Source organism: Spea bombifrons, chromosome 3 (genome assembly GCF_027358695.1).
Source record: "Spea bombifrons isolate aSpeBom1 chromosome 3, aSpeBom1.2.pri, whole genome shotgun sequence".
NCBI lineage: Eukaryota > Metazoa > Chordata > Amphibia > Anura > Pelobatidae > Spea > Spea bombifrons.
The window spans coordinates 95,621,330-95,743,225 of record NC_071089.1 but is presented as its reverse complement, the minus strand read 5'-3'; the positions used below and the strand labels follow the sequence as shown (position 1 = coordinate 95,743,225).

The following is a 121,896-nucleotide window of genomic DNA, read 5'->3' as shown; positions in this document are numbered from 1 at the left end:
AATTGATCCCTGAGACACACCAACAGAGAGAGAGAGAGAAGAGGAACACTTGGCAGAGAAGATAAGCGATCAGTTGAATACAGGAAACAGATGCTTCCCACCTAGGCTCTGACATTTACAATCAAGCTACACATGAGGGCATCAAAGGTTAACTTTTTAAAATCAGCACGCTGGAGACATGGAGAGGAGACATACCGGGCAAAAAAACAAAAACAGGCCTGACATGACGGGGTTCAGGAAAGCATTATAGAATTTTTAGTACAGCATGTGATGAAGGATTTTCAGTCTGTAGACAGGAAACATATGAATTGTATATATTGCATCTTTAGGTCACGTACAGATTTTTGTGCTGATTGCATAATGTTAGATCTCAAATTGAAATTCCTTTGGATACAAGAACTTTATAAAATGCACACATTATCTAACGACTAAATTACAGTAATAATGAGAGAACTTAACATTAAATAATATCATGCCAAGACCCACAGTGTTCTAACAACATGGGACAGTTCATTACATAACAGAACATCAATGACATCACAACTATATTAAAGGTGCTCTTTCACCTTTCAGTATGTTAACATAGGTTGTTGCCATACAGCCCAATAAAGCTTCTTATTTCTATGAATTATATTATTTCTGTCACATGACAAGTGTTCCCGGCAAATCATTGCAAAAAAAACATTTGTTCTATATAAAAGTTTTAAGAATTATGTTTGTAAGGATTTAGGTGAAGTAGCACCATTAAAATCTAAACTAAAATATAGTCAAATATATTTTACAATAAATGCATATATACAGTATATATGTATATATATATAAAAACATAATCCTTCATTCATTTATGATCATTAACTGTACCTGAACCTTGCATTTAAATACATTTAATTAGTATATATTGTTACCTTACAGCATTCGCTACAAAGTTGATATCAAATTATAATAACAGGATGACTACAATGAGGAAAGTAAAAAATGCTAAATTACTGTAAAGTTATTTGTAAGACTACAACACAATACTTCTTGCACAGACACTGGGTTTCAAATAACAAAAGGCCAGTGACCCAATCCAATTATTCTGTCCATATGAGACGAGCCGCACGCCAAATACTGTGCACAAAATGTAACCGAAGACCCAGCTATCATTTTAAGGATGCCTCATCACACTGTAAGATGGTCGTAAAAAATTCACCAGGTCATGGATCCTTTTCAATGATAGTGCTCAAGTGATTTGCATTGTGATTTTTAGGGCTCTGGATAGTGATTTGATTTTCAGCGTAGGATCTCATATCCGTGGGCAATAGAAATGTAACAGCTTTTACTCTGCTCCTGTAATGAAATTACGACATTAGAACAGAACAGAACCTTCGTAACATACACAACATATACACTAGCACACACATTTACACATTCACTCTCACGCTAATATACACATAGGCTTATACACTCAAATCAACACACACCCTCATGCTAAAACACATACCTACACATTCATACACACACACGTATACAACCTAACACACACATATGCACGCACACCAACACATTTGTTAACACACACACACTCATGCTAATACATACACACACGCACTCAGGCAAACACACACACGCACTCAGGCAAACACACACACTGAGCAAGCGGGCCCACTTATCAAAGCATCTCTCTGAGTGGATCACTCCAAGTCAGATTGCCCTATATAAAGAATTTCGGCCTTGCTGCTCCCCGAGCCAGTCCACCTTTGTTATTTGTTATTCAATTACCTGTCAATGTCACCTGCTATCTTAAATTGATACTTTTTGGTCATACTTTCAAGATAGAAACAAGTAGGTATAGAACTTGGTAGACATGTCTCAACTAGTTTATCACACTGCAATTTATTCAAACATTAGAAGATGAGGCAAATGCTCTGCACATGCACAGACAGATAAAAACAAAGATAATTTTTTAACAAATTCATTGCTCATGCAATGCAAAGATTACTTTTAAAAACACCTTTTCCCGTACTTATTTTTATGTACCGTACTTATTTTTTTAAAATACCCCCCTCCCCAACATCTCAAGTGCATTTGTGGACTTTTGCCAGCATACGTAACACATATCAAAGATTTTATTATATAGCTCGCTACCCTAAAATAGAGTTCAAAGGCAAGATGGATGGGTTTCTCAAATGAACCATTTTTGTAATAGGGAAAATCCTTTTGATGTTGCAAAATGTGTAATTAAAATGCTGACTTCATAATAAATTAAATCCAGGCTAACCCATCCTTACATAACCTACTAAATATTAAACCAAACTATTCCTCAATATTTGGAACTTATTTAGTTCTTTTTTGCAGCTTTTATATTACTATTACTAAGTTTATTAATAAACTGTTAATTATATTCTTGATTTACACATATTGAATTACTTCTCACATTTGCATCCAAAACAGTTGTAACCAAAATGTATATGCAAATGTGTTTTTTCCTGTATCAGTTTATCTTAACATCAAGGGGATCTGGACACATTTTAATAAGAGTTTACCTTAATTGAACCTACTTATTAAATTACTCTGATCCCATTAGCGGACCACATGATTGTTTTTTTCTGCTGAGACCAGAGGTGATTTTAAATGAAAAGTTAATTGAAAAGAGGATTCAGTATGAGGAGATTAAGAATTATTTGACTGTGAGCCCCCTGGGAGTTGTATCACATACTGACGAGTATAGTTTTAGCGTGCACTTTTTTCCCTATAGTCTTGTATTTCATAGGTGGCTTCAGCAACATTTTGTACTGCCTACACTTAGTGGGACTAAGGATAGCCCCTAGGCCTGTCAGGTTTAAGGAAGGTGGATTGTGTTGGGCAGCCTCCGTGGGTGGCAAAGGGCTTAATAATAGAACGGTGAGTGTTTTTTTTACATTGGGAGCTTAAGGTTGGGGTATTGGAAGTGGGCTGTGGGGCCGAAAGGGGCCAGCTCTCCCCTGGCAATGACTGAGATTAAAGATCAAAAGGAAACAATTGGCTCAATGTGCTAGAGAGCCTCTGTAATTTATTTCCCCTTCACATTGCTCTTTCATATGTTGCATTTATTTGTAAAAAAAAATAAATTGAAAAGGCAATTAACAAAGGGTAATTGTGTTGTAGTATACATTACCTGCACTGGTGCACATATTCCTGAAATGATCTGGTTTTAGGATTGTTATTACTAAGCACATTTTCTGATATTACGTGTTTAGCTTGGACGTCATGCCTTCCAGTACTTTGCTCTATGTCCTGTATGGATCCATTCGGTCCCAGCGTCCCACTACTTGAATATCTTTTTAGGCTTACATTTTGTTTATGGAATCCAGAGCTGGAAAGTGGGGGTGAGGACATGGAATACCTGCGGACAGTCATTGCCACACCTGTGATGTAAAAATAAATATTAACAGAAAATATCCTGTACTCTGTTTTAAGACTCCTTATTAGTAATGATTTTAGGTAAATGCTGCCACCAAATATTGCCATAGCTACTTAGAACCAAACCTGTGTAATATCTCCTTCTTTCTGGATTAGTGTCTACTCTGGATTTCATATCATTATCAACAGAAGAGGAGTCAAGGGAAGAACATCACAGAAAGGGTATATTAGCCCCATTTTAAAGATTAAAAAGTTGTGTTACTAAAAACAAAATGATTCCCTAAATACAAACTTTTTTTCATTGGGCACAATCCAGTAAATTTATTAAAATGATCTCACAAGCTTCAATACACATTATTCACTGGTGGTGACAACAGGGGGTACAAGCAATAAGTTCACTTTAAAGCAGACATGCCAAGTGGACGTGCGTTACTTTCTGGAATAATCATCTCACCGCTAGCGTCCTGAAATGTGATATCCATAGACTGACATAGACTGACATAACTATAATTACACCAGTGACCTAAATATGTCTCGCTTCTCCTATAACCGCGAGCATACATACTGCGATTCACATATTTTTTGTGTGTATTGTTGGCAACCTATTTTCAGGCCAAAATTGTAAACTAGATGTACAAATAAATGCATCACATGATTCTTCTAAGGGGAACCATTTAAGTAAACACATTGATCAGAAAACAAGTGTTACTCCTTAAATCAGATTACACTACAGCCCACCGAAGCTTTCAGCAGAATGGATATGAAACTGCATGGTCACCGATGGGCCAAAGCTTAGTGGCCAGTTCCTAGTGGAAGATGGTGGGTAATTAGGCACCAGCGAGCCTCATAATGTTACATTGCTAATGCTAATTTAATGTGCTCTATGGTGCATATGTAAATGAACAAGATATTGAAGTGCTTAATAAATATTTAACATTAGCTGTCTGCATCCTTATAACCAGGCTGGTTAGCAGGTATCCCTAATGAAGCTTAGCTGTTATTCTAAAGGTATTCAATTGTGTGTTACGTGATAATGGTGATAAAAGGTGGATGTAGCCATTATATACATCATATATATATATATATATAACATAAACATTAATCCTTGGAATATTTATCTCAAAAGAAACTTAACCAATGTCACCAGTCTGTAACCCAGTAATAAACACAGCCATTAAATGTCTTGAATTTATTGTTGTAATTATCTATTCTAGATAGACTGTGCTACATACATACACGTGCTACATACAATAAAGTGATTTAATGATAATTAATTTAATAATAATAGCTTATTATAAATTAGATATAAGTTTCATAGATAAATCACATAAAACACCTTGGTTGGGTTAGTAAATATCCCTAAAAGGTTGATAAGCACATTTGTTGACCCTCTAAATCCAAATATACTATACAAGGGACCATGCCCATGCAATTCTGTTGCTAACAGGTTATGTATGGAAAGAGGTCTTATTATTATTATTTTTATTATTGTTATTTGAACTAAGGGAAGGTTCCTACAGATTAAACCGTTTCATTGTAATGGTGATGGAATCACTTGGCACCAGAATTCCTTTACATACCTAACCCCTAAACTGTGGAGCAATCGCTATGTAAACCAAAGGAAAGTTCATGATACACATACAGATGTTAGGTTATTAATGTCTACCTTTCTGCTCCTGTAACGCCTGGGCTGACCCAGCAGATACATTCCTGCGCAGGACTCCTTTGGATAAGGCCTGTTCGTTCGGAGGCATCTTGCACTTCTTGTCATCGCTTATTTCTTGGTCCTTGTGGGTTAACGTCCTGATCCCAAGTTGGCTCAGTTCCTCGCGCAGTGCCTTGTTTTCTCGCTCCAGCTTGTCTATCTCGGAACGCATTTCCTGCACCGTTCTCAGTAATTGTGTGTCCCCCTCCATTAAGCAACGCGTCTATACAGCCATTACACTACCGATGCAAAAGTCAACAAATACCCCGGCTGGAGCATTATTTACTACTGATCTTTGGTACAATTGCAGTCTGTTCGCACACTAAACACTGGGTCATCTTTCACCAGGAAGTGAGCTTGGATTAAAGCGTTTAGACAAGAGGTCTTCAATTATTCAGGCAGGCATAGGTTTTTGTTTTCTGTGGGAGTTTTCTATGTCTATAGCTGATAGATTTTGCTCTGTTTTAGGCTGCCATGATAGATTCATTCTTTAATAGCTGCTCGGTGATTTTTAATATTTGCTTACATTGTAAATCTATTGATCCAGAAGGTAAAAAACAAACATATTTTACTTCTATATTTGCAGATCTAGTTCTGCCTCCAAAGGTAAGCAGGGTTTTCCTTGGATAAACATTACCGATGCAAAAGCTAACGCCTGAGAATTAGTCAACCTTGTTTGAAAATATTAACTGAATCCACCAAAATCAATTCACTTGGCCCTTAATTAAAAACAAAAAAGTGAATATACTGAATTGAAGGAATATTGGGGCCTTTCGCTGTATTTCAGCAGAATAATATGTATGTTCTTGACAAAATGGGATATTTTGAAGGTCCTAGTTAATGTTAGTAGCATTAAAAACACTAGCATTGATATAGCATACATAATACATAATACATGCCATTGTTTTTTTTTTTTTAAAATAGGAATCCTAAATATTTATTCTTCTTCTTTTCTTCCCCGAAGATAAAGACAGACAGGAAAAACACATAGAATGCGTAGATTGTAAGCTCTCTAGAGCAGGTCCCTCTTCTCGTTCTGTACCAGCACATCTTAATCTTTATTATTAAACTGTATATTGTCAGTCTTAACGTTATTGTTCATTTTCACTATTCCTATTGTAACAACGCTACAGAATCTGTTTTATGAAGCAGCTATTGAAAGATTTGGTGGCTGACACATGCTAAAATCTGTAATATTTCTATAATAAACTGAAATGAAGTATTTGTATACTTGTCATGCAGCTGGTGACAAAGTAGAATTAAAAAAACAGGTCACACGGAAAAAAAAAATCACATTCAGCAATTTATAGAGTGAATACAAAGTTTCCATTTAAAAGAGTATTTAAACCCATTTGCTCTGGAGGCACTATGTTTCAGCCAGCGGTGGTCCATGCATCACTAGCAATGCACTTCTCTTCCCCTCCATTAAACACAGAATGTGTTAAGCTGATTTACATGCATAGTGTTTGTGTGCCTTGGCATTTTACAGCATATTTCTAACAGCTGTCACTGGGCAAAGAGGTCTATATTCTAAGCGATAGTCTCCATTATCCATTATTAGAGGTACGTTTCAGAAAGAGCTGAGCTGGGTACTTAAATACAGTCAAATCAGGAGGGTCATCTCAAATAATTATCAATGCATTACAGAGGGCTACCTCAACCTTTCTCCCAGGAAACCTTCACCAGGGTTTGTCCTTCAAGATCCATTGTGATGTTTACTGACTAGATCCCTACAGTATTGGTGATACGCCTTTGGCATTGCTCAAAATGTCCTTGGTGTGCTGAAGGGACATACTAAGACATTTTAGACAACTTTGTGGGAAACAGTTTGGGGAAGGGCCATTTTCTATTCCAGCATGCCTGTGCCCCAGTACACAAAGCAAGGTCCATGAAGACAAGAAAGAAAAAGAATGAGTTTGGTGTGGAAGACCTTGACTGGTCCACAGAGCCCTCATCTCAACCCTACTGAACACCTTTGGGATGAACTGGAACGGAGATTGTGAGCCAGGCCTTCGCGTCCAACATCAGTGCCTGACATCACAAATGCTCTACTGGGTGAATGGGCAAAAATTCACACAGAAACTCTCCAAAATCTTGTGGAAAGCCTTCCCAGAAGAGTGGAAGCCGTTATAGCTGCATAGCGGGGACCAACTACATATTAATGTCTATGTATTTAGAATGCAATGTCATCAAAGTCCCGGTTGGTGTAATGACCATGTGTCCCAATGCCGAATATATAACAAAACAAAAATCTTAAAATAAAAAATATATGTATATAGGCACAATATGACACATAAAATTATTCTCAGAAAAACAAAACCACACACAGCAAGAAAGAAACCTCAACCAAGCACACTGACAAATACTTTAATAGATTTTTGTATAATGATTTCTATATACTCTTAGTTATTACGGGTATGAAGTAAACATTCTCAGTTCTATAAAAATGACCAATTTTACACATCTTCTATGTACAAGTTCCATTGTAAATATGCTTATTATAAAACATAGGATTATGACTCTTAAAATATGAGTAGGAGATAAAATATTAGAATTAGCATGAAAAAAAGACATTTCAAATGAAGTGCCCATTTGGACCAAAACAATGCCCCATTTTTAATAAAGGTATAATTACTACCTTTGCATTTGTGAATTCACAATGATCACTTTAGCACTTCCAGAATTATCAGCAGTGACAATTTAAAATAAATTAAAAATACTAGCTAAACTTCAAAGAGGCATATTCCTTATACTGTACTGGAATTGCAAAGACCGGTCAGCCTGTGACACGAGGTCCATTCTAGAGATAATAATAATTAAAAAAAAAACAACAAAAAGCTTTCATCATGTGTTCTGAAGGACGGTGTTTGTCCTACTAATTGATCGAAGAACACATTGTTTCTCGGCTCCTTGATGCTTTGTTGGATCCTCCTTGTACGTCATCTTTTATTGGAAGGAAAAAAGAAAAGACAGGGTCTTAATTTAAAAAAGTGACAGTGGTGAATTTTACAAAGTGAAGGCTAAAGGAGATGTAGGTTCTAGTTGGTCTTGTTCTTTAAACATTTTAAAAGAAACGGCAGATTTCACTTTTAAATGGAACTTTTATCCAAACATGAAATTACTCGGTGCAGATATCTTGCTTTTTCTATATAGCCTAATTGTGCTAATATTCATGTCCCTTGACTTATATTCACATCAGTCTCTGTTACACCAGTGTTAATACCGTGTTTAAACAAATAATGTAAGAAAGTGGTGATTAAGTGGAAGCTATGTTGGTTGACATTCTCATATAATATATCCTGGTGGTTGATACTTTGGTTAACTCACAGAAACACGGTTGATGGTATAAATGGCTGTTTAACTAAGGAAACTGACACACAGGAATTGATGGCAAATTAGAAGAATTCGGTTCCTCTAGTCTGCCCATGTCTTTTTTGTACATGGTGCATTACGTCTGTATTATGTAAGGAACCAAACCTAGAAAAGGAGGTTTTTGTATTCTCACACAGCAGGTTTCTTAAAATGATACCGATGGCTCATCAAATATAGGTTCTTAGAACCACGTCTGAAAGGGCCCAAAGAGAAGAATCTCCAGTTGCTTTCTATTTATTTCCGCCTTACAGAAGTCTCCTTTAGAGGAATTCCTGTCCTTACCCTACACGTTCTTATGTTCACTCACACTGCAGTCTCCCTTTAACAAAGACTAGAAGACAATGACAAAAGACATGCATTCAAATGAGCAATGATAAGAAAGGAAATCACGTACCCATTTTCCCTATAGTACCAAGTGAAATGTTAGACAAGGATGGGGAGAAACTGAACAAGCAAGGGCCACATGAAAGCTGACAGAGACAAGAGAGAGAACGATGGATTGATTATAGCTGTAAATGTTACATGAAAAGGCCGCTCTGTGAGCGTAATGGAATGGGGTTTGTGTATAAAGAGCCATTCTGGTGCAAATTCTGCAATAGTCTTATTATTATAGCAAACCAAAGGGGTGTTGGTTCTGATTAGACCATTTCAACTATGGGTTGCTATACTTCTAAGGCCACTTGAAAAAATTTGCACCACTATCATGTTTTATACCCACAATCCACATTACAGAACTACACATAGCCAGCCACATGTTAAGTAGGTAATAAGCAAGATTGTGGCCCCTTCACCCTATGGGTCCTGGGGAGACTTCAGTTGACAAAGCCGTGTGATAACTAATGAGTGTAGGAATAATAAGGCAACAATGCAATGCAACAGTCACGACAAAGAAGATGATGAAGGAAGAGATACCTAGTGGAATAAATGTACTTTACATTTGTAACATAGTATTCAAGGTCATGCTATGCATTATGTTATTTTATACGCAACACAGGAAGAAAAACATTTTCTAATTGTGACAATTACTGTTTTTGGATTTCTCCCATTTCCATGTTGGGATCTCATTTTGAAAAATGGTCTGTCTGCAGCTTCTGAAGGCCATATCTCATTTGGTTCCTGTTATGCATGCAGCTTGATAACAGCTGCTAGTTAGAGCTGCTATATGTAAATATAGTCTGCCTCCACTGGGTTTTTGGAGGTATGTTTTACCATGCCCTTAATCTATCACAGGTCACCACCGTTACCTCAAACACTGTCAATTCAAACTCTTAAAAACTCTTCCAACCAGTAGGGACAAAAAGGGTTCCTGTAACTGGTGGCTGAGACACACTAAAATACAGGCATAAAGGGGGCTCTACTGTGGAAAAGCTCCACTACAAGGTTGGTGTGTGATGCAAGCAGAGGTGAGATTCCTGGAAAATTTATTTAAAAAAATACAAAATGGGAGCTAGCAATAGTTACCCATTCTCATTTCCATCCATCATGTGTGCAATGATGTGTGATAATGGGGCAAGTAGGGAGTATGTTGCGTATCCCCTGTTGCGTCACCATCTTCCATGCAATTTTAGAGACAATCAGAAGAGTAGAGCACCTACCTTCTACCTTCTGGCTTATTGGATAGACCCTGACTATTTCTGCTGTTGTATTTTCTTTTTATTAACTATAGCACTAGAGTTACTGTTCATGTTGAACTTGGAATTCCATCTCTGGTCCAACTCAACCAGCTATGACAAAGGTGATTCACTTAAGCTTTTCCTCTTAAATCTAGATAAGAACCAATATTTAATGAATGTACCCTATAGTTGTGAAATAATTTGCAAACTGTGGTTCCCATCTTGGACTGCCTCACAATAAAATTAGCTCATGGCCAACAATCCTTTAATGAAAACAATAACATTGTATCGCCCATTTTATAAAAAGTGGCTACATAATCCTCACCGGCTCGTTCATGACTTCAGAGAGCTCTGCAAGGATGTCTCTATAATGAGATTTCATTTCTTCTTGATACTCAAGCTGGTCCTCTTTTATAAGCCGCTCATTGACTTCCAGAGCGAGCCCACAGGTGTCTGCAAATTGTCTGCAATACAGTTGTAGTATTACAGTTATTATAATTTACAGTCAAGAACAATATGAAAGGACAAGCATCTTTCTCCCTGACTTCCAGTTAAACTGGACTCTCAGAAAAAGCTGGACTCTCCGAAGCACAGATACATGCCATAGTGCATACAGCCTTGTGTTAATAAAATATCCCAAGCACAGTGCTGAGTGATCATTTACAACAGCCCCAAACATGTTAGTGGACCAGATCGATAGCTTAATGAGGGTTCCTTCCTAGCATGATTTTTATATCAATGCTTTATAACCAAATAAAGTGGCAGAGAAGCATATGTTAAGGCTTTTCTGTCACTGTGTTTTGCTATAATCCATATAACTACAATTTGAAGAAATTAATGAATGAATGGTACATGTACAGAATTAACGAAGTATATCACCTGAAGATGTCTTTGAGATGCTTTACTTGACTCTCTGGATAGTTATTGGCATTTGTCTCTGTTAAAAAGGCTCTCGCATATGCCATTGGTCCAGCATTTACCTGTAATGAAAATGTACACATATATACATTTAAACAGGGTTCTTACAAAAGCCTTCATGGACAGAGCTAATTTATTGTTCATTTTCCTTGGTGAACTGCATGAAGAATGTATCGGTCCTTGCTTTAGTTTTATCTTCTACAGCTTAAGATTGTCTTCACATATTGGTTATGTGAATTTAGAACACTCCTGAAGCTCAGTTCTCTCCAGGTAAGAACCAAAATATAACTCTTGCTCCATACCCTTTCTTCTTTTTCTGCATGTCTCCATAAAATTCAACAACTCACATGAGCCTACAACTACTTTAAAGAAGATGTCCACTGCTCACAAGCTTCAGTTTTATATTATAGAGAAAAGGCCATTGCGGCTCTTACCTTCACACTGACGCTCCCTTGGAGTTTAAGCTGTAACCTTATCATGTCTACACCTTCCATCAAGCAGAGTTGTTGAAGTTCCAAAACTTTTTTAGACATTTCATCAATTGCAACTTCAATAGGGTTCAATTCTGTGCTTGTTTGTTTTACAACCTGTATCCTTTTCTTGACGTAAGGGAATGAATGGCTAGCTGTATGGGACAAAACCAGTGATTATTGGCAGGGTGTTCTGTCATTTCTCACACCAATCTATTAACAAGTACTTGCCCTTCCAATGGCAACCTTTCTAATATGTGGACATTATATTTCACACAGTCAGATGCAAAGTGTTGTTTTTTGGAAGGTTAATCTTGATCATGTACACTTGATTCCAAACCCAGTTAACATTTTTACTCCATGTCATCCTTACTTAGCTACTATCAATTTGACATGTGTTTCGATCTAAAATATGTTGGAGGCAGGCCTGCTCGTCAAAAGTGAAAGCATAGCAGCCAGGCCTATTTTTCTCCTTTCGCTTAATGCTTTGGTTCTCAGGAACATGCGTATGGATGCTTGTAAGAAGGTTCTGTGAGTTTCCTAAATTGTGGGTGAGTCTGGATTGAGAATGGCTGATAAGTCTGGGGTCCGGATAACCAATGGCTGGCACAACCGCATCAAGTTACAAATGTAACTTCAATGACTGAAAACACTTGTCAAAGCCAACCAGAAGGCCAACTTGTCTATTCACAAAAATGTTTAGTGCTGTCAGTTCGCTGTTGAGTTTAACAGATACTAATATCCGGATCAACGCGATAGATTTGAAGTTGGTAGTGTTGAGGCTACTGCCAGACTGCCTGCATTTTGGTAAACATTGTCAGGTATTTGTTGTCACCATAAAAGTATGCATTAGGGCTGAAACAACTAATCGATAAAATCGATAATAATCGATAATGAAAATCGTTGTCAATGATTTTCATTATCGATTAATCGGATCGATTTTTATCGATTATAAAAAGAGGTTTTTTTCAGAGCAAATGCTATGAAAAACTCCTCTCCTTATATAATCCGAACAGAGATTGGATTATAACACCGGAATCCAGATCCCCTGCTACGCTGCAGGGGACCTGGATTCCCCTCACTGTCGGCCGGTCTCTCACTTCCGTCTCTCTCCCCCTCCCATCTGCCTCCTCCCCCCTCCCATCTGCCTCCTCCCCCCTCCCATACATCACTCTGCCTCTCTACCCGGCACCGTTACTGACAGGCACTTTCCCTGCAGCTTCATAGAAGCCTCAGTGTAAGTGAAGGTGAGTAACGGAGTCTGTCTGTGCGATGCAGACCCCCACCGGTTGACAGAGAATCATCCTCTCTGATAGCCGGTGAGGGTCTGCATCGCACAGACAGACTCCGTTACTGCCCTTCACTTACACTGTGGCTTCTATGAAGCTGCAGTGAAAGTGCCTTCAGTAACGGAGCCGGGTAGAGAGGCAGAGCGGTGTATGGGAGGGGGGAGGAGTCAGAGGGGTGTATGGGAGCCACCCTCCAATACACCACTCTGGCTCCTCCCCCTCTCATACGCCACTCTGCCTCTCTACCCGGCTCCCTGGTGTCTTGTCAGAAACGGAGGTTCACAGGAGGCAGAGTGGAGTATGGGAGGGGGGAGGAGGCAGAGTGGAGTATGGGAGGGGGAGGAGGCAACGTGATGTATGGGAGGGGGAGGAGGCAGAGTGGAGTATGGGAGGGGGAGGAGCCAAAGTGATGTATGGGAGGGGAGGAGGCAGAGTGGTATATGGGAGGGGGAGGAGGCAAAGTGATGTATGGGAGGGGAGGAGCCAAAGTGATGTATGGGCGGGGGAGGAGGCAGAGTGATGTATGGGAGGGGGGAGGAGGCAGAATGGAGTATGAGAGGGGGAGGAGCCAGAGTGGTGTATGGGAGGGGGAGGAGCCAGAGTGGTGTATGGTAGGGGGAGGAGCCAGAGTGGTGTATGGGAGGAGGCAGAGTGGAGTATGGGAGGGGGAGGAGCCAAAGTGATGTATGGGAGGGGAGGAGGCAGAGTGGTATATGGGAGGGGGAGGAGGCAAAGTGATGTATGGGAGGGGAGGAGCCAAAGTGATGTATGGGCGGGGGAGGAGGCAGAGTGGTGTATGGGAGGGGGGAGGAGGCAGAATGGAGTATGAGAGGGGGAGAAGCCAGAGTGGTGTATGGGAGGGGGAGGAGCCAGCGTGGTGTATGGGTGAGTTATAGTGGTGTATGGGGGGTATTATGAATTTTTAGGGCATATAGGGGGTATAAGGCATATGGATATTAGGCATATCAGGAGGGCATAAACATATCTGGGGGTAAAAGGTATATCAGGGGGCTCAGTTGCATATAGGGGGTATAAGACATATCGATATTAGGCATATCAGGGGGGCATAAAACAAATCTGGGGGTAAAAGGTATATCAGGGGGCTCAGTTGCATATCACTGGCATATAAGGAGTATAAGGCATATCAGGGGGCACAGTGGCATATCAGGGGGCACAGTGGAATCTGGCATATAAGAGGTATAAGGCATATATGGGGGCAGAGTGGCAAGCTGGGGGTCAGATGTGCATAACTGGGGCAGTTTGGTAAACAAAAAAATTTAAACAAGGCTTTTTTTCTCAGTTTTTATTAAATATGAAAAATAGTTAACATATGAATTAATATTTACTAATAACTTTGTATAAAAACCTAGTTTGAGAAACACCGTGTTTGGGTTCTTGTAGCTTTTATTATTATGTCAGTAAAATAAGAAGGTGAATAGAGAGAGGCCATTGCAATAAAGAGATGAAAGTGTAAATTGTACGTTTTTTATTGCAATTTTTCTTCAATTTAAAATAATGTATTTTTTTATCCGATTAATCGATTAATCGACAAAATAATCGGGCAACTAATCGATTATTAAAATAATCGTTAGTTGCAGCCCTAGTATGCATACAGTACATGCCTATCATGCAAAGATGGAACTAAATGCATGTCGTGGTACTTATCCTTGTAATATTAGGAATGTACATGCTTTCTCTCCACCAAATACATGTTTGGTTGTGTCCTGTTTCTTGGGACAATCCAATGTTCCATTGAGTCTGCTTTCCTACATATTTCCATAGAATTTCAGGAGATTCTAAATACTTTATCATCAGATATTTTAGCCATTTTCATCCACAGGTTCGTATGTATTGATGAACCATGTGCTTTATAAAGGTTGAAACCCCAACCTTTCACCCAAACCTTCATCAGTAAATGTGTATAAAAAATCAACAAGTGTAAAGCTTAAAACTGTAGAAAGAACCTCAAATGCACTTAAATCAGGAACTGTGGCTTCATTTATTTTAATAATTGATGAGAGTATTGTCCACAGTTTCAATAGCTTGTCTAGTCTACTGCTTGACTGTTTGCTCTCATTTTGCACCATATGGTCTCAGCTTTGAAATCATGTTCTTACTCTATTTGTAACATGTCTAATTTCGCTAATGAATAACCTAATTATATCTCACATTGATGAATACATTGTTCTTTTATCTGGTCTGCCGATTATACGTCTCTCTTATTTACAATACACAGAAAGATCAAATACCTGTCCTTTTCTACATAGCAACTACCTTGACTTGCTGTCTCTACTCCCCATAGAAGAGCAATCTTCAATCATACAGCTAACATTGCTATTGTGTTTTTATTTTATATATATATATATATATACATATATATATATATATATATATATATATATATATATATATATATACACATACATATACACATACATATACACATGATATGCCTATTTCATGTCAAAGTCCAACCATTTTTTACCAATGCCCAGCAACCTTTGCAACTATACATGTACATGTTGGAGTTTAAAAAAGATATGAATTAAAAATTATATATTTTTTGTTAGTAAGAGTACTTTACTGCAAACAGGGGTTTTCCCCAATGATGAGTTATGATGTTATGGGTTGGGTCATCCCTTATAAAAGTCCTCATATATCTAATAATATTGCTGGGTGTACATTGAAGTGTTAAAAGCAAAACCTGATTTATGACAACCTACTTGTAAGGATGGTTCTTCTCTTGCATTGCTCCTCCACCCCGCCGTGCTTCTTTCCTGACAGCGTGAATGGCGTTTCAAACACAAATCTGTTGATATTGTGATGTCTTTCAAAATCAGTTTTTCTGTCCTCCGTTTCCTTTTCGTCAAAGTACGGCGTTACGTATGTAACCTGGATGTAGGCAAACTTTGAGTCCAGATCCTTAGGGTTCACCTGAGTTAGAATGGAATAATTATTGGCATCACAGCTGTTAGCAAACATTCATCTATTTATTAGCACTACCAAAAGCTAGCACTTTTTTTTTGTCAGTGAGAGCGGGAAATTTAGAATCAAATGTTCATCATATAGAAACTGAAATAGGTGAGTAGAGGACCCTGCTTGTGTGCTTGCATCCCAGCAATTCTAGCAGGAATGGTTGTCTCACATGATGAAGTTGTGACTGCATGGTGACTGCTCCCAAGGAGGATCATCATTTATCACACTTGGGAACTTTCTTGAAGTATTAACTCTTTAATAGCCCATTGTGAAGTTTCTATGTAGTCACTCACCGGAAGTCTGAACCAAATTAATCTAATACTGGTCCTCATGGAAACCTTGACTTGTCATTATTTAAAGATACAAGAGTCACCTGCATTCAAATTAGCGAGATCAACCATAACATACTGCAAAACTCCAAACTGGGAGCCTTAGATATGCAGTGAGGAATGGAGAAGAGTCAGTTCCAGACTGTGTGACCCTGAGAATCTGCCCCTTCACCCTGAGACCTTGACACTCAGGGTCATACCTTGAGAGTTCCCAGGTATAGTTATCAGCACAGCGAGCATTGTTGTAATGTAGTATACACTATATACACTAAGCTTGGAGAATCAGATTTCAGTACAACCCATTCTATTGTCTATCTAGATGGCTACCTATGTGCTGGATTTTATATAACTGTTGGTGTGGCTGAAACACCTAATCTCAATAATTAGGAGGGGTGTCCACATACTTTTGGTCAGATGGTATATTTTGAATGGTCTCTGAGTAAGCTCATCTAGTTGGCTAAAAGGACCCACCTTGTTGGAATCCTGAATGATCTTGACATTGTCCGCTCCAAATTTGTCGGCATACAACTTGAGCAGCCGCTGCGATATTTCTGAGAGCCCTGTCAGTTTGGGTTCTTTGTAGACATATTCTTTGCCTTCTTCTTCTTCAAAGAAGCCCTGAAAAGAGGATCAGCATGTTCACAGGGAAACACTTTGGGATTCCTCAAGGCATCCTGTGTCTGTGACTCTACAGCAAGTACACGTGTAAACAAAACTTCTGATGGGTTAGAAATATAACATGGAGGAATGAACATGTTCCATATTTAAGGGCGTTAGAGACAAGGAAATGCTGGGAAATTGTAGCAACACTGAGAGACAATCCAGCTGTTGAACCAATGCTCCTAAAATAAGCCTGGTTAAGAAACATGTTAGCTTTAGTTCAGCCGCAGCTGGGCATTGCGGGGAAGCTTCTGCTACTCAGTAAGAATAAAACGTTCAGTTTGCTCCAAACTATGAGAGGCGGCTTAAGGAGAGCTAATTGTGATTATGGCAGTAAAGGTGCTGGATTCAATGTAGCAGTTTCCAAATCATATCAGATTAAGAGCATTTACAACTATCAGGCTGTTAACCTATTGTGGCAAATAAGTCTCTCTCAGTTTATCTCACACTCATTAACAAATTCCTTCATAAGTGCTTGTCTGACGTGAGACAAGTAATATTAAATTTGATATCTAATACTCAGCAAGAGTGAAAACAAGCACTTAACCGGTGTGTTCTTCCATGGAGAGCCTTCATATTATTATTTGTCTCTTGAAACGCATTTACTCAATTGAGCTCTAAGCCCAGAATCTCTGCTGAGCTGAAATCAGCATTTCCGATAATGAAATAGGCAGTAATGCTGCTGTTTCCCTAAGGAATCATTGAGCCAAGCATTGTTTTGCCTGTTTCCCTGCCAGCATCAAGCAGTGCCAACGGCAACTTAAACCGTTTAATAGGGCAACTTGTCATCACAGCTAAAGCGGCAAGCAACTCTGGGGAGATGTTGAGGGGCCTTGATGTATTTCTATTAAAGGACTAGTAATATAAAAAATTACACACCAAGTTCCTATCAGTTTAAATGCCTAAACAGTCAACTCAAATAGGTTGTTTTGTGTCTCATGCCACAAGCCCACTTCCTATTGCAGATCTTGACCTGTCTTACAATGTCTTATGGAAATATATATTTCTTAGAAAACATGTATCTTTAAACTTGCACTTGCAAGTGTTGTTATTAAGGGAGTTGGTAAAATGTATCTTCACATATATGACTTGTGGTCGTATAAAGGAAATCCTGAAAACATCAAGGCGCCTTAAAATCAGATTTTAAGAGGCTGTGGCTTGAATTAATTTGTTTATAGTGTACAGTAGAACAGAACTTCCTGGATTCGGAAAAATAAAGCGTGCTGTTTACCAATAATACACTTATTGTTATTTCAGATATAGTTACATTTTAAAAGGTCTAAACACTTAACAGCACCACGCACTCTGCTGGCGCTATATAAGAAAATGTAATGTAAAAGAAAACCATGAATGAGGATACATGTAACAGCACCATCTAGTGGTGAGTCTGACTCATAACATTTATTTAATGGTATGTCAAAAACCAAAAATCTACACTCTATTTTACTAGAAATATTTTGTTTCGCACATTTAGTATTGTAGCCACCCTTAAAGCTATTATGCTAAAGAATCTAGACCTGGATCAACTTTTATATGTTTTTTTATTGCCCTCTTTGTTGATACACTAGGAGTAGTTTTATTTATAATAGAGCAGTATAATATGAATAATAATGGATATAATAAAATGAACACCTTTATAATGTGTGAATGTGAATAGTTTGTTAAAAGAGACTATATGAATTTCTATACTGGATGTGCTGTCTCCAATCAAAAATATATAATATCAAAATCCATGTTTCTCTGTTCTCTGAATGAAAAATCCAGACTGACAATTTGTCATTTTACTATAGAAGGTTGAAGATATAGTTAGGTCCTCGTTTCTAGGTCCACAATACATGCATATAAATGATAGATGTTCTGTACTCTGTATGAATTCATTTAATCATTGATCAGGAGTCCTTTTTTGGGTCCTAAACTGGTTGGATTGAGGCTCTCCTTCTCCTCCTATTCCATAGGGAAGCCAGGACGAGCTGTGGTGTGGATAAAACACATTACATGAGCAAGGGATGAGAGAGACATAGATGAGGAGTCAGTGGGGCCAAATGCCATAGCCCCGATCCAGAGAAAACATATGTAGGCCCGGTAATCAGCTGTGATACCGGCAGGCTCCAGGGCAAGCCGGTGAGCTCCCAGGTATCCCCATTTAGTAAAGGAACGCCATGAAATAAACACCACATAAACAGGCTAGGTGATACGCCATATGGCTTGCACACACACAATGGAGCACAACTCACCATTAGGTAATGACAAATGAATTTTATCACAGGTAGATCATATTAATGGATTAAATGAAGAACATCACGGTTAATCTGTCGTTGAACAAAGTGAGTAGGGAAATGAATTTGGGAACAGAGATATGGCACACTTACCACAGCCTTCAATAGGATCATGAGAAAAAAGAGCAAATGTGTGCATTAAGATACAATCCACATTTTGATACATTTTAGTAATTCACAACTCAAGAAAAAGTTGCCTTTAACAATCCAGGTTTTAAAGAGAAGATACAAGGTTCTTTGTACAGGAAAAAAATATGTTTGCGTGATTTGCATGGCTTTATCATCATGTACAGGAAACATTGACCTCTCTTAGCACAGCAAGGGGCCAGATATAATCTACAGAGTACAAAGACTGGCTCAAATTGTAAAGAGTACAGAATGTATAACTGTGTGCTTATACAATGCAAAATAATTAATTTATAGCATATTGCATAGGGGAACATTTTGATAAGAGAAAGGCAACCATGGAGGGGGCCAAATAAGTATATTAACCCGGTTTAAGACTCAATGAGATGGACTTGTTACTTTAATACTAGAACTGATCATGAGCTGGAAGGATCTCAGGTTTTCCAGGGTATGATTTGCCTTTATGCATTCTATAGCCACACAATCTGCACCTTTTGCATCACTTAAAGGTTTAGAAGACCACCTCAGATTGAACAATGGCTCTGTGTTTAAAGTGACATTTAATTAAAGATAAATTGGTTTGGTGGATAATCAATTAAATGTCCTATTAATTACTTATTAATTAAATGATGTAATCACTTATTGATATTCCCCAGAATTTGATTTACCTGACCGTAGAAGGCAACCCGATAGTATCGGCCAAATAACCGCTTTTCTGCGTTCACAACTTCTGCGATTTTCAGATAAGAACGATGAATACGATAGTACAACTCTGACAGCCTCTGACATATAAACAAAACAAAACAAAAATAAAACATATTGACTTAGTCATACAACAGGTTAAATCTCACTGTAAAAGTCATTCTACAGAAACTGCCCTTTTACTATTGATCGTTTTATTGTAATGGAACATAGAATCCCCACTCAGTTCTGAATCAAATGTTAATATTTGTGGCACTGTAAGGGCCAAATATAGCACAGATGCTGGTAGCGGACACAGACACAGTAGGCAGCTTACAAAAATCTTACTTTGAAGTCTCGTTGCTTCTCAAACACCGCAATAACTGGCTTGCTGACATCAGCAATCAGCTCGTAGCGTTCGGACTTCCACAGATAGTCCACACACAGATCCAACTGTTCCACAAGAGTGCTCTGTAGAGTAAATAATTAAATCCCGAATGTACACTGATACAGAGAAGAAAACTGGTGTTTTAATGACAGAGACAAACTCAATTAAGATGAAAGGTCTCAATGAAGAGAAAGAATGTTGAGATGATTAAGTGACGAGGTAAACATCCTATACTACTTAACAGGTATCCTCAGATATCCGTTTCATGTCCAAAATGCAAATATTATATAAACTCCGTAAAAGTATTTATATTGTCCTTTTGGGAAAGTGGTAGCTTGGTTTTGAGATTTATGAAATGCTCTTGCCTCACTGTATGGAGTGTCCTGCATCCCTGAATCCTCTTTCATTGCCCCTTCTTCCTTGATGTTTGGGGTAATGGTCTGAAAGGCTGGCCATCCCATGGAAAATGTGCCTGGAGACAAAATGATTAGGTTATCAGTATTAGAGCATCAGTATTGTCATCCTCGTGATTGTGACCCAATAACTCCAGTCCCACAGGGTTATGAGCAGGACGCCTGGTACGTTAAAACGCTTCAACAGTCACGCTCCATTAAATAGGTACCAGGCAGTGGTGATTTTCAGCAAAGTCACTTTTGGTAGAGGACACTGTTCCTTTTACCCACAGCATGGCGCAGGCATCACATCTTAATGTGTATGGAGCGTCAGTAACTGGGGAACCTAAGCCTACACAGAGATGTGATGAGACTATCAGTTCGACTGTTGTATCAGTTTGTTCATGAAAAAAACAGAGCATGTGAACTATTTGGGAAGTTTAAAGAGTCATTATTCTTATTCGAGTTTATGGTAAAGTTTAATGTATAGGTATTTAGAGCCGTACTGGCCATCTCATACATCGGATAAATGCCTCGTGGGCCCTGGCCGAGAGTGCCACACAGTTACCCCACCTGTCGCTCCACTAGCTGGAAATGCCTGGCCGCATATCACATTCATGTCATCAAGGAGCCATTGGCCTTAAAGTGCCAGGGCTGCCTTGTCATCGCCCAGTCCAGGGCCCTGTATTCATCATGCACATTAGGGTAAGAAACATGAGCATGTGATTACATACGTGTGAAATGATGGAATGCCAACAAATTAATTAGCTCAGTGGTGATTAGTAGATACTATAATTACCTGTTCAGAGACCCAAGTACATGGACATATGAATGACGTTGTATCACTTACATTTTCCATTGGCAGATGTTAGTAATAGGTTATAACCAGGGCTTTGGGCATCTTCCTGCGCCAAGCTTGAAGTCTGACTGCTATCACATTTCCAGTAACCTAGTTTAACATTATCGTAACACCGAGTCAGTATGATGTTAGTGCATGCATGAACCATTCAGTATGCAGTGTTATCATATATGGATTAGTAGAACATATGGAGTGATGTCACATACGTGCATTAAACAGGCATTTGTGAATATACAGTTTCTGGTGCTAAGCATGCTGAAGATAATCCTGTTTGGAAGCATGCCCAATTTCGACTGAATTTGCCTCATAAATGTGTTAAAACCCATGAAAGTGATAATATGGTGTGACATGGGAATGCCAGAAACATGGCTTTTTAAGGGGCTGCTTCTCACCCTTTATGAAATGAGAATAGCAACATACAATATATGATTAAATATACCCATTATTAGGGTGAGAAGCGCAGACAGTTTTTTGTTTTCTGTATACACTGTACAGCCAACACACTGTATTTGCAGCATGCTCACACTGTTTGGTAGGCCTCATATTATACATTTGTATTATTTGAGCCTGAGACTAGCTTAGCGCACCATTTTTTCTTTTCCCTGTATACCCAGTTAAAGCACAGTCTGACATATAACATGTTACTGTTTTGGCATGTGTCATTTCATTAATGTGTAGACATTTTGGGGGCATTTGTACTTAGTTTGCTTTTTTTGTGTGTTTTTCTAAATCAGCAACACATTTAGACATTTCAACCTCCGACATGATTCAAGGACCTGCCTAAATCTTACTTGATGTTTATTGTGGAAAATGCAAGTTTTTGTTTTTTATTCAACTCATTTCTGAACTCAAATATGATTCTAGATTGTGACTGCAAGAACGCAATAATATACCGCTTCTAGTAAGCAATTTCATTTGGCATACAAAGTATTAACGTGTCTCCGATTCATCAATGCAATTTTACCTGTATATTCCAGACCATAAAGAGAGACACTTTCAAAGAAATGTGAAGCATCTCCAATGCCGAAGCAATCAAAAAGGTGAAAAAGCAATACACCAGTGACAGTATAACTCGGTTATATATATATATATATATATATATATATATAAAACATTTCAGACTATTAGACCTGCCCTTACTAAATAGCATCAGTCATAATTTTACTCCCAAGTTACACGACCCTCTACGCATCTACAGCATATTAACACATATTATAACTGACTTTATGTAGATGCACAGGAACACAGATAGCTTTTTACGGGGTATGATTTTAGCGAGTGATCTACGTGTTCTTGAAGAGTCTAGTTTGTAGACAGGTCTTTCCACTTCGTAGATCGGCAGTGCCCTGATACCCCGGGAACCAAAAAATTGGTGGGACATTTAGCAGAAGTTTGCATTAGTACGTTGTTTCTTAAGAACACATACTTGAAATTGTGTGAAAGTATACTTTTAGACTGATTTATTTGTTGAAAATAAATTATTTAAATAATTTGTTTGCAGATTTTGTGAAAAAAAAATGGGCGCTCAAGCCTTTCTTGCCTCTCTGTGACAGTGGCCATGGCAAAATGATTCACACACAGAATAAACAAAAATTAATATTTGATCTCTCTGTTGTTTCAACACTAGCTTTGGTGCATTTGTGTGTTTTTTTTAAATCCGAGGCTTATATTTTCCATTCAAGAGATCACCTTACCTTTCCTTTTCAAATACTCCGCTATCAGTGCGGCAATATGGACGTAGCACATAGCAGCCTGAAAACAAACAGAGGATTTATAGGTAATTACTACAACCTGACCAATATAGAAAAAGGATATGAAACACATCAGATGACATGGAAAACTCCTCTATCTTCTGCCCTCCACCATCGTTTCATGAAGAAGAGCCTACAGCACTCGAGTTCTATCATCTGTCATCGATTGGTTTAGACTGCTCATGGAGACATTTAGATTTGTTAACCAAACAAATATCTAACAGTGTTCTAAAAAAAGTACTACTTACTCGGTTCCTTTAATGCATATGAGGGCAGGAGTATCCCTTAAGTATGCAATGAAACATGTTTATGTCAATGTATGGACACATAACAGCACTTAACAATAAAATAGAGCTGTAATGATTCAGCAAAGAAAGGGATATGTTTATTTTGGAACTAACACACCATACGAATCCGAACTAAAGCCATTTGCTTCGCTGGGGAATACCCTCCTCTCAGTTTCGTGTCTAGACAGTGGCTTATATGCACATTCACATGTCAGGAAACTGGTTTCATTCCTTGTTTTTCACGAGTTGTGTATGTGCCACGTGGTGAGCAGTCGGAATCACACCATATGCTTTGGATGGCCCTTTGGATGATCTAAAGCAAACAGGATCAAATTCACATCTTTTCCCAGTTACTCCATCAACTGTGAAATGCTATGATATGTATTTGTCATGTCTGTTTTATCTGTAGCTAACATTTAAAATATCCAGAATAGCGAGATTACAAATGGGGAGTCGCAACACTGCAAGAGCTGAAGGGATTTTACAGAAATATGTGTTAGTGATCTGACACTCTTATCTAATTACTAATATTGTACTACTAATGTCTTTGTATGGCTTACTGTTGAAAATGTATACAGGGGTGACAGACAGAGGAAAACAGGTGCCTATGCCAGCAACCATATTGCTTCCCAAAGAAAATTGCTTTTCATCTATGGCATGATATAATATTGCCAAAACCTCAGTCATGCTCTCCTACTGTGATTTCAAGAAGCTTCCTCTGCATGCTCATATTAGAAAATACATGACAAATTAAATGCAATTTTAATAAAACATTCCAACAAAATATGCCATGTTACAAGGTCTAAATCAATGCCGAAATTATTGCTCTATTTTCCTAAGTGTAATCTATACATCCAAGCCAAATATCGTGTTGCTTTTCTCCCCTGGCAAGTTTTAAATAAGAACAAAACATTCCTCTACCTCTGATAAGTCTCCATTTCTGGCATGGATCTTTGCCATACTCTCCAGCCATGTTCTCCGTAACTCAGGTGTACTCGCGTAGGAGTTTGCCAAGCTGTACTGAAGATCCACCAGCATCTCAGGGTCTTTCTCATGCTCCTTCATCTGAGCTGTTGCCATTAAAACTGTCCTGATGCGCTTGGTCAGATCTTTTACCTCTGCTGGAAACTGAGTATTCTTTGAAAGCGAGAGAGAGAGAAGAAAGGTAGTTTTGTTAAAGGGACAGTCCTATGTCCGACCATCAAAGAATATCATATTAAAGTAGTTTGTAATATGCATTATTTAGACCCCTTGGAAGTCTGGCACGTGTCAGTGCTGGATGGCATTGGGTATAGCGCACATGCACAGCGTGGCAAGCATTAGGTGCATTCAGCTGAATACATCTCCTGCAAGCCAAAGAACTTGGGGGGTGAGGAAAGAGGGAAAACGAGGATGGGGATTCTGATTAATCCCTTTACGCATTTGCAAGAGGACAAAAATGCTAAAGGGGACACTCAGCTTCGATATGCATTCAATTGCACATGATGGCTGGAGCATTTCCTTAACTATAAAGTACATAAGGCAGGGTAGTGATAGGTTTGCTTTTGAATCTGTACCAAGTGACAAATAATTACCTTCATTTGTTTGTCTCCATTGGCAAAGTTGTTGATAATTGCCAACGAATGCTGAAAGCGAGAGCCTCCAATTCCTGCATCCGCAATCAGTTGACTCACTGCCTTGATCAGCTAGGGTGTTAAATCAGAGGATTGACAATATTACTAAAAGATGCGATAAAGTGTGGCTACACATTCTCTACATGTGAAACTATATGCAGAGGTGAACTGCCAGTCTGAAAATAAAAATGCCTTTTTTATTAGAAACACACAGGGATTTTATTTGGGGAAGACAATCATTTACCTGCAGATGAGATCTCACTATTGACTTTTGCTTGTTGTAGTCAAAGTTCTTTCTCATGAAAAAGTAAAGAAGCGCAGAGGCTTCAGTTTGAGTTGAGCGAGAGTGATGGTTGCAGCATTTAAGAACTTCATAACAAAATGGTCCACAAAGGTCAGCCTGGCCTTCAAAGAATGCAGAGGGAAACTGCAAAGGGAATGATATATGAAATCAGTATTTATATATATGAAATCAGTATTTATATATATGAAATCATGTATTGCAGCTAACGGCATGTTAAGGTTCGCAATTCCAATGGCTTTCCAGTTGCAGTGCACTACAAGTCACATCATACCTGGAATTGTAGTGCATGTCTGCTGGACTATCATCGGTTACCAATATATGCATCTGGTAAGGTATTTTGGAAAATACATTTTATTCTCATAATGAATATGGAATATAGCATTACATCAAACTATTTGAAAGGTGTCTGAATGTATACGCCCAGCATGGATCGCCTCTCGCATCAGGGTCCAGACAGGCAGCACAAATATGTCCTGGACAGCCTGTGCAACCGTGTGATGATATTTAACTAATTTTAACGCATTTTATTCTTATTTTTCCACAGTGAATTAACATTGGATGCTATTTACAGACTTTATTCGGGATGAATAACAGGCTACCAAAAACCACCACCTTCTTTTATTTTCATAGTTGGCAATTATACATTTTTTATATATAAAAAATAAAGTTGACGAGTAAATTTCCTTTATCACTATTGGTACCTTGCACACGAACATCCGCAGGGCAGCAAAGACGTGACGAAGGGCTGCAGCTGATTGGTTGATTTGCAAAAAAAGTAAGTGGGTGTCAAAAATCTTCTTCATCACAACATTCTGGTTGTCAGAGGGCAGTAATTTCTAAACAAAACAGATACACAAAGTAAAATAATACAAATGGAAATCATAGAAATGAAATTATCAACTTTCAAGAACTATCACGCCAAGCGTGGTTGGGTCCTGAAGAAGGAATATTTCTAACGTCCACCAACGTCCAACATTTCTAAATGCTCACCTAAAGATCTTTTTCGTTTACCACATCTGTCTCACCAGCCTTTGTATATCCCTGTCCTCCATTTTTTATAATGAACATTCTTGGAGAGCTCTCAGTGTGGTCAAAATGTCAATGTTAACCTATCAAGTTCCAGTGTATTGAAGGTATAATTCTACTATCCTGATATATGACACAAGTTTGCTGACAGACCTAACCAAATTGGGCCAGAGAAGAATGATATTTAATAACATTTGTGTAAAGAATTCCGCAGAGATAGGGAGGGAAAAAAGCCAAATATGTAATATAAGAGTTACCTGATGGCTGTCATTGAAGAGACACAACAGATCAAGAACGGTAATGCAGACCTCTGTGGCAATGTTGCCCTCTATATCAACATGATGCACGATGTCTGTCTCATTGGATCCACCTGCTAATGATAGGAATTGAGGACATATTTAAGATCTCACAATTTATAAGTGTGACGTTCTCAGACATCACAATCACAAGCAGAAGAAAATAGATGAGAACAAGCCTTTTTGCTGAGGGCAAGTGATCTACAATATCTACAAGGACAGTGCAGTTTATAACGCAGAATATGTGTCTTACATTTGGTAAAGAGAGACCTGCTAGTGTCCGTGGTGGTGGGAGCTGAGACTTCTACTTGTAAGAACATGTTAAATGTGAGGAATGTTAAGGTGAAGTTGCAGCATCTGGATTATTTTTATTCCATTGAATAATCTTCCTTTGACTCACTGAAGAAACAGCTACATGTATTACCAAATAGTACATATTAGCTAATATGTGACAATGTGTACTAAATAAAGGATCTCTATTAGTTTGGCAATGGCATTTCTTGATCCATACTTACTTGCTATTGAACTTGTCAATTCTATCATTTGCAGCAATTTAGGATTGGAAAGGGCATTTTTGCCGCGTATAATGGGCAGCGTCTGTGATCTTGGATGCTTATGGCCGTCGTGTGTAGAATGTATCCTGCAAAAGGAACAGAAAATGTATCTGTCAGCTGTTTAAAATTGTGTGACTTTGTCATTATACACAAGCTTGACTGGTGAGGTGTAAAATCTGAACATTCTGTCGTACTTTGTCTAAGGATTATAAAGAAGGCCCACCAATGCCTTCAATCATCCAAACCACCTCCAATCATTGTGTCTGCTAAATTGGAAAGGCAACGAATATTTAAACTTTGGAAAGGACACAGTGAAAGTATTAGACTTCCATTTAAACGCTTGGGGACATTTGGTAATGTGCTGTTTTTTGGTACCTTTAAGGGGCTGAAGATTAAGGACCTGAGGGCATAATCTGAGAAGGATGGATGGCCTCTAAAGGTAAATACCATTTTTTGTTATAGGTTTTCACAGGAGGGTTAGAAACAGGGGTGCCTTCCATGCCCCTCTAAAAGGTTAATTATAATAATCCCCCCAACCCACATGGGTTGTTGAATATGGGGGCATAAAATGGGATCCAGGTTTCCCACTGGGAATTTTTATGATTTCAAACTGGTTATTCTGTTACTGTTCTCTACCCACCAGTACATGGAATAAGGGAATGGGGTCTATTGTGCCCCCCACATCTATAAAAGGATTCAGGGGACTTTTTAAACAACAATATGTTTAAGCTCACATGTACTTGTAAGCAATACTTATTTTAGTTGTGTCTGGTAGGTTGAGTTAACCCTTTCCATGATTTTTAGTGAATCTATCCCTAGTGAAGTACTATGTAGATCTGGTCAGCATCATGTAAAATGAGCATGTGTCCCATGAAAACGTGGCAAGGACAATAAAGACATGATTGGGTTTAATTTAGAGGGACGCTAAACTCAGGCTTAGAGTTATTGGGGGTGATCTGAGTTGTGCTAGAACACTACACTAAATGTTTATCAAAATATCAACAGAGATGGAAGCTAAAGAGACATTATGTTTATTCAGAACTTTTAGAGCATTTGCTGTAATGGTTTAACAGAACTTCCCGAAATTCTTCTGATTATGCTCTTATGGATCCTTGCTAAAAACACTTGCTTTTTACTAAGTATATTTAGTAGTGCAATAAAAATAATAATAGCTTGTGCTGGTAGCAGCTACTTTAATTAAACATGCAACTATATATAGATATTAGAGCTGCTAAACTGAGTAAGTTTTTTTTAATAATGGTAAAAAAGTGTCCCAGTATGTCATTTTATTATTTGTCCAGATGCCAGATATGTGTTTTACAATGTGGGAACTGGACTCTGGAAACAGGTGTTCAGAGATCGCTTTGTGGGAAAATCTGGGGATAATTCCATGGAATGTTCAAGCAGAGAATCTTCACATGAAACCACTACATTCACAGATAAGCATTGAAGATCATCAGTCAGTGCTTATAAAATAAAAAATACCCCTTCACTGCGAGGTATTCAGCACTATCGGTGTTATCTGAGAAGGCATAAAATTGGGATTTGTTATTTAAAACCTTCCCAGGGTATTTCATATGACCTAAAATAACCCTGAAAGCACCCGGACATGTAAATATACATATATAGAAAAACACTTCCTAAAGTATTTGACTTATTGAGTGATATTTTTTTCTGTCAATTTTTCAGTCAATTTCCAAGTTATTCCACCCCACTTTTTTCTTTTGTATTTATAAAACTGTTGGGTTGATGGGCAGTTGGTTTTATCTTATATTTCTACTGCAAGAGGTTCTTTTCATGACATAATAGTACATCCATAGGGGTGTTAACGCTACATATTTTCGAGCTGACATCCAATAAGCCTGGCCAGTGCATTTGCTACAGACTAGATATTATATACAGACTATATACCGGACAATACAAACCCATGCAGTATTCTGTAAAAGCTTTTATCACAAATTTCTTAGGGCATTAATAAACCACAAAAATTGCAACGAGGTTACACCATAAACATTTTTTTTTCAAGAGTGGTGAACTGCTGTATAATGTTAATAATGCATAATACTTTCTGCTGTAATGTTGATTTGTATCTGTGTAGTCTGTGTAAGTCTGTGTTATACTTGGCGGTTTCTGCCAGTGTGTTTGCGGAGATCAGTGAGTGTAAGCAGAATATATTGTGTAACACATCAGTGAAAGAAATCTTTGTTGGAATACCACTGTGTTAGGAGTCCAGCTTGTGAAGAGGAATTGGAGCCTTTCAGGGTCCCGTTGTTCTGGGATGTTTGGGCGAGTTTGAACGCTGCAGTTATTTTTCTGGTGGAAGAAAATTCACATAATTCATTGTTTGCTATACTATAATCCTCCTGCTTCTCGGCCGGTAGCTTACTAGTCACTGGAAAGACTATCTGCAGGTTCTGACCAAACCCTATGGTTGAGCAGCCCCTCCTGTCTCAGATAACGGTTTATAGAGAAGGCTTTATATTGAAGATTAAGCTCTTTGCTAAGCAATATTGCCTTGAAAGATGAGATAGAACTTGTCACACTTGGGGTACTTTGACGTAGTGGTGGGCTAAGCAATATATGGCCATATAGTGTGATGGAATCCCCAATATTTATGCCTTAGATAGGTGTTTTATTTAAATAATATTCACTAGATATGCTTTGAATTCTTGTTTTGTTTTGAATACACTTGAAATTTAAGCAAATAAATGAATAACGCGCACCTTATTATATTTCTTTTCCCAAGGTACCTGAAGTTTTGGAGGCACACTCTGAAAAACAGATTTTTGTTAATGTATACTGAATTTTCACAATCAAGCATTTGGGAGTTTTAATAAATCAAATGCTATTCGTACTGAATAATGCACTGCAAAATATTGCGCAGAAAAATTATTTTTCACATATATATATATATATATATATATATATATATATATATATATATATATGCAAAGAATGCCCCCTGAATACAATGGCTACTTTGTGTGGCAACATTTGATTAATTATTAGTTATGTTAATTCATTTCTCGCAGCACTACAGAAAAGGCTACACTTGGGTAAAGTCCAATGACGTGGAAATAAATGCTGTCAGTGCGGCGACAGACTAAATGATAAAGGGGTACATTTGTTAACCGGAGTGTTGATTATTTGAAGGGTCAACCTTCCAAATGTCTGCAAGAAGGGCTGAGCTGTCTCCAAATAAGCTATAATGCCGACTTCGCATTATACAGATTTAAGTAATGAAATACTAAGCAGGAATAACAGTGATACAATGATCTTACTCTAGAATACTGAAGAAGTCATAGATCTCAGTGTCAGGTGCTCTCTGCCAATAGGAGATTAACATATCTGTAAACACAAATGGATAATGTCCATTATATATCATTTATATATAGGTGCTGGTTACACGAAGTCAAACACGCCAAATAGCTTACCCTCTGATATCATTTTCATAATGTGAAGGAAGCACATCAACAGACATTTTGTCTCGGCTTGGTCGAGTTTGTCAAACCGAAGGGTGGACCCAATCAGTGACAGAGGTCTTGCGATCTGTAGGATGAAGTATGATCGTTTCATAACAGTCTACATTCAGCTATAAAAAGACCAGGGTGTGAAAATGTCGCCTGTCTTCCTAACACAGTTCCGATGATAACCAGCAAGAGTCTTGGAAAGCAAATGATTGGTAGCTACTATGTTATAAGCTGCCTTTGACAAACATGTGATTGGTTTAATGAAATATATACATATAAAATGTTATTTTTAAGCACTGGATAATTTAGTGTGACATGAGAATGTAAATGGCCCACAAAAATGCATTAGAGGTTAATAGAAGGCACAGATGAACTCATAATCATTCATCTTTGAAAAGTCGCAGGAAATTCATCTTTAGGAAAGAACGTACGCATCGATGTTTAAATTGCATTATTTAATTAAGTCATATCCTACCGGTACCTCGCTTCTGGCTCTTACCTTTATATCCAGCTTTGCATTCAGGGCTCCCTCTACTAAACTCTGACAATACTAATGAATATTGTGTGTTGGAATATTTTCCCTGTTATATTCTTCTCCCCTAATCCCAGTTTGAGCTGAATATGTGGAAAAGGACAGCACGAAATCAAAATTCTCATATATTGTGTGTGTTCCTCACTCAGGGGCAGCAGCAGGTGCAGTGGGTGCGATGAACTCATATGATCACGGGGAGGATTCTGGGAGTTGTACTTTCACAATTTATTATATAAATAAAACAATGCAGACTGGAAAAAGAAATCTTTGAGAGACACTAATCTAGCCAACTATGTAAATTAAGTTGAGTGAAAACAAAAGTATCTTTTTACCAAGTTCCTTTTTTAATTATTTTCATTTACAAGACAACTACTTGTACCTTTACCCATACTTGCTCATAAACCTAAGATCAATAATCTATATGATTAGTGAATATAAAAGATTTTATATTAGGAACTGTGGGCTTTTTAGATAGGGAAAGTTTATAGATGGAGAATGAATTCTCTTCTGCACTACAAGGACACAATTCTTAAATGTAATGAAGCAAAAAAGTAATGTGATGTTTCCCGGTGCATCATTTGCATATATATTTACATAAAATGTATACCTTTTCACAGTTTTCCGCCTTCTCGTTGTTCTTCTCGTTTGTGCTAGGAATTGATTCAAGGCTGGCTAAGGATGCCCTTGAGTCAGCGTTGTTTCCTGCTGAGATAGCGATGGATGAAAAAGCTGTAAGAAAAGAGTCAAATGATAGAAAATGATAATATGATAAAAGAGAAACACTCGTGTACAAGCATTTACACACGCAGCTCACACATCTTGTGCGTCCAGTTCTTCTCTTACCAGCTATGGAGTTCAGAACATCTTTGGAGAATGAGGTGTCTGCAGAAGTGGCGTGTTTCAAAGCGGACTGAGATGCGGCAGCAGTGCTTAGGTCATCTCTTGAACCCTACGTATTAAAGAGGAAAACATATATGTATATGAAACATTCCTTTCTTACACCAGCAGACAAACCGCGATCAGCAGGTACATTCCTGGCAGATAGATGTATTTCAATCGAAATGGAAGGTTAAAGTGACATTCGTAATAAATTTAAGAAGATGTCCTGGATTTTGTTACTACAAGTATATTATAAATTGTTCACCTTTTTGTTTGTGAATTAGGGCATGCTCTGCAGATTTGTATTTAAATAATTTGGCAGTTAGGTTCAGATGGGAGGTCTGCATTATCTTAACTTTATGGACATTTAAGGCAAGAATTAACTTATTCTGCAGCCAACAGCCAAACCTTCCCCCAAAAGAAAATATGTATTTTTTTTACAACTAAAATAATATTCCTAATGTTGTAATGATGTATATTACATGTTCTTTTCATTTATGTGATAGAAGATTCTCTATTGGCTGCACAAGGATAATGTGCTCCTTTTCCAAGGAGAAAGAATGGGGTGTTTCATATATACGGTACCTCCCCAAGTAAAAGAACACCAAAATGAATGAAATACACTACATGTGGCCCTAAAACATTTAGAAGAGGCTTCAAATATGCAGCAAATATGCCACAATGCATGCAGGATGCAGGGACAGAAGCCAACAAATATATGTTGTGCCATGTAAGAAATATATAATATAGGCGCTTTTATTCTCACGCCATATCAGCCAGTTTCCCAGAAATATCTATTTTTTACATGTTGTTGATCACATCCATAAACTTGATGAATTGATCTCCTTCTGTGGGGTTATATATTTTATGTGCTTCAGGGTCCTCAACATATGATAATTAGATGAGTTCTAAGAAAAATGACTAATAAGCCAACCCTACAACCTGATCATACAAGACAATATTGCAATCCTCGTTGTTTCTGTTAGAAAAATGCTTATGTTATCATAAATATTATTGCTGACAAAGACAGTAGAAAATGTCTAGTCTATGATATTTCACGAGTTGCGCCAACATATCTACTAAGAGGCGTAACCTGCTTAAAAAGTAAACAATCAGAATGATGCATGCTATTAGAAGCAGATAAGAAGTATAAGAAGTTATATAAACCATGTAATCCAAATATGTAATTAGACAACGCTTCGACTTTTGTGTGTTGTGTGCCTTGTCTCGATTATGCGCATAATCTAAATAAAGAAAAAACTTTTTCTGAGGAGAATTCGACCATTAATTCAACCAACAGTTTCCCTATGAAAAGATTGCACGTGGCACAATGGATATAGCTTCCTTACCATTATTAATATTGCAATCAGATGTATTATACTATTCAATGGTTACTGAACCTATTTAAAAATGCATGTGCATTTAGTAGACATTACAGGAATGTTCCAGCATAGCATATTGTCAAGACATTAAAGGAGTTTTCAGAGCTGCAACGGGCATGAAGTTTGTTGGAAAAACCAGATGGAATTGGAAATGTCTAATGTTTTGGCTGGGAAAAGGTGTTATTACGCACCTAGTCAGAGTTTAAAAGGAGGAATTAAGTGGGAATGCTTTTAGGAACACTTACAATGTACGTAAACATTTCCATACATTGGCAGTCTGTTAAATTACAATGCTTTTATGCCAGGTGGCTGGCGGAATCAATTTTAGGAAGGGTACTTCTTGGAAGGGTAAACATCTTTTGAGGCCCACTTAACAACGACATGGCCATTTTAGATATATTAAAACAACAGTGGCTTTAATGTTTCAGAGTCTGACAGCCCCCATCTTCTGATGTTACTTACACCACTTTAAAGAAGTCTAAGTAAACTCTCCCAAAGTCTCATTCACATACCATGTCAACAGGCAGCTGTAAATAACCAAATCGGATTGATGACCAAGACCACAGAAAAAGGCAGACATTGCTGTCCTGAACACCATATCTGGAATAATACTGACAGCTACCGACTAGTTGAGAAAAATCATTGTTATGTACTCTAGTAGGACTACCAAATGTTACCTATCCCTGGAGTGGCCTGCAGCTGCACAAAAACAGGTAGTGCGGCCCTCTGCTACATTAAGCCATTATTGCTTCTTTTAACACGAACCTGGTTTGATGTATTCACGCCAAATGGAAAGAAGTACTTCATGAAAATCCGAGGCATATTATCCAAGAGTAGACCATAGAGAGGTAAATATAAAATGGCTATTTGAGCCTGTTTTTCCTACAAATAATGAAAAAAATATATATCACAAGGAATCACTGGTGTATCTACACAACAAATTGCTGAAAATGCAGTTATGTGTATCTTGCAAAGGTTAATTTTAACTGGGTGCAATAATAAAACATTTGCAAGTTACCCCGTTTCTCCCCTCTTAACTATTAACACTCTCTATGAGGGTTTTCTAATGATCATTACTTCTTCCCCTGCTCTCTGATGACATTCTGCAGCATAGAGAGTTATGGTGACAAGATAGTTATCACTACAGCTTAGGTAGTGTGGTACCAAGCCAAAAGAGACCTTATTGCTCCAATAAAGTTTGATCAGCTCACTAGGAAGAGGACGTTGCACAAAATGCAGAGCTGTCCGAGAGGCCTGCCGTAACTTGGAAGAGGACAGTTTAAAGTCTCTGAGGCGGCCCTGCAGCAGCACAAGAGGCGGCCCTGCAGCAGCAGAAGAGGCGGCCCTGCAGCAGCAGCTGCACTCTTCCTCCATGGTCAGACAAAACTTGCCACTGATTGTCTGCTTGAAGTAGATAACCAGTGGCAGGAGAGCGCTCCAATAGAAGTGCTCCAAATAGAGGTCTGAAGCTGGAAGTCAGTATATCATGTGCAAGGAAATGTGTCTGAAACGGAACAGCTAAATCAGCAGCTAAGCCTAATATTTATTGTTTTTTTTTTGTCTAAAAGAATTTACCTTGTCAGCATAACGGTCATCAAAGGAATGTTTAGTCATCAAATTTCGTAATGCAGCCAGAGCAAGATGTCGAATATCCTGGTCTTCTTGTAGTGCAAATCCAATTTCCCTAAGTAGTATCCCAATCAGGAAATGTTTGCGACAGAAATCATCCGTTAAGGTGTACTCTGGCATATCTTGAGTAAAGGTTGAAAAGAGAATTTACTGCAAAAGTGTTCATGGGACATGGGATATAGAATACTGGTGAATTTAGAAACATAGAGTTTGACAGCAGATAAGAACCATTGGGGTTGCCTAGTCTGCCTGTTTCTGGGTCACAGATGAGTATAAAATATAGTAACTGTTCAAAAGGAACTATTGGCCAGTAGTTTATACATGATTTTGTGCATTGCAGGAAGACCAATGTCAAGAAGGCAGCAAAAGCATCTCTTTGATCCATACATGAAGTCAATCTCCGTGTTAGTTAGAAAACAATGTCATTATAGTTAAATCTAACATATAAAATGACTGTACTATGTGCGTTCCACAATAAAGACTGCAGTGTATATATTTCTTAATACAGCTGCGAGGCTTCACTGAAATATTTGCAGCACTTTGTCGGGAGCCAGGAAAGTGGCATTCACTTGCCAACAACTGTATTTAGGCCGTGTGTAGAAAGAAAGGAAAGAAAACTGGAATGCATGTATCACTCTCCATTTAAACCAGAAAATATTGTATATAACATATAGCATTTAATATACGTTTAAAAGACGCATAACACAGTAATACAATCACCTAAATAAACAGATAGGCAACATCTTGCATGGTAGATCATATTAGTTTAAAAAGGGGAACCTTTCCGGAGTTTCAGATGTGAAATCCACTGGGGTTTGACTCCCTTACCATCTACGAGCTGCAAAGTGAACTTTAATTTTCACCAATCCAACAGTTTTAAAATTATTCTTAATTTAATCTGATCACACACTGGAAAACAAGATTCTACTATTTTGTGCCCATTAGCCTTTAATGAATTACAGCAGCTTGGGTCATTTTTGAGTTACTATTATTTTATTAAGCATTTCTCAAAAACATGTAGCCACCAAACACCTTGGTCTATGTGATGGGTGTTTTGTTGTATGCATTAAGACAGCATGTAGGACACAATAACCTACCTGACGCATGCAAAGCTTTTGTGGAATCTGAAGGGGAAACTGCGTCTGCGTTTGGTACAAAACAGAAGAAAAGAACATAACATTTAGTCAATGGAATATTTAGTTTATTGGTAATCAGAGATTTCAAGATACCAACTTACAACCTTAACATTTGGAATTTTAAATATATAGAGCTGCACACTAGTTGCATGGTCTGATAATTTAGTGGTTTACCAAGACTAAAGAAACATTTCCAATCAAAATAGAAAAGTAAAAAAAAATCCGGTTTGATGCAGTAATCAGCATCCCGTGAAGAAATTGGTTCTCTCTGCCCATATGCTTTAACCCTGTTTGTGCCACGCGGGTCACAGTTAGCAGCAGTTAGATGGTACTGCAGATATAAAATGTCACAGAGGAACTAGAATACAATTCAAATAAAATATAAAGAACAGGAACATTGATACTGAGTGAGCATGCATTTCAAAAAGGCTTTCTTCATCTGGTAGTGCAGGTATGTCTATCCGCGTTGGAAACTACCTGGGATGTTTGCAGATCGTATGGGTAGACAGAGAGGAACAAAGTGCTCATGGTTGCAGACCTCCTGGAGAAACTCAAACTTGTACTGACAGAAATCCTGAAACAGAACAATATTGATTTTTAGATAGAATCTGGACTCTTCTTCCTAACTGTTTTACTTCTAATGCACACAGATTAGACAAGAGGAGACTTTTGGTGATTTGTATTCAAAAATGCCTCTTAGATCTTCCCTAGGAGCAAAATTATTTTTGAGGTGCAGCCACCAATGAAATTTAAACATAAAAACACGTGACTTCTCCTCTCTTATTCTATGAACATTTTATACGATGTTAGATGATGTGCTTGGATACTTGGGTATGACAGCATGGAACCAACTACATTCAGAACCCTTTGAACTGAGGAGATATAGCAAATGTGCATAAGGATATATACAGCCGCGCGGACATTGGTGCCTCATTTGGGGAAAAAAATTGTCACTTAACTGCTGGGTCAAAAATCTGTAAGTTAAAACTCCAGGTGTCGTGCTGGCAGCAGTCAGATTCTAAAAATTAGAAGCCCACATTTTCAGGGCTGATTTATGCATTTGTCATACATTATTACTATTAGTGTCCTCTCTCATATTTTCCCAGATAAGGAACATGCACACAGGGTCACTATATGATACATGTGCGGAATGGGCATAGTTTATCATATGTAAAAAAAAAGAGCAAAAAGTACCAATCCACACATACATACAGCAAAAGAGTAAGTGTAGCAGCTTCGTCAAAATATATCATTGCACTATATATATGGTCAATTATCACATGTATCAGCTGTTGTGAAAGGGTAATAATAAAAATGGAAAACAAATAGAACAGAAAATAAAAGCCCTCACTATGTCTGTGTCCCAACACAGAGAACGCCAGCCAAGGCAGCCAGCAAAGACATTTTAATGGTCCACTCACAAGCCACGTGTACCTGGCCTTCGAATCTCAAGGTGGACGCAAATAAATCCCCTGCTTGCTAGGCATCCCTCGCTCCCTCCATCTAACTGAGGACACGTACATTTGGGAGCTGGAAGGACCCCATAACACCGGGTCAAAATCCCACATCAGAGCCCCTAGTTTTTTTTCATTTTTAATGAGCTTTTAATAGGTTACTATAAAATATTTCTGCAATTTTTCAGGTGACTGGGAAGGGCTGAAGGTCCCTATTTCAAATGTGAATATAAGACAGGTTCACCAAAGGGTGAACTCTCAATAGGTACTTGGTTTTAAGACCCAAGACAAAAATGGACATCTAATGACATTTACAGAAATTAAGTGACTTTAGGATCTTTAATTTGTCTCTGTCTTAAAGCTGGTTACAAGAGTGAGGCAATGAGACAATGGCGTGACATGGCCAGTTTGTTTCAGATCTCTAGTGTGGGGGAAATAATGGAAGAGGCAACATCGGGGTCTACAAATCTTCCAGTCTCACCCAGTTTGTGAAGCTATGTGGAACGATGCAGGATTTGGGAGTATTACGATATGTATGTACAGTGAAAACATGCAGTACAAGAATGTGAAATTTGTTAGTTTATTTCTTACCTTGTGATCTTCAGGACTAAACATGCTGATATGGCAACTTATCATCTTAAATATGGCACCACGGTCCATAAATGTAAAGCAGCGCTGGAATAATTAAAAAAAAAAAAGTTTATATGTTTAACGCTTCATTTCTAACATTAGGAGTTAGAAGGACTACAAACAGTTTGTAGGGTAAATCCTTTGACACAAGGGGATATTTGCTGCATACATATAGGTGCAGTCATACATGTTGATTTTCTTGACTTTAAGTAGACGTTAAGGCACATAGACTAAAGCAATGTGGCAGATTTACCCCCCACAAGGAGCAATTCTGGAGCAAAGTGCATCATTTGTAGAAATCACCATGGATGAGAATGGTATGTCACTAAATATTGCTCCAACTTTCAGAATTCTCCAGAAGTGCCCTAGTTATACCCAAGCAAACATGACCCAAAGATTCACGGGTGACATTATCTGTATCTGTATATGTTCACCTTTAAAAAACAAGCCACACTCAGATTAGCTTTCCTAGTTTCTTCCACGGCATCTCTGTATTTCCAGATGATGTGATCTGAGAAGCCCATCACAAGCGAATCCACTTCAGTGAGGAAGGATTCAGGAAACCTTTTAGTCCGATGAACCTTAAAAAATACAGCAGTTTTACAGTTTATATAAGAAATTGAAAACTTCAGCAAATATACATCAGATAAAATATGTCTAAAAGTGAATACATGTCAAATATAGAACACAAACTATAATTCCAGTGCTTTTAGGCACAAAGATAACATCCTTTTCACTATATAATTAGAGAGAGATATTACTGCTTTTCATTAGGAAAAAAACAGACTGCTATAACTCTACCATTGTTAATAAATTCCTCCCACCTCCGTTAAAAAACGGCAGTCAGCTGCATTCTTTCTTAAGTTGCTAAAAATTACTTTTTGACAATACCAGTATATTCCAGCATCAAACTTTTGAGACCTTCTGTAATTGTATTCGTTAAATGAATCCATTTAAAAGTAAATACAATTTCAAATTCTATTTGAAAAACAAGAAAAGCATTCATGCGTTATTTTCCTGTCTCTGTACCTTCTTTAACCTAGCTGCTCCATACCTCAGCATGACATAATCATACCTGGGAACCAATGTTCCATCTAATTTTTCTTAGTCAGTGTGCGCAGAAAATTTCCCTTGTGCAAAAATTTTCACAGAGCAAAAATTTTGTGCGCAAATATACGCGCCGCATAAAGTTTCAAAAAAAATATTATTTTTTCTTTTTTTGGGAAAAACTATTGTGCGCACAATTTTTGGACGTGTGCGCTCTCTAAAAAAGCTAAAAAAAACTATGTGCGCGCGCAGCTTAGAGGGAACACTGCTGGGAACTCTCCCTGGGGAGGAGAATGTTGTTTGGTCCTGCCCATTTCTCCTCCTACTCCTCACCCCTTGTCCTGTCCTCCCACAAAACCATTCCCCCAGAAGAGGGGCAGCTTCAGGAAGGGAAGTTCCCAGGTACAGACATGATGTACCCTTGACTTTGTTCATTACATTTTCACATCTAATTTATTACAAAGCTCTATATTGTAACTACTTCCAAAAATTGTAATCATAGTAATAAGCCAAAGACATTTTTATCTTTAAAATACTTTAGCTCTGAAATAATAATAATAAAAAATATGACTTACCTGCATTAAATTATTGTCATGAAGATGTTGAGCCATTGATTTGGTAATTATTTCAAGGAAAAACCAGGAATGCTGAAGGAAGAAGCAGACAGTTGTATTTGCCAGTAGCAATGCGAACAATATTAGCGATTCATAAAAAAAGCTGTTTCCTCAAAAATAAGAGTTTTTTGGGTATTTCCCCCCATCGATTACAGAGTGACAAAATTATGCAAAAGTATTCACAACAACTTGCGGGAAAATGCTTTGCCTTCTATAATAACATTTTAATGGGAGCATTGAATACATTTAACATTCTTAGAAGATTCCACGTTTTGTATCATAAAACACTGTTAACAAACTTACCCTAAGCACAAGCTTTATTGGATTTGCTTCATTTGACTTTAGGAGACTTGTCACTCCTTTAGCAAGTTCCTCGTGGAGTGTCCGATTTCCATGTGATTGTGTTTTAAATACATACTGGATAAAACAAGGATTAAGGATAAATAAAATGTATATAATGCCTGCACCTTTTTTACTTAATATATTTATCATGAACATTCCACAGCTTATAATCATACCTTCACCAATATTGCTATAAAGGAGCTTTTAGTTGAATTCCAAACTCAATTTAAATTTACGGCCAAGAAGGCTTGTGTCATCCAAAGCCTGATCTCCTCTCACACATTCCTTTTCCCTGATTCTAGCTGGGAAGCTTGGGATAGAGACCTCACTACAGCTTTCTTACATGACTGGTACAGATATTCCAAACAGCTCAGTACTGTCATATGTTTGCATGCATTAATGTACATTACTCTCTATATTAGAGCTTCAATGTAAAAATCTATAGTTAAAGGTTCCACTAATCAGATCTACACAAGTACCACCAACCACATTTTATACATATATGTTGTCTCCCAATCACCTTAAGAATTACATTTATCGCACCGTTAAAGGAAGCCCAGAATTACCTTTATGTAGGAATGGACATAACTCTCCAATTGTTCTTCATGACATTTGGCCACAATGTCTGTAAGGACCCTGAAATGAAAATGCATCAACAAATTCAAGAAATGAATGAGATAATGAATTCTAATAAAGGCAACTACATCAACTACGCTACACGCAGTGCTGACATTTTTTAGGGATATTTTTGAAGGACATAGATTTTATCTATTTTTATCATTATTCAGATAGGATCTATATTGATTTGCTTTTTTGGGTTTAATACCCCCATTTTCCTATCTCTATTATTACTAATTTGTTAATACTTGCTTGGATCTGTTTATCTGGGGTACTCAAACTCACCAATGTTGCTAATATCATTAACTCCTTAAGGACAATGGGCGGTCCCTAAACCCATTGAAAACAATGCATTTTGAGCCCGTACATGTACGGACTTTGTCATTAAGGGGTTAAAACAGAACTGAACTATTTCTTCATTAACGAGCAACCTGGTAACATTCACATTTTAACATGTATTTTTCAAAGCAAACATATCACAGAACCATACGTATGGGATGATTACTTACCAGGCAAATTTGCCTTAGGAAGACTCTAGAACTATGGATCTAATTCTATACGGTGCGATGGTACAAACTGCTCTCATATGTCGACTATCTATTAAAAGTTTTCTTCTTATCGATACCAACATCAAAAATATTAAAATGAGGAAGTAATGGTAATTGTAAATAAATAAACTGTTTGTAATTTGAACTTTTACATTTTATCCATTGTAATAATACAAAATATCTAGTAATGCTAGTGGAATTTGCTGTCAATACTTATACCTGGTTATAATGGTGATGACCTCATCATCATTATTTTGTGTAAGAATATGGAATAGTTGATTCAGTAGAACAGGAAGAAAGTTTATAACCACATGGATCTTCTCAATATTTAGTAAGTTCTAGGAAAGGAATAATCAGGGTAAATAAATTTGAAATACAACATCATTATTAAAGGAAAAGTATATTTCACACACCTAAAAAGGAGCCCGTTTTACCCTTAAGGGGACTTTAAAGGCTGTCTAGTACAATTGCTCCAATAGGTCCACGTATAAAGTAGATATAGAGGCTAAAAGGTGATCCATTGTTGGCCTTATTTACATATACCTACCCAGAATCCCTTGCAGCGGTGGTAGCACTACAAGAATTCTGTAAAAAAAGCAGGTCTTCCCGCATAGATCTACAATTTCTGGGTGTTTTGCATAACAAGTTGTGTCATCAAGAAAATGTTCATTTTACAATAACGCAATGCATTTATAGAGAGGTGCTTCAAAGGCAGATGGCCGACTCAAACGACCACAGCTATTATATTTATATGTGTGTGCACTATGGATTTTTCTGTACCTTACAGGAAGCCATGAAGTCAGACGATGTAGGCTTTGATAGCTCATTTTGTTGTTTTTGGCATTGCTGGAAAAAGCTATTCAGATATGGATCCTAAAAGGATAAAATAGTATATGTCATTTCTTTTATTCAATATATATGCACATTACAACTAAATTTCAGGTTATCTAGACTTATCTACATAGTTGGGTTTTTCCTAATTAACTAAAGTAAAGAGAAGTTACCCATGCTAAAACCTTCCCAGACATTTTTTAAACAGTCCAAATTTTTGTAACATCATTATAAAGTCCTCAGTGAATGATAAATGTTGAACAGAACAGAAACAGCTCTGAAAGGATCAGCCTATTTTTTTACATATCGGCGTCAAATATATATTTTTTTATGGAAATGAAACGTATGTCTCCCCCTTTGGCTGCCTATACTGAAACCAGGAATAGTAAAGAAGAATCGTGCTTATGGACACTTCTTGCACATGCTCTGCTGCACTCACATTTAAGGCAGACACCTCTGACACAGAAATCTAATTTTCTAATTCCAACAAGAGAGAATAAGTAGAATAAGCAGAGAATGGACACCAATATGCATTTAATATAAAAAAGGCTAGAGTGGTTCTTAAATATTATCCTACATTCACTATAGTCTTATATTCATAAAATCTGAGACAGACCGGGTCAATGTTAGTGTCAATTTTAACGACAGGTTTTAGAATGTAACATCTGTAGAGAAAAAAATGGGAAAAAGGTAATGTGGACAAAATGCAATCTACCCTTTTAGCTACACTGTCTTTTCTCCACTATCTGACAGCAAAATGATGTTGTCAGCGTGCAAAATCCACTACTCCAGTGTTAAAAGAAAAGCTTCTACTGAAAGCTACCTTCTAAGTACCTGGGGTTTCCAAAGCATCTTTTTTGTAAAACAAAAAAAAGCTTTATGCATTATTAAATTCTATAGTGAAACTAACTGCGACTTATCTTTTTTTAAATTTTTTACAAAAAGTGCTATTTTCTAGAAATATTTTACCTTAGTGAACTGTAGAATTAAGCTCAGGTGTAAAACCTAGTCAGCTGACTAACATCTACTCCTGAAATGCTCTCACTACCTTCTACTAACCCCCAAATCTCAAACTAGCAGAATCAGATCCAACAAAGGGAAACAGATAATAGGGAGATGTAACCGTGCAACTGCAGACAACAAGAAGATGACAATATTGCTTAAAACATCAATCCATGAATTGTTATTAAGTATATTGAACTGTATAACTTTGGAATTGAGAAAATGTCATAGGCTCTTTAAGATCATCTCCAATCAATTTCTGTCAATATCTGTGAGAAAGTTTATACGTTATCTGTAGCATTTTGGGAGCAAGACCATACCTGAGTGTATATGGTGGATACAATAAGAGTTGACACTTTAAAAAGTGGTTTTCCTCCATCCACCCATTTGAGGTCACTTCCACTTAGCTGAAATACAATTATATTAAGATATTATTATTTAACTGTTTTATTTATTTATATAATTAAACCGTGCATGTTGGATAACATACTTATGAGAAGGAAATATTAATGAACTACAACGTATCAATTTGAAGGCGATCAATTGCCCATATTAAGACTCCTGTCATACCTTTCCAGACATAGAATCTTCATAGCCTAAGTATTTTGGAGGCAAAGTCGTAGCAACAGGGATAAGGTGATCTTGTGAGGTAAGCTGTCCATTTTTGAATAAGGGCAGCCATGCAAATCCAACTATAAGAACCGAAGACAAGAAAACTATCACAGAAGTGCAATAGACAGACTTTTATACAAGAAATGGATACATACACTTATGGAGATGAATGGAGTAGAAATGAAAAAAAGACAACAAGTGATGAGTTTAATATCTAAATGAGGACATTCACTTAGAGATGGTTACAACATGTGGGTGAATGTAATCCTTCTAGATACCTGGGGTTTCCAGAGCCTCTTTCTTTTTGGCATTAGCTTTTGCATTTATATCACAGGTGACGTGATGGAATGAAAACAGAATGTGATGTTTCTCATGAAGTTGAGTGGGAAGCTCAATTTTCACCTGAAATGTAAAATATCACACTTCTCCTTAGATACATGCATCTTGGACACAGATCTTACATTGTACATCCTAATAATAATAATATCAATGATAACATATCCAATGAAAATATTTAAATTGTACAGACCTATGTTTGCACAAGATATAATACTTTACACCTAGGCTTGCTTTCACACATGTTTTTTCATGCACCAGACCCATCGGCAGGTGTTCTAGAATACTTTGCAGCTGGAGCAGAAAACTGAATTAAACCCATCAGACAAAGAAGATTAAAGCAATACAGCTTTTGTGTCTGGTCTCAGAGAAACAAGGCTTTCATCCCAGACACAGAAACCATGCCCTTCCTTTCCTTTCTGTCATGTTTGCACATAGTATTTATAAATGACTATAGGGATGTGAGATTACTCTCACTTCAGTGAAATTCTTCATAAAATGCAAGAAAAGATGTACAAGTGGATAAATCAGAACAAAAGTAGCAAAAAACTCTGTTCCCCAATGTTGTGGAACTACAACTCCCATGATGCCGAAGGTTGAATGAATATCACAGAAGCATTGTGGGTTTTGTAGCTCCACACGGAGAGAGCTACTTGTTTGCCATCCATGGGCTAGAAACATCTTCTTTAATCATGGAGAACACATCTTAGCAATTTCAGTCCCCTTAGGACGTCCTTAAAATCTGTGCCAAGAAGTCCATTAGGATGTATTGGTACATCCTGAATTTGTTGCAGTGGCAGGGACATCTCCATGCGGCTAAATGGGAGATCACGCTGTCTATTGACAGCCTGTAGTCTCTTTTGTTGGTGGAAGCAAGCATTGCTGGGTTCCTACCGACCGATCGCATGTAACAACGTTTGCAATGAGCACTGGTACACAATCATACAAGGAATGCCCCATCACGTGATCGGGCATTGCCTTCCAGTATGTGTCAAGGTTTCATTGTTGACACCCCCAGAAAATAATAAAATAAATTAATACAATTTAAATAAAAAATGCCCCTTAGCCCTAGCACTACCCATAAAGTAAATTATAAAAAAAACACTTTATTTTACACCTTAAGCAAATATGTAATACAGTGTAATATGTAAAGCATGAACCTGGCCCTATTGAACATAAAAATAATATCAGGAGATGTTCCTAAACTTTCATTGTTCAGCTGTGGCACCTACACTGCAGGAGATTGTTTTTCTATTCTAGTATTGGTTTGTATCTATTATAACTAATAATTATTATGTTTTATGTATTACTATGAATGTAAAGGAACACAATTAGGTATTTTGTGTGGGTTCATCAAATATGAAAAGGGGAATTATCATGGTTTTAAAAAAATGACAAAAAAGATTCTGGTCATAAAGACCTGTGGGCATAAAGGGGTTACAAAATACATTTTACTAGCTTACTCCAGTATTGGCACGAGGTACAGTTTTACCCACAACATACAATATGGTTATCTTGCAATGGCAAGCAATATTGTTATGGATGCTTCTTTAATAATATAATTAATAATAATCAGATATCAGATTATAGTTTAAAATGGATTACTTTCAACTTCACTGCCCCTCCAATTGTGGATGGAGCCCAGTATTACAAACGGCCAGGACCTTAATGAATTGTGCAGTATTCATTTATAATAACATCATAAAAGCCAAATTTTGGTGTCAGCTAACATTTGGAAAATTCATTATTTTATATTGGTCTAACCTATACTTTATGTACAAAAATGCCAGCAAGCCTTGGCTATAAATATGAAAGATCTGAGGTGGAATATGCTGAGCTGCAAACAGAAAAAAAACATTTCTTGGTTATTAAACCATATTGGTACAGGAAGAGAAAACCACTTATTACAGGGTCTTTTGAAAATATAAAACATAAGCTTAATCTAATCACTGCCAGATGATAGACACTGCAAGGCTGCTGCCATTAGTCAATTCCTTTCAATTTTAATGGGAGATGATTGAATGCAGTTTATTTTTTTTTTTTTTTTTTTTCACACATTCACAGTACAACGACCAAAACATCAACATAAAATAAAAAAAAATAAAAAATTGAATGCAGTTTAAACAAACCCGTTATGGGCTGTTTCGTAATTAACTGATCCATTCACAATTAGTGCATGAGTATGATGACTGTTATTGGTGTGGAGTTCATACAAAAGGTGGATGGGGACAGTATAAGTGAACACGACAGATAACATTCACAGACTGACCTCGTCATAGAAATCTGGATTCTGAGAGTGATGAAGGATTGTGGTATATGCTGTTCTTGTAAACAAATGACCTCCGGGTTTTCCATAGATACACTGATCAGAAAAGAAAGAAAATTATGAAAAATCGCAGATTTGTCATAGTAGACATATGGAAGTAAATACCATAGAATTAAATAAAAGCTTTAATACTGCAGACAGAAAGGATATGGTATTATAGTAATAGGTACTTTTATTTCAGGACAGCTCTAAAGGAACTTCTAAATGGGTGTGTAAAACATTGCTAAGTAAAAATCTGGAGTAGAAAATATTATTATAAATTGCTTTTTACCAACCCGCCAAGTGTTGTGGCTAGAAACCTTAGCTAAGTGATAAAAATCGTTTTGATAGATCCTCATTCCCATGCACTAGAGGAGTCCCTACAGCAAGCCAAAAGATCCATAACACTAGTAATGATTTTTTTATGTCAAACCAGACTGAAAATATGGATGTTTTTTTATTTCTGTAAAATGGGGAGCCATTGCTTGATACAGATGTTTTCATCAGTGTATATTTGGAGCCTTGCTGCTTGGTGATTCTCCAACATCCTGAACGAGAGGATTAATACATACCCACGTGTACTTTTGGCAATGGCTTTTTCTTCAGCTCCAGTTTTCAACTTTCTTAAGGCTTCTTCTGTCTAACATTACCTTCCCATGATAATGCATATATATATATATATATATATATATATATATATATATATATATATATATATCTATCACAAAATTCTAACCAGACTACATTGGCTTGCTGGGTTTGTGATGGCTAAAAACATTTGTTCCCATTACCTTCTACAAATAATCTACATATGAACTTTGTTACTGGTTATAACTGAAAAAAACAACTAATTTATTCCATTAAATTATAATATAAGAACAAACATTTTAATGAAATGCCTCCCACAGACTGGAGCAGACCCTCGAGGGTTATGGTATGGCCCACAAAAACCCCATAGCTTCTGTTGTATTACATCATGATTTAACAACATTCACACGTTACTGGAAATGCTTCTGAATAACACATGAGTCACCCCTTCAAAATATTAGCCAAAACACTAGATAAAATATAATAAGATAAAAATAAAGAACATGTTATTCAGAATGATTTTTAGTGTATATAAAAAGCATAAGCATTTTTTTTTTTTTTAGATATTTTAAAAAGGTGAAAACAAATGACAAATAGAATCAGTTTCTAAAACTTCCCAAGTCTCTATTTAGTGTTAATGCAGACTACAATATGATCCTCTGTCCTAAACCAACTAATCCCCACTAAAAACATAACTAACTTTGCTGTTATTGATACCTTGTATTCACATTGTAGCATAATATTGCATGGCTTTTAGGCTCTGGCCTTTAGTTACCTTTAGAGGCTGGCTTCCTTCTTCATCTGAGTTCTTAAATTCAATACACACCATTATGTTCCTTGCCTGCAAGAACCACAACATAAAGAGTTTGTGCAACAATGCTATTTTGCTTAGCTATGGAACAAACGGGAAATATTGAAAACTATTGTAAAAAATAAATGAGAATCCCAGAAAAACATTTCATTATTATTAATGAAAACAATTTAAACTTTAAAAATAGGCAGCCAGCTTTTGGTGCAGAAGAAAACCTGCATGACAAACTTATTAGCTGTTCCCAACCGCATATGTGCAGTATTTTATATCATAAAAAAATGAAAAAACACATTAAATGGTGTTTGCCATCCTCAGGGGTAGACAGACGGTATTACAGATACAGCTTCATTAGTACTCACATTGCCCCATCACAGGTTAAACATTTCTTAGTTATTCTATCTAGATTCTATATGCCTTTATTATTATTATTATTCGCTTTTTTAACATAATGATATGCCTAATCGGTGTATATATGTGTGTAAGCATGGGTGTGCGTGTGAACATGGATATGTATGGGTAAATATGTCAGCATTGATGTGTTTGAAACACAATAAAGTATTGTTGTGAGGGGGACCTGCTATTATATTTTTGGCCCAGGGCTCATCAGAGCCTTGAATCAGTTTGTGTATTATTTTAGAATCATATGTATTCAAAGGTGTACCCACTAACACACATCTGTAGAACCTTTCAAACAACAGAGAAACCAGGGAGAGTCAGATTACAAATTCGAGAGTTATTCTCCTAAAGTGCTATTCTGAAAGAGGCTTTAAACACACATTAGTACTAAGGCTACAAAGAATTACATATGATTTGGGGGGATAGCTCTGCAAAATATTCTACCGTATTACATCACAACATTATAATCTTGCAGATAGAGCCAGTATGACGACCCTCTACGTCACCTACCTTGTTAAAGCACCTCTGACTGTCATACTTGAGATGTTTGGGATATAAATACATTTGGTTCTTGTAGGTTCTGTAAGGCTGAGAATATTTGGTTGACGCTTGAACAAACTCTTCCACTTCCACTGTGGGTGTGTACTTCTCTAGCTCACCAAATGGTTTAATTGGTATTAGAGATGAGGTAAGACAGTCTAAAAAAAAAAAGAGAGTACACTGTTATTTGGAATATTGCATTTTTAAAAATATGAATATGTATTAGGAAAAACTGCCTTTAATAAACATGAATTTCTGGTACTATTGTAAATTTGTATTATTTACTTCACTTTCTTTTAATTTAAAATTGTAAAAATAAAATTGTGCAAATAGGGGGTGTCAAACGTGCGTATTTTCAAGTGTCAAGCAACACAGACACTAATGCACTACAGGGCTAAACGCATGGACATTTTTGTGCTTAACCAAGCTGATTGGCTTTATAGCTGAGCTTGCATTTAGGAAAACTCTAGTTTTGGTAAATACCACTGAAGCACTGTTACTGTTTCTGAGGAACAGACAAGCATGGTTGTAATTATTTCACATCTACATACAATCATTTATTAACAACACAAGAACATAAAAGATCCTACTCACTTGGGAGTTCCATGGGAACAGTGTCTATTGATATTTCCAAGCTTCCAGGAATTATCTGTATTTTACTAATCTTCTCAGCCCTGAATATTAAAGTAAACATAAAACATTTTATTGCAGGGAAAAAACAATAAAATACATCAAATATGTAAACAATATGCAGAGTTAAACCGTATGATCACCACTCATGGACAGCTGTTCCGTCCATGAGTGGTGATCTGGCTATTGTACCTCTTCCCGAGTTTTGTCTAAAGGCTGTCTTGTACAGCTGGCAATTACTTTCAAGGGATCCATGTATAAAGTGGATATAGAGGCAAAGGTGATAATTGTTAACCTTATTTGCATGTGCCTACCCAGAATCCCTTGTGGTTGTGGAAGCACCATGAGATTTCTGAGGGAAAAACAAGCCTTCTGGCTTGTCAGGTGTCTGTAGATGAGTGTTTAATAATACTTCTACTACCCCTTAAATTTAAGTGGAAGGGTTTCCATCACCTTTTACCCACCATAACTTATGTAATGGCATTAAAATACAAAATACTGACAGCACTTCAGTCAGATAACACAAATTATTTTTATGGAAAACTATTACACTGAGAATATAATATTCGGAAAAACAAATTTAACAGAGAAGTCTCGTTATGCTTCAGAAAGGCTGCATGCATTGTCAGATTCATGATATTAAGCAATTGGTGATGTTCTGACAGCAGAGATGAAATAGAGAATACATTTCTTATAATGCAATCATTGTAATATAATGAGCAATATCCATCCTTATCCTCATGTTCTCCGACCAAGAACATTGAATAAACAAGAATTAATTGGTTAGACCATTTGTAGGATCATTTTGCTTATTTATAACTCTTGTATAGCTCCATTTAAAGGTTAAAAATATGCACTATAATATAAATAATAAGAAAAATAATCATAATAATTATTATATTCAATTATGGCAGACATACATCCCACCACCTCTCATTAAATATGTAAGTAATGACACAAAATGGCTACTATGTTTAGGAAGAAAGCAGAGTATTGCTTAACTGGGAATGCTATAAAAAGGTGTATCGTCCAGAGAAGTTTGTATGATTATATACTGATATTGATTGATGGACAGACTTATAGATGGATATAGTTAACTATATGTTATACAGGCAAATGTCCTACACATAATTGTGTATAGGGTAGGAAGTTTAGTGCTGGAAAAGATTCCTTAAGACTGGTGCTGTTACGATGGTAAAGACCATAGCTGGTTCTTGGCGGGATAAAGAAAAGCCAATGTCACCTATGAGAACGTCATACTGAGAGCTGAGTAATAAATGAGCCTACAAAAAAGCTACTAAAAGCTAACATAAAATATTGTAGGTGTGATAATGGGGATATACATGCAGTAGAAAGATTAGAATATAACCCTATACAAAGTGCTATCTTTTCAGTTATGTTTTCTATCGATTAGTACTCATAGGTGAGTCTTGAAACAATCAAGATATACAAGACTGGTCCTAGGATTAGAACCAGGATTACAAAATATGCCATTATTTCACTGGAAAAAAATATACATATATGAAACTCTTCAGACTCTGTAAATTTAAGGCTATCTACCATAACTCATAACTGAACATAATGTTGAAACTAGAAAGGATGAAGAAGGTCTTCCCTAAACCCGCCTACTTACAAGAGGAACATCGTTAGTCAACTGCAAGTTCAAATATATTGTTAAGAAACAAGGCTACTTAATCGAACCTTCTGTATTCTGACACCAGTTTAAACAGGTCTTCTGTAGCAATCTTGTTACTTTCTTGTCTGAACAAAGGGGAGAATCTGGATTCTCGATCGATGGCTCCACAGTTATCTTTAAATATTGGTCTGCATGAAAAAAGGTAAGTATTTTAATAGAGAAGATACAAAGCTTTTCTCAAATTTTCCTTTTTTGCAAAAAAATATATTCTCACTGCAGGCAGTGATCAGGTTAGAACTTGGTACGAGCTGAAGCTATGTCTGAGCCCGGAAACTCTCTCAACACACAGATCCCGGTCAGCACATTTCTGTAATGGTATGACAGTTCATTAATACTAACGATGTCTGCTAGCCTGACTGGCGGCACATGTAGGTTGCATCAGAGGAGAGTGCATAGGACATGATAAGGACGTGTCCCCAATAGTTGTAGATGTGTATTCAGCGTGCTAAAGAACTAAGAAAGTGGATATTGGGGAAATAAACAAGCAGAGTTTGTAATTGAAACTCCTCTTGTTTAATGGAGAGATAGGGATCAGTGCAGCAAACATAATTTGATTTACTGAACCCTGAAAAAAATTTGGGTATGAAAAAAAAAAGATCTTTTTACGTACCTCATTGACCATGCAAAAGGCATTCTGTATTTTCCCAATTTACTACAGAACTGTTTAGTTGATTTCAGTAGTTTCTGCGTTGACTAAATAAATATTATAAAAAAAGAATTTAAATTAGCATTGTCATGTATATCAAACGCATAATACCTTTTTGTTCGGTGTTACAGAATACCTATATTGCTTTATAAATAGTGGTAACAATAATAAATTCATGTATATTGAAAATAGCAATTAGAAAAAAACACATATATTATGTATGTTGTTTACATTCAGATGACGAGAAAAACGTCTTACTAGGTCAGAAATAGCTATAAGCATTTTGGTTGATGAAACAGGCTCAGAAAGCATCAGTCGTTTACCCTCTAATGTATTTTCGCTCATAGGCTGATCGCTGTTATAAATTATTTCTGAAAGAAATTACCCCCAGGGGTCACTGAGGCTATTCTTTTCTTCCAGTCTCTGTCCAGAGACAGCAGTTCTAACAATGGATAAAGGGTTAACAACTTAATCCAGATATAAAAGCAAATATGAACTACTAGTCCAAGTTCCAAAAGCGAACGGAAACAAAATGTATTGAGCTACTTGTGATACTGAGAATTTGGTGATATGTCCCAATGGTTTCGATGTCATCACAGCTGTCTGAACAACCAACAGGAAGTTCCAGACCACTAACTGTTTCCGAAGCAGTTTAAGTTCTAAACAAACTTGACTCCCAAATCAAAGGGTCTATATCCAACAATACCTTGCTGGAGGAATCTGCATTTCTAATGTATGGATCAGCATTGCTGGCAATGTTTCCCATGAGAACTTTTTCTATTCTGACAACCAAGACAACATCAGGATGGGGGTTTGTTACTGAAAAAATAGCCTGCAAGAAAAATAAAACATACGCACTGCGTTGAATCTTATATATATGTATTCACATAAATGTGGCTAGTCATGGCTTTTTAATCTGTTCTGGCTAATACATTGAATTGGCAAGACGCTTATTATATCAACAGGTTCTGTAATATACCAGTGAACAAAATATTATATATTAATTCATATATAATTACATTATAATATATACCTAAAGTGATCTTGGTGCAAAAATGGTCGTCTTATCACCATAGCACCCAATGGAATGGTGCAATCAGGAGAAAGAGTATATTGGTTGCTATAGTAATAGGACCACTATTCACACTTTGCGCTAGAATAACTTCTTATATTTATACCTCAATGTGTCTCAAGTGTAAGAGCAAACAATGTATTTTTAAACAAAGCTTGAACTAAAATTCTTCCATGGAAATTTTTGCTGCTTCATAAATAGCGGTCACAATAATAAAGTAAAATAATGTATATTGGGAATAGTATTTAGTAAAAATACACATTTACATAAGCCTACTTGTGCAAATGTGTATTTTTTCTACAGACTTAAAAGAATATATATTAGATCAAAAAGCTTTGTTCTCTAGCATTGTGTTTCATAGCCAAGAACCGATCAGTAACCAGAAGTATTCTAAGCAGCTGAAGGTTCTTGTGAAGGCTTTTGTCTTGAATCATATGCACCCACTTGTACATGAGAGGTTTATTTCACCTGAATTTGCATCATTTTGCTGCCGACAGAGTGAGAGCATGGCTGCGGGAAAAGTAAAGTAAAATATCCAGCTAGGTAACTGTCTTAGTTATCTCTATGGTTACTGACATATAACTCATCTGATCTTCAGCCAGTCTTTTGAAGTTGGACTTTAATTATTGCTGACTCTCCTTGACTAGATATTTCCTAAAGATGCATTAAAATCATCATTGATATATATTTTTTTGATAAATGCACTTGGTCACAATAGCCATGGAACAGAGCACAGAAAAACTGAATGGGATGGCCGGAAGAGCCAATCAGTCCAACTAGTCTGCCCATTTTTTCCTGCAGTAAACACCAAACCTTATTTTGTTCTTGGTCTTGTCGCATGTTCTGGAGAGACTTATGCTGGTCCCATGCATATTTAAATGTCTAGTAAGATTTGATTTTACTAGTACAGATAAAAAGGTTTTTCATTGGCTAATACATGTGCACTGGAATGTCCCATAATCCCACTGAGTAATCGCTAGTAACACTGCTACTAACTGTTAAAAATGAATATAAAACACAGCATCTCAAAAAAATGCTTTAATCGTTATCGTTTCTTTTAATATCAGTGCGACAGACCAATTTGTCCCCATTAATACGTTTGGTTGCCAGGGGCCCACTTTAGGCAACATTAGTCTACAAGACTTGCTATAAATTTACATGTTTGTGATGAAAATGATCTCAAGTCATTATTACTAGACTTGGGCACCAGGGGGCTCTTCGTGTTCGTCTTCGTGCTCGTCTTCGGGGGAAAAAAAATCTTCGTATTCCGCGAATATTCGCCCGTTCCTGTCTTCTCTTCGGGCGAATATTCGCGGACATTCTTCGTGCTCGTTTAATCTTCGTTTTCCTCCTGGTTGCCTAGCAGGGGTTAATACGGGGTTAATAACACATCACAGCAGCAGCAGCTGCCGTGAAGGTACGTGTGTGCAGCTCTATTGGTCGTTTCGGCAGGGGGCTGGTCTGGCATCAACGAGTGAATTGCAGAACTGCAGAATGCACTTCATTCGTTGATGGCAGGCGAGCCCCCTGCCGAAACGACCAATAGAGTTGCACACACATACCGAGGTGTACTGTCCATAGATGTTTAATAAAAGAATAGGGAATATTTTACATTTTTAAATTGATTTTGGACCACTTTACATGCCTAACATTTGCTACCTATTTACAATGGCATACTTTGCAACAACCCAACTTACTTATTGGACAGGACTGGAAAATAGCAGGACTGTCCACCAAAATCTTGGGTGTGTTGGCAGGTATGCTGATGGAAAAATGTTGGACAAGAACTAAAAAATAGCTTAGGGTTAATGTACGGTTATGTTTAAGATTAGTAGCAGTGCACTGGTTTGGTTAAAGATGGATTATGTCTAAATAATAATAATTTAATTTTAATGTTTTTTTTTAAAAAAAAATAGGGGTTTATTTAAATGTATTTTAAAGTTAGATTTATTATTTAGTACTTGATTATATTTATTAAATGTTTATAGTAGCGTTACCTACCGAGCTATACCTACCTATGTGTATTTGCATTTTGCATACCTAGTTTAGCTAAATTAGATGGGACAGGACTGGAAAAAAGCAGGACTGTCCCTGAAAAAGTTGGGTCTGTTGGCAGGTATGTGGATGGAAAAATGTTATAGGGTGAAGTGTGAGTTATAGTGTTAATGTAATGCTATTAGTGAGTGAAGGCCAGGGCAAATAACAAGGAAAAGGTCCTTGTGTTTTGTGCATTGTAAGTGTGTGTGTATGTGTGTTATGTGTGATGTCACTGTGTGTTATATGTGTTATATGTGTTATTGTGTGTGTTATGTTTGGTTGGTTGTGTATCAGAAGGAAAATAATGAAATGGAAAAGGAAATGGGAAAGGCAAATGAGTGGGCAATTGGCGACCCGCTCACCTGTTTCACCCCAGGGCAAAGCACCCAAACACTGTCAGTCTTAGACGTTTGGCAGCAGACTTCCAGAGCTCAGACACAAGGCCCTAGCGTAAGCTGGCCACTCCGGCGGAGGTAGCAGGCGTTGCCACACCGCAAACAGAGGCAGCCAGGGGGGAGAAACTGCCCTTACCATTAGGGACATTTTGGGCATGACTCTAGCCAGGAAGCGAACTGGCAGAGAAGAGATGCTGGCACCACCACCAGCAGCAGCATTGAAAAGGCGAATGAGTGGGCAATTGGCGACCCACTCACCTGTTTCACCCCAGGGCAAAGCACCCAAACACTGTCAGTCTTAAACGTTTGGCAGCAGACTTCCAGAGCTCAGACACAAGGCCCTAGCGTAAGCTGGCCACTCCGGCGGAGGTAGCAGGCGTTGCCACACCGCAGACAGAGGCAGCCAGGGGGGAGAAACTGCCCTTACCATTAGGGACATTTGATTCATGACACTAGCCAGGAAGCGAACTGGCAGAGAAGAGACACTGGCACCACCACCAGCAGCAGAATTGGGAAAGGCGAATGAGTGGGCAATTGGCGACCCACTCACCTGTTTCACCCCAGGGCAAAGCACCCAAACACTGTCAGTCTTAGACGTTTGGCAGCAGACTTCCAGAGCTCAGACACAAGGCCCTAGCGTAAGCTGGCCACTCCGGCGGAGGTAGCAGGCGTTGCCACACCGCAGACAGAGGCAGCCAGGGGGGAGAAACTGCCCTTACAATTAGGGACATTTTGGGCATGACTCTAGCCAGGAAGCGAACTGGCAGAGAAGAGATGCTGGCACCACCACCACCACCACCACCACCACCAGCAGCATTGAAAAATTGGAAAGGCGAATGAGTGGGCAATTGGCGACCCACTCACCTGTTTCACCCCAGGGCAAAGCACCCAAACACTGTCAGTCTTAGACGTTTGGCAGCAGACTTCCAGAGCTCAGACACAAGGCCCTAGCGTAAGCTGGCCACTCCGGCGGAGGTAGCAGGCGTTGCCACACCGCAGACAGAGGCAGCCAGGGGGGAGAAACTGCCCTTACAATTAGGGACATTTTGGGCATGACTCTAGCCAGGAAGCGAACTGGCAGAGAAGAGATGCTGGCACCACCACCACCACCACCACCACCACCAGCAGCATTGAAAAATTGGAAAGGCGAATGAGTGGGCAATTGGCGACCCACTCACCTGTTTCACCCCAGGGCAAAGCACCCAAACACTGTCAGTCTTAGACGTTTGGCAGCAGACTTCCAGAGCTCAGACACTAGGCCCTAGCGTAAGCTGGCCACTCCGGCGGAGGTAGCAGGCGTTGCCACACCGCAGACAGAGGCAGCCAGGGGGGAGAAACTGCCCTTACCATTAGGGACATTTGATTCATGACACTAGCCAGGAAGCGAACTGGCATCGAAGAGACACTGGCACCACCAGCAGCAGCAGCAGCAGCAGAATTGGGAAAGGCGAATGAGTGGGCAATTGGCGACCCACTCACCTGTTTCACCCCAGGGCAAAGCACCCAAACACTGTCAGTCTTAGACGTTTGGCAGCAGACTTCCAGAGCTCAGACACAAGGCCCTAGCGTAAGCTGGCCACTCCGGCGGAGGTAGCAGGCGTTGCCACACCGCAAACAGACGCAGCCAGAGGGGAGAAACTGCCCTTACCACTAGGGACATTTTGGGCATGACTCTAGCCAGGAAGCGAACTGGCAGAGAAGAGATGCTGGCACCACCACCACCACCAGCAGCAGCATTGAAAAATGGGAAAGGCGAATGAGTGGGCAATTGGCGACCCACTCACCTGTTTCACCCCAGGGCAAAGCACCCAAACACTGTCAGTCTTAGACGTTTGGCAGCAGACTTCCAGAGCTCAGACACAAGGCCCTAGCGTAAGCTGGCCACTCCGGCGGAGGTAGCAGGCGTTGCCACACCGCAGACAGAGGCAGCCAGGGGGGAGAAACTGCCCTTACAATTAGGGACATTTTGGGCATGACTCTAGCCAGGAAGCGAACTGGCAGAGAAGAGATGCTGGCACCACCACCAGCAGCAGCATTGAAAAGGCGAATGAGTGGGCAATTGGCGACCCACTCACCTGTTTCACCCCAGGGCAAAGCATCCAAACACTGTCAGTCCTTGGCGTTTGGGAGCGGACTTCCAGAGCTCAGACACAAGGCCCTAGCGTAAGCTGGCTACATTGGCGGAGGTAGCAGGCGTTGCCACACCGCAGCAAGTGCAACCAGGGGGGAGAAACTGCCCTTACCATAAGGGACAATTAAGGCATGACACTAGCCAGGAAGCGAACTGGCAGAGAAGAGATGCTGGCACCACCAGCAGCAGCAGCAGCAGCAGCAGCAGCAGCAGCAGCATTGGAAAAGGCAAATGAGTGGGCAATTGACGACCCGCTCACCTGTTTCACCCCAGGGCAAAGCATCCAAACACTGTCAGTCCTTGGCGTTTGGGAGCGGACTTCCAGAGCTCAGACACAAGGCCCTAGCGTAAGCTGGCTACATTGGCGGAGGTAGCAGGCGTTGCCACACCGCAGCAAGTGCAACCAGGGGGGAGAAACTACCCTCACCATCAGGGACATTCGAGGCATGACACTAGCCAGGAAGCGAACTGGCATTGAAGAGAGACACTGGCACCACCACCAGCAGCAGCAGAATTGGGAAAGGCGAATGAGTGGGCAATTGACGACCCGCTCACCTGTTTCACCCCAGGGCAAAGCATCCAAAAACTGTCAGTCCTTGGCGTTTGGGAGCGGACTTCCAGAACTCAGACACAAGGCCCTAGCGTAAGCTGGCTACACCGGCGGAGGTAGCAGGCGTTGCCACACCGCAGCAAGTGCAACCAGGGGGGAGAAACTACCCTCACCATCAGGGACATTCGAGGCATGACACTAGCCAGGAAGCGAACTGGCATTGAAGAGAGACACTGGCACCACCACCAGCAGCAGCAGAATTGGGAAAGGCGAATGAGTGGGCAATTGACGACCCGCTCACCTGTTTCACCCCAGGGCAAAGCATCCAAAAACTGTCAGTCCTTGGCGTTTGGGAGCGGACTTCCAGAACTCAGACACAAGGCCCTAGCGTAAGCTGGCTACACCGGCGGAGGTAGCAGGCGTTGCCACACCGCAGCAAGTGCAACCAGGGGGGAGAAACTACCCTCACCATCAGGGACATTCGAGGCATGACACTAGCCAGGAAGCGAACTGGCATTGAAGAGAGACACTGGCACCACCACCAGCAGCAGCAGAATTGGGAAAGGCAAATGAGTGGGCAATTGACGACCCGCTCACCTGTTTCACCCCAGGGCAAAGCATCCAAGCACTGTCAGTCCTTGGCGTTTGGGAGCAGACCTACAGAACTCAGACACAAGGCCCTAGCGTAAGCTGGCTACACCGGCGGAGGTAGCAGGCGTTGCCACACCGCAGCAAGTGCAACCAGGGGGGAGAAACTACCCTCACCATCAGGGACATTCGAGGCATGACACTAGCCAGGAAGCGAACTGGCATTGAAGAGAGACACTGGCACCACCACCAGCAGCAGCAGAATTGGGAAAGGCAAATGAGTGGGCAATTGACGACCCGCTCACCTGTTTCACCCCAGGGCAAAGCATCCAAGCACTGTCAGTCCTTGGCGTTTGGGAGCAGACCTACAGAACTCAGACACAAGGCCCTAGCGTAAGCTGGCTACACCGGCGGAGGTAGCAGGCGTTGCCACACCGCAGCAAGTGCAACCAGGGGGGAGAAACTACCCTCACCATCAGGGACATTCGAGGCATGACACTAGCCAGGAAGCGAACTGGCATTGAAGAGAGACACTGGCACCACCACCAGCAGCAGCAGAATTGGGAAAGGCAAATGAGTGGGCAATTGACGACCCGCTCACCTGTTTCACCCCAGGGCAAAGCATCCAAGCACTGTCAGTCCTTGGCGTTTGGGAGCAGACCTACAGAACTCAGACACAAGGCCCTAGCGTAAGCTGGCTACACCGGCGGAGGTAGCAGGCGTTGCCACACCGCAGCAAGTGCAACCAGGGGGGAGAAACTACCCTTACCATCAGGGACATTCGAGGCATGACACTAGCCAGGAAGCGAACTGGCATTGAAGAGAGACACTGGCACCACCACCAGCAGCAGCAGAATTGGGAAAGGCGAATGAGTGGGCAATTGACGACCCGCTCACCTGTTTCACCCCAGGGCAAAGCATCCAAGCACTGTCAGTCCTTGGCGTTTGGGAGCAGACCTACAGAACTCAGACACAAGGCCCTAGCATAAGCTAGCTACACCGGCGGAGGTAGCAGGCGTTGCCACACCGCAGCAAGTGCAACCAGGGGGGAGAAACTACCCTTTCCATTAGGGACATCTGAGGCATGATTTCAGCCAGGAAGCGAACTGGCAAAAGATACTGGCACCACCACCAGCAGCAGCGTTGGAAACGGAAAAAGGTGAATGAGTGGGCAATTGACGACCCACTCACCTGTTTCACCCCAGGGCAAAGCATCCAAAGACTGTCAGTCCTAGGCGTTTGGGAGCGGACTTACAGAGCTCAGACACTAGGCCCTAGCGTAAATTGGCTACACCAGCGGAGGTAGCAGGCATTGCCACACCGCAGCAAGTGCAACCAGGGGGAGAAACTACCTTAAACATTAGAGAGAAAAAATTTAACTTTCCAAGCTAAGAGCTGGGTAACCCAATTTGGGCAGATTGAATTTAAGAAAGGCAATCTGCTCCATCAGATGAGGTGCCATGCGTGAGCGCTGTGGACTCAGTATGTTTCCAGTCATAGAAAACACGCGCTCACTTTGAACAGTGGTTGGCGGACATGATAGAAGCTGCTGCGCAACCCATGAGAGTGCAGGCCACACACTCTTCTTTTCATCCCAGTAGCTAAGAGGATCAACATTAGGAGCAGAAGGAACTTCACAGAGGTAAAGTTTGACCATTTCAGCAGCACTACTCTCCTTTCTGCTGCTAGCTCTGTCAGATGGTCCAACTATACTGCCAAGTGCCTCTTCCCAAAACGCAGCTGCTCCACTCAGCTGTGTTGTGCTGCTTGTGGCACTGCTGCTGATGCTGCTGCTAGGGGTAGCAGACCACATCATCTCTTCCTCCTCCTGCACCTCACCCTCCTCGGACAGCATTCCCATTTTACGCTGCCAGTCACGCACCTTGTTGACCAATTGCTCCCGGTAGCTACTGAGAACATTGAATTTCAAAGCTAGCTTTCCCTTAATTCTTGGATCACAAAGGCACGCTAGCATCATTTCGGGACTCTCTTCCATTCGCTTGCGAAGGTGTACTTTTAGCAGATCCTTCAGCTTCCTGACTATGGCTGCTACGTCAGGATGTAGAGTGCCACCTTGAACAGCCTCACGGTTTCCAAGGAACACATCCATCTTGCTGCCTAGATGGGAGAACACTGGGATTACCTGGGCCAGACTGGCAGTGTTTGAGCTTAAATTTTCTGTGGCATCCCTGAATGGTTTAAGGACTGCCACTAGCTGGGCGATCACTGTCCAATCCTCCCTATTCAATGGAGAGGTAATCCCAATATTGTGCTCTGAGGCAAGATTATGGATTGCCCTCTGCTGCTCCAAAATCCTCTCTAGCATGTCTAACGTGGAGTTCCACCGTGTACTGACATCCTGACGTAGGCAGTGTACGGGAAGACCTGACCTCTCTTGCTCTTCCCTCAAAAGTTGGCTAGCCTTAACACTATGGTGAAAGTGCCCAGCGATCTTTCTGCAGCGGGACAGAACTACTGCTGCCACATTAGTTCCTTCTGACATTGCTGCCTTCACTACAAGATGGATGATGTGGGCTGCACAGCGCACACCAACAATATGACCATCTCGCAGCGCTTTCACCATATTGGCACCTCCGTCAGTTACCACAAAACCAACTTCAACATTGGTGCCCGCCTCTGCTCCCACCCAAAGGCTAAACATTTTCCTCATCGCATGCAGAATGTTTTGGGAAGTGTGCTTTTCATCCATCACTTCTGCATGGAGAAGGAAAGATCGGTAGCCTGCTGCAGCAGCTTCCTTAGACACACCGGGCTGCCACCAGTGTGCTGTCAAAGAAAGAAAGGCATGCTGGCCGCTAGGTGCACTCCACAAATCTGTAGTGAAATGAACAGACTGACCAGCAGCCTTGGAAAGCTCCTCTTTCACTGCTGCAACACAGGACCGATACAATGAGGGGACAATGTTCCTGCTGAAAGTGGAACGTGACGGAACTGTATATTGTGGAGCCACAGCCGCCATCAATTGTTTGAAAGGCTCCCCTTCGATCATAGAGAAGGATGCCCCTCCAACAGCAATGAACTGACCAATCAGTCGCGTTACTTTATTGGCCTGCTGTTTGGGCATTGACCTTTTGGATTGGAATGCCACAAATTGTTCCAGGGTGGGCTGGACATGCAGTGCTCCAACCTGCCTTGGTCTCTGGCTGCCAGCACTAGTTGCTGCTGCTGCTGCTGCTGCTATTGGCTCAGAAGAAGAAGCTGTTGGGGTTTTTCCACGGCCACCAGCTATGCTGCCTGCACTAAGTTTTACCTCTGCATCTTTCCCCAATAGCACAGCGTTGTGTTGAGTGCTGAGGTGATGCTTCATGCTAGCACTGGTAAAATGGCCAGACACTTTCCCTCTGCTTATTAGCTTCCCACAATGTTTGCACTTTCCATAGCGCCCTTCTTCAACATTTTCAAAGTGCTCCCAAATTGGGGCGCGCATAGCCTTGGAGTGTGCCTTGGGTGCTGCTCTTACTGCTCGGGGTGGATCAACAGAGGCAGAACTAGTGGTGGTGGGACTGGTGGTAACAGTACTGGCCATAGTGGGACTGCTAATTGCTTTAGATTTGCTAGGTTTTGCTGCTGCTGCTGGTGGTGGTGATGGTGATGATCGTAGCGGAGAAGGTGGAGGCTCAGGGGAAAATTGTGCACTAGTCATTTGGACACTGCTCCCTGAGGAATCTGATTCCTGACCACTCATCTCCTCTACTTCCTCTGGCTCATAGTCTAGCTCTTCATTAGCCAGATCGAATGGAATTCCTGCTAGGCTGGAGCTAAGACTGATATCGTCGTGAGACTCGTGACTAGTAGTAGTGCGAGCAGGAAGAATAGACTCTGCACTTGGCCTCTCAGTCTCAGGCTCCTCTGCTACCTCGCTAGGTGGAGTTCCACTATGTGTAGCCCTCTCTCTAACTGTCTTTACAAAAATTTTGTAAGGACTTGGTGGCTTGCTAGAGGTACTAGGAGGACATGGCGTGGCGGTACCAGTGGGAACAGTAGGCGCAGCACTAGTGGTGGTAGAGGCGGGGGTGGTGGTGGTGGTGGTTTTCCCTACAAAGGAATGAGATCGCTTTGGTTTGGGACCCCTCTGAGTCTTGCTGCTAATTTGGCTCTGCTTGGTACCTTGCATGCTGCTGGTGGATGGGGAAGATGCTGCTTGGGGCAAAAGGCACTTCTTTTTAGTCACTGGGCTGGTACTACTTGTGCTACCCTTTAACTTTGAACGTGCTTCTGGTGCTTTAGGCTTTCCGTAAAAAACCATAGAGCTTGTGGGCCTAGCCGCACTACTACTGCCTGCTTTTGGTGCCTTTCCTTTACTTGATGATCCTTCAAGCAATGCTTCCCCAAATGATAAGCGAGAGCTTGGCCTACTTGGCCGACTAGACTGACGCAAAGGCTGCATCTTAGAGCTGGTGGTGGTGCTGGTGGTGGTGCTGGTGGTGGTGGTGGTGGTGGTGGTGGTGGTAGATGGAGCTTGTCCCTCCTTAGTCCCAAAAGGAGGATCCATTTCAAATTTTGTGTTGTGTGTGTAGTGTAGTGTAGTGTAGTGTAGTGTAGTGTTTAAAAAACTATAAAAAAAAAATAAAAAAATAAAAATAAAAAAAAGGAAAAACGAATTAAAGACAAAAAAATTAGAGGAAGTTCTCTTCAGTGCTACTGCTTAAAAAGTAAAACTATGCACTACTGCACTGTGCTGTGTGCAATCTGCCAAAATCCTAAAGTTATTTAAATTATTAACTCAAGATTAACTATTTAATAACTAGCAGTATTTTATTTTTAATTTGAATTTACACGGGCCTAAGAGCTTAGCCTACTACTATGCTAGCCTAAAGCTATATTTCCTTACTATAAGTCTACCTCTAGGCAGACGCTCTCAAACCCACTAAGCTAAAGTGAGGTTAAATCAGATTCAGTATATGATTTATTAATTAATATTAAGTTATATAATATTAATAGATTAGAACTAATTTACTTATATATTATGTATTATAGATAGAAGAATATAGATTATGAATTAGAATTTAGAATTAGAATTACTTATATTATAGATTATGAATTAGAATATTATTATTTATAATATATTATAGATTAAGATTAAAGAAGATTAGAATTATTTTAGTACTACAGCTAGTAGCTTGAAGCTTTGCTTAGTACAGCTCGTCACAGTCAATTTTTCTTGAAAAGAATTAGAAATAAAATAAAATGTCACAGCAAAACAGTTATCTTCACTGCTTGCTGCACTCACTAGCCCAACAAGTTCACTTCACTGATGGACTGAGGTGAGCAAAACACTAAGGGTACTTTTAATAAAATTGAAATAAAATGTAAAATAAATGAGAAAATCTTTGCAAAACAGTTAACGTCACTGCTTGCTGATCAAAAAAAAACACAGCACTTATGCGGCTGCACTCACTAGCCCAACAAGTTCACTTCACTGATGGACTGAGGTGAGCAAAACAAATGAAATAAAATGAAAGATTAATTAAGAAAAATTGACTTGGTCTCTTACTGTTGCTAAAACAAAGCACAAACTATAGAGCTGCAGCACCAGTACTAATAAGATTAGCTGAACTATACGCTAGTAGTAATTAATTAATATTATTACTTTTATTTATAGCTAATTTAATTAACTATTAAGATAAGAAAGAATTAGAGAATTATTGATATTACTGATTTTAGATTAGACACTAGTAGATGTTCTGAATGTCTACAGTACACTCTACACTAGTATACTATTACTAACTATAACTGACAAATATATATATTTTATAATGAATTCAATTATTAATTATATTAATTAATATTACTGATTTTAAATTAGACACTAGTAGATGAATGTCTACAGTACACTCTACACTAGTATACTATAGTATATATATATATATGACTGACAAATATATATATATATATAATATTATAATGAACTATTAAATTATAGATTCTATTAAATTGTAATTTATAAATTCTATTTAATTTATTTAAGCAGGACAGGCAATAGGCACTAGTGCCAGCCCAGGGCAAGGGCACCCCAGTGCCACTGAGGCACTGGGTGCACTGTCAACTCAACAGCACTTACACTAAAGTTGATGACAAATTAATTTTAAAAAAATTAAATTAATCAAATTATTATTATTAAATTAATTATATTAAGTAGCACTGAAGTGAGGATGAAGTACACTGTGAGAAAGGCTTACCAGTCTCACACAGAACAGAACAATCTCTCTCTGTAACGCTCGGATGCAGCACAGCAGTGTTGCCAAAGCAGTCACAGCGAAAAATGAATGGATCTCTCAGGCAAGCTCTGGTCTTATAAAGGCGCCTTCAGAATTCAAAAAACAGCAGCACAGGCATTGGACGAGACCCTTAGCGTTACGTCACAAGAGTGAGCTGATTGGACAGACGAGGATCAGCTCACTCCTGTTTGAAATTTTGGCGGTTGCGCGGCAAAAACGAAGACGATCACGAAGAATCTTCGATTCTTCGTGATTGTGAGTCTTCGTCTTCGCCTACGGTTTGCCGGCACTGTATTCTGTTCTACGTTCCTTCGGAACGAACAAAAAAACGGCCTCTTCGTGCTCGTTTTCATGTTCGCCCGAAGACGAATGCACAAGTCTAATTATTACTAAAATTATTTTTTTATTTAAAAATTACGATTCTTACAAGAAATCTTTTATATGATTCTTTCAAGAATTATTTAAAAGATTGACTTGCTGGGAATAGAAGGTAATGTCTAAAAATCACAGAAAATTCATTTTTTTTCTCTCTGAGCTATAGTACAAATACCCTCAAGATTCAAACTAAGGTTATTTTTTTTTAATAAAAGTACATTATGCTTTTATTGTAAAACTTTTTTGTATTTGTTGTGTGCGTAAGAAATACACATAGAAGTTGGGCACAATTACATCAGGGACATATTCTAGGATATCCGTTGATTTAGAACCTATTTAGAAATGGGGTAAAAGCCAGGAAGCCTTTAAAGCATTAAGGTGCATATAATGTCCAGGTGTGCTAATGGCTCCTTTAAAATCCTGGCACTAAACTTGAAATCTGTTAGAACTTTCCCTTCCTTTACATTCTGCACTTATTGATTTCAATCCTAGGTAAACAGCTCTTATACACTCACGCGTGCTTTCAAGAAGGCTCCATCTTCTTGGGATGCATTAATCTTTCACATTCAATTTATTGCATCTCTTCAGTGTGTATATATATATATATATATATATATATATATATATATATATATAATTATTAATATTAAAACAAATACACCACTAAACACTCAGGATAGAGGAGTGGTAAAGTTGACTTTAGCACCCCTTTAACCTAACAGGTACTGTCATGTAACTCTGGTCTAACCCATCAGGGTGAAGGACTCACATTTTGAGTACCTGGTACCTGGTCCTGTTAATCCCATTCCCCTAACATGTGTTTACCTGTCTGGGGTACTGCAGCCACTTCTCTGGGAAACCTTGGATATGGGGTTCTTCCAGTTCCTTTCCCTGATTGATGAGCTGAGAAGTTGTTCCATTTTCGGAAGTACTGGTGGAACTGGAAATCAGCTGTCTGACAATATCATGGTTCAAATCGGTATGAAAATCTGCAGATATCTTCCTCCCATCCCTGATGTCAAATAAAGCCACTGACATAAAGAAAGGCTCAATCTGGGAAGAGGGAAATAATATGATGATATAATGATATGAGACTAGAAACAGTAAGCTGACTTTTCTATCTAAATCAATAACTCCTGTGAAATAAAGAGGACAAAAATAATAAAATTCTAACAATACAGTCTAATAACTTTAATTTATTAGATGCCTATCTATTCTTTCTGTTTCGTGTAAAATCTTCACTAGTTCTGGCTTTCCTCTATCTTTCCCATGCTCTTGCTCTCTCTATATATATAGTGTGTGTGTGTGTGGTGATTGCTCCCAGTCTAAAAAATTTTTCACAAATTTTGCCTTTGTTTATATTGTCAGTATGGCACAAGGGTCCACAAAGACCAAGACAGGATATACAATCTAGTATTTCTTTTTCCCCATGGAACCAGATTCCATACCCAGGGCTTCAGAGGCTTCATTCCTGCAATCACACATGGAAATCATAGCAGATAGTGATTGCATTATGATATTAGTGATTCTGGAGACCTCAGAAGCTCGATAAGGAGCATATGGGATTTACAAAGGAAGCGCATAAACCTATCCAAGAGTATTAATAATAAAAAGTGGTTAAAAAAGGCATACTAGATGGGCCAACTGGTTCTTTTCTGTCGGCACTATCTATGTATCTTGATAGGATTCCAAATTTTTCCAGCTATGGAAAGAAGACCAAAGATAAAGCTTTTGTTTTACTGTTTAATGTTTTTTCCAAGCCTGTACTGGGACAAAAGTACTCAAATCCAGAAGATGATAAGTACCCCTTGAAGGTTAGACCTGCACACAGCATAAATAAGGATCTCCAGCCCAATCTTGTTAGTGAACAACGAACGTTTGAGTTTATACAACATCTCCACAGGGCCCATCACATTATACCATGAAACAACTAAAGTGACAGGTTCACAGATATACACATTGGGTCTGAAAACTGTTTCTGTTTTGTTTTTAAGATGTTTCGAATTGATTTGTTAGAAACTGCGCATGTTATTATATTCTGTCTGCACTAGTGGCAGAGCACTTTTTGTTTGGAAAATAGCACACAGCACAAGAGTTGTATGCTCTTCCATTCTGAAGAACGCAATAAGATAACTTCCCAAAACGTACATTTGTTATTGGATCATTGTCATTTTCTGTGAGACAGGCTTGAAGATTTAGACTGAGGGATTTGCAACATATCATAATCCTCTTAGTTGTCTTTTCCTCAAATGGTTTGATTGCAGAGTCGCTTGCTGAGTTTTGGAGCTTTGTTACCTAAAAATATTAACTCAAGTAGATTAGAAAGAAACGCAATAGCTTAAACTGTAGAACAGACAGTTCTATTGTTATAAATGCTTTGCTTTTTTGTGATGGAAATCTTGCATACGTATTTCATGCTTAAACACTGTTGCAAGAAACCAAAATTATAAAGATGACAACAGTCATGAAATAATAATAATAAGAAGAAGAAATAATTAGAGCTGCACAAAAACGTATAAACCTATAAGCCGGGTTGATATTTTGGAGTCAGAGAGGGATTTGTCGAAGGAAATCAACCTAAAATGTCATAAAATGTTAATAGCCAGATGAAAAAATGTAGAGGACCTGGCGACTTGGCTCTTACGAATTGTAAAACACTAATAATAATCATATTAATAATAATAATAATAGTGTAATAAGATACACTTACACATATATCTGGGTCGAGAGAAAACAGATTGAGTCGATCCACATTTCTAGCAGATCTGATGCTTTCTTCTGTTTCTGTTAGGTACTTAAAGTGGAAGAACTAGTGAGTTAAGTTACTTTCTTTTGCAATGGTACTTTATTACTGTAAATGCAAACTACCAATCAATCAACTTTATTTTTCAAGGGTTAATTAATGAATACTGAGTATAAGTGCTTACTGTTTGTTAAAGAGATATGTTTCTATATTGTTTATGTATCACTATAGATCATACAAAGCCCTTTGATATTAGAGCATGATATATTTTTTATATTGTGTCACATAAACACACTTTTTTTAGAATTAAAGCAGAAAAGGTAAGTACGTGTTACTAACTTTAGCAAGGTCAGGGTGCAAGGAGTTCTCTGTGGCATCTTCTTCTTCCTGATGACATTCAAAATTCATAAGGGCTTCTGGATCATCTAGAAAAAGGTGTGAAAGAATAAGGTAACAGTCTATGAAATGCTACACAGTGTGCTGTGACCTATGATTTAAATTTTTCGTAGCCTTTATTAATCAGTGAAGAAATAATGACTTTTTTGCTTTTTCCTTTGTAATTTACAAAGCACAAAACTACATCAAAAACTATAATTTTTTTATTCATTATCGTATGCATTATTTTCAAAACACAGCAGGAGAAATGTGTTTCGAATTAAACTTCAACACACTAAATCTTATCAAAGTGGAAGCTCTTTTAGTTTAAAAGGCTGTGATCGTTGGTCGCGACAAAAGGAATGATAAATTGAAATAGCCTGGTCCAAATCGTATTAGGAACATACGTCTTATAACAATTAACAAAGAAAATGTAAGCCAAGGGACCGGCTGTTATTAATTATATTAAATGAATTTCCTAGGCTAGCAAAAACACATTACGGGATAATATTAACAGTGTCACGTAGGACACATCCTAGCAATCACAAAGAATGTGTCTCTTCAGATGTAGTTCTCCACATATTGCTGAACTACACCTCACCGTTATTAAATAAAACATTTTAACTGAAGCAGATGTAGAAATACAGAACAGGCCTATGTTACGTTTATATGGCAGATACAATAGAAACAAGATTAATTACCATTTGATCCAACTGGATAATTATGGGAAACGAAAGCAGCAGATACGTATTATAGGACTATGAAACTAAGTGACGCTGCAAAGTGAGCCGTGGAATGTATATTACTGTTGTCAAAATTCATTGAGTTGGCTAAAAATATTACCAAGTTTATGATCTGTTAGATCAGTGCTTTTCCTTTCTGGAATGACTCCTTCGGGATTTATTTGCAAAATTTTATTAAGAGTAGAAATCCAGTCATCCATATCCTGCTCAGTTTCAGCTGCCAGCACGAAGTACGTCAGGTCATTCATTTTCAGCTCAAAGGCATGCTTTCTAAGCTGTTTATTCTGATTTAAAGAGAAAGAAAATGTGTCCACGTTACACAACATGTAAAGGTTAAGGCAGAAATCACAGTGACCTTCTAGGTGACTTTTAGTGGACATTTAGGTGGGCCAGGATATGGACACTCTATAGACGGAGGTTATTTGCTATAAGACCTATTTTCACTGAAACATTCCAATTTAACTATCCATTACGAAGAGCCTACCCTGAAGTGAGTATGTTGGCACAGCATAGAAAGTTATTACATCAGTGAGGTGATAGTCTTGCCATTAAAACTCAACTATACTGGTCAATGTGTCCACTCACTGCAACTCATACAGCACTGCGTTTCAGATTTCCAAATGTATTTTAAGTATACAGGAGATTGCCCCAATCACATGTCAATGAGAACATACTTTCACACTTTGGTGGTAAACTGACGTTGGGCATCTCTTAATTACCTATAAATATTTGATGTTAAATGGTGCTCTGTAGGGCAGATGGAGAACAATAATTTCTACAAATTTCATAGGTTCTATTATCATACTGCACTATTACATTTTAAAACCCAACACCCAAACCTGTCTATATGAAGTGTGCCTCCCAAAGTTAAATGTTGGAAAACATTGGTTTATGTAGAAGCTGTCAAGAAAACAAGACGTTTTTATTATTTTTATTAGAAGTTGATGTTTTGTGGAAGTATAAGAGCATAATGATTAACTGTGTTATCCGTGTCTATTATGCACACATATTTATACAAATACCAACAAACACTCTTTTTTGGTACATTAACCCAAAGCAAGGTAGTAGAGATGAAACGGTTAAGGTATTTTCTAGCACTCACCTGGATGACCCCAGTGCAAGAGTCTAAAAAAATACATCCTTTTGGTTCCTTTGATATTTTTTCATCTTTGTAAAAATTCATAATGTAAGAATTATCCGACAGCTGCGTCAGCTGGAAGAAGCGTTTTTTAAAAGACTGAAAAGAGCGGGAAAATAAAACATTAAAGCACTGAACGTTGGGTATGGCTCTTGTGACAAAATATTTTCCTGAAGCTCAGCTTTAGACAATTCCATGGTCATATATATGTCCAGATATTTTATGCTTCACAACACACAGCACATAATATGCAAGTGTTTTCACGCTGAGGGGGCTGAGAACTGTAATTACACACAGAGTAATGTTTTCTACTCACCCGCACAGTAATGCTATTGTTTATAGTGCTATTAAAATTCCCTTTATACAGCCAGCCAGATTTGAAAACTCCCGATCCACCTCCTCCGCCACCTCCTTTAGAAGACGAGAGGGACGTTGTATCCTGAATAAAATAACATTATACATTTTTTATGAAACTAGGGAAGAATGCATGTCTGTGCTGTACTGATTTGCCTCAATTCAGCCAAGTGAGATTATTGCCCATGCAAGCATTTAAAATACGTTTTGTGAATTGATTCTCGGTGCTTACTTCATCCTTGTCTGCATCTTCATGGTCAACTTCAAAGGAATGTGAAGGCAATTTTTCTGTCTTGGAAAAATTTCTATATAAAAAGAAACAATAATACATGTTGTGATGCACAACCTTTTTTTCTGCCATTTCACAGTATAGTTTCCTGCAAAATTGATGCCCTGAGTTCATTTGCTCCATAATATAACTGCACACATTTGCTTGTACCATATTAGTTCAATGGCATGCGCCAAGACCCCAAACAGGTTAGACACACCATGGGGGGAGTCTCAAAACAGTTTTGTGTGTAATGGAATAATGCTAGGAAAATTTGCAGACATGTGCAAATGGGCCAAAAACAATTCAAACAAATTTTTCGGTTCATTTTTTGGACAACAAATTCCGTTTCCTGCCTGTTCATTTTGGAAGAAAATCAGGCACCATTTAAAATTCTGGAACAAAATTCTTTGTCCCATGGCCACATTTATTCTAACACTCTTTCTGACTCTCACTCCCACTTTCGTCTTATTTTCATTCATTTCACTCTCTCATGCTTTCTGAATGTCTCCCTACCGCCTCTTCATCTCTTCTCTCTCTTTGTCCACATCTTGGAGTACATAACCTTCTGCTGACCTTCAGCCATAATGGGGGAGCTTCCAGTTATGTCCCAGAAGCTCTGCCACTTTTGTGGAAGTTCACACAAGGTTATTGTTTTGTAAAATGGCGGAGCTTCTGTTGATGACCTACCCCGATTCTCCAACCAGTGTAGAGGACGTCACCAGAAGCTCGCCATTTTGGCAGAAGTTCACACAATCTTCCAATGTCAGGGGGAGAAGACGTCATAATAGTAGTAGTAGCCCTTCTGCCACAAAATCTCCAATCACCACAACTGTTTACACTATGGAGGACTATGCCCAGCTGGTACAGCCACTGTACCATCCTGTACATTGCACCTTAAGAGGTGGAACACTAAGAAATCACATCATATCCTGGCACTCAGTTGTAAGGATGGCAGTCTCAGTGGTGGGGGGACTCTCGGGGTGTTACCCTGGGTCAGGCCTAAGGTAGTACCTAACATAAATATGTTTTACTTTTGAAAATAAAATCATCTAATACAATACAATGCATATGGAATTATTTTTGTTTTATACAGTCGTGGAGAATACTATAAAGCAGAGATAGCTCTATGCAAAACGCTGGCATTATATATTTAAAAATTATGTATATATATATATATATACCGTATTGGCTCGGATATAGGCCGCCCCCGTATATAGGCCGCACCCTAAAAGTTTGGTGCTTTTTTAAAGAAAAAGTTTTTTTTCTTTAAAAAAGCACCAAAAAAAACATGCTGCCACTGTCCTCCCAGCCCCGAGATCCGCTGCCGCTGTCCTCCCTCCCCGCGATACGCTGCCGCTGTCCTCCCTCCCCGCGATACGCTGCCGCTGTCCTCCCTCCCCGCGATACGCTGCCGCTGTCCTCCCTCCCCGCGATACGCTGCCGCTGTCCTCCCTCCCCGCGATCCGCTGCCGCTGTCCTCCCTCCCCGCGATCCGCTGCCGCTGTCCTCCCTCCCCGCGATACGCTGCCGCTGTCCTCCCTCCCCGCGATACGCTGCCGCTGTCCTCCCTCCTCGACTTACCGGAGCAGACTCCCGGGTGTCTTGCGGGGCCGGCGAGGGACATCTACGCAATACGCGTATGCAACTTCCGGTACCGGAAGTTGCATACGCGTATTGCGTAGATGTCTCCCGCCGGCCCCGCAAGACACCCGGGAGTCTGCTCCGGTAAGTCGGGGGTGGGCAGAGGTAAAACGCTTAGATAACCTCCCGTGCCGGCACCCCCCCCGTGGGAAGTGCTGGCAGGGGAGGCTGTCTGAGCGTATCGGGGAGAAGGATGCAGGTCCCCTGCACCGCTGCGGGGGATCTGTATCTTAACCCCGCTGCCTGCCCGCCCGTCAGGCGCTAGACCCCGAATATAGGCCGCACCCCCACTTTAAAAACTTAAAGTGGGGGAAAAAAGTGCGGCCTATATTCGAGCCAATACGGTATATATATATATATATATATATATATATATATATATACACACACCGATCAGCCATAACATTATGACCCACTGCCTAATACTGTGTAGGTCCCCGTTTTGACCCAAAACATCCCTGACCCTTCGAGGTATGGACTCCAATAGACCTCTAAAGGTTGCTGTGGTATCTGGCACCAAAACGTTAGCAGATCCTTTAAGTTCTGTAGGTTGCTAGGTGCGGCCTCCATGGATGCATCCTGGTGCCGTGTGTTCTCCAGGTAAGTGACGCACACTCACTTGCCACCCACGTGATATAAAAGAAAACGTGATTCATCAGACCAGGCCATCTTCTTAATTCACTCTGTGGTCCAGTTCTTATACTCACGTGCCCATTGTACGCGCTTTCGACAGTGGAGAGCATGGGCACTCTGACTGGTCTGCGGCTACACAGCCCCATACGCAACAAACTGTGATGCACTGTGTGTTCTGACGCCTTTCTATCAGAACCAGCATTAACTTTCTCAGCAATTTGTGCTACAGTAGCTCATCTGTTGGATTTGATCACACAAGCCAGCCTTCGCCCTCCACGTGCATCAATGAGCCTTGGCTGCTGCTGACCCTGTGGCCGGTTGACCGTTTTTCCTTCCTGGGACCACTTTTGATAGGAACCGACCACTGCAGACCGAGAACACCCCACAAGAGCTGCAGTTTGGGAGATGCTCTGACCCAGGCGTCTAGCCTTCACAATCTTGCCCTTGTCAAAGTCACTCAGATCCTTACACTTGCCAATTTTTACTGCTTCTAACAAATCAACTGTGAGGATGAAATGTTCACTTGCTGCCTAATATATCTCGCCCACTGGTTTAATGTTATGGCTGATTGGTGTATAATATTGGTTTTATCACTATAGCTTCTGCCCATAGCCTTTCAGACTTCACAAAAATCCCATGCAGTTTTACGTAGAAGAGAAAATACCTAGGACATATATAATACACTGTCCACTTGAGAAGAGTAAGAGGAGGACATCCCTGCATTGTTCAGACAGCAACGCAACTGAAGACTACACAAAGTCTACCACTGCTGGGTCTGCCCCAGTAGATTGATTAAATAAATTATATATCATTAAGTATTTCAGGCAAGATTATCACTAACAGAGATATATTTACAAAGCTTCCAAAAGGCATTCATCAGTGACATTTGTATATGTGTCTAAAAGGATTTGATAGAATGAGTCATTAAAAGGAAACCTGATCATTGTAGAAAATACAACACATACCAATGCTACAGGCAAAGAATACTGTTGCAGGAAAAAGTAGTTAGAAGGGTCTAATGACACTTACTGTTGTAACTGTCGGAAGTCCCCAGAATACAGCTCATACTTGTAATTCACCACATGCCAGTGAGAATTGTAATATTTGCAGGCCTAGAAAAACAATATTATTAGATTTAGCAGAACTCCTGAAAAAAAGGTACTTACCATTTGCCTGCTGAGTGATAATAGAAACGGTAGAAACATTATAATCAGATTGCAACAGCATGACTAAAGAATAATGAGGTCTCAGCGGCATACTGTATTATAGACATAAATACAAATATCCAAACACTTTTAACTATATCAGTTCCAAAGTTCTGTGCAATGGTCTCCAAATTGTTCCATTGTAATCTTGAACGCTACATGAATGAAAGACAATGTAGTTTCTTACTGCTTACCAAATGGAACACCTGGGGTTGAATTTAGGTTGTATTTGCTCTTTTGGATAACAGAGAGAATGAAGTCTCAATGCAGACTAAACACTAAGATGGGTCCCGTCACAGTGGTAGTAGCTGTCGTTCGCATACAGCTGCACTAAAAATAGGGCTCTGCGCGAGGTAAAAGAGTTGTGTGAGCTGCACAGAGCATGGGAGAGAGTAAAAGAGTGTGCAGGTGTGTTAGTGTATGGTGTTTGTGCGTGAGTCTATGGTGCTGGAGTGTGTGTAAGTTACTGTATAGTGTAAGTGCGTGTGTTACTGGTGCTAACGTGTGTGTTACTGATTGGTGTTAGAGTGTGTGTCTGCATATGGTATTACACCATATTATTGCATGGAGTTGCCATGAATCTGTATGGTGTTAGAGTGTCAAGGGTGAGTCTAGTGTTAGTGGTACGTAAGACGAGGAGAGGGAGTGGGTGTGTGTATATTATGAATTTGTGTAATATAGACTACTATGTTACAAAAGTGGATTGATGCAAACAATGTCAGTGAAACATGACTACTATAAAGAAAACACCTTCTAGAATAATCAAAATGTTTAATTTAAGTGTCTGTGTTTAAAAACCCATTTTTCATTGTTTTTCCCTAGAGATAGTTAGGTAGATACATGGATTCTCATACACAGCACCAATGAGATTGATTTGTTTGACGTCTGCTACTTTCAGATTTTGAAGGTTCAATTACATTAAGAGCAGATCCATATTCTAACTGATAAGACTCAATTATAGAGCCAGTGACAAAAGGAGTATTGGAGGATGCACACTACTATCATTCACATACTTATGGGAAAACCAAAGGACTCCATTGATTTACTATGTCTCCATCTAAAAATGGCGGATAAAGGTAACTTTCCAAGTGCAACACAGATTTTAAGGTTGGATAACTATAAGGAATTATGTAAACGAACCTGTATCGCATTCATCACGTTGGACATCATTAAACTCATTGTTAGTATTAGTGAGATGTTTTTGTTTTGTTTTATGATGTTTATGTTTTGGGGTCCCTGAAGCATAGATCCACCTCAGGAGACCTTTCATTAAGCAAACCTTTCTGCAGTCTTAACATAGGATTAAATAGACTCATAAATGATGGAGCCGGAGTGAGGACATATGAGGACACACTAGCCACAACCATAATAGAAAGCACTATTATCACTACTATATTTTTTTCTAATACAGAACACAGACAAATCAATTTTGATATTGCATAGAAGAGCCAAGAAGGCTTCTGCTGCTGGGACTATATCTAAAAACATGCACAGATATATATAATGATTAATGGAGAACTGTATACCGCTTTGCAAAGTATAGGATACACGTATTATGTTAAATCTTTAACAGAGTTTCGATCCAAAAATATTTCCTGATCATCGTGTACTAGAAGTATTGAATTAGTGTTTCCCGGAAACATGATAGACAAGTTTGTAAGAGATCTGTATCAAATTATCTTAAGTCAGGTTAAAAAGTTAACTCTTTGAGTGCCTGACCACGCACTTAATGTTTGAACCCTGGATGCTTCTTTTGTCATTCAAGTGCAATGCATAGTCATTAATCTGGGCAGGTATAATAACACTATTCTACATCCCTAATAGACACACAAAATATGTTTATCAATTAAATTGTGTAAATAAAATGTTATTTTTCTTCTAAATGCCTTACTCAATTACATACATAGCTATTGACTGGTTAAAAACGAAGACAAACCATCTTGGCAAAGCCCCGGCACCCGGACTTTCTATAATATATTTCTCTGCTTATTTGTAATGATATGAACGTTCTAAAATACATTCCATCAAAACCTCAAATGAATAACTCGGTTATTATTAAAATTAAAAAGAAAACTTCAAAGACAAGAACAATAATTTCCCCTGCCATACTTGTATATTGGGCATGGTTTATTAACAATGATATAAAACGTATAGAATGCATCTGTTGTTTAATTAAACCGAGCCTGCCATTCAGACTGCTTTTTTGCTTTGCCACCCTAAACTGGCGTTCACATCGTTGATGCGGCTGATTGCTGACACCGTGCAACCGTAGCTAGGTCGAACCGACGAAACTGTTACAGGGTCAGCTCTGACTACAGATCAATGAGGAATCACTTCCAAAGACATTCTGCCATCATACAGACTCTATTGAGTGGCTTATTCACAAAACCCAGTGTTTGCCAGTGTACACAATAAATACGTCACCCAGTGAACTTGGATTTACAGATGGTGGATCATCAAAAAATGGTTATATGCAATCATTCATTTACCTCTTTCACTAATAAATGTGTTGCTTTTTGTTCAGCTTCTTCAGGCACCGTGGAAAGGACTGTTTGCATCTCCAATGGGATTGTTTCTATCTGTTGGTAAAAAAAAAATAAAAGCAAAACAGGCAGATTATACACTGAACAAAAATGACACTGCAAACAGAATGAAAGTCACCCGCTTAATGTATGGGAGCCAGACAAGAAGATACACCTATTGTTAAACTCTCCTGTACCCAAAAGCTTCTAGCTATAATTGTATAAAGAATTACAGTGTAATAATTAGAATAGCAGGGTACATCCAATGCTCTTAATATACAGGACTATAAATGACTGCTTTTCTCATCGTTATGGATATGTAACAATATATGGCCAGTTATTCTGCCTCATTGTCACTACTATTGAAATTCTTCTCTAGTAAAGATTTGATGCGTAAACAACCATGTCTGCATGAGAACATTATCTGCATTGAGGGTATCCTTTATAAGGGTGAATGGGATTCCCTATACATTTTTTGGCAAACCCCACTTATTATAAATTATCCAATAATAGCTGTGTTATGCAGAAGGCAGTAGACACTCAATGGAAACCGGAACATTTGATAGAGGTTAAAGTTCATATTTTATCAGGTTTACTTAGCATTTGGAAGTGAAAATTTAAGATTAGAGCAGCAGTTAGTGCAGAGATCATATGGGGGGGGATTAATATGTAATATAATTTTAATTGATAAAGGAAAATTAAATATATACAACTTTCCCCTGAGTCATCAACAAAAAAAGACTAATATGTATCAAAGAAGAGATGAAATATACCGTGGAACGACAAGAAGAATGTGAACAATATCTATGATGGAAGACAGAATAGAAACCATGGAAATTGATGGTCAATGGTTGTCTTCATCTAACAACAGCATACATGGGGGGGGTGCGTACAGTTAATAAAAAATCTTGCTTTTGTTAAAAAAAAAAAATTTTGTTTAAAAAAAAAACTAGTACACCTTTTTCATACATTCACATTAAATATTATGTGACGTTGGACGAAGCACACTTTTCAGTACTCCCTGTGACACATGCTTCAAACCCAAATTCACTTCTAATGAACCAGACAGACTTATTAGCGATACATGAGAATGTTCTCTTCTGGTTTTGTTTGTAGCTGTTGCACTTACACACATTTTACTCATTATATGAACCACAAACAGACATCTCCATCTGGTTCTACCACTAAAGATTTCCACTGTATGGTGACACTTTAATACTTCCTGAGCAGCCATCACCTAAACTGACAAGAGTGCTCTAAATAAAATGTCATCTTTGACCCAAGCGTGATATAAATAGCTTGTACGTGTTCCCGTACACATATTGTCAATTTCTTTTTATTAAGATTTATGAGAATATTTCTTTGCTACACTGTATGCTTACTTTTAAATATTCAGAATAATATAACAACTACGTTCCCTGACCATAACAAACATATATACTAAAGAACACGCTTAATTAACTTAAATAGCCATCAGGCCAAAACAGATGGGTTTGAATGTTGTGTTTTCACACAACATTTCAGGTCTTTGTTCTCAAACAATTGTTTTCTTGCAAAACTGTTTCACCAATTTATATATATAACCTAAAATGTAAAACATCTATTTAACTGTATGCACAGATCGACTAACTTAGTCCTTTATGGCTTTCTTTAATATGTGTGGACCGTTGGTGGATTAACACTACCTAAGAGGGACCCTTGAGGACTGGAGTTCAAAACCCCCACTGTTCTCTATAGACAATTAAAAAAATCTTCATTCTTATTTTCTGGGGGCGATGAATCGACTTAACTCTGGGAACAAAGAGCTGTGTATTAACATAGATTTGTAGATGCAGCTTTATATCTTCCTGGAAAACCCCACAGGGGTTTTCAGTAATACCCCACTGGCCCTAATGATAGTAAGTAGGGCTATCATGTATTTCTGTACACCGAATCTGTTTATCCGCGTGCCGTATTTCTTTTACTACATCTTCTGATTTATGAAACAGTCCGGAAAGGTGAGTCCTGCTGTTAGCATTGGTGACGGTTTGTTGTAGCAATGCAAGTACCAGCTATACCACCCACTGATCCCTAGCTTAAGTACCTTCGTTTCTGAATAAATGAACCCAGTGGGGAAGAGGTTAATCTCAGTGAGGCTTTTTCCCAGTGAGAAGGATGTGGTCACACAAGACATAATTTAATCTTCATCTTTTCTGCTCCATACCAATAAATTATTTTTACTTGGTACATTTTTCACTTTCCTGCTCTTCACGTATAAGATATACAGTATGTTACAATCATATGTTTCGGTCTTTCTTCCTTTCTTTCTTCTTTCTAACCATCGGTTTGCAAAAAAAGAAGTGTATAATTTATGCATTGCGAAGTCTATGCAAGATAACAGGATTCTAAAGTAGGTTAAAATAAGTGAAAAGGAAATTACAGAAATATATACTGTATATATACTTAAAATATGTTTTTTAATATGGCATTTCCCAGCCCCCCATGTACACGGGCTTCACTTGACAAAGGTGTTAATTATTTTAGTTACACACACACAGGTTAACCACCACCTCTTTACGGACAATGGCTAAGACCTAAAATGGTGATCTAACACAAAGCCATCATATTCAGGCTAATTGTTTGCGACTCTCTCTATCTCTAGACATACAGATTATTATTACACAAAAAAATCTCACAAAATAGAACTCTCAGTATGAGCTCACTGTACTTCATGGCAACAGTCCGTGCAAAAGTTCCACGATGGTCGATACCGGCAGCCGATGTTATGTCATCAACCACTGAGAAATGACACCATTTAAATAATCAGATATCAGAGTTGTTATTCAACAACAGCTATAGAGTTCTAGGTTTCATCTTCCTGATTTATTAAAACTGAAAGCATGATCACTAAATTTCTCTTTCTTTCTTTCTTCCGCAGCACAAAAGAAAAAAGCAGGAATGAATTACACACAGGTGCATTTAAACTGGGATTCCCCTGAGAGTTTGCGTTGCTGCAATCGGCTTGTCGTCTTTAAATATAAATATGCAAAAATATTTCATTCTTAGTGTTATGACATATGTCGTAGCAAAGCTGCCACACTCCAAAATGGAGACATGTATATTTGTAAGTCAAATGCAATTTTGGAACAATTATCTTGATCATGAATCACGCAATAAATACCAGAGGAGTACGCAGACATATAGATCAACTTCTACAGGAAAGGTAAAAATGACTCTGCAAGCATACATCCCAAGTACGGGACAGTCCCGATGTCCAGGCACCATCCCGCTGTCCAAGGTAGCTTGCCCCCTGTCCCACTTTTACAGGCAGTGGTGGACACTGACAGGTTGGTGGTCTCCCCTACCCATCTCACGGAGCTGTAAAGTCAATGGAGGTCTGTGATGTCCTCTGCATGGCCACCTTGAGGTGCTCTGAAGCTGGCGCCACCATGACCGCAACAATCTCTGCTTCCAAAGATGTTTTGTCAATGCTAATTTTTTTTTCTTCTAAAAAGCTGCATGAGCCAAGGCTGACCAGGGTACAAGCCTTAGTAATCAATGCACTCTAACCTAACGTTATGATGAATAATTAGCATAACATATATTTTTTTAGATTGTTTCTTAGCAGAGGTCAGAAGGTTTCGGCTCTGTAGAGGATGTAACAGAATATTCTAATTGATTACGATATAATTGCATTAATGATAAATGCTTGGGCAAATATCAATGTTTTTTTGTTTTTCTTCCCGGTAAAAAAATGAAATAAAATACTTCTCCAGCCTTAAAAAATATTTACAGTAAACATTAATTATGCATTATTGTCTTACAATAACTGTGTCAAATTTCATATATATATATATATATATATATACTTTGAAAAAATGTGTCAGCATTTAATTATAGTGTATTATAAGAGCATTTTATTTCTTACCCTATACACAATTATTTCATTTTTTTAAATTTTTGCTGTGTTTGTTCAGCTATAATTTGCCCTTTTCCAGCGTATATTCCAGGCTTTTTTTCAGGACAGTGAGGTAACCTTTAAATGCTATATTTATACACCAAGGCCATCAGTTAGTCTAAATACAAACCATGAAAAAATAAACATTTTCTAGGTTTAGCATAAAAAAGTTTCCGGAAAAAAGTATGTGAACCCTTTGGAATGACCTGCAATTCTGTATATATTGGTCATTATTTTTGACCAGTCACAATAAAAGACAAACTACTGTATAAGTCTTATATACAAATAATTAGACATTTGCATGTCTTTATTGAACATATTATATAAATATTCACAGTGCAGGGTGGAAAAAGTGTCCATGGCCTTTTAAAATTGTATTTCTTATATGTGGGGTAGGGGAATGGAGGCAACCCTTCCCCCTCTTAATAGGGGGTCCTGGGACCCCTGTTTTTGTAATTGAATTATACCATTTCTATTTTTTAATACATTGTGGCGATGGTGCTGTGTTTCAGGTGAGGGCATGCAAGTTCAAATATTTAACTGACCACTAGACGCATAAAAATGCTTATATATTAATACAGTATTATCACAAATTAACGTCACACCTGTTATGATAAAGGCCGTGCTGTCTTATTTCTGCCATAAGCTCAATATTTGGTACCAGTCTGGCCTGGATTCAGTTGCGTTAAGAACATGAAAGAAACATTGTGAAGAATGTGATAGGTCATATTTATTGTGCAATCTTTGTAAATAGTAACATTGTTATGCTAGACTCTTACAGAGGACAATAGTCTCTGACATGTGATATAACGAGGGTGGTAGTGAATGTATGCAGATGGCCATAGACACTCAGATGGGGAAGGAAACAGTACATCTTTACAGTATACACAGCTTCTGCAGGCACATGCCCTCTTACTTCACTGGTCATTGAACACTGTGCCTGATTGTGCAAATGTGTATTTGTGGGTTTGCCCATTCTCTAACTGTCTCTTATATCCTTAACAAAACTGCAGATGCAGCAACAACTCCAGACTTCTTCATTCTATACAAATTTTATCATAATCAGTATCTCTTGAAATTCTTAAGAACCACGGGATGAACGACAAACTGGTGTGTATGCAACATGTTTTGGAACTATGTGCCCTATACAGAGACCCACAATCCCACCGATTACAAGTAGCATTTACTTTTTTTCCAAGCAGTGGTAATACTTTTTGTTGCGTGTCCTTGACAATAACAATAACAATTTTATCCAGAAAAAATATCATACCATAAAAAAATAGAGGAAAATATAACATACAAACCTGTGATAATAACTACCAATATATAACAGACAATAAAGGCTTTAAATATACAATAAAGGCCTGAAAGATAAAGTCAGTGCAGCCTACAGGTATACAGCAATGATGGCCGCTAACATCCACTGGTAGTTATACATGGGAGATTATAAGTGAACAGAAGATCCTAGCATATATATCTGTCTGAATTAGACAGCCTGTAGAGAATATTTAATGAACTCATTGTTGTTTAATTACATTAGCACATGTTAGCCTGCCAATAGATCTGTCATCTGGCCAAGACAGTCCAATTGATGTCCTACTGTTGTTTAACAAATGTCGCGACATAACTGACTGACAGATTAGCCATTATCTCCTGCTGTTTAGGTGATAAGATCTTGTGGCGCTCGTTGGATTTATAATTAGACCTTTCACATCAGATTAGAGCATATACTGGAGTAATCGGACACAAAATATATACTGTCAGATTAATAGTCCTTTCCAAAGATTCTCCTTCTGCACCAATTTGTTTTAACCAAGTTATTGAAATTTTTAACTTGCCTTTATAAACTATTTTAACAGCGCTATGAAATCTGCTGGCCCTATATAAATAAATATAAAGATCTAAATATAAAGTGATCTAAATATAAAGTGATCTATTCTCATTTCTCTACATTTTGATTTTAATAGGCATATGATAAAAGGAACTTGACAGATTGCATTAGGTATGTGAGCAATTACCCCAAGATGTTTCTGATTTATACCAAAGTGCCCTTCAAATTACCTATCCTTACAGCACAGACACGAATAAATGTAACTTTCCATTTCATGCTATTTCTTCCACTGTTACCTATAGTAACATTAGTAATTACGTAACTGACTATTAGTACATCTGTTAATACTGGTAGTTCTATACCGGGTGAAAATTTGGGTAAAATATTATTCAAACAAATCATGAAAAATAGCAAAATGTGCTCAATTAACAAATGCTTAGTTGCTAAAAGCCACAAACCTTTATGTTATTTGTCCATCATATAGGATATGATATCATATACCGGTATATATATATAAAATTCAATACTGTTCATGACAAATTAAACTGTACAATTAAGCCTACTTACTGAGAAGTCATCTTCAGGGAATAACACCAGATCTTTCAGGGGATCGTTGGAATATTTGTTTTCTAGCTCGGTAATAGCAGACTCATAATCCAAAGGTTCCAGAAGCTTAGGCTTCTCATGCTGTTAACAAATGGAGAAGACATACATTACACAAACCATTAACTGCACCGTATACCTATGGGGAATCAGAAAGTGCTCTATAGAAAAAGGTAAAAATTAAATGTTTTGTTGAACACAAAAATGGAAATGTAGCCAACGCTCTTGAATAAACACAGGTTAATACATTAACAATTAGGTATCAGAAGACTGCATTTGACTATAGCTGGTCATCCCTATCAAACTCACAATCTCCTACTTGGATCCCGGGTAGTTTGGAGGTCATTTAGAAGCATTTAGGCTGTGTAAGTCTCAGACGCACGGTTAAATCACAATGTCGCCTGTACACAATGTAACGTAAACAGACAGTACCTTAACGCCAAGAGACACACGAATTTCACAGAACAGGACCCCAAAAAATGTACTTTCCCCGGGAAATTCGGGACTGTTGGCAGGTATGCACTATTAAGTCTATTACAGGGCAGGATTGGCTAAGGACCCACCCAGAGTACCAAGGTATCAATCAAGGTAAACGGAGTTTTTTCAATAATCAATAATTAGAATTTCTCTTGAAAATGTATTTTCGTGTAAAAATTGATGACCCTTGTCTAAGAATGGATGCATCTGTGACTGCGGCACAAATTAATGTAGTTCCCCAAGTTCTTCCCCCTTGATTTAAACTCAGGAGCTCAGCTTGAGGGTTTTAATACTGTAAACAGAGAAAATAAGTGGGCGTCATAAAACTCAGCGAAGTTTCTTTTAAAGTTTAATTTAGTCCCTTAGGGGCATGGAAAGCATGGAAAGGCTTTAGCTATCAACCAAAACGTAATGATCCTTAAAATTCCCAACTTACATTACATTATACATCTCAACTGTTTTGAAACTTAGAGTAGCATCTCCATTATCTGATCTGAGATTAATGTGACACTAGGTAACAGACGTCTCAAATGTTAAGTGTCCTCTTAATGCACAACGGAATGCATTGTGCATGGTCTTCAGTGCATATACTGCATGCAAACAGGTGCAAGTACTCTTTAGTTATTGGAACTCTTCTGTCTCATGAGATTCTTTCTCCCAGCTGCCTCTGCTGAAAGCAGGAAGCCTACTGAAAAATGCTTCTTGAAATCAACGAGAGTAGTTGAAGTCAACCACATACAGACTGGCCAGACGCGGTGGGTTGAATGGTTGTTTTCTGCGATCAAATTCTTCTTTTTTCTTTATATTTAGGTGATTCGAAGTCTTCTATGGGAAGGCTGCTCAGTATATGCAAGACGTTTACATATTAATGCTTTCTGATTTCAGTAGAGGAGAAAAATGGGGCAGAATTCCCACCTTCTGACTCCAGTAACTGGACAATTCATGCTCCAGTCTGCATGTAATAGAATGCACTGTCCATGCAAAATGCACTCCGACATGCATGAAAATTTTGGGGACTAGAGTGTTCTTTTAATAGGGACTGTAACTCACACCAGGTGTTCCTTTATTGTAGGGATCTTATAAATAGCGCACTGTTCCCCAATTCACTGGTTCTTCCCCAGTCTCACATCGGCTGCCTCCATAAATAAGCAGTCTGGCCAACCAGCTGTGGTTTTTTTTTCATTATTATGTTAAAGAACCGATATAAAAGTACAGTTTAAGTATTTTATTTCAGGTTTATTTCATTAAAGCTGTAAGGAAACTTACTTTGTGTGAACAGGGTTCAATTTTCTGAATTAAAAAAAAAAGTGCCTATCTTTCATCAAGTAACTGTTCCGTAAAAAATGAGCCCTTGGTTCTCAGGCCTCTTGCATTAAATTAAATTCCCTGCCGCTACAACTCAAGCTATTTGATTATCTGCAGCTATCACATGATCATTTCAATCATTACCTTTATAATTACTTGTAGACTCCATCAATCAGCATCAAACTGAAACAGCTGACAGTGAAAGCATTTGGCTACACGGGCATTAACAGTTACATTTAGTGATGAGTTCAAGATTCACATTTAATACACACCTTTATGCCTAATAACTAGAGTCAGATCACCCTAATGGGCAATCAGGCTCCATAGTGCACAACTGCTCCATGTGCCAGTTGGGGGGGGGATCAGAGATCCTTCCTGTGATCGGCCCATATTTACATGCAAGGAAAATATACAATACGTAAATTGTACTCTTGTACTTTTCAGTAGGTTCCTCTGTTGGAAAGCCCATGGAGCCCCATCTGGGGAATGGGATGGAGCTTCTTCCTTGTACCGGTATAACAGAAGAGGACCGGAGGAGAGATAGTTAAAATAAGTAACACATTTAATATCAATGATGGTTTAGTGACATCAGTGGGAGTTCCTGCTCTCATAGGTGGGTGATGCACCAACATTAGTAGGCGGTCTGCTAATTTCATGTGCTAGCCTCAGACACGGAAAACTGTAATATGTTAGAATGTGAAGTGAGGCTTCCTAAATGCTGCTCCCGCGACCTAGAGATTCTCCACAGTGATCCGGAGAAGAGGTGCTTTCCGCAGAGTCTCCAGCTAAAACCCATAGAGTTCCAGGTATTCATATTCACAATGGAAGACTGTGCCGAGCTGCATGTCCTTAAAATGCAGTATGCCGGGATATGACATAATATGCAGCCCTCAATATAGAAGAAGGCGGCTGTAGAGATAAGTGGTTGGGAGCAGCTAGGGAGCTGCCCTGTGTCAGGCCTTGGGAAGCCCCCAGCCAAAATACACCACTGCTGCTCAGACGTCTACAATTCTCAAACCTACTAAAAACGAAATTGTAAACCTAACCAATGCCAACTGATCAGTTCCATAATGGGTTCCTCATTTTAGTTTCAATATGAGCTTAGCCAAGAAATAAAGATAGCACTATATGGTCTGGTGTGTATATACATTTTAGTGGTCATTATTAACATGTATAAGGGTGAGGCGAGACTATTTTTATAAAGCCATTACTAATGTTTTCCACCTAACCCCGTTCATGAGATTATTTACACCTGTACCCAAATAATTCCATTCTATAGAAGCTTCCAAGATGAGATGAATCTATGTAATGTTAACACCAGATTTCTGTAGATCATAATATATATATATTTTTTTTTTCATAATATATTTTTCATCAATAAACAGGCTCCACAGATCTATGGTTGCATCTCTGCTCCCATGTTCTTCAGCTTTTTCAATACGTTCAGATGTATCCTGCGTATTTCTGTTGATAGGTGACGCACAATAGACTCTACATTATACAGTATAGATAGTAATATAATCGAGTGAGGAAGAAAGATGGGGAGAAAGATGGAGTGAACAGAACTCTTTGGAACAAGCAGGCTGCACACATATGGTGAATATTTGAAGATCATTTTGGCTTTCTTCCCTTGCATGGTTTTAAAGAGCATTCAATTTAATACAGTGCATCACACTTTTTAAATTATTTCCCTAATGACAAAGTTGTTAAACCATTTGAACACCAGCCATGTGCTTTTGCCATATGCGTAGGTGAAGTGAATGCACGATGGAAAATACTACACTGCTTCCGCTCAATGTTAGAAAACAATATCTTTCTGAGACTGCAATATGAACAGTCTCCTTGACAGCAGTACTGAAAATGGCCAAAGTACTTTTCTGGAATATGTAAACAAAATAAAAATCCAACAAAATTAGCTGCTCTGGAGTTATATTTACAATGCCTATAAAACACAATATACAAAACAAGATTAATAGCTACACGAACAGTTCTTGGACTACAACAGTTGTACGGCTCTGGCACTTATAGGATTTACACATGTTCAAAGTGTGCATTGCATTATGAAAATACAGTAACTGCGCTAATAGTCACACCTCGCAAATATAGTCCCTTAAAGGGACAGTCCAGTCATCAAAGTCACTTTAATGCACATGATACCTTAAAATCAAAACTTTTCCCTCTTAGAAATGCATAGAAGGATTTAGCAGACTACCCATGAATTTGCCCTCTCTGAAAATCCCCCCTGCTCTTTGGCCTCCAGGAGAAGTCTTCGGCCCAACACATCTCCAACTTGCCACTGCGCATGCTATGCTCGCTGCCACCCTGCTCCAACTCTGACTTAAATAAGCTTAACAGGGTGTATAACGAGACCCCGTAAAACCTCAAATGTCACAATAATGTGTGACTTGATACATTTTCACAATTGTACCACCCACCCAACAGACCATGTTAACAACTCTGCAACCACGTATATCTTTGCTCTCATATCCAAATAATCTCGTAACGACACTCTTCATTCTTTCCATTCCTCTGCCACTATTACCTATCCCTTTTGTTTTTTCAGGATTTAACCCACACTGTACCAGTTCTATAGAATCCCCCATCCTGTTCTTTCACACTCTCTCCTACTTACTCTAACTCTGTAAAAAAACAACTATTCATAGAAGCATATTACTTACCATCCTAATACCCTCAACTTGTATCCTTAAAAAAAAAGGATCCATCCCCACCTGCCAAAAATCTCAACACAGAGTTGTCCTACTGCCCCACTTCTCCCAAGTGGGCCAATCTCTCCTCGTGTAGAAGTATGCCTTAATATATGTTAAAGTTATTGTCAATTTTAAACAGAGCATTGAGATCTGCTGCCTCTACATAACTAAATGTGCTGAAAATGTGTTTGAAAATTAAATAGTGTGTTTAAAATACGTTCTTCTTTTTCTAAATGACTCATCCTGCCACCGAATAAGCTATCAATAGATCACAAAGCCACATAAAAAGCCTCAGTAAAGGCCTGTCCCACAAACACGCCATTATCCACACCAACTAAAACAAAAGGTGTCCCTTTACGCATTAGAATTTTGATTCAACAAACACAATTCAAAAGGGTTAAAATTTCCATTCTGTAAAATCTACCTTATTATCAAGAATCCAACAAAGAGGAAAAGCTGCCAGTTTCTGAGCGAGAGGAATATGTGCACAACTATTTAGGGATACTTAAGGCACATAAAATTAACTAGAGAGGTAAAGGGGAATCTTGGATTGAGTGGTTGATTTTTTAACAAAGAATACTCAAATTAATAAAATTAGCGTTTAGCTGCTCTTTTTAATTACGTTATTTAAAGACAATGGAAAGGAAGAGGAGTTTGATCATAATTGCAATTTGTGCCTTCAGCAAGATGATTTATTTTGACAGCAATGTTACAGAATGCCAGATACTCATCAGATTTGTATTCACGTATTCATGAATTTGTTTATGGATCAAACGCGTGTTTAACACACAACCCCAGCTGTTATAGATCGAGCAATACAGAAACAACAGATGAACCGGTGGCCACTTAAGGCTTGAGGACCGAATTGTCGCTCGATCTAATTATTCTAATGATTTTAGCACACTTTTGTAAATATTACATTTCATTAGTACTGTTATAATGTGGCTATTTTAAAGGGGTAGTCATGCCTTTTTTCTCTTTTTTTTTCACAGATCAGGAAGTAAATTTGTTTCCCTGTTTCTTTTTTAGAGAAACCTCAGCATTGTTTAACTGAGAAATGTTGCTTGTTCACTTACTCCAGGCTATGTCTACTCATGGAGTATAAGCATACCTGGGAACTCCCCGGGACCGCCCGCTGATGTCACCGGGACCACCCACTGACGTCAGTGGGCAGTCCTGGCCGCATCCCGCAAAAGAAAGGCTCCGGGTAGCCGGAGCCGAGAAGTTCCCAGGTATGAGTAAAAGGTATATGTGGGTATGCTCACACTAGCACCGAAAACATTAGCATTAATGGATTTCCCATTGTGGCTGGATTTTGCTATTCAAACAGGATGACACATCAATAAAATTCATTTCTGCTTCAAATGTATTATATGCCTGAAGAAGAGGCCTATATAGTCTCAAAATCTTGCAATCCATTATACGTCAGGTAGCCAAAGGTATCATCTTTACCAAATTTCCTTTCACTTCAATAAAATTTAGTCATGGCAATAAGTTGGCATGTGCCTAGGGGGCCAAAGATCAGGGGACTCCCTGGCCCCCAGTGAATAATCAGACTCCAGTGTATCTGGGAGATGGGTGATAAACACCAGAAGAGCAGATTTTTTGCATATGTTCGCACACCCCCTAAAACCACTGAATGCCACTATGGCTACAAAATATAAATATTGTGCTCCCATAGGGACTTTTTTAAGCAATTTTTATGGAAACTCACAGATTTCCTTCATTAAAACGCTTTTGGAAAAAAATGATATGAATATTTTTGGATTTCCCATCTAGAAGGAGATGTACAAGATTCTATTGGTTTCAGCTGTACATATGTACATATAATTGCTATTATATATTTAGAAGAACAACTCTTAATCATCATTGAAAAACAGTAACATAAATGTCTATGTTGACATTTCATTTTCTGGATTCTATAAACGGATTACTAATGTTAAAGCCAAACATGTAAAAATAAACATTTGGGTGTGTTCCACTGGAAAGGAAAGTGAAATGCAAAAAGCTGATGTGTATCTCATCGTGCTTTGATCTATCAAATGAAATAAAAGCGTTATTTGCCAGACTGTAAATATTGGCTGACATGTATATTGCGTTATAATTCTTGATGTTGATTCCTAAAAATGTGTAATAGAAATACTGCGAAGCGCAGAACTTTGGGTGTGGAGTTTCAGCTAGACGTGTGTTAAGTCTATGCCGAATAGGACAATGCACACCCATAGAAAAGGTTATAACAGGGTGTTCCTACGTAGATTGTCTCATCCCATGTACTTTAGGCATGGAAATGTGCACCCTAAGGTGTCCTGGAAAATGAAATCGAGACATAGTCTATGGATTACAATCATAATTTCAAGACCCCTAGACACCTGTGTTAAGATTTTACACACCGTGACTGGTCATCTAGATGGGCCGCTGGCCATTGGTGTCTCATACTTACCCAGTCTGCAGCTTCACTGGCTGAATATGCCTGACCACACACTACATAAAACCATAGAGTGCACATATCTCATCAAATCTAAAATTCCAGGGCTACTCCATCATCGCCAGTCCAGCCATTATATACACATACACTTATCAGCCATAACATTATGACCACTTGCCTAATATTGTGTAGGTCCCCCTTTTGCCACCAAAGAGCCTTGACCTGTCAAGGCATGGACTCAGCTAGACCTCTGAAGGTTGCTGTGGTGCCTGCACCAAGACGTTAGCAGCAGATGCTTTAAGTCCTGTAAGTTGCGAGGTGGGGCCTCTATTGATGCATCCTGGTGCCATGTGTTCTCCAGGTAAGCGACGGACCCGGCCATCCATGCGATGTAAAAGAAAATGTGAATCATCAGACCGGCCCACCTTCTTCCAATGCTTACGTGGCCATAGTAGGCGCTTTCGGCAATAGACAGGGTCAGCATGGGCACGCTGACTGGTCTGCCCCTACACAACAAACTGAGATGCCCTGTGTGTTCTGATACTTTTCTATCAGAACTTGCATTAACTTTTTCAGCAATTTGAGCTATAGTAGCTCAACTGTTGGATTTAACCACACGGCCCAGCCCTCGTCCCCACGTGCATCAATGAGCCTTGGCACCCCATGACCATGTCACCGGTTCACCACTTTACCTTACTTGGACCACTTTTGATAGGTACTGACACTTCAGACCGGGAACACTCCACAAGAGCTGCAGTTTTGGAGATGCTCTGACCTAGTTGTCTAGCCATCTTAATTTGGCCCTTGTCAAAGTCACTCAGATCATTACGCTTGCTCATTTTCCCTGCTTCTAACACAATAAACCTTGAGGACAAAATGTTCACTTGATCCCTAATATATTCCACCCACTGACAGGTACCATGATAACAAGATTATCAGTGTTATTCACTTTACCTGTCAGTGGTCATAATGTTATACACAAATCACTGCCTACTGATTTTGCAAAACTAAGCCAGAGAAAGTTCTCATTAAATTTCACTCAACTGAAGGTTGAAGCACAAGATTCAACCCAAGGTACATTTCTTTCTGAAATAGCGTAATTTACTCATGAAAGCTGTTGCAATAGATTGTATTAGGGTTAGTGGCATCTGGGTGCAGATTTTATTTGCTAATCCGAACTAAAACACACGCACATGGTTCTAACAGTCACTCTCTTTTACACCATACACTTGTATATTCGTGGACATACAATCTCCCACTTAACCTTAGGGTTAATTCTGACACTCTAACACCATACAGTAACATGCACGCATACATGCTAACACTATACACTCAGATACACACACACCACATACTCACACACTCGCATAAACTAACACATACACTCAAACACCATATAGTATAATGCACACACATGCTAATGTCATATTTTAAAACACTCTAACACCATACTATCACATGTCGCCATACAGTAACATTCACTTTTACTACCACTATACGCTTACACACATACAAACCTTCTCCAACAGCTCACTGGCGCAGAGGAATTATGTCACTGCTTCAAGGCCCAAAGCTCCTTAATCTGGTTTTGTATAACACCCATTATGTGACCCCACTCTGTGCGTCCTGCACACCCCTGCATAGTGATTACATACTCGGACTGCAGACTAGTTTCTAAAAGCACAAAGGTGTTTATTTGCAAATCTGATGACTGGGAAAACACCCAACTAACTATACTGAGCTGCTATTATTGATAGAATACATTTAATGAAGCACAGTAGCAAAAAGCATAGTAATGAAATTCTGCCCAAGCCATGTGCTACATCAAGGCTCTGCAAACACAGCACCGGTACACTACCATGTTATTCTGTTTACTAAATATAATACATATGTGCTACATGAGAGCAGCCATATTGACTTCCTGTTCTTAGGATCTAAATGAGTATTCCTACACATGAAGTAACTGGTGCCAGCTGGTTCAGGCAGCAGTAGTAAGGGTGGAAGTGGAGAGGGGAAGGTATTTGTAGTGATATGCTAAAGTTGCTTTGGGAAGGTAAAATTGTCACTTACTTTTACAATAAATGTTTCAAAAAACAAACACACTGATTATCAAGCGCAGGCTTTGTGTAAATATAACACAGGCATTGCAATCCGCTTATAAAAGTAAACATAATCCCCACTGGAACCCAACCAACCTCTTTACTACTTGCTCTTCAATATTATTTAAAGGCCAGTCCAATACCTCGAACATCCTCACCAACGAGGAACGCATATTTAAGTACTTAGTAAATACTTTAATATATATACTCCAAAAAAACAAATGAATGTATTATATCAGCTACTTATCTTCCTGAAACGCCCTTTTAACTGAGTCTCATGCACACTCATAAGTAAGCAAAGCACTCAGTCGAACACATCTCCTGCAAGCCAAAGAGCTGGGGAGTTGTAGAAAAGCTCCAAACGTATACAAATTCTGCTGATTGCGTGATATAAGTGTGACATAAGTTGATAGTCAGCTATCGTATGCATTAAAGTGCCAGACAAACTCACAAGTATAGATCAATACGCTTCATCACCTACACAGCTCAGTCTCTGAAGTTCTCCGTGGTTTACCCTCCGAATGGTCCTCCTTTTCTTCCATGAATCAGGGCATTGTGCTCTCTTGAAAACTTTCCCCCTCAAGCTTATTGAACTCATAAATAAAATCTCGGTAGTCCTAGATCAGATCCTGAGGTACTGTCACACTGAAGTAAATCATACGATATCAAGCACACTTTCGAACGGGAAGTATGCTTTAGTCTCTTACTGAGAGGAAGAAGAAAAACCAGCATTGCTCACATCCTCTTTTAGGATTTCAATTTCATGCACATTCTTAAGCACATAGGTATAATTAAGATAATCACTATTCTTGTACACATTTGGATGGCAATTCAACCCCCTGATGAAGCGCTCACACATAATAGTTAATTGATTTGAGAGTAATTCTGATTTTGTTGAAATGAAGACAGTAACAGGGAACTACATTAAATCCTCTTTGAAGGCGTTAGACAACACATTAATTGCATTCTCTTTAATGCTAAACAAAAGCACCTTAGATCTGAGATTGTAATCTTTCTTCTGGATGTTTAACCACATAAATACAATACCAATGCTTTTTGGTTTCTATGACAACAGCCTGTCAATGCCTGCTTTTATGTCACATGACAATTAAGTGTTCCTGGCCATGATATGCATGTTAATTGAATAAGAAAACATTTTGTGAAACAATGTTTCTTATGTTACATTACCTTAGAAAAGTGTTACATTCAGGTTGAACAATACCATTACATATTTTGGTGAGTTTGCAAAAGTCACGGTTGGTGATTAAATGAGTTACAGCTCTCATTTCGATTCACTTTTTTAGTGAATAAGAAAACATTAATTTTAACTTTTCATAGTGTTTATAGAAACAATACCTAGAATTAACTACAACAACGGTTCAATGGCAGCAAATACTGAATGTAACTGTGTCCAGTTGGAATAAAAAGTCTTATTGCCATAAACACTCATTGGTTTTTCTCCACATTTAAATAAATAAATAAAAAAACAGCCAACACCCTCTGTATTAAAATGAGGTTGCATGTGTGCCGGGTAAATGACATCAGGAGCTCAGCTGATGCTGCTTGTCGGCTCCAGATGTGCAGAGAACAAACTGCACATGTTAATCAGCCTGTGCCAGATGCCTGTCCATCTCATGCCAAGAGCGGACTCCTACTCATTCCACAGTCACTGCCATTTTCCTGGAGCTCAGACCCCCCTAATCTATGCATTCTGCAGCTTGCAACACAATACAAAAATATCCCTATCATACAGACTGACAAGAACATAGAAAGTAGCATTTACAACAAGGAATGCCAAAATGTTGTGTACTTTTGTTTATTAATTGTTTATTAACAAACTGGCCCATACTGGACACAATATGTGTGAGACTTCATTTTACCCTAGAATACTGGCCATTTAAGGGTCCCAAAACCAATTAGCTTACAAGTCTTACAAGGAGTTTCCCACACAGAGTATTTTTTCATTAGTTATAAAGTTCTATTACGATTGTGAAGCTCAGAGTAATTAGATGGAACATTACAAGTTGTTAATGAAATGTGTCAGTTTAATGACATACATGTTCTGTGTATATGAAGCTCCGAGTCTCCTGTTGTTGCAGACTCTCCTAGCTTTGTGCATTACTAAAACCCACTGTATCCGCTCTGTCATAAAACTACAAACCACAAGTGTTTTACATTTCACACCAAGTACTATCATGAGCACACAGCATACCTCCCAAAGTGTGCTTCTTAAGGAGGGATAGACTCTTTTTGCGAATCAAAAGCCTCTGGGCCCCCTGGGGCTTATTCACTAAAGAGTGAGTTGACTCTTTGCTATATATTATAAAGGCACAACCTCAGTTACAGTGTGTTCCAAGAATAGTTTGGATGGACCTGTAAAAAAAGCATAGTTTGATCTGTAAGTGTTCTTGAAAATTGAACTATGCATTATGCAGGGCCAGCTCAACCCTTCTTGCAGAAAAAATGCCAGGGACAGCCCTAGGTAATGCATAGTGATTTCAGAGAACGGAAACTACAACTGCAAACTCTCCTGACAACTCCTACTTTAGTAATTAGTGCCATGATGATTCTGCTAGCTCAGAATGTTTGGAAGGTATAAGTATATTAGTAATAAATTATGAATAATAATCGGTTAACATTTACGGTTTTATAATTGTTTCTGACTGTCGTGCAAAGAGTCCATAAAGTGAGCCTAAAGAATGTCAAATGAAGGGTGACCTCCAAAGAACATACATGGAAGCAGATGTAATCTACCAGTCTTCACTAATGATAATTATATTATCTAAAGACAGACAATTACTGTTAGTAACAAATGTCAGAAACATGTCTAAATGTAATTATTAGACATAAAGGAAACATGTGGTGTAATTACTAAACAAAACACCTGACTCCTTTCTGCTAATATAGAATGGGAAACCATTTACTTTGCTTTGGTGCAGGTTAAGAACCACGAGTAGGCTTTTTACATTCAATCTATAAAATTCATCCCTATACCTGTATTAATGTTCTACTGGCACACATTGCAAAAAAGAATAAATCTGACTGGCGTACATACTGGGGTTGTACATGGTGCAGCCATACCCAGGCCCCTGCTCCAACAAGACTAGTGGTCCTGCTGTTTTATGGTGCATCAGACAGCACAGAGAACCGTCCACCAGATTTCTCTTGACCTGGTGCTAGCAGGTTGCCCGTACCCAGGGCAGAAATCAACGGGTCAATGCTGAGGCAAACTACTCGCAGGCAGGAGGAGAAGAGAGATCTGTGCTGAAAGGGCACATTTTACCCCTGGGCTCCACAAATCCTAGGCGCCAGTTCGCCTTAGTGACTAGAAATCATTTCCTGGCACCTGGGAGAGGTAGCATATGCATTCCATGCATCCGTATGGTCACTGTCAGCTAAGAATGTGATTACAGTTATGTGTTGGGTTTAAATACGATATATAATAAGGACATTGCATTTACATGACCAAAAAAGACAGTGGCAGAGAGCTTGCACGCAGTGGAGGGGGGTCTGAAGAATTAAGAGGAAGAGGTGAGGGGTTAGTGTGTGTATGTATGTATGTATGTATGTATGTGTGTGTCTGTGCTATATTAGAGTCAGCGTGTGTGTATGTATATTGCCAGAGTTACTGTGTGAGTGAATGTATTGTGCTAGAGTCAGTGCATGTATAGTGTTTGATATAGTGTTTGAATGTGGTGTTAATGTGTATGAGCGTATGGTGTTGTGTTACTGTGTGAGTGTGTGTCAGCATATAGTGTGTGTTTTAGTGTATGGCGTTAGCATGATTGCGCATAAGTGTCAGTGTATGTTAGTTATAATTTTAATAAAATCTGTCTCCTACACTTTTGGCTGGCTCCTAGATCCAAACGAATTCGTCAAAACCTGTGCTACCCTGCTCTCCCTACACCACAGGGGGCACCATATCTGTGGACAACATTCTATGCTGCTTTCCTGCAAGGGCCAGTGCGTAAAGTGGGGCCTAAGCAGCAGCTTCGACACATTCAGTTTTAGGTGATGAGACCAGTTAGGTTGACAATATACTTTCCCTAGTGCAAAGTACAGAGCTCAAATAAAAAGAATACACATTTTGGCATATTCTGCTGGGTATTCTGCCATCAAGTCTGTATGGGAAAAAAAGGAAGTATCAAACCCTTTTTTTTATAAAAACTTTCAGTTTGAGAAAATATATGACTTTCTTAGAAAACTACTTGAAAACTGAAGGTTTTTTTTTCAGCAGACTGCAACCCATTTATCAAGTAAAGGGAGCAGACTCAAATGTGACAGCAATGAATACAGGTAAACTAGACAAAATGTGTCTATATGTGTATATATAAATGTGTCTTGGATGAAAGAAGATAGAATGTAGATGTCATAGAAACATTTAAATACTTAAAAGAATTTAAGGGAAGTGAAGTTTATTTCAAATGATGAGAAATGTTAGAAAAAGAGTATATAATCTAAAACTAGAGGGCCAGAGGATCAGATGTACCATAAGGAAGTTTTACTTTACTAAGAGGGTGGGAGATCCTCCAATCAAAAGGAATTTAAACATGCATTGGACATGCATAATGCTATCCTAAATCTAAGATAAAATCAAGGACACACAAGGACACAAGGGGCACACTAAATATGGTGAATGGTTTGCATCTGCCGTCCAATTAAAATTCTGAAACATACAGATCATCACAAACATGCTCAATTGCCAGTCCTTACTTCACTTTACACTCCGGTGTGCCAAGCATTCCTGGAAATGAAGAATGCTTAGTAAAGTGCTTTGCAAATACTTAAGTGTAAAGGGCATATGATGGCCTGTACAGGTAAAAATAGTTCAGATAAATGCTGGTAGAATATTTGACTACGTCTTACTACTTTCTGCAAAAAGTCTTCAAATCTAATTAGTCCATAGAGATTTTAACCTGCGTGAATTTACACAACCCAATATACCGTATGTGCTATTAAGGGCTTTGAAAAGTTTAATCTGAAGTAATTTGTGGGTGAGTTGTTGGCCTAAACCTTGAGTACAACAGCATGGGGAGCCTCTGAAAATATAACTTTTACGTAGATGAAAAATGCATGGCTTTTGATTAAATGACCTGTCTATTTTAAAATTGTGAGGCGTGGAAACTAATTATAACAATTGTTATAATTAAAGCTAAGGGAAACATCTGCACTTAATCCTTAAGGCAATATGGCAGCGCTTGCGGTGACGTCATCTCACCGATCCTTCGGTAGGGGGAGAGGACGTCACTGCAACCGCCATCATATTGCCCTCAGTTCATGTTTATATATTTCAGATGGCATGGGAAGGGCAGTTCATAACCTGACCCATGGGGTTATGTGTTTAAAATCCCTGGACCTATTTTTAAAGACTAGGATCAATTTGTATTCCAAAAAGAGGCTTGATGATAGACTTAAGATGAAAATTAAGGTGCTCAGAAATAATATCTTAACTTGCTAAAGTGCATGTCCCTGGCAAATAAGCAGAGTTTACATGATTAGACAGGTAAATAGGAAAAATAACTATTTTAATTAAAACAGCCACTTCCCCATCCCTTGATTTCTCTAGGTGTATAATTAATTTTGTTCATGGAAAGACATTAATTTTAATTACATCAACACATTTCACTGCTTCATCTGTAATCATCCTGCAGCAAGTAAAGTATATAATCTATAATAATATGAATGAATAAAGCAAAAAAAATCCAAACTGGAAAAATAATTTTCCTAATATCAAGTTGGATTAAGTTGCCCAATAAATATTATTAAAATGTCATTTTCTGTTGCTTTTATACACACCGATTTTGTTTCTACCCACCAAATATTATGAGCTTCTAGAAATTAATGAGATCCAAGGAGAAAAGAGTGATTTGGATTCCAACGGTGGACTGTCCCTCTTAAAGTTGGTTAAAATAAGCTAAAATAAGGGGAAAAAGAACCTTCTGATGTGTGAAGGATCTGCTATACTTTGGCATAGACTGTTTTCAAGCAGTGACTGTTTAACAGTACATGCTTACACTTGTCAGACTCCTTTGTGTTACAAAGTAGGTTTAGGGTCCTCCACCTTTTATTTTCCTAGTAAAATGGTAAGGAAAAAAAATCTGGTACTAAAATCTATAACTGTATTATTCCATACCATTTTACACATGATCAGCTTGTGGCCTAGGTATGTGCAACATTTCACAATAGGTAAAAGATCCAAGACTATAATTTGTGTGGCATAGTGGCCTTTGTGTATATACAAACAGTGAGGTATGTAAGCATGAAATATTTTTTCTGCGTATATCAGTTTAAGAGCAAGAACAGGAATACAATTCCACAGATATTTGAATAAATTATGCTTAGCTTTGTCTTCCATTTGTAATTCTAGAACAACAGCAAAAACCCTTAACACAGAGTTGCCATACTAAGTTCATCAGATGCTAACCACTGCATTGGCTTGTGTCTTAATTTCAGGGATGACATCCAGATGACGCAGAAATGTAAGCGGCAAATAAATACAGAAATGCACTTTTTAGATTGGAAAAAAATAAGAGTAAAGCCTGAATGATGAATAGGGCTGAGAGCATAACATTTCTATTATCAAACACTGTATTAAAATATGAGTACAGTCGTAATCAAATACTGAGGTTAGAAGCAAGCAGTCAAAGGGCAGACCAGTTGTCTATATTCTGTGCGTCTGTAATATTGGTTATCAATGTAAACGCAACATTAATGGATTTACAGCGAAATCATAGATGTTTACATGACCTAGAGACTATAATGGAAATAATGACAAAAAATCATATTAATCTTAATAATTCATGAAATATCTACAAATACTTTTTTCTGTAAATGTAATAAAGTAACAACAACATATCATTGTTTATATGTGAACTATTTGTGATTTAAAGTAGATGGATATTTGGGATTTTAAGTAATATGAATGGATGCCAGCTCCAGAAACTTGTGTGGGCTGTACTAAAGTTGCGTAGCTAGAGGCATTTGTAGCAGGAAGAGGGAACATATTGGAGAGTTCAAAGGAGGGCGACTAAAATGATGAAAGATAAAAATTATCAGGAAAGACTAAGGGATCTAAATGTATCGTTTCGAGGAGACAAGAGAGGGAAGAGATGTGATAGAGATACTTACTGTATATTTATAAATGGAGTGAGGTTAATTTCAGACAAATATTAGAACAAGAAGAAAATCTCTAAAACCAGAGGGTTAGGGGATTAGATCTAATGTAAGGAAGTTTTACTTTCCTGAGAGGGGGGTAGATAAATGGAACAGCCTCCCAGTAGAAGTGGTAGAGGCTAATACAGTAAGGGAATTTAAACATGCTTGGGATAGGCATTAAGCTATCCTAAATATAAGACGAGAGGGCAGACTGATTAATGTTAATGATTAATGATTAATGTTTAATCAGGAAAAATGTCCTGTTGTCAGTTTCTATATAGTTCAATGTACTTCTTGAGGCCAGGTTCCATTGCATAACTGAAGTAAAAGGTTATGTATTTTAAAATCTGCTTCTATCTAGCAACAATTTCTTTTGCAACAGTTTTTTGGTGGGCAGGGATTATTGTTAAAAAATAGATTTTTTTTTTTGGGGGGAGCCCCCCATAAGGCTTCAAGCAGCATGAAGGGGGAAGCATGAGTGAGCTCCATGCCTCCCCAAAGGGTCTCTGTGTATTTAAACCCCCATCATAAAAAGGCATAGGGGATGGAAGGGGGAACATAGTTGGGTATGATGTTTACCCAAAGTACTCTTTTAGATATATATTGATCAGAACTCAACATGTTCCAATGTGGTATTTAATTAAAGAGCAGAAGGCTTTCTCCAAGACGTCTTTAGGGCCCCAGTGTGTCTCCTTCTGTGTAGCCAAAACTGAAGGTTCAGGGACATGATATCATACAGTCAGCTACAGACAATATAGATCCGCAAGGCAGCAGTAAAAATAAGAGATCTGTGCCTCTGATCAAACCCTTATTCCAAGGAAAATACTAACAAACAACGCAAGCCCACACACTAGCACTAGCAAATAACACATGTCATAATATATATAGAAAGACTTGTCATTGGCTTTCTTCTGCTCAGAGACTATGAGCCCTCTCCTGACTTACTGTGTATTCTGCAATTTCTCACTGTGATACAATGTGCACCTACGCATCTACTACAGTCTATTCACAGACACTGCTGTTACGGGAATACAACACACTCTGTGTTTATTTATATATATATATATACATACATACATACTGTACATCTCACATTTTACACATCAATACTTTCAGCATCAAAAACACATGCATGTTGGCATGTTGTATGGCACACGGAGTTTGGGGTGTCTGCGGACAGACAGTACAGTATCGAATGACTGGTGTAAATTAAAAACAGACAATGAATCAAGCTGATTTACATTATTTGTAAATTCTCTGTGCACTGCTGATCTAGTAATTTTAAAACCATTTTGAAAAAAAACATCGGCAAGGTCCTATCATCACAACATAAAAGGTATGAAGCAGTATATAAGAAGGTGCAATTTCATCCGGGTGCAAATGAAGCAATCTCAACCAACCTGCACGATGTGGCATTCTGATTAAAGAATTTAGAATATTCAAGACTTGTTTTTCTCATTTGATATTAACTGGTTTATTTTTATTTTATTTCCGTCAGCAGTGTTAGGAGTCAAAAGACTCATGAATATTTATCCACGACCTGTACTGTTACATCTAACACAAATATTAGCACTGGTGTCGCTGTTCCTTTTAAAAGGCCCTATGCTAATGTATCACACATTAACAAAAATCACTTCGAAATGCCTTAATAGTTAAATGGATGCATTAGAACAGGGCCTGTGGGATGCAGACAGTTAAATCATGCAGTGATCACCCGCATTCACTTCACAAAAAGCAGCAGAGATTACTTTTATCCCAAAATCATACAAAATAGCTTAGAACATCACAGGATCCAGAAAAACTATGCTGCGTGACACCATGTTGCATCCACAGCAGCCATAATACGTTGTGTACTTCTGTACCCAATTGTATCACAAATCCCAATGTTTATTTTCGTTTCTATGTAATCACCGCAAATTCGATTATTTAGAAGCTGCAGAATAAAAAAAAAACTTGTAACCCCTTAATAATAGATGATCTCGGTGGAGCAAAGCCCTCCGTAGCTGCGGTAGGAAGATAACAACACAAAATGCTATTACATAAGGTACCGACAGCATTAGTTAAAGGACTTAAAAAGACAACAACACAACATTTGTGGATGTGTCAGAATTCTGCATAATCAGATTACGTCTGTGTGCATCCTACTATTCATAAATGATGAGAGCCCCTGTAGCATCTAATCCCTTCTCCCCTGCCATGGACTGCTAAGGCATACCGTACCATTATGATCAGAGTTCTTGGTCTGCTTATAACATCCACATCATCCTGTAGCACAATTTCATGTGACAAATCCTCTTGCCGTCTGGTGCAAATATGGGGACAGCTCCTCTGTACCACAGAGCGAAAGGCTTGAAGCAGAACAATGCTGGCAGCACAGCCCATATCTGCATCCTGAAACCCACAAAATAACTTCTGTGTTGATGCTATGTTTGTAAAACAGTGGTTCCTTGTCCCCGAGAGCAGCCTACATTACAGCTGCAGCCAGGCGGCTCTCCAATCAGTTCCTGCTGCCCTGATCATCTGATCAGAACTAAAGAGCTTGGATGCAGCCGAAGGAAAAAGCTTCATCCACTGTAACCGAACACTTGCAGAGACATTAGGGCAGAGAGCTGTCTCCAAATAATTCTGGATTCAGGAGAAGCCCATTGGCTTCCTGTTTTCTTATTTCCACAGAACAAAAAGCGCTGCATTTCCATTGGAACGTCTATTAGAATCATCTGTTCAAAAGAATGTGTTGGGTGGCTTAAGAAATAGATCAGCCTGGAAACTTTGAACGCGGATAAGATAAGTCTATGTAAAAATACTTGAATATGCGTACACACGGACAGATTTTATAATAATGTAATATTGATGGAGTCGCGATAAACAGTCCGTACCTGGATACTGGTTTATATAACTAGGAACGGATTGGGGATTTAGATCGGTCCTGACGCTTTGCGGTCAGAAGATGATAAAGACATGCATGCCGCTGCCGTACCAGGGACGTACCAGCCGACCATGCATTTGCTTGGTGTGCCCAATGGCCAATTGGAGCCTGTCACAGGAAAATGATTGAGGCTTTTAGTCAAATGTCTGCCACAAAGTGTGTTGCTGGTTACCTTCAGGAATTTTGGGGCTCCTGCCTGTTTTGGTCTGAGAGAAGCAACGTTCTTACATATGACATTGTACCCCAACACTCCACCTTCAGACTTAGAGAGGCCGTGAGCATGAGGGAGAGTGTTAAGCAGCAGGGGAGCCCATTTGCCCCTTCCTAAAGGTGGCCCTATAGGTAACAGTGTGTGGTGTATTTTTGCCATAATTGAAATACACAAAGGTGATCCCTGTGACCCCCTATTAACCAAACTCCCACCTAACCTCATATTACATTTCCGGTGGAATGCGGGGGGGGGGGGGGCGGTTAACATAAGTAAAAACACCTTAGGAGACACTGCTCACTCTTGACTACCCTCTGCCCACTAAGCTGGTTAAAAAGTCTGAAAAACCTTTTTAGAGGGGCACTGGCCCCCAGCTCATGCAGGGCCCTCTAGTATTATTATGTAACTTGATAAAAGAATAAAATACAAACTATTAAAAAAAAAAAAAAAAAAAAGGTCTATCTACCACTCCTTAGCGGGTAGGGACATATGAGATCAGTTGTCAGGGCCCATTCAAGGATTGCATTGCTCCTATGCCCTCCTTCTTGTAAGATGTACTTATATTTATATACGCATATGATCACACAAACATAAAGCATCAAAGCCCATTGACTGACAGTGTTCAGGATGCAGAGAAGAGACTGCCTGGGGCCGTATGGTGTTTTATCATTATATATATAGTCTGGAAACGGAACTGCAAGGCATTTTTTAGTTAGTGGACACTATCTCTTCCTGCGGGTGTCTATTCATTCGGAAAGCAGCTACATAAAGGTTTAGAAATCACGTGCCAGCTCGGGGAACGTATCAAATCTTAATGGTACCCTGCAAGACAATAGCTCGCCAGAGTGAACTGCAACTAAAAATACTGCAGATTAAGACTTCAGAAAATGATTTTCTCAGTAAGAGTTTCTGCACAAAAAACATACTAGCAGTTGTATTATATCTAATCACAATAATTTAGTCCTTATTAACCTCCACAATACTGAGCATTATCATCTCATGAAGAGGGAGCTTTCCAGGCAATCTACATGCAACATTGTCTAATGCCTTTTGTGTTTTCTGTATCAGGCTCAGCCATAACTAGGAGACTGAACATGGAACGTTTCTTGGTAACACGTGTAATTCAATTACATATAGATTATAAAGAAACCTGAAATGGAATGTAATCGACTAAGTAATTAACAGAAATGTCTTTTCTGCCAATGGTATCAATCATTTCTTTAGACATGGGCAGTAGGTGCAACAGCCACATTTTCACAGCTGGGGCACCCAGTGCCGGCCAAACCTCTTACGTGCCCCTGTTTATCAGCAAGGGGATGCTTTATGTGAAAATACCTTTTCCTCACAAGGACCTGTGTATGTGGTGGACAGGTCTGGCTTTGGAGCCCACCAAGCTATCCAATTACTAAGGTTGCTAAAATGGTTGACCAAATAGCACCCCACATGGGCTCTTTCCTTGCTACACAGATGACAATGTGCTTCTGTGGATGCATATAAGGGGCGACATATATTAAGGAAAGGATGGTGACCTCTCATGGAACCTGCATGTAGAGCACTGCAGACCATGACTGAATACAAGTAAACCAGAAATACACCAGCCTTCAAATGAAATGTCAATATGAATCTTAAAAAAGACTCATGTCTCAAGACGGTATCTCCATTCAATATACTATGTTTGGACAGGAATTTCCTCTCCGTTGTCCCCTAATAAATGTGTAAAGACAATTGAGTTGGAGGTTTCCACCCTAGAACAGCAAACAATGTGTCTATCAGTGCACAATTTCAACAAGGTGCAATGCCTTTAGTAGTGTTTCTCTACCTGGCAAATGATCAAACCCACCTGAAATACCATACACAGCATTTTGCACAAGATCCTTCTAGATTCTGCTATGTCCTCGTATTATTATATTTTATTTATATAGCAGAGAATGATGGCAGTCTATCTTTTCAAATATGGTGTGGTGCCTTTGTAACACCCTTTTTCTTTTTTAGCTCTTTTTTAGTTTAATTTTGTCTGAAACTCAGACCGCAATGTGTTTTACAATGAACCATCCCAGTAATGCATACAAATTTGTACACCACTCAAAAAAATATATATAAACGGTAAACTCAAAAAAAAAAATATTTTCTCCTCCCATTAGAGGATGAAACATGTCTAGATGTAAAAAAAAAAGCAAAAATGGGCAGACAAAACATGGAAAATAGTATGTTTATATGGCTAAAGTCCTATCACAGAATGTACTGTTGGAGAGCTTAGTTGTATTTCGGATTTTCAGGGTACCCAACTTGTTCAGATTCCATCCGTACAATCTGCAGCCTGCTAAATTTTACATGTCCTCCATGAAACGCATTAATATTTGTAAATTCTTTTTTAGACTGAAAATGGATTACAAGGGTTTCAGTGCTTCAAGATTCCAAGTATTGTCTTTTTCCCCCACTTGGTCTTTCTGTGACAGTTTCCGTGTCCAAAGGTAGCAAATGTTGGTCTCTAACCAGTTGCCTCTTTTGCCCTGGTAATGTATCAGCAATTTTTTAATTCTATGAAGTTGTAATATTTTATTCTGCTATAAAGGCAGTGGAAAAAATTATCCCCAAACCAGACACAATTGGCATTTGTTGTCATATTGTACAAATTATAGAATGTATCATTTATTGGTCTTGTATGTATAATTTATGATTTATTTTTCTCCTATGGCTAACCCTCAGGATGTTAGGGGCAAGTATGTAACGAGGGGCCTTTGCAAATGGCTTATATTCTCAAAAAAGGGAGTTAGCAAAACACTGTTTTTACATTTTCCCAAACCAATCTATTTAAAGAAAACATTTACAGAAACATTTTAGCTTGTCTGCTTCATCAACTTCTTTGCCATTGTAACATCACTAATAAATCTGCAAATGGTCTATATAAATATTAAGAAAATACATTTAACAATACTCAAATATATGCATGCATCCTAATCGAGTGTTAGCCTCCAAGAGCAGGACTCTATTCTCCTTCTGTACAACTTTGTTATCATGTGTTCATGTTATTGTCAATTCTGTATACTGTCAAGTTCCCCCTAATGCAATAGGAATAAAGGAATTTAATAAAGGGTAAGAGATGTGGAATTTGTCATGAATATTGAAACACAAGACCAAAGATCAAATAAGGTTTACAGCAATAGAATATGGCCAAACTAGAATAGGACAAATGCCAAATTATATGTTTCTTTGTTAGTATTTGGCTCCAGTGTGCATTAAAAAATATTCATGGTTAGAAACTGGAACTTTCTTTTAACAGCTTTTTAAACTTCATCTTTCTGAAATTAACCTAAAATTGTGCAGAAATAAAAATGTGCAAATCGGCTCAAATGAAGCTGGACATATTTTAGTTTTCTTCAGAAAATTATTACTAATCTTACTGCTAGTGTCTAATACAAAGACAGAAAAGACATGGATCCAAAGCTCTGGTCTGGCCCACCAAACAGGTCAAATCTGGAAAAACATATAGACAAACTTCTGCAAACCTTATTATTTATTGTTTTATATAGCACCATCATATTGTGCAGCGCTGTACAATGGGTAAACAGGACGTGACATGTCATAACATCAGCCATAACATTATGACCACTGACAGGTAAAGTGAATAACACTGATAATCTTGTTATCATGGCACCTGTCAGTGGGTGGGATGTATTAGGCAGTAAGTGAACATTTCGTCCTCAAAGTTAGAAGCAGGAAAATGGACAAGTGTAAGGATCTGAGTGACTTTGGCAAGGGCTGAATTGGGTCAGAGCATCTGAAAAAACTGTAGCTCTTGTGGGGGGTTCCCAGTCTGCAGTGGTCAGTGCCTATCAAAAGTTGTCCAAAGAAGGAAAAGTGGTGAACTGGCCACAGGGCCAGGATGCATGTGGGGGGTGAAGGCTGGCCCGTGTAGTCAAATCCAACAGAAGAGCTACTGTAGCTCAAATTGCTAAAAAAGAATAGCATTGGAGTGCTGCAAAGATAAAGAGAAATATGATTGTAATACCTTGGTGTGCGTCCGTGTTGGGTGTTAGAGTGAGTGTGTTAGTGTACTGGTGTATGGTGGTGTACAGCTGGTGTACAGAGAGCAGGATAAGTCAGGGCAGAGTTTTGGTTTTGACGGTGGCATCTAGCAGGCGTGGCTATTGTATGACCACCCGAGGAAGCCGATTGGTGAAATGCGTTGTGCTGAATACGCCTATTGAGGAAGTGGACACAAAGGAATTCTGTGAGGATCTAGCTGTCACTGCTACAGCACGGCTCAATTCCGGTCCCCTCCACGGGAGCTTTAAAGTATTTTCCTATGTAAGATACTACTTTTTTTATTTATATTAAAGTTGTAACTTATTTTAACCATCTCTCCTCCGGTCCTCTTCTGTTATACCGGTACAAGGAAGAAGCTCCATTCCCCAGAATGGGCTCCATGCGCTTTTCAACAGAGGACCCTACTGAAGAGTCCACTTATTGTTTAATTTCCTACACATATTGTGGTGCCTTTTGTAAATTTTGCACAGCACCTTTTCTTTCTGTTTTGTGGCTATTGTATGACCACCAATTTCTGTAGACTGGGCAATGGTATTTAAAAAGCTATCAATGGAAGCCAAAAATGTCACATGATCATAACACAATCCCATAAATGCTATTGAATGACCACTGGACAAATACTTTATAGTATTTAACTATTCAAGTTACTGGGAAATGGGTAAAATATTTTTTTACCAAAGTGTTAGAAAAATTCAAGATGGGCACAGTTGAAGCCAATGTAACATGTAATTTATGTAACCTGACTTAAGCCATCAGCTGCTGGATTATAAAATAATTAGATTTTTGCTCTGCCTGTGATAACAGTATATATATATATATATATACAACACTCTTACTTTTGGTACCTAACTCACTTGTTGCAGGATTAAACATGTTTTGTTATATCCATACATGTTTCATTTACTGTTTTGTGACTTGTTACACAACTCATCCTATAAAATGATTGGCCATACCACCCTGAATGCGTCCGATCTCGTCTGATCTCAGAAGCTAAGCAGGGTTGGGCCTGGTTAACCATCATCATAATCAAGCCATCTGAACAATCAACAGCTTCAACACAGCATCAGAACCAGATCAATTCATCCCCATCCGAGCAGTCCTCTATTGTCTCACTTCCCCCTCAACCACAGACTAGATTGTAAGCTCGCAAGATCAGGGCCCTGTTCTCCTTTTCAAAAGTTTCTAAATTGTTCTACTGACTGTAACAGCGCTGCGGAATCTGCTGGCGCTTTAAAAAACAATGTAATGTAATCATTATCTATATTGTATATAGTTGGGGACAACAGCTCCCTCTTGTGGCCTATTGTTGAAATGATCATGCGCTGAATGGAACGAATTCCAGCTGTGATATTCTTTTAGCCTTTACATAGAAATTTTAGGAGAATGCAGTAGGGATCTTTGATGATGACTTATAAAATACAACCATTTTGAGTGTGCATGTGCCAAGATTACACAGAAAGTGACTCCCCTGTTATCTATTAGAGTGTGTGACTGCCATGTCCAACACAATAGGCTGGGGAATCCTTGTCCATGTTACCTACCTTCCCTATACAAACAAATATATAAATACCAGCCACATAATTACTTCTGCAGAACTATTACTATATCTGCAATCTCTGTATTTCACCTGTAATCTCTAGGGGGATTTCTGCTTCTCTGTGTTACTTTCCTCTTTTTTTGTCAGGAATACTTAATTGTCAAGTGATACAAATGCCTATAAGCAGCTTCTCGCAGAAGCAGGCATGTCTGCTGAAAAGATAAAGATATAAAACCTGTAAACATAGATCAAGCAAACTCATAGTATTGAGCCAGGAAGTGCAATACTCCAGCAAAGGGAGCCTGAGTGCACTCTTGGTTATAAAGGCCCTTAATTACCTGATGGGTGATAGGAATCTCAATGACTTCAGAGCCTCCTAAATGCAGCTCATAATAAATGTGTTCCTTATATATTAGACACTATTTCAGTTTAGTGGTCTGTCTTGAGTACTCAATGTACTAATTGATTAGGGAAAGAACTTAGAATATTGGGGTTACCAAAACCTAATGTTTCTGCTGTTTATAATTGTTGATTTGTACAATAAGTTGTTCTGTTACTAAGACCCTTTGAATTGTTTCTATGAAATTTCTGGTTATTATTCCTCTGGGTGCATTTTAAGGTCCTAGGACTGCCCTGTGCGCATCTACATTTCAGCTATATGCTTTCTTGTCCATACAATATGTGTGGGTTTCTAAACATTAACTGTGACTTTTCCAGTCTTAGCCGTGTATACAATTAACCTTTTGGGTCCCAGATACCTCAAAGACTTTTATGTTGATATTTGTACGGATTCATTCCAAATTTCTTTTTTATTAATATAAAGACAGGGGTTGATCAAACCCTTTAAATTTAGCTTCCAACACTAACTGCTCTGTTCTAACAAAGAGCTAAGTGACTAGTTTACATATTTTTATTTATGCAATGGTGTTTATGCAAAGTTCGAGACGACTGCTGTTCATGTGTCAGTCCAGTCCTACAACATCTGGTTTTATGATTTTGTCACCGCAAAACGTTTGATTGCTGTGCGTTTAATGCCAGGACCACCTACCAAAATGTGGTTATGGCTGCAGTCTAAATACCTAGAGCCTTCTTTCCAGGGTAGGGTTGGCTGTTTAAGATTCTGAATGCAAAACTAAGTTGGCTAATGTTCTTTTGAGGTGCACTCAGGATGTGGTAAGATCACTGCTGCAATTATAATTCATCTTCATTTAACCCCTTATATGTCACTTAAACCTCATAGACGACAAAGGGTTCATTGTTGGAAATATTTCGCGAGTAGCTACCAAAAGCTGATCCGTAACGTTCAGTTCCCATTTGGAAATATAATGTTATCTTACTCATCTGGGTTTGTTACATATGCAGATCAGACTCGTATAAAAAAGACTTTTCAGTTTGCTACTCTATAAATAATATATAATTACAAAATGTCCCAGACGCCTATATTAGCAAAGCAGACCAAAGCCACAAGCAGTTCAGCTGAAGTCACCAAGAACCAAACGAAGGTTACAAATGAACCCCATGAATATTTCATTAATTTCATTTTTCATTAGTAGCAAATTCAAAAGTGCATCCAACATTTCTGCCTGAGTAATGCTTCTTAAATAATTAAATGCCATTATTTAATTTGCAGGTTAATAAGACTAATAAGGCATTAATGTTAATCCTAATAGATGATTTTCAGGCAGTATGATGAAGAGATAATGATGAATTAGACCGTTTAGATGGTGAGGAACATTTTTGTTTAAAAAGATTAACAATGGTACACACCACAGAAAAACTAACATATATTTTTTAACATGTTCTTTACATGTTTGGTTAAGAATTAAACTGCCCTCACCCAGCTGCCCTCTGCACCCATGGGCACCCACAGTGTTCAATCCTGATCCTGCCACAAGATCTGTGCATGCGCACACAACATTGCTCATTTTATTGGCATCAGTGTGATAATTTTTTTCACTGAAAGAGGTAACCAGTTGCATTGAAACAAAAACATGACCTTAAATTGCTGATGCATATTTACAAATTTGAAGGCAAAGTACCAAATTGGAACGATTTACAACTGAGAATGAAACAAAGCACAGATGATAAAAAAGACAAACATTTGTATTCCTGTTGACCCTACATACAGTATACTTGGCATGCTCTAAGAGTGGTGGAAACAATGCAGTTGCATGTAACTTTACATCTTAAACTCTCCCCCTATTGTTTCAGTTTCATGCAGATTCCCAATACCAACATTGCCAAAACGAGAGACCCATCACGTAAAATATATTGGGAAAAGTTATACTTCTACAAACAGCAATGTGCTTTGTATGTCCCATCTCCATTTCAGCAAGGGAACCAAATAAGTAATTCAAAGTGATCTCCAAAATACATATACCAAATATCAATCCAGAGAACATTATTCATTCAATATCTGCCCAAATTAACATTCCATCCTGGAATCTTCAATGCCTGAAAATGGCAATGTGGAGATCACCTTTTAAGCTCCTATTAGGTAGGAAAACGGAATAACGGAAATTATTCTTGAGCAGTTCTGGTTACGCTTTGAATTTCTGTCCAAACAAAGCATCTGCGGAACAGAACATCTTCGCTCTATGAAAGTGCTGACTAAATATTGGCAAGCTAGCAGGTTTCATTCAGATTATCACATTGCAGGAGACAAACGCCAAAAGTATTTTCCAACAAATTAGAACCAGGTTCATCATCTTTTATCTGTTTATGTTCTTTGCAAGGTCATAGTTTTATATTGTAAATATTGAGCCAACCGAATTTGTGCTAAGCCAAAGAGGATATTACATAAAGTTTGAGGAACGTCAAACATATTTTATGGTAGGATGGTTTTATTAGCAAAATTTTGTTTACTTAACTAAAACCTTTATTAAACGTATCTATTCTGACACTTGACCATTACACCAACAGGCACTTTGATGACATTGCATTCTAAATACATAAACATTAATATGTAGTTGGTCTCCCCTTTCCAGCTATAACAGCTTCCACTCTTCTGGGAAGGCTTTCCACAAGATTTTGGAGAGTTTCTGTGTGAATTTTTGCTCATTCATCCAATAGAGCATTTGTGAGGTCAGACACTGATGATGGACAAGTAGGCCTGGCTCGCAATCTCCATTCCAGTTCATCTCAAAGTTGTATGATGGGGTTGAGATCAGGGCTGTGTGCAACCCAGTCAAGATCTTCACACAAAACTCACCAACCATGTTTTTATGGACCTTGGTATTTACACTGGGACATAATCATGCTGGAATAGAAAAGCGCCTTACCCAAACTGTCCCCACAAACCATCAAATACTAGATAGGACTCTGCAAACTTTGACTTAGTGGCGGACTAAGCAATATATGGCTATATAGTGTGACGACATTCCCAATATTTATCCTTTATATATGTGTTTTTTAAATGTCATTCACTTGGTATGCACTGAATTCTTGCTTTGTTTTGCGAAACAGTAAATATAGTCCACAGACGTGATAGTACAGTCAATGTTGAGAAAACAATGTACATAGTTTTATTAATCTGGGGGAGGGGAGGATACAAGAGTCCCTGTCCTAAGGAAGACTGATATTGTGAAGCACTAGGTTGTTTACTATTGTGTTACTTAAAGGAGTAAATTTGTGGTTTAGGATTAATAAAATCCCACAACTCCCACAGCAGATTCTCTAAATGGTCCCACAGATGTCCTCCAGTAACCAATTCTGGGAAATACAACATAATGCTTTTACTATGCAATGTAAATGGCTCATGTCTTAAAAGATTACGCTGCAACTAACGATTATTTTCATAATTGATTAGTTGGCCAATTATTTTTTCGATTAATAGGATAAAAAAATGTACATTTTTAATTTATTTAAAATAATTTAATAAACAAACAGGATGTTAAAAACAAACAGCAGAATTAAAAAAAACTGATAAAAATGCATTTCTTGTTTTTATTTCCCAACCTGCCCCCCCCCAGTTATGCACATTTGAGCCCAGGCTTGCCACACTACCTGCCAGATATGCCACATGCCTCCCAGATATGCCACATGCCTCCCAGATATGCCACATGCCTCCCAGATATGCCACTCCACCCTCCCCACATATGCCTTATACACCTTATACCCCCTGATATGCCACTGTGCCCCCTGATATGCCTTATACCCCAGTATGCCACTCCATTCTCCCCAGATATGCCTTATACCCCCCCAGATATGCCATAGTGCCCTCATAGAGTCACAGACTCGTCCACAGCACACCGACACCATACTTTTATAAATAAATACAGGATTAATTCCCCTTAGTTTGCACCCTTCTACCTCTAACTGCACCTTAAGTTAACCTTATTAAATTAATTTAATTAACTCTCAGTCCTCAGCATTAACCCCTTAACGACAATCCCCGTACATGTACGGGGTTGCCGTGCAACGGGTTAACGACAATGCCCGTACATGTACGGGCTGCCGTTAAATAGCTGCAGCGCCGCGATCGCGGCGTTTTCGCCGCGATCGGCGGCTTTGCAGCATCCACGGAAGCCTCACAAGTGAGGCTGACCGTGGATCCGGGGAGGGCAGCCCTCGGCAGCCCTCCCCGGAAGAAAAATGGCCGCCGCCGCACCGATCATTAATGATCGCGGCGGCGCCCGGCTAAAACTGCTTAGGAAGCGATCGGAATCGCTTCCTAAGCATAAACTGTGTTGCTGACATGCCTCAGTATCGAGGCATGTAGCAACACAACCCCCCGACCCCCGATCGCCTTGTGATTGCTCCGAGGAGCAACCACAAGTGCCATCCTGTGAATGACGTTGCCGTCATTCACAGGATGGCATTAACAAGAGATTTGAGTTCACAGAGGGTCAATCCAGACCCTCTTGAGAACTCTCGAGCTCCTCCTGCAGGTTGAATGCAGGTACTGCATCCAACCATGCAAGGTCAATGGAGCCCAGCTCACTAATGAGAGTGACTAGTAAAAAAAAATAAAAAAAAAAATTAAAAAAAAAAATTAAAAAATGTTTTAAAAAAATGTTTCAAAAATATGGTAACATGTAAAAATACCCACTGTCACCAAAAAAAAAAAAAAGTTTTTAATAAGCAAGTCCTAAAATTTTTTATCTTTACAAAAATTCCATTATGGAAAGAGTTAAAATATTGGCATTACAAATGCCCATAGGGTGTCTAGTATTAAAAAATATATGATTTGATGGGGTAAATTGAATTGGCCGGGTTCAAAGATGTCCCAAATATGGGACATGGGGCAGATGTCTAAATGGCAAAAAAATACACACCTCACAAAGGCGGCCTTTTACCTCCCAAATAACCCAACAAACCCATGCATGGGGGGTATCGCTGCGCTCAGGAGATGTTACTGAACACATATTGGGGTGTTGTTTGACAGGGACATATACCAGGAGCGATAAATTTATACCTGAAGTACAACATGTGTGAAAAAAATACAAAAAGAATTACTACCATAAAGTTTCACAAAGGGTAGTGGTAAAATTAGTGCATTGAAAGGGTTAAAATACCAGCATTTCAAATACCTTGGGGTGTCTAGTTTTTAAAAATATATGATTTGATGGGGTAAATTGCATTGGCCGGCTTCAAAGATACCCGAAATGGCACATGGGGGGAAGAATTACCAGATTTGGAAAAAAAGGTTTTGAAATGGCAAAACGCTACCTGTACTTATTGCCCCATAACGTGCAGAAAAAAGCAAAAAAACATAAAAACATTGGGTATTTCTAAACTCAGGACAAATAGTAGAATCTATTTAGCAGGTTTTTTCATTAGTTTTTGCAGATGAGTAAAAGTTTTCTGTTTAAAAAGTGAGAAAAAGTAATTTTTTAACAAAAAATCTCCATATTTTATCATTTTTTTTATAGTAAATTAGATGATATGATAAAATGAATGGTATCTAAAGAAAGCCCTGTTTGTCCTGGAAAAAACAATATATAATATGTGTGGGAGCATGAAATGAGAGAGAAGAAAATCACAGCTAAACAGTAACACTGAAAAACGTTAAAAGAGCCATTGTCCCACAATATACTACGAGTAAAAACCCCTATTGTCCTTAAGGGGTTAAATTAACCCTAAAGACCCCATTAACCATAACTGTCCCTAAATTAACCCTAAAGACCCCATCAACCATAACTGTCCCTAAATTAACCCTAAAGAGCCCATTAACCATAACTGCCCTTAAATTCACCATACACACCCCATCAACCATAACTGCCCCTACATTAACCCTAAAGACCCATTAACCATAACTGCCCCTACATTAACCCTAAAGACCCATTAACCATAACAGCCCCTAAATTAACCCTAAACACCCCATTAACTATAACTGCCCCTAAATTAACCCTAACGACCCCATTAACCATAAGTGCCCTTACATTAACCCTAAACACCTCATCAACCATAACTGCCCCTAAATTAACCCTACACACCCCATTAACCATAACTGCCCCTAAATTAACCCCCACCTCCCCTAACTTTCAACAGCCCAAATATTAATTTTATACTTTCTGTTAGGTGAGTTGCTGACCAGTGTGGACGCTATAAGGAAAGGGGCAGGGCCAGACTCATCCCACTTCTTTAAGGATGCTTATAACATAGCACATTAACGCCCTTCCATATTCCTTTAGCTCACCTTTTCTAGTTCCTCTCCTGCAATACTTTTCCTAATGTGGCCAGTCCATCCCAACAACGGCACTTTTACCTATTGTGTAATACACCCTAAATCCCTCTAGAGTGTAAGCTTGTTTGAGCAGGGCCCTCCTCACCTGTTGTCTCTGTAAGTTTTGTTACATACTATTTCTTGTGTCCTGTCCACCCATTGTACAGCGCTACAAAATTTGATGGCGCTATATAAAACAATAATAATAATAATAATAATAATAATAATAGCAAGATGTGTCAAAAATTCCTGTGGCTTTAAATTTAGCGTTTCTCACACAATCTATTTTTCTTGTGTCCTATGGTCAGGCACCCTGGTTCATACGTCACTTATATCCTAAGGCTAACTGGCATTTAATGACCTTGCTCTAAATATACAAATCACAAGGCAGAGATACCCAACAAAATCCATAATGTGCACTGTATGCAGCGGCTTTTATTTCAGTATATGCACTTTTATATCTGTATGTGTATATATATATATATATATATATATATATATATATATATATATACATACACATTTGTAATATACCTACCAATGTACATTTGTATCAATATACATAGCTAGAAGGCAGATGCTACTTAGTTGTACATTCTATATAATTTTTTACTAAAAAGTAAACTTGCTTTTCAGTGTTATTTCTCATGAAACCTTCCGCTTTAAGTAGCCTTGTTATTCTCTTTGGCTTTCCAGTAACCAGAATGTTTACTGATAAGAGGCCTCATACAGTTAGAATTTTAAAGGTGGTCCTACGTATGTCATGTTTTTTAAGCATAACTAATTTAAATTCTGGCTGAAATATAATCTAGCCTAATGTGTGAGTCAGTCAGTTAATTGAGTCCTAAAAAGCTGCTGAAAAACCAGTTTTGCAGTAAGGAAAATAATTATGTTTGCCTTATTAGAGTACGTGCCATGTATAAATTGGCTTGCAAACAGTCATATCTTACCGTAAAGCAAATTTCTGCGTTTTTAAGCGTGTAAGATTGCTGTGTATTCAAAAAGGTAATCTCCTAGCATTAGACATGCCAGCATAATATCACGTCTGGTATCAGGGCCGGCCTTAGGGGTGTGCGACCTGTGAGAAGGGGATGGGGGGCGCCAGAGGAGTAGTCCGCACAGGGCGCCAGAACACTTAAGGCCGGCTCTGTCTGGTATTCTGCGTTATTGTAATATCCCTCAATCACCAAACTAACATAACTGTTTTTTTATTTCCATGCATTCTGCCACCCATGAATATACTATAAAAATCAGATGCACGTTTCATAGCAAGCAGAAACATTGGTTCACTAGTAACTCGACTGGACACACTCAACTCATGCCCTTCCATGATAACACATGCAGATTCATGTGAGTTATTTGCGAGAGCATGGAAGGTTTTGAATATTGCAAATATTACCAATACTAAAATAATAATAATTACTATTATTGTCATTGATATAATAATAATAATAACAATAAATAAATCTAAAATGAAACTGGGTAAGGTCCTGATCCTCTGTCACTCTCCTTTTGCTTTACACATGTTCCCTGATGGGTACAGTAGATTTATCTAATTACAGATCAATAAAATACATTACATTTTGTTATCTACCTGCTGGTCCGCCTCCAGGGTCAGCATCTCGCCAGCGTCACGTCTCATCCACCACACAATCTGGGTCGACCTCCATCCTGTGTCCCACGCCACCCTGTGGTTGGAGTGATGTCACTCCATTTGAATCTTGGCGCCACATATGTATTTGGCGCCTTTTATCCTTCTGTGCCCTATAAAAACTTCTGTTTTGCTGAGAGCTTACATGGCTTGAAAAAGAAGCCCGTGAAGTTATAGCTTCTGCAGGCATTTATGCCAAGTGTTATAGACACAGGAGTATCTTAAGGTTTCACTACTAGTGGCTCCTACACCTGGCAGTATATTCAGATTACTTGCATATTGCATATGGTAAACTCCTTTGAGCAGGACCCTCCTTGTCTTCTGTGTCTGTCCAAATTCTTATGTGATGTACTACTTGTCATGTCCTGTTTACCCGCCAGGGAAATGTGATAACACTATATAAATCAATAAACATTATTATTATTGTTATTAATAAAAATAGTCATTGTTAGTTGTTAATTGAATCAATCCAATGTGTAATATTTTCTCAAAATACTTCTGTGATAAATTGAAAGAATAATTTATAATAATGAGTCCTGTATTTCTCCCGCCAAGCACACATAGTGCTTTTTACTCAATGGGCAATTTGTACAGCAGCAAAGCAATGAAGGCCATTAGCACTTATGTTGACACCAGTTAGGACTGAATTATAAAGCCATCGCAATTACCTGTACTGTGTGAGTACTGCACCAGCACTATGCACATTTCCACGGTTCAGATTTTATCAGTAACATATTGATGATAATAGAAGACACTGTCCATTGTGTTGTGCCAGTTAGCATGGGCTGCATCCTCTCTTTTGGTCAGTGGGGTACAAAGGAGTAATTTTGTGTTTTAAGAGAAACCCTTTATGGAGATATATATATTTGCTTTTTGTAATTGTTGTATCTGGAACCCATATGATGCAGGATATGTACCTTTTAAGTATTAATATACTCAGTACAGAGACATCAGGGAGATTCTTAGTGAGTCAAGCCACGATTCTACTGAATAAAGAAGGGTTGCACAGACAACATGTTTTGTAATTGTTCTGGGGCCACTCACCAGAAATTATCCATGAATCAAGAGAATGATCCTTCCCAATAAATGTTTTATACATGGTTTTATTTTTTTATCACATTAAGCAATGAATAACATGTTTCCATCACTGAGGGTGGGTGATGAAAATTACCGTATAATCCTTTAAATGGAATTGTAAAGATCAGGATTAGGTTATACAGTATATTTGTAAATGGAACACAGTAGAGGGGAAAAAGCATACAGGATAGTAAAATAATATGCTATTAGGGAGGAAGCAGAAAGGACGTGTTACAGAGAGGAGAATAAGACGGTAAGATCAGACATGGCCTATGAAACAAAGGTGAGACAGCTTTCATGAACGAGAGGAAAATGGGGATATGGGAGATGTGGGAGAAGAGAGCATTAAAGGAGTAAGGAGGAGGGCTGAAGAGAAAAGACATATCCAGAAGAGAGAAAAGGGAATGCGGGGATTGTAAGCAACACCTGTATACCTGGGCAAAACATTGACAGGAAAAGTTCATATCCGGCACATATTATAAGTGTCATATAAAGTTTAAAGTTCACAGCAGTTGCTGAACTTGTCTAGCAACTTCATGACATGTAGTTAGACATATCCAGTACGTATCTTGCCACCAGCTGAAGCAAAGGCACTTGACATTCCACGTCCAGATGGTGGAGACTGTGATGGTGGGAACTACAGCAGTTTTTTCTTTAGTAAATTTGCCGTTGTTTATTCAACAAAATATTTAGTTTTGAAATAAAACATACACGTAAGAGCTGTCATATTTTCCTACAATACTACCTGGTTACCCAATTCTGCTGCTGGCAAAGAGAGTTAAAGGGGCACTCTAGTTTTTTTTTTTTTACCAGGTAATGCATTTAAATGCTTCTTAAGTACATTAATATGTCCTTACTAAAGTGAAAAAATGACTTACCTTACCACCTCTTTCATGGTCTGAGATTTCACCCATATGATTGGCTGATTGAAGCTAAGTTAGAAATTTAAAGGGGCTACTCAGCTACCATATACATTAAAGTGCATACAATAGCTGGAGTGTCCTTTTAAATATGCGTAAGATGTTATCCTAGTCAAGTGTCTCTATACAATTCTAGACAAGACTAAAGCACGGCAAGGAGGCATGTGGCTTTCAGCATGCTTTTCAGCTTGATTAAAAATTGCTGTTCCATAAAGCCAAACATGTATTGCACCCTCAGAGTATACTTTAGGCAAAATATACCAGATCTGTCATTGTTACCTTTGTTATGAGTGTATAATTACATAAAAACTACAAGGAAACCACCTATCAGCATCTGGTGTTGTGTCACAAGACAAGTGTTTGAACACCTTTGGAATAAACTGGAGCAGAGATTGCGAGCCAGGCACAAATGCTCTACTGGATGAATGGGCAAAGATTTCCACAGAAAAGGAGGGACCAACTACTTATTACTGTTGAGGTATTTAGGATGCAATGTCATCAAAGTCCCTGTTGATGTAATGGTCAGGTGTCCCAATACTTTTGTCTATATAGTGTATATATGTGTGTGTGCGTTTCACTAGGTGAAGTGTAAGCTGTTAAAGTTGTCACCTAAGTTTGGAAATTGGCTTGGCCTCCCAGGGGAAGCAACATGCAGACTACAGAAATGTTTGTTCAACCACAAAAGACACGGTGCCAGCAAGTTTGGAATAGGTGGCTGGCCTCCTGAGTTGAAAGCTGCTTGTGGCTTTGCAGTGCTGGCACACATTGTATGTGAATTTGACCATTACTTCTTGAGTACCCAATAGAATATGAAATGGGTCATCAAACAGAAGCAAATTTCGGGATTGGAAGATGATTATATTACCAGATTTTTCAGCCTCTTTGTAGTAACAGAAACTTATAAGACCTTAAATTGTATAATTTTCTGGGAGTGCAATATGTAAAGGCCTGTAAAATTTGCATTTCCCAGCAGTTCCAAATCAATGCAACAATTTTTACATGTTACTTTTTAAATTCTAACCTTTAGAAGAAAAACATTTTTCACAGTAACATGTGTTTGTGGTTTCTCATCACATGATTAAAATCACACACTTACTTAAAGTTGGTGCTTCCTGTGGAAATCACCCACCTTTCTAGTAAAGAAAAGCAGTAACAAAAATTGCAATGAGAAATCCCCACGCAGAGGAAATCACGTATGCATGGTTTTGCCCTAGGCCTGACTTTGGAATTACATAAAGGGCCAGCCTAGGGTTAGTGGTGCCTGAGTGTAGTATTTCTTCAGTAACCAACACGCAGATGTGCTCTAACACCCACTCACTCTCATACACTTACACACACACCCATACAATAACACATTTTAGAAACCATACACACAACTTAAAACCGTACGATGGTGCACACACTCAAGCTAACATTCACACACACACACATATTCTAATACCAAATACTAACAGAAACACTGTAACAACATATCATGATACACATACACACTGACACCATACACTAACAAACAAACATTATAATAAAATGGACACAAATATATGCTAACAGCTTACAATCACACATGCTAACAACTACACACTCTAACACCATACAATAACAAAAACACTCTACCACCATACACTTACATACATACTTTCCAACATCATACTTACATACGCACAGTCTCTAGCACCATACACTTACACATACATATATATATATATATATATATATATATATATATATATATATTCACAGTATATACACAAACAGACACACACTATCTCCCTCTCTATCGGTGCACTTCACAGTCTCTCTTCATCTTACCTCACGCAGAGCCCTGTTTTCACAGCACATTATTTGTGTGAGGTGTTGTGCTGCTACCACCCTATTTCCGCAGGATCACGTAATGTGCTGGGCACCTCCGTTACCAGGTGCCTGGGTGAAGCGCACCCACAATATTTGCCTACTGTGCACACAATTGATCTAGCAATGCCTATATTCACAATAAGTAGCCACATATATGTATAGGGGATTACCATGGTGACAAATCCATCAATTTCACCCTCAAGAGGCCACAATTATGCGCAGCAATGTGAGGGAGCAAGTGGAACAGATAACCATACAGACAATTTGCTGCCATGTTATGGCAATAAGGGGGGAAACAAATGATTCTGTATTGAATTTTTGGCTTTTATCAATAAAAAATGAACAAAACATAACTATTATAACATAATATTATTACTAGCTTCTGAATGGCAAACATGTGTGGAACAACATACGTTAACAAAGTCCTGCTCCATAGGATTTAAGGCCTAACTTTTCCAGTTTCATTTTAATTAATCTCAAAACTTTCTCAGGGTGCCATCACTAGATGTAAAGCAACATAATAAAATAATTTAGCAAGAAAGCCCTTACTCAAACAATGTAAAGCTGTATAGATTCTACATGAAACAGGTTTAACGAGCTGCTGCAGTTATTTTGGCAACGCAGGTGTACTGCGCAAAAAATATTTATTTCTCAGGGTATCAGTCTAAGTTGCTTCTCACAGCTTGTCTGTTACAATTGTGAAAACAGGGAAATACCACAAAGATGTCTTCATTTACTGAATAATATAAACAGCATTACTCTAGAAAACAGGATTCATCTACTCTGATTTTGATCTGACAATACTACTAGCATAATCTTATCAATGTAATTCTAGCACTGAGCTTGACAAGACCCAGAAGCCAGGTAGCCATGACTCTTAGATTTTTAGATCTGGCTCCTGACTCTTAGATTTTTAGATCTGGCTCCTAACTCTTCTGAGCTATTTTATACTGTTATCTATGGATATATACCTTATCTAGCCCCAGAGTTGTCTGACTGGCTCCTATCTTCTACAAGAATTTGTCTTGCCCTCTACTAGGAAATGCATGAAACCTACAAATAGAGGTACAACAAACTCCACAGAGAGGTATGTTTTGTATAAATATCTTCATTAGTGATACGATTTTGAGTATTCATATGAATTGGCTTCCACAAAGAAAAGCACAAAGCTAACTCCTAGACATAATTGTTTGGGTTCTAAAGTCTACACAATGGGGGCTATTCATTAAAGAGAGAGTGGTCTCAAATGGGTTTTCTGGAGACTTGTGGTTTTAACTTTCTCACTTACTATTCACACTGAGGGGCTATTACTAGCAGGCTTCTCCAGAAAGAAGAGCTGAGCTGGCCCTGTACAATGCATAATTCAATGGGTGAGGAGACTTTGAAGAAATCTAATTGATATAATTATACATAATAGAAGGTCAGCCAAGCTCTGCCTACAGCAGAAGATCAGTGGGGTGGTCCGTTCATAATGTATAGTGAAGTTAAGGAGCTGAAACACAACTCTCCTGCAAAATCTC

General features: G+C 38.7%; 2 protein-coding genes across 3 annotated transcripts; both read right to left on the bottom strand.

Moving 5' to 3' along the window:
* Positions 1–1,069: 1,069 nt before the first annotated feature.
* On the bottom strand, positions 1,070–5,258 carry CCDC195 (coiled-coil domain containing 195). Its single transcript, XM_053460405.1, has 3 exons — positions 5,048–5,258; positions 3,137–3,428; positions 1,070–1,329 (listed from the first exon to the last, which is right to left on the bottom strand). The coding sequence occupies exons 1-3, from the start codon at positions 5,256–5,258 to the stop codon at positions 1,197–1,199; spliced, it is 636 nt and encodes a 211-aa protein (XP_053316380.1). The 3' UTR covers positions 1,070–1,196.
* Positions 5,259–7,437: 2,179 nt separating this feature from the next.
* DOCK10 (dedicator of cytokinesis 10) lies at positions 7,438–101,952 on the bottom strand. Of its 2 annotated transcripts, none has more exons than XM_053458886.1 (56): positions 101,713–101,952; positions 83,288–83,407; positions 76,920–77,009; positions 74,255–74,337; positions 70,913–70,985; positions 70,643–70,765; positions 70,291–70,425; positions 69,289–69,472; positions 68,410–68,495; positions 68,038–68,121; positions 67,476–67,622; positions 66,153–66,380; positions 52,647–52,772; positions 51,905–51,987; positions 51,300–51,422; positions 49,563–49,642; positions 48,939–49,126; positions 47,997–48,062; positions 46,598–46,690; positions 44,271–44,394; positions 43,951–44,072; positions 43,701–43,787; positions 42,328–42,420; positions 41,767–41,885; positions 40,948–41,017; positions 40,343–40,456; positions 40,001–40,072; positions 38,813–38,959; positions 38,340–38,423; positions 36,772–36,868; positions 36,256–36,300; positions 35,105–35,280; positions 34,295–34,411; positions 32,112–32,217; positions 31,876–31,997; positions 30,701–30,815; positions 30,548–30,614; positions 29,990–30,037; positions 29,481–29,579; positions 27,228–27,352; positions 26,674–26,789; positions 26,092–26,226; positions 25,331–25,513; positions 25,048–25,158; positions 24,395–24,610; positions 23,130–23,187; positions 21,427–21,525; positions 20,550–20,656; positions 20,145–20,267; positions 19,784–19,897; positions 16,525–16,671; positions 15,472–15,682; positions 11,424–11,614; positions 10,951–11,051; positions 10,397–10,535; positions 7,438–8,029 (listed from the first exon to the last, which is right to left on the bottom strand). In XM_053458886.1, exons 1-56 carry the CDS (start codon positions 101,872–101,874, stop codon positions 7,931–7,933), a joined length of 6,573 nt encoding a protein of 2,190 aa, XP_053314861.1. In that variant the 5' UTR covers positions 101,875–101,952; the 3' UTR covers positions 7,438–7,930. The 2 variants fall into 2 exon arrangements, with proteins under 2 accessions (XP_053314861.1, XP_053314862.1); XM_053458887.1 differs by having other exon boundaries at positions 26,674–26,786.
* Positions 101,953–121,896: the final 19,944 nt, after the last annotated feature.

What these genes read in the sequence shown, in the direction of transcription:
- CCDC195 (XM_053460405.1), bottom strand. Translation starts at nt 5,258, where the DNA reads ATGCGTTCCGAGATAGACAAGCTGGAGCGAGAAAACAAGGCACTGCGC. An exon ending in GGCGTTACAGGAGCAGAAAG is followed by an intron (nt 3,429 to 5,047) that starts GTAGACATTAAT and finishes GTCTTAAAACAG; the next exon opens with AGTACAGGATATTTTCTGTT. An exon ending in GAATATGTGCACCAGTGCAG is followed by an intron (nt 1,330 to 3,136) that starts GTAATGTATACT and finishes ATTTCATTACAG; the next exon opens with GAGCAGAGTAAAAGCTGTTA.
- DOCK10 (XM_053458886.1), bottom strand. Translation starts at nt 101,874, where the DNA reads ATGGGCTGTGCTGCCAGCATTGTTCTGCTTCAAGCCTTTCGCTCTGTG. An exon ending in GTCATCACCATTATAACCAG is followed by an intron (nt 41,018 to 41,766) that starts GTATAAGTATTG and finishes TTTTCATTTCAG; the next exon opens with GGTCCTTACAGACATTGTGG. An exon ending in GCTGGACTCCTAACACAGTG is followed by an intron (nt 27,353 to 29,480) that starts GTATTCCAACAA and finishes TTCCTTTTGCAG; the next exon opens with GATACATTCTACACACGACG.